At 41.2% G+C, this 144,179-nt stretch overlaps 1 protein-coding gene across 2 annotated transcripts; it reads right to left on the bottom strand.

The window, feature by feature from the left end:
• Positions 1-16,423: 16,423 nt before the first annotated feature.
• ADRA1A (adrenoceptor alpha 1A) lies at positions 16,424-100,380 on the bottom strand. Of its 2 annotated transcripts, XM_032635384.1 has the most exons (3): positions 98,708-100,380; positions 18,914-19,299; positions 17,629-17,743 (listed from the first exon to the last, which is right to left on the bottom strand). In XM_032635384.1, the coding sequence occupies exons 1-3, from the start codon at positions 99,588-99,590 to the stop codon at positions 17,678-17,680; spliced, it is 1,335 nt and encodes a 444-aa protein (XP_032491275.1). In that variant the 5' UTR covers positions 99,591-100,380; the 3' UTR covers positions 17,629-17,677. The 2 variants fall into 2 exon arrangements, with proteins under 2 accessions (XP_032491274.1, XP_032491275.1); XM_032635383.1 differs by having other exon boundaries at positions 16,424-19,299; positions 98,708-100,247.
• Between the last annotated feature and the right edge of the window lie 43,799 nt (positions 100,381-144,179).

Consider the following 144,179-nt stretch of genomic DNA (forward strand, 5'->3'; position numbering starts at 1 on the left):
TGATGCCTGGCATATAACAGATGTTCAACAGATATGTGTTGAGTGGAAAGGTGGTTGCCTCTGGGGAGTGGGACTGGGGGTCGGTAGAACTGTTACTTTTCAGCTTTATACCCACAGTGGGATTTATTCATATGGGGATGGTGGGAAGAATGTCTGCTCCTCTCCTTGTACCTCTGCCCACAGAAGACGAAGAGACATCTGCTCTTGTTCTACTGCTGTCCTTTGCCCTTATAACCACATCTCCCACACCGGGCACCCTGAGGAGGAATGTATGTTCTGGCTTGGTGTTCTTGTATTCTTAGTGGGCAGGAATCCACTCTTTTTCGTCCATTTCCCAGCCGCATTGCATTATGATCAGGCCCCACTTCCGAAAGCAGGCGTGGCCGTAAATCAGACTCTCAGTTTCAGCTTTCCTACCAATGCCTTGCTCGTGGGACTGGATCCAAGTAGACACCGGAGTCTGTTCCTCAAACTTGGACATTTTAGATTCAGGCAAGTCGGTGTAGGAAAACTCGCGTGGGAACAGAGTTCTCTTGGGGATTAATGAGAGTTGTACTTTGTTTCCCACTTGGCTCTTACGTTTCTGTGTACAGTTCCTGGAGAAGAGACTACAGGGTGGTGTGTGGTAGCATTCAGGGACCCAAAACTCATCCCAATACTATGACACGGTAGTGCTTTTATTTACTTAGTCTACCGTGTGCGTATATTATCTTTGAAAAGAGTGTATGGATAAGAAGATAATAACAAAGTGAGAAGGGATAACGGGTTATTTTGGTCCCCCTACACAACAGAATAATTATTTTTCATAAACACTGTTGAAGGCAATTTGTATTTATAAACAGAAGAGATCATAATAATTGGTTGGCAGGATGATTTCGGTATGAAGAGGCTCTTGAGAAAAACTGGCTCATAGAATCATTAAATACTTCGGTTAGGATAAAAAAATGCAAAGAAGTAGAATTACCAGTGAAAAACTTTGGTGTCTGAAACAGACACTGACACATTCAATGTGAATGGGGGGTGAGGAATCAGTTGCTATATAGTGTCTAAAATGGGATTGTAATATTGTCACGTATATTTTGGAAGAGTTGCTCCTCTAGGAATTGAGTAAGGATGAACACTTTTGTTATTCTGAGATGGCTTCTGCTTTGTGTCTGTGTGAAGCAGTATTGTATTAACAATGACAATAGCATAATAACTAACATCCGCTGATTGCTTACTGTGAAATAAGCACAGAAATTCTTACATGTATTAAATCCAGTGAGGAAGGTACTGTCATTATCCCATTTTACAGCTGAAGGAAATGAACCCACGGGTAGGCTTAGGTCACATACTACTAAGGGGGCAAGGTTGGGATCCCAGGTGTGCTAAAGTTGGCTCCTATGGCTCTAGAGAGACGATGATGCTCGTCTCTCCCCAGCACCATGTTCAATGACCTCATGTTGACAGCTTGATATGGGTTACTGTGGGAGAATTTACACCCCAAGAATTGGCAAATGCTGTACATCGTGGGGGTTTCTTTTGTTTATTTTTTTTCCCCTGAGACGTGGTTGCTAAACATTTACTGACACATCACTGGATAGGATTCTAACCCAGGCAGTTTGATTTCAGGGCATTTTGGCAAAGATGAATGTTTTCATGCCAAATTATTGCTAATAGTATTACACATTTCCTATCGCGTGAGCCACTTTTATTTGGGTATTCTGTCACTTCCAGACAAATGCACAGTAATTGATTCCTAGCACTTCCTTATGAGTATTAAATGAGATGATACATTTGAATTAGTTAGAATAGGGCTTCCCATAGTAAATATTAGCCATAGAAGAATGCCCAGCAGAGATATGTCCCTAAGGTCACTGCGGTCATCAATTTCAAACTATTTCTCTACCTTCATAGGAACTAATGAATGGCAAAACTGACCATATCTCCATTTTCTCCCTCTTCCAGAGTCTATATCCTGGGGCAAAAAATAAATGAGTTAAGGAGAGAAGTCATCAGGATAATCTGTGCTGTTAGTTTACAAACCCGTTTTGCCAGTTCCATGCTCCATGAAAACAAAACCTGAATAACTGACCTCCCACCCTGCCTCTGCCCTGCACTCCACACCCTCTGTGGGACCCCAGGGAGTGAAGCTGGATTGTGACCAGCAGAGCATCCGCAAGACATGACATCATTTGGCAAAACCCGAATCAGCATGTGTAGGGGATGTGGTACTGTCATTTGACTGAGATGCTAAGGACTTTGGGTAAAAAACATAATGGTCTCTTATCACCAGGAAGGCAATGCTCATCTTTGTGGGCAGCCAAAAACAATGGCCACAACAAAAACATCAAGATCAATGAGAAAAGGAACAGCCTATAATTGCTGAGTGCTAACTAGATGTCAGGCATTGTTCTAAGCATTGTATATGCTTTGTTTTATTCTATTATCCCAGCAACCCTCTGAGCGATGTACAGTAAGCGTCCCCATTTTTTAGAAGAGGAAACTAAGATTTAGAGATGTTGAATAACTGGCTTCAGATCATATAGGTGGCAAGAGGTTGAGGGAATTTGGAGCCCGTGACAATTTGACTCCAGAATTCCTGTCCCCAATGATGACATCATGTTGCCAAGGAGTCCCATTGGGGGAATGGAGCTAAAGTGTTGTCTTGGGGCTTCCAGGTTCTGAGACCATGGTCAGACACGAATCTCCATCAAAGAACTCTCCTTGAACTGTGCTCCCCAAGACCACCTCTGACCACTAGCCCCCCTCACCTATTGCCTTGGCTTTGGGTTACTTAGCACGTCTATCCTTGAACACACTCAACATTTTTGTGTGTCTGGCTTCAGTATCAACTTCCCCTTCCTCTAAACCTGATGATGCAGTTATATTTCAGCTTTTGTCTGTGCCTTGAATACTGCCAACTCGCATATCTGATGTACAATCTACCCTATATAGCTGACCGAAGGCATCAACTCTCCTTCTTAAGAGTTATCCACTCCAGTTCTCAACAGACATATTAACAATGCCTTATGATTGAAGAACTAGGGCACTGTGTGTATAAAGAAAGAGGTTTAAAATATTTTATTAGAGAATATACATAGATATTGAACAACACAATTTAAACATTATGGCATCCATATTTAGAAGGATAGTATAAATGCTTATAATTTGAACACTTTATTAAACAAATAAAATAAATTCCTTTTGAAGAGTGGGTTACATGATTCATAAAGTCCATTTTTTCAATAATTTATTCATCTGCTTTATATATACTTTTGTTTTCTTAAAAAAAAGTAACCAACATGATTGCTCACCACATCACATCAGAAACAAATGGATCTGTAAAAATGGCATGTAGAAAATGCAGAAACACTTAAACAGCACATTCTATGGATACTGAATCCATTCAAAAGGAATTAAATGCTTTAGAAGCCATTGTAGTCAGCCTGGGAGTCATATACATGCGTCCATACACAATGGTGCAACGAATTCAAGTATATTCACACACGTGAGCATGTCTATCTGACATCAGAGAGAGTCCTCCCTCCTGTAGCACAGAGCACAGACCGAACTCCCAGCGTGATTCAGACGAACTTTGTTACATGGCGGGAAAGGTTGGTGAGATCAACTCAACCGACCAGATAGCAAACCTGGAGAAGGTGGACGTGTTCGCGAGCAGTGCGTAGTGGAACTCACACCTCGTGGGGATCTTATTTGTCACAGCAATAGTAGGGGTTATAGGAAAACCATAGCAGCTCAACTCAGCCCGTCAGCTCACGCTTGCTTCCCTGGCGATGTGGAAATGCCGAGTTTGTGTTTTGAACAGATCTAATGAGGCGACAAGCCATAAAGCTGCAGTAAGCCGGGAATGTCCTGGGGTTCATGCTTAAATGGCATCAGCTTTATTTACTAAAACTCAGATTTATTTTCATAGACAGAAGGAACCTCCAAATTTGTTTTCCTTAGTCCCAGAAAGTCAAGTCCCTCCTCACTGCTGCTTGATTGTAAACGTGCAGCTCCAAGGCCTTCATTTCCGTTTCAGTTTCTCCCAACACCTCTGCTGCACTGGGTGTGGAATAAAACCCTAGGCACCCTTCAATAATAATGTGCCCTGACACAACCAGCATAAGATACCCACCCTTCCCTGATGGACGGTGGGAAAGGCAGCCTCCGGGGGTACTGTAGTGATCCAATTATTTTCTGCATTTTTTTGGTAGGAAAAACTCTTTCTTTGAAAACGTATTGCGCGCCCATTTTCTTGCTAAAAACAACTCCTCCCTTTTTAAAAACATTAATTGCATCCTCTAAGATTTGCTCGTTAAGACTAACAAAGTGTTTTGTTATTCTAACGGATTAGCTACTTCATGTTCAAGCAAATGTTTCTTTGCACGACGGAACTAGACTTGTTTTCTTCTGTTTAGCCATCCGCCTGTAATGCTGCGCTAAGCCTTGAGACCTAAGATCATCAGAAGACAGAAAATAAGGTCCTTCAGCCAAGCCAAACGCAGGAGCTCTGGTATGAAAGGCCCCAGACTCATGATTTATTGGCTCGTCCTTGGTTCTTCCTTGGCTTAAAAGAAGAGTGAGAAGAACAGCCAGCGTAGTTTGCCTGCAGAGGACGTGAGGGCTGGGGATTTGGCCGCCATGATAAGCAAGGCTGACCACTTGCCCTGGCCCACTGGAGGAAGAGGCAGCCCAGCACATGCCTGGGGATCACAGCCCCTCGGCTTTTGCACGGGTGCATCCCTTCCTTGCTTGGAACAACTCTCGCTGTTCCCAATCCCACTTTGTCCTCCAGGATCCCACCGAGAGGTCACTATTTTTGAGAAGCTTCTACCAAACTCCCATGGTACCACATGAATGCTCGTGCTGTAGCGCTTACCACTGTCTGCTCTCACTGATTTGCCTGGACTCTCCACAGACCACAGGTGCCTCACCGGATATTACAGAACAGGTAAATGAGGGAAGGAGCTGCATGTGCAAAGGCAGCTTCCTTTGCAGGAAGATGATTTTGTTTTGCAGTATGACTTCTACTTATCGATGTGCTAGAATTTGAGGGACACAAAAGGAACTTCAATGTCTACCTTTTCAGAACAGAACAGGGGGAGTTGTACTAAGCTGAGTCTCAAAACGCTGAGCTATTGTTCCTCAAATCTGTTTTCTTCATTCTCTTTACATTCAAAATCATTTCCTAAATCGCTGTTGTCCCAGCGCTGACAAGAGTAATCTGCAAGGTTTGTGCCTGAGTCAGATAAATGCTGGATAAAGAAGGAAATCCACATGGCAGGGAAGACGTACAAGCTCCTAGGTGGATTCAAAAGACAGCGGCTAGCAGGAAAGGTGGTTGGGATGGAGACGCACCCTCCCCTTCAACGGGTGGTAAGGACCACACTCATGAACGTGAAGCTGGCTTCATATAATGGATGTATGCCCCCTCAGAAAACAAGGCAGATTAACCTTTAATGAATTATATTAATACTCAATATACTAAAGTTCTGCATCAAATTGATGAAAATTTTGTCCTCCTGTAGAGTAAGAATTCTTACTCCAAACCCATGTCTTCATTTGTACAAGTTCAGACTTTGGTTCTTTGTAAATCGAAGCCCACGCTTATTTTCCTGTTCGCAGCCCCGTTGCATTCCGCTTCCTATGAGGTGATGCTCTGTTTTCCATCTCCCAGCACTGAAAGGATGGAAAACTCTTCTTTTTAATTTGGGCCAACACCAATCCACTCACCCCTGCCACAAATCAGCAGCTGCTTCAAAAACCCAGAACACCGATGTAGACATAGCCTGTGTTTCTACGAAGCAGAGTCGGGCCAAGAACCTCATCCCTGAAAGTGACTTTTCCCCTCTGTTTAAAACAAGTTTGAGATTCTGAGTCACGAGAGGCCATTTGGCAGGGAGATGGTGGCAGCTCCTCGGCCAAACACCGCCTTTTGAGTCCAGCTGACTGCCAAGTGAGCTGAGCTTGCAGCGTGGACTCTCCTATCAAGCCACTTACCCAGAAGGGTCCTGGAGATCATTTAAAGGGGTCCACGGAAATGCCGAGGCTGTCACGAGCAGAACTTGAAATTAGAGCTAAGACTATGCGTTGGTGCTCCCATGATGTGGGTTTTAATTCCGGCTGAAATCTAAACTGCCCGCGGGTCATGACTGGAATTTGCTATTTTGTCTTGTAAACACTTACTTCTGACAGTTCCCCAGCCCAGGTGGTGTCCAGCCCTATTTCCTGAGACGATTTTAGACCCAAGCTTTGCTTCAATTGCTCTGCTGTCTTCCACAGGTCAAAGTTACTTCTCTTTCTTGTGACATTGGTTACGTAGACACATACACATCTTTTATGTAATGACTGCATCCTATAGACTGTCTTTCACAGAACAATGATGATAACAAAATACTTCCTATTTGCCAAGTAAGTCGTCAGTGTGAGAAGGATTATAAGCACCAGCACTGGGTACTCTTGTTCTGGGTCGTCTATAATTTGAAAGCTGCGTGGAAAGCCTCAAAGTAGCACAGTGAGCCTGACTTTTAAAATTTAAAACAAAATGTTCTGGTGGGGATATTTCCAACCAGAAGAAAACAGGATCATGGAAGGTGTCAGGGATGGGGGTGTGGAGAAGTAACTGAAACTTGGATTTTGGTGGCCAGCAAACTAAATTTAGGAATGACGGCACCCAGGGCAATGGTAAAACACCTATTCTGTGACTTCCTTTCTAGTGAAAGAGTCACTAGTGTCTTGAATTGGTGATGACCAACATCTAGAAAGGACCAACCTGAACTAGGATGAAGAACAAAGGAAATGGAAAGACTTATTCCGTCTTTTCCTGCACGTGGAGTTTTCAGTGCTTTAAGATACCGTAAAGGTGATCTAATTTATAATAATGTTTTATTTATATAGCACTTGTGAGGGCAAATGACAGGGAAAGAGGCCTAGCATTTATCGGGGGCCTACTGTGATTTCATACGTTTTATCAGCGCATGAGGTGTTTTCACCTCCACCATTTCATTTGCTTACCCATTTCACGGATGAGGAAGACCGAGGGGCCAAGAGAGGTCACATGACTTGTCCAGGGTCACTCGGTTAGGTGCAGAGCTGGGGCTTGAAATTAAGCCCAGGCCTTGTGGCTCCCAGGCCCCTGCTTACAGAATCCACCAGTTCCCCTCCTATGATGGGCTATGGGGTAAAATCAGGCCAAGGTTTCAACAAACTGGGTGCCCGCCCGCACAGGTGAACCCCAGAGAAAGGTGCACAGAGAGCTCAACTTTTTCCAGCCTTTCTCTTTTTCCTGTACTCCTTTATGATTTTGCTGTTTTTATTCTTCTCACACCCATATCACTGTGGTGGTTCCCTATGTGAAACTATTTCTTTGGTAACGCGACTGTAAAAATTTATATTTTACCATATCAAACATGTGCAGAGGGCTTGGCACATAGCAGATGCTGGAAAAATGTAATTTTTACTCTTCAGAATTTATCTCTACCATATTCCATCACAGTGCCTTGTATGGAGCAGACTCGTTTTCATTGTCTGCAATACTGGGTTAAGTAGGTGTGGTAATACTGGAGAATGGATTGCTTATGGCTCGTTATACCCTAGAGACAAAAGTAGCTATTTTCTGCCCTCCACATCTGATGAAGAAAGCATGTGTTTGACTCAGGCTTTACAAGCTGAAGCAAAATTTCTGTTGCAGGATGGCAGCTCTCATGTGCTGAAGTTTAGGGATCAAGGTTGTACGTGACGTTTGGAATAAAGAGGCAGAGGGTCAGGGGAGCTCTTAGGAATGGAGACAAGAAGGGGACCCCACTGTTTTCTTCAATGACTCCCTAATAAATGTTTAACTCCGTTATGAAAGTATGTAGAAAACTCGCAATAACTTGTTATGTAAATATTTGTAATCTTGCTTGTTTTGCTCTTAAAATACTTCATCAGCCTACTTTTTAACAGCCTTCCTACTTATCAGGTTGAATTTGAGCATCCTTATTTTTTATTAAATCTGCTCAATTCATCTACCCAGTCAGCAGTGCTCCCTCTTTCCCAGCTCTTTACAACCACTGTCACCTCTGCTATGACACAGGGCCTGGGTGGGAGGACGCTGGAGCTAAGATGCATTTATACCAATGCTCAGCTTTTGATTAATATGCCCAGGGCCTTCCCACCCTTGAGACTTCAATTAGCCAAGCTGCAGAGCTTAAAATCTTTTCACTATTAAGGTAAGGCTGGGTTTAGCAAAAGGCATGGGGACCAGAGTGGGGAGGAAAGATAGTTTTTACTGGATAAATCAATAAGCCATTGCGACACACATTCAACCCTATTTTGGATGGTTTGGCCTTAAATATACTTAATGCTTTTGTAGGACCCGCCTTTTCATGTGATTTTTCCTCCTGTAATTTCTAGATTGGATTGAAGCTGGCACACCACATTACTCTAGACAAAACTGTGTTCCCTTGTGATAGATTACTGTGGAACCAGGCACACTTCCAATATGAGAGTCTCTGGGGAGGAGATGGGGGACGGGAACCGAAGTGGCATTGTTCTTCATCCAGAGAGCATGACAACAGATGCTTCGCTGATTCTTCCAAATGAGGTTAAATGCTTGTGCTTCTCAGCAAAATCCAGGCAGAAGAGAAGGCATCTCTCTACGGCTGTCAGGGAAGCACCATGTAGGTAATAAATTTGTCTACAGTGAGGGGCTTGGGGGGGGGGGTTGACGAAACAGAAATGGGACCAGGCAAGGTACTGTAATGCCACACTGAATGGGCAGTGGGACCCAAGACACAGGAGGTACAGCAGCTGAGATTGTACCACTCCAGTCACTAAGGGTTGTGGGCAGTAAGAGTGGGAGGTGGTCTTCAGAAGGTCTGAATGAAAACGCCTCTGAGCAGGGAATGGCTGTCTACATCCTCATATCCAGTCAGGTCAGTGTACTTTCCTTTCCTCTACTCTTAGGCTGTGAGACAAAGCAGAGTAAAAACTAACTGGAGGCTGGTTGGCACCCATTTTCCAAGCTAATCCTGATGCAGGGCAGGCGTCATTGAAATAGCACTCACCCACTGCTGGGATGGGGGCCCCGTGGAGATCACAGCCTCCCACGTGCTCCTCAGTGACCCAACTCCCAGGACTGGGTTCTGCCTTCGGTTCTTTTTTTTTTTTTTTTTTTTTTTGGCCACAAGTCATGTGGGGTCTGAATTCCCTGACCAGGGATCGAACCTGTGCCCTTGGCAGTGAAAGCACAGAGTCCTAACCACTGGATCACCAGCAAATTCCCTGGCTTTGGTTCTTGATCCCATTTTGCTCTGTCTCACCTTCTCTCAGGGTCTAGAGTCTGTCCCGTTCATTGATGGCTCTGGGGAGGGATTCCGTGCCTGTGGGTCCGGAGACAGTCACTAGCCTGGGCTTGCCCACTGCTGGGTTCTGAACCCTGATTAGAACCAGAAGCCTCTTGTCATCAGCTATTACCCGAGCCTTCCTGGTGGAGCATCTGGTGTTCCCAAGATACCTGTAACTAGTGCTTGAATTAGTGGTCCCTTGCTTTCTCCTTGCCTGCTTATGAGGGGTCCCAGTTCTCAGAGATGACCACCCAGGTGCTGAGGACTGCTGTGGGAATATGAAGCCATATGACACTTCCTGTCCTCCAAGAGTTTTCATCTAGTTGAGAAGACGAAACCTATATAGGTAGAGTGTAAAGTACGTTTTAAAGTGAAAAAGTTATAGATTTTAAAAGCAACAGAAAGATCACAATAAAGTGTACAAGTAGTTAAATATATTTTATAGACAATTGCTGTAGGAACTTGGAGGTGATCAGGAAGGGCTGCATTTGAACTTCTAATGTGGGAAAAGAATTGGGGAAGAATTTTTATGGGCAGAAAGAAGACAGAGGGAAGGGGAGTGTTACGGGCTGAATTGCGGCCCCCCTAAATTTTGTATGTTGAAATCCTACTCCTAGTACTGCAGAATGTGACTGTATTTGGAGACAGGGTCTTTAAAAAGGTAACTGCAGTCAAATGAGGTCATTGGCGTGGGCTCTGATCCAACAGGACTGGTGTCCTTCTAAGGAGAGGAGATTAGGGCACAGACACACAGAGGGAAGGCCGTGTGCAGACACAGGGAGAAGGTGGCTGTCTGTAAGTCAAGGAGAGGCACCTCAGAAGAATGAACCCTGCCGACACTTTGATCTTTGACTTCCAGCCTGTAGACTGTGAGAGAATAGACTAATGCTGTTTAAGCCACTCAGTGTGTGGTACTTTGTTATGATGGTCTGAGCAGACGGAGGGATTACAAATGCTAGGACCTGCCTCAGCAAAAGCAGGAGCACGTTTGGTAGGAGAGGACCCTTTGCTTGCAGTAGAAAGTCTCCCGGTGCAAGGATATGATGAAGAATAGGAGGAGGTCCAGGAACAAGGTCCAGGAGCAAATGGGCTGGTGGGATAGAGACGGGCACAGCAGCACCAGAAAAGAAGGAACACCTTGCACCCAGCTGAGTTTTGCCTACAGTATTTCTTCTGGGGGAATAATCGTTGCTTCATGCTAACATGAAACTAAGTTTACAAGATTAATCAAGGCCTCAGAGGCCCTGAGGCACACCTGAGAGGAAGTGAAGGAAAACAGCAGCAACAACAAAGGCAAGAGAGGAAAGTTGAAGAAGAGAAAGAGAAGGGGACTTTGCAGGGTCCCTAAAGACTTCCGAACCTGTCTGAGAGTGAGAGGTGCAGTTGGTAAAAGGAGAAACGCACATCTTGGGGGAGGGAATAGATACCACTCCTGACTCTTTTCTGAGATGTGACTGCACAATGGTGTTTGTAGCTTTCATTTGGAACTAATAGTATAAGAAGACAAAGACAGCAATCCGGGTAGAGGGTGAGGGTCCTTGTGGAGATCTCACCTGCACTCTGAAGCGGCGGTGGGCGGTGGAGGGGGGCGGTGGAGGAGTGTCTCTTGCCCTGGACTCACTTGAGGGCACGGACCTGCCGTGGGAGGGGACAGAGCAGCTGAGGGAAGCCCCCAAACTGTCAGCACTGAACCCCGTGGGAACTGGCCCCCTCTGGAGCAAGGGCACCTACCCCAGCGTCACCACTGCTTGTAAGCTTGGCAAGAGAGGAGAGGGCAGAAGGATGGAGAGAGAGGAAGGGATGAGAAAGGAAACGGGAAGGAAGGGAAGGAGATGGTGATGACAGGACAGGGCCGGGAGGAGGGAAGGGAAGCTGCCACACAGCGCCTGCCCCAGAGCCTTCCCTTCTGTGCCCACCACGGGCAGTGGTGTTATTACTGACTGGTCTGGACCCTCCCAGGTCCTTCCCGATCAGGTCTGCCCCTCCCCCCATCCCATGCCCCACCCCAGCGGAGTCTCATCTCTCAGCCCCGTGCACACCCGGTCCTGGGCCAAGGGAACGGCACACGTTGTTCCCAGCTGGGACAGCCTTCCTCGCTTGACTGCCCATCAGAACTGGGAGGGGCCGGGAAGGAAGCCCCGCCCACAAAGCGCCCAGCTCAGAGAAATATGGCTCCGTCATCCCAGGGGAGGGCTAAATATGTTCCCCATAGTAACGCCATTTCGAGGCTACTTAGGTCGTTTCAGACTTAAACAAAAAGGAAGAGAAGAACGAGAGAAGGAGGCAGAGGAGAGCGCCTGCTAGTAACTAGCACCGGTCTTTTGGCTGCTGTCCTCCCGTCCGGCACCTCCTCTGGACCCCAGGTCCTCATGAGCTCCAGGGCAGACCCTCAGATGCCCGGGTGCCTGCGCTGCGGTGAGAAGGCCTTCCCAAGGAGCCGTGTGTGGCCCCTAAAGCCTCTGGGGACCTCCCTTCAGCGGGCTCCATGGGGCTGGGAGGGATTTCACATGGACCTTGGTCAGATGGCTCTGATTGGCTGTTGCTTCTGACAAGTTGCTTCAACTTGTCACTTGACCTAACAACTCATACAGTTCGGGAATGTTAATGTAGTCAAGTGCAGATGTGGCAATGGGATATTAAAAAAAAAAAAAAAGCTTGTATGTTGAACACCTAAATCCACTGCTTAGCATTATTTGTACTGTAAACTAGTCATAGCAGAGATCAGGGATGGTAAATTGTGGCCCATGGGCTAAATCTGGCCCATGGCCTATTTTTTGGTATAGCCTGTGAACTAAGAATGGTTTCTACATTTTTAGAGGGTTGTCCAAAAAAAAAAAAAAATTCAAACAAAGAAGAGTGTGTAATAGACCGTATGGCCCACACTGCCTAAAATATCTACTGTCTAGCCATTTGCAGAAAAAGTTGACCAATCCCTGGTGGACGTGGAATAGATTTTTATTTTTTGGTTCATCTGGGAACATCCTTCCCCGTCCCCGTTTAGAACAATGCCTCTTGGAAAAATGCAACAGATGAGCTTGGAACACACCCAGATCATAAGCTGGGGACTGTCTGTGCCTTTCTGTATTTTTTTGTGCCAAGTGCATTGCCTGGTGCAAGAGAAGAAGTGAACAGCTTGTTGATGGTGATGATCGGGGTGTATACAGTTCTCAGGCTCACTGTAAAACAAACATTCCCGAAACTCTCTCTCTGGGACCTTTCCTGAAGTCCTTAAGGTGTCAATCACTGCTGACTTTGCCTTACATGTCACTCCGATGAGCAACCCAAGAGCCCCCCACCTTGCTTATTTCCTTAGCTCTTGCTGCCTATCTAGGGAGAAACAGATTACATCTGCTTCTCTTTTAGTCAGTGAGAGAACCCTAGACAAATATGCACTCAGCCCCTAGAACAATCTTGATCAGCCCAGCCGCTGGCAGAGATACAGCAGGAGAGAAGGTACAAATAGAGCTGAAAATACGGTTCAAGAGGTGAGTGAGTGAAATGTGAATGTCAGAGTCTCGAGAAACGCAGTGGACCTTGGGGATATTGAGAGCATCATGGAAAAAGAAGTCAGAGGCTGGATTTGAAGATATTCAAAGAAATCCTTAAACTTCACGTCATCTTTCCCCTTGTTTTTTCAGATGCTAGGTAAAGATAATAATTCCTTCCTTCTCTTTCTGCCTCACAGGGATAACTCGAGATAGGCAAAAGTACTTTGGACCCATATGAAATATTAAATAAATAGAAGAAAATACTAAACTCATGTTGGGATTTTCTGTAGCTTCTTTTCTATCACATCGGAATGAAACTACTATATTCAGGGTTTTTTTTGCTTGTTTGTGTTTTGTTTTTTTTTTTTGCGGTACGCGGGCCTCTCACTGCTGTGGCCTCTCCCGTTGCGGAGCACAGGCTCCGGACGCGCAGGCTCAGCGGCCATGGCTCACGGGCCCAGCTGCTCCGCGGCATGTGGGATCTTCCCGGACCGGGGCACGAATCCATGTCCCCTGCATCGGCAGGTGGACTCTCAACCACTGCGCCACCAGGGAAGCCCCTCAGGTTTGTTTTTTTTTTTTTTTTTTTTTTTGCGGTACATGGGCCTCTCACTGCTGTGGCCTCTCCCGCTTTGGAGCACAGGCTCCGGACGCGCAGGCTCAGCGGCCACGGCCCACGGGCCCAGCCGCTCCGCGGCACGTGGGATCCTCCCGGACCGGGGCACGAACCCGCGTCCCCCGCCCTCAGGTTTTTTAATAGGTCAGTGCCTTCATTATTTTTTTCCCTGTCAAATATAGTATTAATTTGCTCTTAGATTTTTTTTTTTACCTAATTAAGTATGTATTTCTTACAGTTTCGCAATAATCATTTCCAGCTCATAACGTGCAACGTTGACTGTGAAATGGAGGGAAAGTATTGTCGTAACTCCTGAGCCACAAGTATTAGAAAGACAACTGAATAAGCACCAGCTTTAGGGAAGTTCCTCGTTTATCAGTTGCTGCAACGCATTATCGAACAGCTCCAAGCAATGTCCACAGTGAATCTTCTTCCTCCTCAACAGCCCCCTTCCAACGTCATGACCTTCCTTTTAGGCGGGAGACTCAGTAGTCCGTGTTGCAGTAGCAAAGAAGTGACATTTTCCTATACAGAACAGACAAGGTCCATCCTCAGCCCCCATGACATTTGGGTCTGGGGAGGTATGAAAGAGGTAATGCTGATGGGATCACTGGCAAGGGCTGGTGTCCTCTGCTCAAATCCCAGCTGGCTTTCACCAGCCCAAACCCACAACACTCATCTTGCAGGAACTTTGGAGGACCAGAAGTCATTGCTGCCATTGCGTTTTGAAGACGGCGGACCTCACAGCAGCCTGGGCTCAGCCCTGCTCCACAGCAGTTTGTAGACAAGGAGCATGGGGCCAACAGTGTTCCAACCGGGCTCGACCAGAGCTGTGTGCAGGTAGTTTCATGGTTAAAAGTCCTAGTAGTGTAAAAAGAAATCAGAGTAACAAGTGAGCATACCTCGGATGCCTCCATATTTACCACTGCTGTCTTCTTTTTAGTCTCCCTGGTTTTGCTTGAAGAATTTACTTTCCATGTGCTTGGGCTCCCTTCTCCCTTTGCTGACAAGCAGAGCTCTTAATTAAGTCAACAAGTACTCAGACACAGAGTCTCTTGTGGCAAGAGGATCTGAGCAGAAGCAGCCCCAGAAGCAAGTGAGAATGTTTGTCAAGCTGTGATTAAGCAGCTGTGATTAAAGAGAGAATAATTCCCTGCCCAAGCAAATAGTTCCTAACAAGTTATCACTCCCAGGCCATAACCGTGAAACCTATTGGGCCAGAAGGTCTGTGTGATGGTTCACTTTGAGGGATGGGGGTAGCTGAGACACTCAGGACTTAAAGCTTTCATTTGTGAAATCCAGGAACAAGAGGATGTCATCTAAGAAGCAGACATAGCTGCCAACTGATTCTTCATTTTCAAAGATTGCCAAGGTCTCTGGCTACTTGAAGACCAGCATTCTGAACCATTTCCTCATGGTGACAGATATGAAATTCACATATTTGACACACTCTCTGGGCTTTGTGTAATTCCTGGTGAAATATCTATAATTCCTTCTCTCTCTCCAACTCAGAAATACACTTTTTTTGGAGTACAGGGGAATGTAAGGGATACTGCATTTGCTTTTTATTTATTTTAAATAGGGATATACTTCCTGAAAGTGTGCTGAGGAACTGGCTGCTCGTCAATAACTTCAACACACTGCACAATGCGTTTTGCATCCACAACTGTGTTTGCTGTCCTAAGCCAAGCCAGCCTCTTCTGCATTCTCTTACATGTCCATCTTCACACAGTTTGATATAATTTGTCCTTCATGCAAAGCCTGAAGAACATTCCAGGCCATTCTCCCCTACAAAAGTGGTGCCATCCTATAGTTAGAATTATAGGCTCCAAACCCTTCCCATTACGACCTACTCTTGGGTTTGGCTGGGATGGTGATTTGGCAGCATGTTTACTGAGATTGACTGGAAGCCAATCCCAAAGAAACAAAAAGTGTGGGTATGGTTTAGTATCCTCAGCATATCCAATCCCAACTGGGGGAGCTTTGACTTTCATTACTTATGAGGCTGGGGTATTGGTGGAGATCATGCGGGCTTTAGGGTTTGGAAGACCTCGGGTTGAATCATGGTTCCTCCTTGGCCTTGGGTGAGTCCTTAGTCACATTTAACTATCAAATTTTTTATCTGTCAAGAAGAATGGAATTGCTATGACATTTAGAGGCAGTGGGTGCCAAGTGCTCTGCCAATGCCTGGCATACAGTAGCACCTAACCAGAAAGCCTAAAGAAAATATGTATTTACCCAAACATCACTGTCTACTACGGATGGACCAATCCAAGTAGGTGGCTTAGAGCGTTAGGAACCTTAATATCTTGGGGAGTGTTAGCAGATCCCAAGTGATAACAGGCAGAAGCGGTCTTTAAATGAGACAAAAGGGAGGTAGAAGGAAGAAAACTTGACGCGTAAAGTGCTTTTCTGAAATCCCTGCAAAGGTCTGGGGAAATTCTTGAGTAAAGAGATTCAAGGTCTCTCTTAAGGCGTGCAATTTGAATTGCAGGAGAAATTCACAATGTCAAGTTGATCTTTGGTGATGTTTAGACAATCCCAAAGCAACTGCTTTTTATAACACATTAGAGAAGATATTTTGACCACTGTTACTCTGGGTATGTTCTTCAAACTCCAAATAGAAGCAGTAAACATGTGAGTATAAATATGACGATCATTTATTTAACTGTGACAATTTTAGAGAGCTTTTGGCATGCTCAAAGGTACAGAGATTTTTGTGGATGAGTAAAAATATAACTCGTACATTGTTTATCCAGCTTTGGACTAAGTCTTGGGTGACATTATCAATTTCTTGTAAAATTGGCATGTTTATACCTAATATCATGTCATGGGAAAGGAAAAAAATGTTAAAGTTTGCCTCCCTGGAGGGAGTGGGTATAGAGAAGGGTGTAGCAGACAATTATTTATGGATAGTTTTACATGAATACAATTGTCATGGCTTTTATCTGATGACCGAAAGATTTTCGAGTTGTTTATTTTTTTTGTTTTGTTTTTTGTTTTGTTTTGCGGTATGCAGGCCTCTCACTGTTGTGGCCTCTCCCGTTGCGGAGCACAGGCTCCGGACGCGCAGGCCCAGTGGCCATGGCTCACGGGCCCAGCCGCTCCGCGGCATGCGGGATCTTCCCGGAGCGGGGCACGAACCCGCGTCCCCTGCATCGGCAGGTGGACTCTCAACCACTGCGCCACCCGGGAAGACCTCGAGTTGTTTATTTTGATTAGAAGTGGCATTAAAGCTAGCTTTCAGGCGATCCTAAGCTTTCTAGTATCTAAAATTTAAATTTGTCTGTAGAGATGTTTAAAGAACATCTCAAATATGGAGCCATGTTCTGCTGAAGAAAAGCTATTACCCTTCTCTTCATGGGGACACACGTCCTGTAAGGGGGAGCCTGGTAAGATTTAAAAATTCAGATCCTAAAAGAAGTTCTTCTCAACAATGAAACTGAAGTGAGGCTTGCATAGTCAAGTCCTTCCCTTGGCATAATAGGACACCTACATCTGGAAGAGCTGTCAGGAGACATGCAAACAGACCAGAAGAGTCTAAAAATCCAGCCAACATCTACTGCCAGAATCCAAGTTACGAACACAAGGCACAGTGTCTATCTGGTCAACCACGAGACACTTTCCAGAAAGGGCTGAGAAAGCAGTAACATTCTATGTCAAAACACGACCAACAACCAAACTCAAATCCACACACGAGCATACCTTCCAGGGCACTATGCAGAGAAATTAGCCTTTTAGAAAGATTTCAGGAAATTATCATTTTGCTGCAAGAAAAGAAGGAAAGGATGATGGGGACACTACCTTTGCTGTGAAGGTTAAATAATGGCTACAATCTGCCTTGAAATTCTTAGAGGGAATTACCCGCAATAGGGGAAAAAGGCCACAGAAATGGTCAGGAGTTTAAGACCAGTGATTCTAGTCAAGAATTATTTCAAAAACATAAATCTTTTAAATTCTTATTGTGGAATGCGAAAATATTTTAATTTTTACATATAGTCACCATCTGTATCTTTGTAATATACGGAATTATTAAGGTTGACCAAAATTTGGTATACATAAAGCAAAAAACAGTGTGTTCCCCAAGTTCTTGTAAAAAGTAGGGATAGATTAAATAAACGGACGATTGGATCTTTTATCAGAATAAATAGGCTTCTGTCCAAAACCGTTTGCAAACTTCTGTTTCTGATGGGTTTTTGGTGACCAGAAAGCATCCTCCCAAGCTAAGCGTGTGTATCTTTCAAAGTTCTGGATCATCAGACTCATTCCAACATGTCCCATGTGCCCTGGGGACTGTGGACTTCACTCATTATGCAGTAGTGAAGCAGCTGAGAAAAAATGGGAGTCGTGATATGCCTTTCAAAGTATTATAAGCTCTGGTTTTTCATAATGGAGTTCTGGAGAAGGTAAGTGATTTGCCAAGAAAAGCCTTTCTAGGCCATGTTGAAAAGGCTGTGGGGTAATTTTGCAGCCTCTATCTTAGCATGAAATTAGCATACCCCAACCCAACCTCTTGATCTTTAAATATGTTACACAAGAAGCCTTCTTCCACCCGATCTTTGAGCCACTTAATGGAGTTCTGTCCGTAGAAGTTAAGTTGAAAAATTGACCCTCATCTTTACTGTGTTCCATTAGGAAAAGCCATCTTTCCCTGACTCTTTCTAGACCCAAGTGTAGATGACGTGCCTCCATTATATCAGAGACATAATGAGTGCCCCTCACTCTCATCCTTAGGGAATCAGAAGCAGTCACATTATAGCCAAAGGTAACTCTCACTGTCAAGTTTCACCCAAGCCGAGAAACTGGATGTGTCAGAAATGGTAGAGTTTAAAACTTGCTCTAAAAATAACGTGTCTGGATACCGGCCACCATCTTAAGTCTCTTCCTCTCCAGGCCCTCTCCCCGTAAAAACCCAAAGTGGTTCTCAGTAAGTTTAGCCTGGAAATAAAATCCCCTCACTCCATCAAGAAATAGCTCCAAACTTAGAGTGCATGCTCAAAATATTCATGATGAAATCATAATCCTATATTTATAGTCTTTTGGATTGTGTATGAAATTCTGTTTCCCATGGTGTTTTTCGTTGAAAGGGCCAGACATGGAAAGCGGGCTCAGAGGATGACCCAGAGAGCATCAGCCTCAAGGAGATGCTGTTGATCATCATTGTGAACGGGATGGTTGTGTGACACCCTCCCTCTTCCCTAAGCCCTACCCACTGCCCAAGAGTCGGGTCTCCTCCCCAGCCCATTTCCAGATGGTCCCTGGTTTAATGGTCCTGTCTCATCACCCACAAAATGTGAACTGGCCTTCCCAGTAGGAAGTGGAGTCGGTGCCTAAGATCATGCCGCTGTCCTGATCCTTCCTGTCCTCTAGACTTCCTCCCCATTTTCACTGAGGGAGATGGTATGGATCTTAATGGTTGGAATTTGATGATTCTCTCCATGGCTGGGTGTCGAGAGCCCCATGCAGCAGCAGACCTGCAAAAAGCTTTTACTTCTCACCCGGGCAGTGGTGCAGGCTGATTTGTCTTTGGGCACTGTAATCCTGGCAGATCCACGCGGCAGGGAAGAGAAAAATTTCCATTCACAGACCCCATCCGTCTTGGAGATCTTATAGAAGGTCTCTCCGGATCCCACTGGAATGCGCACCAGGTCCTTGTGCTGCCCCTCCAGGGCGTGGCTGGGTGGGTGCAGAGTATAGCCCAGGGCATGTTTGGAAGACTGCTTTCGGTGCAGACACTGGATTCTCAAGACATTCTGAAAGGCCTTTTTAAACTCTTGACTGGAGCATGGGTATATAATGGGGTTGATGCAGCTGTTCAGGTATCCGAGCCAAAATGCTATTTTAAAAACTGTTTCTGAGGGCCTGAAATCAGGAAAGAAAGACCCTGGAAGAAAACACACAGATTCATACATGTTATTTGCAAGCCAACGGGCCAATTGGCTAGGAAAGTAAAGCAAACCAACAAACAAACACCTTATTATAGCTTTAAAAAGTTTCAAATGATTCCCAATGCATTTGAGTTTTCACGTTTGACTGACTGTCCCCTAGGAACCCCTTGGTAATATCCTCAAAGGCCATGTGCAATGTTATTTAAGGGAAAAGACCCAAAGGGTTAGGGCTGTGCTGGTTCTTAGTGATAAATCATTACTTGGTGTCCGCTATAAAGCTTTAAAAAATGAAAACGTGAAATTTAGGCTGAGTCTACGTATGCAAATTGTTTTTCCTGAATTTAAAAATAAGTTGAAATCCATTCAAAAATTCATAATAAAATAGGGTCACCTGAATGTTCCCTTTGTTCTTTGATGCAGTATTATACAGGCACAGCCTAAATAATTATGAAATCTTTCTCTCCTGAATATTGGAGTTGGATATTTTCATGAGAATCCCAAATTTATAAAATATTGACTTGGCCAACTTTGGTCAGTGATTTTTGATTATTTTCCTTTGATGATGCCTTTTGACAATTTTCCTTTGATGATGCCTTTTGACATTACAGTATACTTGTCTGCTCAAAATACTCCAGTAGCAACAAAATGCTTGTCCATAGCTTGACATGCAGGGTCCTCCGCAGTGCTAAACCTACTCTAGATTCCTAACATTAATACTTCCACTCTAAGCAGACTCACTACAAACTTTCCCCCAGATCATTGCTCATTTTTTTTGTTCTCTTAAGTTGGGTCCAGATGTCTAAAATGCTCTTTCCTGTCCTCTTCACCTATTTTAGGTGATTTAGGTGAAATCCGCTAATTTACGCGGCAGGGATCAAGTTTCAGGCGTCTTTACATCTTATGTGGTCACTATCTCATAGCTCTTGGAAGCAGAATGGCAAAAGCATGGAACCCTAAAGCAGGAACTGTCTTAGAGGTTATTTTATTCAATTTCCAAGTTAAAAAAATGATGATTAAAGTGGCTGTCACAAACTTAATAGCTACAGTACTAACATAGTGATGGATAAAGAGATATAGAACTCCAAACCCAGTGTTCTGTATTCTCTGCACAACTTTTTTCTTTTGCCTCAGCTGAATAAAGGTCTTGATTTTATGTCTTTCTTTTTCTCTCTGCTCTAGAGACCCATCAGAGTCATGAAAAACTGATGGGTAGACTTAAAAATCTACTCTGGCAAGCATTGCCCTGAAATTTTTCAGAGAATCTCATAAATATAAACAAAGAGTAAAGTTAAATATTGCAGAGCCAGAGAAGGCAAAATGGTACAGTGATTAATGAGAGCATTTTTTTTCCTCTCTGAAACACACTCCCTGATAAATTCAGTGTGTCTCAAAGAAATTAAAACACACACACACACAACCACACACGCAGATGATGATGTTAAGTGAGAAAGCATGATTCTTTACTTTTAACATTTTCCTATAATTATAAGTTACTCATACGGAATGTCTGATTGGGAACAGGCTAAATACTTTACATACAATTTAATCATCATTAGTAACATCAAGAGTTACATGATTCCTACTGTAGAGCACAGGGAACTCTACTCAATACTCTGTAATGACCTATATGGGAAAAGAATCTTAAAAAAAAGAGTGGATATATGTATATGTATAACGGATGCACTTTGCTGTACAGCAGAAACGAACAACATTGTAAATCAACTAGACTCCAATAAAAAAATTTTTTTAAGTTATATGATTCGTATCGACAGCCCCATTTTACAAATGAAGAAACTGGTTTAATGAGGTTGAATAATTCAACAAAAGTCACTCAGCAGATGGTTACTGGGAGGGCTGGGATTTGTAATTGGGAAGTCTGACTTTGGGGCCTTTGTTCCTTTATCGAGTCTCAAAATATATTAGAATAATACATCTCTAGGGAATGAGGTTGGTGTGTAGAGAATGATGAGGTGTACAGTTGGGGGTGTTGAATTGGAAAGATGGTTTTTCAAACTTAAGCAGAGAGGTGAAGAAAGCAGCCAATACCAACATGAATGGTGGTTTTGTGTGAATGTAGTCAGTTCCAGAAAAAATTCATCTTAATTCTGATGCCTATATGTTGTCCAATATATCTTCCTGATAGTAACAGTGACAGGATTAAGGGAACCTACTTCACAAGGCAGACCCTGGCTCAGGCTTAACGAGAATATATGAGCAGGGCATGCCCCAAGTTAACCTTGTCTTGGAATTTCGCTATTCTGTAAATCAGCTAGAGAGGGAAATGTATTTCCATTATTTGAAGAGTTTAAGTTAAAAGAAAAAAAAAACACATGAATTCTGAATGTGAATGCTAGTGAGGTGATTTGGGATCCTTGGAATTTCCCATAATTCCTTCAGGGACACTCTGTGCTCACAGAGCCCCGTTCTGCATTCAGACATCTCAACATTTCCTTTTAGTCCCTTTCCTCCCATTTCTCTTCTCTCCTTCGAGGCCCCCTTAATGCCAGGTCTGGCCGACGCAGCGCCAAGTCACTCTGGCCTTCCTGTTGTTGTCCACAGCTTCGGAGGTAAATACTGGTCCTTTCCCTCATGTGCCCTGCTCAAAACACCCATTTCCTCACTGCAGCTGAGGTAGAGGGTGAGAAAGGAGATGGTTAAAATGAATTTACACTAAGATTTGAAAGTCAGATAGTCCAGCTTTAACCCTGCGGTAATACTGTGTTGCTAATCCAAGCAAATCTCTAGATTTTTGCCTTTTCAGATAGTGAATGGGAGCGTCTTCTGGCCAGAGGCTTTCCCATAAACGAAACCACTTGGTTTATCCCACCAGGTGTGTGACAGCACCTAGATGTGTTTAAACCTAGCATGATCTGCACACTCCCAGTCTGATGAGCCCACAGGGGCGGATCATGGGACCTATTTCTCCTGCCCACTGTGTCCATCCTCCCTTGGGGGTGATTCTCTCTTGGCAGCTCCCAGCTGGGGTTAAGAGAGAGACTCATAACTGTGCTTCTTTCAGAGGCGTTCCAAAAGTTAAGAAAAGACAGCACAAGGCTGTTTCCATCCTTATTTATATTATTCACATCTTTAGATAGCTTCCTTCCCTTCATTTTTCCTCTCCTAGGAAGAGAAGATTGAGCTGGGATCAGGCTTGGAAAAGAGTTGTTGCTTCCTGGTCTCGATCAGGGTGTGCTCATCTCGGTATCCACTTCCCCGCTCAAATCTTCCCACTCAGGCACCATCTTCTCTGAACTCCTCACAATTTCTATTCCCAACCACACTTTCTTCTCAGATCCCTCTCTTCTTGATGACGATGGTGTTTTTTAGACTTGGAAAGCAGCTGGACCGTGCTTCTCTCTGTCGTCCACCCGTCATGGCATGGAGTGCCAGGGTTGAACCTGCCTTGCTTAAGGATGGGCACCTAAGACCCAGTCACTAGGTTGTAAACTCCCTCTGAGCTGGTACCATGTCAGTTTTGCCTGCTCATGGAGCTCCAGGACCTAGCACACTGCTGGCATCTCAAAGGCATCCTTCTAATTTTTGCTGAATGAATAGCCGATTCCTTGAATGAGCTACCGAATGAATGAATGGTCCTCCCCATGACCCTGCTTCACAGTGTGGCCTGGTTTCTGCTCTGCCTGGGTCATAGCTCTTATTTCTCTTCCTGCCCCTGCCTTCCTTCTGTTGTCTCTTTCTTTTTTCTTCAGCCCAGTTTCTGCTCAAACCTCTGCTTTTCTCTGGGCTGTTATTACACTATTTTATTTTTCCATGCTGCATCACCTGGTGTCTAACACTCTAGTTTTCCTCCCCATGCTTCACAGGAAGAGCCAGACTTTTGAATTATCCACAGAAGCGTAAGGTCTCCTATTGTTCTTGTCACCGTAGGTATGTTGTGCTCTTCAACAACTTCTGTCCAGACTCTGCTTCAAGAGGAGCAAATAGCTTCTGGCTTAATTCCCGGGAACCCCTCGCCCTGCAGGCCCGGTCATCCTTTGCATATGAAATTTGCCTCATTTAATTCTTGAGCTTTGGAAAATCCCCAAGGCCCTGGGGACTCTTCCCTTCACTGAGTTTTCCTCCACAATTTGATCCTGCTGCAGAATTTCTGACTCTTCTTTTCAGGACCCTCCAAACTCCCTGATCAACGAAAACTTGGCCAGACTGAGATGGGCAGAGCATGAATGTATCCATGAACACCATCAACATCTTCACCCTTGGAGAGTCAAAATCTTGGCTTCCGTTGTCAGGGTCCCTAGATTCCAATGAGAAATTGAAACTGATGTGTTTGAGGGATGCCACTTAAGTCTCATCACTTGATGTCCCCTCCATTGGAAGCATTTGACTTTTTGTTTCTGATCTGGGGCTTATCTGTAGGCTTATGACGGTGGACACTGGGGACCATCTTAGTGAAGGCTGTGCCACTAGAGTCACGTTTTAGCTACAAAGTTACAGCAAAATTTGCTCTCAACGCCCCCAATACAAAGAAAACCATTTTCCGGCCAATGCTGGTCTCCTAAGTGAGTTTTCTCCACCAGTGTTCCAGTTCACTCTAAGACACAGTGAGGATAAAAATAGAGTTCTCAAATTCCAACCCAGCACTGGTAATAGAAGGTTCCTCTTCAGTTCAGCTCTTGCAGAATCAGGGGACTCGGTATAGAAGCAGAGTCAGTCTTCTGGGTTCTAACCTCCCAGCTTCTAAGCTTCGTTTCACCTACCTGAAAACTTGACATCTTAATGACAACCTTGAGAGACATTGGGTTATGACAAACCCTAATTAGCTGGAGTCACAGAATGCTAGGGTGTGAAGAGTGGCAGAAACCTAGCAGGCACTGTCAACCTGTCCTGTGCAGATGAAGGTAGTACAGGTGGGAAGGGAGAGTGGTTCCCACAAAATCATCTGCTCATCTGTGGTCCAGTCAGAATGAGACCCAGACTCTGCTCTGCTTCCCCCATTTCTGCTCCTGGCCTTGTGCACCACGTGGCAACCCCAGAATGGCTGGGAAGTGTTAACGGCAATATGTCTAGCTGTTGTCACAGGATGACAACAGGTTCTGCAGAGATGATGAGAAAGAAGGGGGAGGAGAGTAGTATCATCAATAACTACATCATTTTAAAAAGTTGTACTGTTCAAACACTGGGGGAAAAAAGCAGTGGGTGATGATCTTGGAAGGGCTTATCTGAAGGGTATCACATTCTGAAGACTGGAGTTTGAATGACTGCAATTTAAAAAAAAATATGGACTCCAAAGCAGAAGCTAATGCTATGTGACCATAGGAGACAATAACCCTTAATCGTTTCTCTTTGTCCAACCAGTAGTCTCTCCACACGTCTGGTACCAGTCCAATGTGGCCGGTATACCTCTAATGAACAGGGGAGACACACAAGCTGTTACACAAATAGATGGCCAGTTCCCCAGGCCAAGGAGCTCCAGTGCCAAGCAATATTCAGGCCAGATCAGTTGGCATCTTCTGGCCAGGAAAAAAGTTCTGTCCCATTGATGTAATTCCAGAGAAAAGCTGTTGGAATCAGAGTATGAGCACAGACAGACCCAAGTTTATTGTCATCCTGGAGTCTACCAGACGCCTCCATGTTTCGCTGCTGGTTTTCCTGTGTCACAGTGACTTGCCTGAGCCCTCCTGAGGTTTATCCAGGGGCCACCCTTGGGCAAGTTTCAGCCAGACAAGAATATTTAGGTTAGCTACCTGGAATGGTGGTCAGAAATCCCTAAGAATGCTGACCGGATTAACTGCAGACTAGAACCCTAGGCTCTCAACCCAAGATTCATGGATAGACTTCCCATGAAATGAAACACAGTCTGTGTATGAACAGAGATTTTCCTGAGAACAGGAATTCAGCTTTTGTCAGCTGCATACAGTGGTCTTGGAGACGCAAAAGATGGCTGAGCCTGCCTCCCAGCTACTGAGCAAAAGCTGAACCTCTGGCTGGGGCACGTCACTTAGCCCATATGTCCTGATAAGAGCATCCAGCTTACGAACATGGTAAGAGGATGCCAGTTTACACCTCTTTAGAAGGACCTGCTCTTTCCTTCTCCTAGTTAACTGGGACTTGAAATAGCACAGCTCTCACCTTGTGCCTGAGGGCAGTCATCTGATTGCTCCCTGGAGAGAGTTAATATGTTGGGTCTTTTCTGAACTTTCTGGAGGGAAACTTGAATAGTCATCAAGGTGAGGAAGGATGGTGTGGGGAGGGTGTAGTGAGCAGGGGAAGAGAGGCACACTGTTTGCTGGGTATATAGCATTGAACAGAACAAATCTGGAGCACTGTGGGGACCCAGTGGAGGATGGGAGCACTGCCTCTTTTCTCTTTTTCTGGGGACTGAGGTATATCAGCCTATGGTTACTGTTGTCAAAAACCACTGCTTCTTCCAACCATGGTGGGGCAAAAGGTTGGTTGGGGAGACATTTTCTCATACCTCATACTTCTGCAAGTGGGAGACATTCTTTATGGGATCTTTCTGGCTGGTCAAGTGTAATTCTGCAGAATCAGGGATTTTATCCTGGAGGAGTCCAAGCTGCTGGAAGTAAAGCTCCTCAAAGAGTTCCTCTCTCCAGTTACCGAAGCCCCAAACAATATTTCTCCTCTTAGCAAAGAGGACTGTGTCTCCCAGAACATGCATGTGAGGCCTCCAAACCCACGATGACTCGGGAGAGAATGACTGACCCAGGTGTACTCCACTCACCAGGTACATTTCCCTAGAAGAGCTCTTTGTGTTGCCTGTTTCCTTTTGAAATGAGTACACAATTCAGACGATTTCAACAGATTGCAAGATTTTTTTCTCCTTTACTTAAAATATATTTTGATTCAGGAAAACGATAGTAATTAAGTCACGAGTTCTTTTGTAGGTTGTTTCCTCAAAAGCAATCTCCTTTCATAAACCAACTTATTTTCCAAACTTTGCCTTTTTTCATTAAGGTCACCATTGTTTCATGAGTCTCACGTTAGAAGCATCTTCTTAGCATCTCTACAAAAGCTTTCTCCTACCACCCAGTGTAAAGAAGAGGCGTCCTCAAGCGTATACCTGTGAGTGTGGTTTATTTCTTTCACGGCATGTACGATTTCTTTTTTTTTTCTTTCAAAAAAATTTTCTTTTTCCTTTTTCTTGTGATGAGGATGTTTAAGATCTACCCTCTTAGCAAACTGCAAATGTGCTACTGTATTATTAACTATAGTTACCATGCTGTACGTTATATTCCCAGGACTTATTTGTTTTATAACTGGAAGTTTGTTATCTTTTGATCCATTCACCCATTTCATACCCTGTAAGTCGTCTTGTTTACTTGTTTTCTTTGACAGTCTCATTCTCCAGAGTGTCGAATAAGCACTCCAGTGGTTTTCTTTTGGAAAACCAAAACTGTCAAAAATGATACCCAAGTCTGTGCCAGGAGGGATGATTAAAGAAACTTGTGGGGAGATGGCCAGAAGGGAACAGGGCAGATTGAAAGGGGGGAACTCGAGGTCCTAGGTTAGGTTTTAGGGAAAACATCCTGATATCCATCCTGGAGATCTGTGTCTTCTGGAGGGAAAGAAGGGCTGGGAGGAGAAGTCCCAGGGTTGTTGTCATGAGACACACCTGTGTAGAGGCATGTGTGACACTCTGAGGCCCAATGACAGTGAGTCACACTGAGTGGGAATGGCATTTGCTCTTCTGTGGTCCAGGCTGCTGGTGGCTCCGGGGTACCCATGCTCCTTGGCAACATGGGGGCTTCACACACACACATCTAGGGCCTAAGGTGCTATGGCAGACGTCATCTGCTCACATCCAAGGGGATGGGACAGAAAGCAGTGGAAGCCATGAGGGAAAATTCCCAGAAACAACCAAAGGAAGGGGAGGTTTTTCAAGGGGATAAGGGAACCTCATAATAGTGAGATCCGCCAAGATATGTGTTGTACATGATCTTTTTGTTGCTGATAAGATCAAGTTCAAGCTCATCACCTTGTCATTCAAGGCCCTTCGTCATTTGGTTTCACCAGCCTTAACACGACATTCTCTCCCGTTATTCATTCACTTAACAAGTAATTTGCTTAATGCCTTCTACGAGATAGGCACTGTTGTAGACATTGGAGATAGAATGATCAGGAAGATGCACAAGGTTCCTGCCCTTGGAGTTTACATTTTATAAGTATTTCCAATAAACACCTGTTGAACTGAATTGTGAATTTCCAACAGCAAGGCTGTCTTCTTGCCATGGTTGACTTTTCTGTAACTCTGTTAATCCACCAAGGTGACTATGGCCTCTGCCCACACGGTTGTCACCTTCATTCTCCTGCTCCGCTCTCAGTGACCTGTCCCTCTCCCCTAGTCAAACTTGGATTCCTTCAAAATCTCTCTGTCTTCAAAATTGTGCTTAAAATCCAGTTCATCCATGAACCTTTCCTTCTTGATAGTGTAACTTGTTTTCTCACCTCCCCTAAGCATTCGACCTTAATTCCTTTTCTCTATATAGCACTCGTCACCATCTTCTACGCTTATTTCTTCTTTGTCCCTTTCCTTGAATACGAACTCCTTGAAGGCAGAGGTTTTTGTCTTTTCATTTCACTGCTATGTCCGCAATGCCAACAACAGTTTATAACATATAGTAGGCTCACAACAAATACTGTTGAACGAATAACACAATCCTTACTTTTAATGTCTCTCTAAAGACACATACTACTCCTTATCCTTCCTTTAAATTTCCTTCAGTGACGAACAAAATTCTCAATAAATGTGTATCAAATCAACGGATGACATTTGTTGATGGAAGAAAATGACATTTTGTATAAAACTCCTGCTTCAACCACTTAAAGGTGGAAATACACTCTTAAATGGAGAAACAGAGAGTGTCTTAACTCCCATTCCAACACTTTATCTTCCCGATCTTCAAGACACTCATATTTACACAAAAATAAAACCATTCTACAAATAATTTTGTACAGCTAAGTTGTAGGCACTTCATAAAATGATTACTTCCAGTACTTATAAAGACATTTTATAGGGCCCTGTAGGAAAGGTCAGAGCCTGTCATTAAGCCGCGATAGTCATCAACAGTCTCGCATATTTGTGGGATGTGAATCCAAGGCCAAACACCACAAATCCGAAGCAGTGACAGAAACAACCAAAATCGGTCGCCCAGGGAGGAAGCATGGGAGTTCCTCACGATGATGTGCCTTCATGTTCAGCCTAAAGGCTACTGCAGGCTCTGTTCCAGAGTCTGGCCACCAGGGACATGGGGGAGTTGGCCATGTAAGAGGTGAGAGGTCAGAGGTGACCAGGGGAGCCAGCAGGGACTGTTGACTCTGGACTGAAGGTAAAGATATGGAATCTGAGTTCTCTGGACAAGTCCCTACTTGGAAATGACATCCCAGGTCCTCTCACTGGCCACTGGGTCACCCAGAGGCATGTCCCCTGATGCTGTAGGCATCCTCCAGGAATATCATCTAGCTCAGTTCAAGGTAGAATACAAAAAACACTTTGCTCTCCACCGGGAGCTCCTGCACATCCCCTTCCCCTGCCTGGGTTACACCAGGGATGGAGATTTCCTTTGGCCCCTGCTACTTCCCCCCAGCCCTAGACTCAAGCTGGACCAGACCAGCAGAATGCCTGACCTCCATCAAAAGCAGATGGTATTCAAACTGACATAACATACACGCATAGGCATTTTACTAGCTTATTTTTCAAAATAAAAGGTGCTTTTGGGGAAGCTGTAATCTGACTTCTAAATATAGCTGGGCAAACTAATTTTAAAATGCAGAAAAGGGTTGGGAAAATTTACTTTTTAATTTTAAAAGGCAATAGAGTATGGCCCTGTTTTGATTATAGACACCTTTGAAAAAAAGAAATGACTATGCCTCCATCTTTCATAATAAATGCAATGCCGAGACATCTCAGTGTTGCTTGCAGGAGACACTCTCATTCTTTTCCAACTTAACCAAGCCTTTTGCAGTCTCAACTGAGAACTGTCTGACACTCTAAGGGGGGAGATGGAGGTCAGGGAAGCTCATCCATTTCCATGGTTTCGATTTCTTTTTTTGCCTTGATGAATTCTCCAATCTCTATCCTGAGGCCCTAAGCTGGCTCCTAAGCTCAGTTCTGTATACACAACTATTACCAGACATTTTTCCTGGTGTTCCCAAACCATCTCATCCTTAACATAACCAAACTGAGTTCACTGTGTCTCACAAAACCTACTCTTTCTTCTCTGGTCCATCCTCAGTAGATGGCACCCCTTCCCCTAAGTTGTCCCAGCCAGAAACCCACCGTCATCCTCAACCCTTCACTCTCCCAACTCTTCCACTCCATCCAGCCACCCAGTGCAGACCACAGAACCTTCATTCTTCTTGTCACCATCCATCCTAGTTCCGGCCGCCATCATTTCTAGCTAGGATCCCGCATCAGCTTACCAACTAAGCTTCCTGATTCTCATCTCACTGCCTTCCAACCTGCTTTCACATTGTAGCCAGAGAGAGTCTGAGAAAACAAGGCTGATTTTATCTTCCTTGATTAAATCATTTCAGTGACTCCTCACTGAATTCAAGATCTAGCACAAATCCTGTACTAGGACTTATTAGGTTCATGGGTCTGGGAGAGTGAAAATCCACTTTGCTAGATAACTAGTTAGTAGACTTTGGTGATCCCAGTGCCATTCAAAGACTCTAGTTAGTATTATAGAAAAGTAGAAAATTATAACCAACAGGAATAACGGTGTGTAACTGTTACCTCAAGTGAGTGATAGAGCATTTTTGCTCGCTAGGATATGGTTTAGGGTTACAGATGTATCATTAAGGAGTCCTTAATCCTAAGGAACAAATATTTGGCTTCCAGACAGAATCATGCCCACTAAAAAGTCTTCTCAAGGTCAAGGAATAGAAACCACTTATGAATTTCCAGCCGTTCCAGTGGTAGTGATGACAGTGGTTCAGAGAGTTTTGCAACATCTGGAAGGTCTGAGTTGGGAATAAAGATGCCTGGAGGATAGACATGGAAAATGGTGAAGAAAAAGCAAAGACACAGACAAATGCCTTCGAGGCTTCCTGTAAAGAACTAATCCCGGGTGCATGGTGTGATTTTCTGTTACCAAAAACAGTCATGTTTCTAAGGAAAGGTTGTTCCCCACTGTGGTGGTTCCCCTCTGAAATGCCCACCCACTATCTGCTCGTCAGGTGATTAATTCAGAACTCACTAGATAATCGCAAACAATAGTTTTTGGATGCACTGTTAGAAAAAGTAGTTTCCCTCAGCAACTCCAGCCCAGCTGGGTTCAGTCCCCAGCCAAGTGTGGAAGCAGCAGAACTTTTACCTGGACTAGTTGTCAATTTGTCTCTCTCATTCACAGAAAAATTTCCATGGGAAGAGAAGCAAGCTACGGTTTGTCAACATGAAAATAATGATACTTATTGTTGTCTCTTATTCCAATTTGATTCTGGTGGGTTAGAAGTTAGCTCCACTTTACGTCTCGAGATGGTATCAGTGTTAGCAAGTGGCTGGCTTAGGAACATGCTAGAACCTGGGGCTCTGGCAGGTTTCCATTTTCCTAGTAGTTTGGTTTTTTTCAGAAAGCTTACATATCTAAGAATAACTAAAGAGGGATGCTATTAGCAGCAGGGAGACCAACTAGGAGACTAGTACATTAATCTGTCTTAGATTTCTGACCAATGGCTAAAAGCTGTAGGAAATCAGATTTGGGCTGCCCTGAAAATAAGTCTTAGCATCAGTGAAAGTATCCTAAGATAGGATGTATAGCCACTCACTGAAGCATCAGACCGGGGACCCAAGCATCATAAAGCATCCTATTAAAACACTCTTAAGGGAGCCTTCTAACCCTGAAGTTTTAGAACTCCCTAGGAAAGCAAACAGTACTGGGGGACAGAACATTGGTTGTTGTGAATGTCTTGCTTCCTTTTTAATACTGCAATAAAGAAATTGCGCATTGGAAGGATTTTAAGAGGCACATACATATAAGAATATGGACATGTTATTGGATCTGACAATTTACTCAGCTGATTTAACTTTTTCTGGGAATGGCATGTATTTCAATAATCTGTAAATTTTCTTCATAGTCTATTTGGGATCCAGCATACATATTTTGATCTAAATTGTTGTTGAAATTATTTATAGCCACTTCCCATAAACTCTTGAGGCACCTAGAGCCAAGCGGACATCTGGGCTACAAACAGATCAGGATGGGAATATGCAGAAAGGGTAAGGCACGTACTCAGGGTTACACAGCTAGTGAGCAGAAGGGCTATAGATTAAAAATTCTTGTCTTCAGACTCCCGCTTCATAAACCTTTCTATTCATTAATACACTGAATTTTTCAATTGCAAGAGTAGAAATATCTCTGATTATTTGGGAGTGCGCAGAGAATCTGCTCTAAGAAATATGGATGCCATCAAGATTATTATCTGTAGCTAGCATTTAGATATTAAGTATATAGCTTGAGCCCTTGCTTATTTTTTGAGCTCATGACCCATACATGCATCTCCACTTAGATGTCTCACACGAACCTCAATATTAATCTGTCCAAAATGACACCCTAATCTGTTTGCCTTCCAGTATTCCCCATCTCTATAAATGATACTTAACATTCACTCATTTGTTTGTGACAAAAACATGGCAGTCAATCCTGATACCTTCTTGATATCTCCAGTAGACTATACCTCCTAACAATGCCCAAGTCTTTGCACATCCCTCTGTCTCACTGTCATGGCCCAATCCAAGCCACCACCATCTATCATCTGCAAGAGAGTCTTCTCATTGGTCTCCTGCATGCATGTGTCATCCTCCTTTTTCTCTAGGATGATCTTTATGAAATGCAACTAACTCCAATTCCGTGACATCTCTGCCTATATGTCTCAAGCGCTTTCCAGTGCTCTCAGATGAAATCCACAATCACTAACACAGCTCCTCAGGCCATACGATCTGGTCTTGCCTCTCTCTCCTAATCTGCCTTGCATACCTTCCATGACGCCTCCAATCATCCTCACCTTCTCTCAATTCTCTGCCCCAGGACCTTCACACCTGCTGTTCCCTTTACATGTAATGTTCTCTCCATCTCCATCCCCTTTGTGGTGCTTACTCTTCCTCATCCTTTAGGTCTAAAATTAAATTCCAGCTCTTCAGGAAAACTATCCCTGATCTCTCTCTACCCACCTACACACTCCAGATTCCACCTAGGAATTCTCTTGATAAATGCAACCAAAACATCCTATACTCTTCATTCCTAACACTTGTCACCATTGTTCTTATATGATGACGTGTATGATGATTTGCTTAATGTCCTTCCCTATATAAATTTCATCAAGATAGGAATTGTGCCTGGCACAGCATAGGCATTTAGTAAATATTCATGAAAAATACTCACATTCACTGAGCACTCATATGCCAGACGCCGTGCAATGTATTTTGCAACATTATCCCCTTTAACTCCTCCCTACAGCCCTATGTGGACATATTCTCACGCCCATTTTACAGATGAAGAAACAAAAACAATCATCCGAGTGGCCAAGAAAATTAATCACACATCTTATGTACTATTTTTCAGAAAGCAGAGAAATGCATAATTCAAATCACTGAAACAACAATAAATTCCTCCAAGTTAATAATTTTGTTTGTTCGGGTTAGACATGATTGGCCACGTGAAAAACTGTGAACATTATATCCTGTCAAAAAACCTTTGACAAAACTCTATTAAGAAAGTAGGCTTAGAAAACAATCAGGTTAGACTAGGTCAGAAGGTATGATTTGTCATTTATTACAAAAAATTAGAGTTCAGGCCTAAAAGGAGAACTGAAATCTGCGGTTCTTGAACATGAAGAGTAGGAAAAAGTGAAGGAGAGCAAAATGAAAATAGTTACCATCTATTGTGGTGCATAAAAATACCAATTCCTGGGCTTCCCTGGTGGCGCAGTGGTTGAGAGTCCGCCTGCCGATGCAGGGGACACGGGTTCGTGCCCTGGTCCGGGAAGATCCCACATGCCGCGGAGCGGCTGGGCCCGTGAGCCATGGCCGCTGAGCCTGCGCGTCCGGAGCCTGTGCTCCGCAACGGGAGAGGCCACAACAGTGAGAGGCCCACGTACCGCAAGAAAAAAAAAACAAAAAACAATTCCTGCTACAGACTCTTTAGAGCTGTTCCTTGTTCCTGGGAAGGAAATCCTGATTGCTCACTTACTGGTCTACTGTTAAGGGCAGGTTTCCTACCTTCTCTGTGCCTCAGTTTCCTCCTACAGGTAAGCACAGTGCCTGGCTGTAAGCACTCATCACATCTGAGCGATTTCTTCTTGCATATATGTCAGTTCTGCATCTAGTTTCAGGGTATCTCCCTCATTCATCAGTGCTGATCTTGTCTATTTTTAACCTTCAGGGATACCTTCCAAGGTCAGAAACCAGACCTTCTGGTTATCCATGAGTATATCTTCCTATCGAGATGCATCTGGGATTCTTGTTCTGACAGTAGGGCTCTGGTCTCCTGTGAGCCCTCCCTGACAACATTTCTACTTGATTATCTCCTTAAACAGTGATAAGCCAGGTACCTCACCTGTCATTTTCTCAAAGCAGCTGCTCTGAGAATTCCCAGGTACTTGGAGAGAACTTTGATGCTTATTCACTGTATTGGGGGGAAACGTTCATTCACACTGACGTGGGTTCCCATTTCTTGGATGGCCTGCTGCCTGTTAAAACCTAACTTTGGCAACAAAAAGGAAAGGTATAATTTTGTCCGTTTGAGAATTTTCTTGGACTGGGTTGAGTCTCATTACATACATAGTAGGTGCTTTTCCAAGTTGTGCTGTGTCCAGACTAGGGCTAGAGCTACACTCTCATTCCATTGCATTTCCCTCTTGAATCCCCTCCTCACGAAGGGGCACCTGGCCTTTCTACCACCTGGCACTTTGTTTCTTATTTTTGTCTGTTTTACATGAAAAGGCTCTTAGGAATGAGGCATAGCTTTCTTGGTTTTGTCTTCAAAGTTTTTAAAGTTTCACGATCCCATAAAACCTGCAAGAATTCTTCAGAGACCATGGGAGTGACAATGGCAGTTCTCGTAATAATAACAATAAAAATAGATGTTAATTATTGAGCACTTTCAAGTGTCCAGTATTGTGTTAAGTGCTTTTCATGAATCACCTCATTAACTCATCACAACCCTATAAGGTTATACTGTTTATCCCCATTTTGCAGATGAGGAAAATGGGACTTGGGGAGTTTAATAACTTGCCACGGAACAATCAGCTAGTAAGAGTGAAGCTGTGTTCAGATCCACCTCTGTTTGACTCCAGATCCTGCACTGCACCCCGTAATACTGAACTTGTCAAACAAACCAATCAAAAAAATGAGAAAACCTAGATAGACATTTCTCCAAAGAAGACATACAGATGGCCAACAGGCATATGAAAAGATGCTCAACATCGCTAATTATTAGAGAAATGCAAATCAAAACTACAATGAGGTATCACCTTACGCCGGTCAGCCGGTCAGAATGGCCATCGTCAAAAAGTCTACAAATAATAAATGCTATAGAGGGTGTGGAGAAAAGGGAACCCTCTTGCACTGTTGGTGGGAATGTAAACTAGTAGAGCCACTATGGAGAACAGTATGGCGATTCCTTAAGAAACTAAAAATAGAGTTATAATATGATCCAGCAATCTCATTCTTGGGCATGGGTCCCCAAAAGATGAAAACTGTAATTTGAAAAGATACATGCACCCCAATATTCATAGCAGCACTATTTACAAGGGCCAAGACATGGAAACAACCCATGTGCCCATCAACAGATGATTTATTTAAGAAGATGTGGTATAATATATTAAACACACACAATGCAATATTACTCAGCCATTAAAAAACTAATGAAATATTGCCATTGGCAGCAACATGGATGGACCTAGAGAGTATGATACTAAGTGAAGTAAGTCAGATAGACGAAGGCATATAACATATGGAATTAACAGATGCAAATTACTTTACATAAAGTAGATAAGCAATAAGGATTTACTGCACAGCACAGGGAACTATATTCAATATCTTGAATAACTATATTCAATATCTTGTTTTATATATATATATATATATATATATATATATATATATAACTGAATCACTTTTCTGTACACTTGAAATTAACACAATGTTGTAAATCAACTATATTTCAATAATAAAACAAAAACAATGACTACACACCTATTAGAATGGCCAAAATCTAAAACACTGACAACACCAAATGCTAGCGAGGAGGTGGGGCAACAGGAATTCTCATTCATTACTGGTGGGAATGTGAAAATAGTACACCACTTTGGAAAACAGTTTGGTGGTTTGTTTTTTTTACAAAACTAAACATACTCTTACCATGCAATCCAGTAACTTATGCTTCTTGATATCTACCCAAAGGAGTTGAAAACTTATCTCCACACAAAAACCTGCACATGGATGTTTAGAGCAGCTTGATTCATAATTGCCAAAACTTGGAAGCAACCAAGGTGTCCTTCAGTAGGTGAATGGATAAATAAGCTGTGATACATCCAGACAATGGAATGTTATTCAGTGATAAAAAAAGAAATGAGCTATCAAGTTGTGAAACAACATGGAGGAACCTGAAATGCATATTACTAAGTGAAAGAAGCCAATGTGAAAAGGTAAATACTGTATGATTCCAACTATGTATGATATTCTGGAAAAGACAAAACTATGCACATAGTAAAAAGATCCATGGTTGCCAGAGGTTAGAGGGGAGGGAGGGAGGGATGAATGGGTGGAGCATGGAGAATTTTTAGGGCAGTGAAACATTTGTATGTTACTATAATGGTAGATACATGTCATTGTACATTTGTTCAAACCCATGGAATGTACAACGCTAAGAGTGAACCCTAATGTAAACTATGGACTTTGGGTGATTATGACATGTCAATGTAGGTTCATCAATTGTAATGAATGTAGGATGCTGGTCGGGGATGTTGATCATGAGGGAGGCTGTGTGTATGTGGGGAGTATATGGGGAATCTCTGTACTTTCCTCTCAATTTTGCTGTAAATCAAAAACTGTTTAAAACTTTTATATGAAAAAGACAAAGCCTTTCAGAGTTAAAAAAATTAAATAAGTACTGTTTGTGAAAGAACTAAAATAAAAAACAAAATATCATTACATGGCTAAAAGAAAAATGTAGTTTGGAATTAACACACACACACACACACACACACACCAACATGGGGTAGCAATATTAGTATCAAACAAAACAGAATTCAAAGTGCAAGGCATTTCATGGGATAGAGAAGCTTATTTTATGTTGATAAAAGGCATACTTCCCAATAGAGCTGTATTTGTTAAATTTTATGTACCAAATGATATCAAATATATATGTATGTGTGTATATGTATAGATATTAAAATGCTCTTAGAAAAAGATTGATAAAGCTGTACTCATAGTAGAATGACTAAAATATAAACTCAGCAAAATATCTATTGATAATTTTTCAGCTGAAGAGTAGATCAAAACTGCAATGACAGACAACTTAGAAAATACTGAAATCTGAATTTCATATAATTTTTATGTGTTATAAAATATATTCTTCTTTTGATTTTTTTCAATCATTTAAAAAATGTAAAAATCATTCTTAATTCACAGGCCTTCAAAAAAAGGAAGCAGCTTGTATTTGGCCCGTGGGCCATAGCTTGCTAATACCTAAAGAAGGATTTATCCCTCACTTTAAGGGGAATTTGTTTGAGATTAGAAATCTTTTTTTCTGTTCTCTCCTTGATTATTAAAAATGTTTTTTATGAACAAAGGTTTCTAAAATTATAATTAACGAACAATGTTCTAGAAGGCACAGTCAATGCAATGGCAGAAGAAAAGAAACGGGATAAAATGGAAAAGACAACTTATTATTATTTGTATACTGCATACTAATGATTTGTTGCCTGGAAAACAAATGGTGTATTTTATCCTAAAAAATCATATTTCTTCGTTTTGACTACTAAAAAGACCTAGAAACAATGAACAATGCAGTGTAATAAGTCTCCTACTAGACTGTGACCTCAAATACTGTTTCCCACTAAAAAGAACCAAGGATTCTTGGAGAAATCAGGTCTGGGCAGGAAACAGATAAAAACAGACACGAATATGGTAGTCATGAGAAACCATGGGATCATGTCAAAAGGACTCAGGAACTAACCTGAAGAAGTTGCCACTGGCCAAAGTTGGCACAGTTTGAGGCTTGATAAGGATTTTTTAAAAGTATTAATCACCACAGTAAGGATTAATAATGTGTTTCAATCTCTAAGTTTGAATCAAGCATTTATCCTGCCTCTCGTAAAATCTATACCTCAACTACTCAAATAGTTGATGAGTGGACGTCGCTCCTTTTAGACGTTTTCCAGCTAATAATAAATGAAGGTAGAATGACAGAGAACAGAATAGAATGTAACCATTTTGTGATCCTACTAAATAAAGCAAATTGATGAATCGAGGCAGAGGTCATCATTATCGACAGAGAGAACCAATAAACATTATGTACCTCCTGATGGAAGTACACCATCAGGGCATTAATTATCGATAGAGAGAACCAATAAACATTATGTACCTCCTGATGGAAGTACACCATCAGGGCATTAATTTTAAAATGAAATCAAACATCTGATAAAGGCGTTTGGTTCTAATGACCAATTTCCAGGAAATACAAGGAGAAAAGGAACATGACAACACACAGATGAAGTCAGCGGAATCTAGACTACGGAAAACTGTGCATTCAAATAAAATAAAAATAAAATTTTTAAGGAAAAGGAAAAAAAAAGAGATGAAGGGGGAGCTTGTAGGGTGAAAAAGACTTAAGACACATAAAACCAACCGTAATATATGAACCTTATTTGGATCTCAATTCAAACAAAAAGATTATAATAGTATTATAAAAAAATTGGAGAAATGTAAACACTGACTGGATATTTCATAATAAGTAATTATTGTTGACTTTCCTCTTAGAAATGATAATGATATTATGGTTATGCTTTTCAAAAATGAGTATTGTATAGAGGTACATAGTGAAAAATTTGCAGATGAATCAATGTGCTGTCTAGAATTTGCTTCGAAAGCATCTGCATGGAGTAGGGAATTTGAATAAAACCAACGGTCTACATCTCTATTTATAATTGTTAAAATTGGGTGATAGATAGGGCAGCCTCATTACCCTGTTCTCTCTACTTTTGTATTTGTATTTGATAATTTGATAATAAAAATTTTTTAAATTAAAAAAGAATGAAAGCATATAACTATCAAAACAGTTCACTTCTTACCTGATTAACTTCTAATATGGTAACATCAACAGATGTAATCCACATAAACAAAAGCTCTTTGAGGGTCTCAATAATTTTTAAAATTGGAAAGGAGGCCTGAGACCAAAATGTCTGAGAACTGCTGTACTCAAGTGTTTATTAAGGATACAGAGGAAGAAAAGGAAAAATGTCAAGGGAAAAGTGGTCAAGATGTAGTAATTACTTCAGTAAATAATCATTAAACACTATGTCCAAAGTACTGAAATGAAGCTGGAGGGATAAAAGTTATCCTCAGGCTGTAAAGCTGGCTGTCTGATTCCAAGTCAGACACAAATCGTTATCTGCATTGACAAGGAAGTTAGCTTTCAATAATTCCTAGTGATGATCCAAATTATCTGCTCTTTTAGCTGAGTGGATGGGCAAAGCTTTGAACATCTCTCACTAAGAAAAGCGTAGCTTTACTAACCCATGGAGAAAGAATGTGTTCTAAAAAGGACTCCTAATATATTCAGCAGATCCAAATACACTTATCCCTTTGCTTATACAAGTCATCAACACTAACAGTTCTCACCTACCTCCTGCTTATTCTCATTTACTTTTGTTCCAAGGACATTTTTCAGAGATACTAGTTCATTTTTCTTGACATATCATTTAATGCATGGGTAGGGAAAGCCAACTTCTTTGATTATCTGGAGTCTAATGAAAAATAGGGCTAGAAAGGTATATGCCTGCAAAAAAGACACAAAACTGTAAAATATTCTAAGCTTTACAAGAAGAGTATATTTTAGGAATTATGTAGGTTACCATTCTTCAAAACCCAAATGGAGGGTTACTTCTTTAAGAAACTTTTCCAAAACACTTCTCACCCACCATCAACCCCATGTCAAAATTAAATACTCCCTTGTGTTCCTCTGAGCACTTTGATTTTCATCTTATGTCCTTTATTAATTTCTTGTATATGACAATTTATCACACTACTTTCTCCTTTGCTTCCCTGCCTAGGGAGGTCTTTTTGAGCAGGTACTTTGCCTTATTCATATTTGATTCTCCATGTGGTACATGGTGCCAATTTTCAGTAATGGATGTTAAATTTAATTAGCTAAAAAATCCTAAGAGTTACTTACCTATGTTGCATTTGTTTATTTAGTGTGTGTAGTTCTGAATGTTACCAACTGCCTTGATCTATTGTCATTTACATAAAACATTACTTTCAAGGAGCGTGGGGTACATATTCTTTCTCAGTTCACATAGTACACTCACCAAGATAGTCCATAAGCTGCTTCATGAAACAAGTCTCATTTCATTTAAAAGTACTGAAATCATACAAAGTCTGACCACATAAGAAATTAATAATGATAACATATGTAAGAAAACCCACACTATCTTATAATTATGCAATATATTTCTAAATAATTCATGAATTAAAGATGAAATCAGGAGGGATATTAGAAAATATTTTGAACCAATAGGTAATGAAAATAAAACACACTAAAATGAATGGGATGCAGCTAAGGCACGCAAAGACACAGCTAAAGCTTAGAGGGAAGCTTAGAGCTTTAAATGATTACATTAGAAAAGAAGAAAGATCTAAAATCGGTGACCTAAGCTTAGACCGTTAGTAACTAAGGAAAAATAAAACCAGAATAGTAAATTGAAAATAAGTAGAAGGAAAAAATAATAAAAAGGAGAAATCAATGGAATAGAAAACTGACATATGGTAGAGAAAATTAACAAGTCAAAAGCAGGTTTTTTGAAAAGATCAATAAAGTAGACAAATCTCTAGCTAGACTGATTCTCCTCCTCCCCTGCCCAAGAAAAAAAAAAAGAGAGAGAGAGAGAGAGAAAATAGGAGTCACCAATGCCATGAATAAGAATGATGCTACCACTACATATTATATAGACATTAAATGGATAATAAGAGAATATTAAGAGCCACTCTGTGTCAACGAATTTGACAACTTAGATGAATTGGACAAATTTCCAACAATATATGAAAAGGATATGACCTTTCATGTTATGACCTATTATGACCAATTATAGATTATTCCAGTAATACAAGCCTGGTTTAACCTTCAAAAAATCAAATGATAGGGCTTCCCTGGTGGTGCAGTGGTTGGGAGTCCGCCTGCCAATGCAGGGGACACGGGTTCGTGCCCCAGTTGGGGAAGATCCCACATGCCGTGGAGCAGCTAGGCCCGTGAGCCACGGCTGCTGAGCCTGCCCGTCCGGAGCCTGTGCTCCGCAACGGTAGAGGCCACAACGGTGAGAGGCCCGCGTACCGCAAAAAAAAAAAAATTTTTTTTAATTAAAAAAATCAAATGATAAAATTCACAATATTAACAGAATTAAAGAGAAAAACTAAATGATCATTTCAATAGATACAGAAAAATCATCTGATGAAAGTAAATAATCATGATAAAAACTCTCAGTAAACTCAGAATGGTAATTGATAAATGACACCTATGAAAAACCTACAGCTAATGGTGAAATATTGAATTGTTTTCCCCTGATATCTGCTCAGGACATTAGGAACTAAAAGCCATAGAAGTGGAAAAGGTGAAGGAAAACTATCCTTATTTGCAGATAATAAGATTATGTATATAGAAAATCGCAAAGGCTGAGTCTACAAAATAACTACAGAAACTAGGAAATGCATTTAGCAAACTCATAGAATACATGGTTAATATGTAAAAATCAGCTGTATTCTTATATGCTAGAGGGAAACGTTTGTAAAATATAAAGGTAATCCCATTTATAGTAGCACCCAAAACATAAAATACTTAGGAATACGTCTAAAAATTTGTCAAAGGCTTCTATACAGTTTTGTGTGTGATAACTGTACTTGAAATCACTCTCTTAGCAAATTTCCAGTGTTTAACACAGTATTATTAAGTATAGTAATCATGTCTATACATTCGATCTCTAGACTTATTCATCCTACATAATTGCAGCTTTGTATCCGTTAACCAGCATCTCCTCACCCTCTCCCGCCCCATCCTTGCCCAGCCCCTGGACCACTCTTTTACCCTCTGCTTCTATGAGTTGGATTTTTTTTTTTTTTTTTGTAGATTTCACATATAAGTGAGATCACACTGTATTTCTCTATCTCTGTCTGGCTTGTTTTACTTAGCATAATGTTCTCCAGGTTCATCCATGCAGTCACAAAAGGCAGAATCTCCTTCTTTCTCATGAAAGAATAATATTCCATGGTGTATATATACCACATCTTTATCCACTCATCTGTTAATGGACTTGGGTTTGCTTCTGTAACTTGGCTACTGTGAATCATGCTGCGATGAACATGGGAGTGTAGTTATCTCTTCATGATCTTGCTCTTATTTCCTTTGGTTAGATACCAAGTGAGATTACTGGGTCATACAGTAGTTCTATTTTTAATTTTTTGAGGAATCTCCATACTGTTTTCCATAGTAGCTGTATCAGTTTACATTCCAACCCATAGTGCACAAAGGTTCCCTTTTCTCTACATCTTTGCCAACACTTATCTTTTTTCTTTTTGATAATAGCCCATTCTAACAGGTGATATCTTATTATGGTTTTGATTGGTATTCCCTCATGATTAATGATATTGAGCAGCCTTCCATATATCTGTTGGCCATTTGTATGTCTTCTTTTGAAAAATGACTATTCACATCCTTTACCCATTTTTAAATCAGGTTATTTGTTTTCTTGCTATTGAGTTGAGTTTCTTACATATTTTGGATATTACCTGCTTATCATGAATGCTTTGCAAATATTTTCTCCCATTCTGTAGGTTATCACTTCACTCTCGATTGTTTCCTTTGCCATGCAGAAACTTCTTAGCTTGAAACAATCCCATTTGTCTATTTTTGCTTTTGTTGCCTGTGCTTTTGGGGTCATATCCAAAAAAATCATTGCCTAGATCAATGTCAAGACACTTTTTCCTGTTTTCTTCTAATAGTTTTACGGTTTCAGGTCTTACATTTAAGTCTTTAATCTATTTTGAGTTGATTTTTCTATATGGAGTGAGATAAGGGACAAGATTCATTCTTCTGCACGAGGAAAACCAGTTTTACCAACACCACTTATTGAGGAGACTATCCTTTCCCCTCTGTGTATTCTTGGTACTTTTGTCAAAGATCAATTGACTATAAATACTTGGATTTATGTCTGGGGTCTCTATTCCATTCCATTAGTTTATATGTATATTTTTATGCCAGTACCATGTTGTTTTAATTACCATAGTTTTGTAATATATTTTGAAATCAGGTAGTGTGTTTCCTCCAAATTATATTTTTTCTATTTCTGTTAAAAATGTCTTTGAAATTTTGATATGGGTTGCACTGAATCTGTAGATTGTAGTATGAACATATAAAAATATTAATTCTTCCAATCCAGAAACACAGGATATCTTTCCATTTACTTGTGTCCACTTCAATTTCTTTAATCAATGTTTTACAGTTTTCCATGTACAGGTATTTCATGTCATTAGTTAAATTTGTTCTCAAGTATTTTACTGTTTTTGATGCTACTGTAAAGGGGATTGTTTTCTTAATTTCTTTTTTGGATAATTTGCTGTTAATGTATAGAAATACCATTGATTTTTGTATGTTGATTTTGTGTCCTGTTACTCTAGTGAACTCATTTATTAATTCTAGCAGGTTTTTGTTATGTCTTTAGGGTTTTCTACATATAAAATCATGTCATCAGCAAACAGAAAATTTTACTTCTTCCTTTCCAATTTGGGTGCCTTTCTTTCTTTCTTTCTTTCTTTCTTGCTCTCTTCTTCCTTCCTTCCTTTCTTCCTTCCTTCCTTCCTTCTTTTCTTTTCTGTCCTTCTTTTTTTTTTCTTCCTGATTGTTCTGGCTTGGACTTTCAGTACTATATTGAATAGAAGTGGTGAGAATGGGCATCCTTGTTTTGCTCCTGTTCTTAGAAAAAAAGCTTTTCACCATTGACTATGATGTTAGCTGTGCACTTGTTATAAATAGCCTTTATTATGTTGAGGTACATTCCTTCCATATCTAATTTGTGAAGAGATTTTATCATGAAAGGGTGCTGAATTTTGTCAAATGCTTTTCTACATCTATTGAGATGATCATACGATTTTTATCCTTCATTCTGTTCTGAATTTTGTCAAATGCTTTTCTACATCTATTGAGATGATCATACGATTTTTATCCTTCATTCTGTTAACGTGGAGCATCATAATTATTGATTTACATATGTTGAACAATTATTGTATCCAAGGATAAATCCCACTTGATCATGGTGTAGGATCCTTTTAACGTGCTTTTGAATTCAGTTTTCTAGTATTCTGTTGAGGATTTTTGCATCTATGTTCACCAAGGATATTGGTCCCTAATTTTTTTTCTTGTAGTATACTTGTCTGACTATGAGAATAATTTGTTATGAGAATAATTTTGGCCTTGCGATGAATGGATAAGTTCCTAGAAACATGCAACCTACCAAGAGTGAATCATGAAGAAATAGAAAATCTGAACAGACAAATAATGAGTAAGGAGATTGAATCAGGAATCAAAAATCTCCCAAAAAATAAAAGCCAGGAACTGATGGCTTCACTGGTGAATTCTACCAAACATTTAAAGAAGCATAAATACCAATCTTTCTTAATTTTTAAAAAATATTGAAGAAGAAGAAACATTTCCAAACTCATGCCAAAAGGCTTTTTTGTTTGTTGAAATTAACAAGTGAACCTGTAAAATTTATATGGAAATACAAAACATCTAGAATAAACAGAGCAATTTTTAAAAGAACAAAATTTGAAAACTCATATTACCTGATTTCAACACCGTAGAAAGCTAGAGAACTAAGACAGTTTGGTATTTGCAAGACATTAGGTATGTAGATCAACTACACATTATAGTCCAAACAAAAGCCTACATAAATATTGTCATTTGATTTTTGACAAGGATGCCAAGGTAACATGTAGTAGGCAGAATAACAACCCTCTAAAGATTTCCATGTCCTACTCCCAGGAATCTGTGGAATATATTACTTTACATGGCAAAAGAAACTTTCCAGACATGATTAAGTTAAGGATGTTGAGATGGGAAGATTATCCTGAATTATCTAGGTGGACGCAATGTAATCATGAAGATCCTTGTAAGTAAAAGTGGAGGCAGGAGGGCTGAGCTTAGAGTGGAAGTAGAGGTCAGAGTGATGTGAGTGCTGACTTTGTAGATGGAGAGGGCCATGAGGCAGGGCACACAGTCTATCGAATTCTCCAAAAGGTAAGGAACAATTTCACCTTTAGAACCTTAAGGAACACAGTCTTGGTGACTTTGATTTGATTTTTGTGCTGTAAGATCTATTTCTGACCTCAAGAACTGTAAGACCACAAATTTGTATTGTTTCAAGCCACTAAGTTTGCAGTAATTTGTTATAGCAGCAATAGTAAACTAATACATATCAAATGGTAAAAAAAGTATTTTTCAACAATGTTTCTGAATCATCTAGTTATCCATATGGAAAAAAAAATGAACATTAACCCTTGTTTCATACCATACATAAAAATTAATTCAAAATGGATCATAGGCCTAAGTGTAAAACCTACACCTATGAAATTTCTAGAAGAAAACATAGGAGAACAGCTTTGTGACCTTGGAGCAGGCAAAGGTTATTCAGATAGAATACCAGAAGTATGAAATATAATGAAAAATATTGATAGATTGGACTTTATCCAATTTTTGGGTTTGGAAGACACTATTAAAAAAACAAAAAGACAGGAAGAAACTAATCTGCAACATATATATCAGATAAAGGATATGTGTCCAGAATATACAAAGAACTCTTACAACTCAATAATAAGACAACATATGTCACATAATAACAAAAAATGTGTAAAAGATTTGAAGATATCCTTCACCAAAAAAGAAACAAATGGCCAGTAATCACATGAAAAGATAATACACGTTGTTAGTCATCAGTAAAATACAAAGTAAAATCACCATGAGATACCACTGCATACCCATTGCAATAGACAAAAAAACCTGACAATAGCATATGCTGGTGAAAAGCAATTGGAAAACTCATACACCGTTGGTGGGAATGTAAAATAGTCGAATCGTTTTGCAAAAGATTTTGGGAGTTAAAAAGTTAAAACACACACTGAGCACGTGACCCAGTCATTTCTATTTACTCAGGAGAAATGAAAACATATATCCACACAAAGGCTTAGGTAGAAATGTTCAAAGCAGCTTTGTTTGTAATAGCCCCAGACTTCAAAGAGTCCAAATGTTCAGCAATAGTTGAAAGTATAAACTCGTTATAATATACCTATTACTCAGCAACAAAAAGGAACTAACTTGATACAACATAGACACATCTCAAAATCATGGTGAATTGAAGAGGCAAAAAAAGAGTACATACTATATGATTCCATTCACACAAGAGTCTAGAAATTCCAAGCTAATATATAGTGACAGAAAACAGATTAGTGTTTGCCTGGGGGCACAAGTCCATGACTCCAGAGTTGTGTTCTAAATTACTCAAACATATGTCACTGTTTGTTTAATGAACAAATGCTCATATAAAGTGGAGAATCTCTAAACTAAAAATTTGGGGACTAATTCCAGAATGACCACTGACAAGTCAGGTAACCTCTGTGCAACCCATTGGAAGAATATCTAACGCCTTAGAGGTTGGTTGTATTAGAGATCAGATGAGATGACTTATGAAAAATAATAGCAGTTATAAGGTCTGATAGAAATTTAATTTATTTTTATTGTTTTGTTATTAACAGCTAGAGAGAAGTCATGAAATTGGGATTTCATAGCTCATCAGTGAGCGTCAACCATGGGTGTATATTAAAATCAACTTTGGAGTCATAGACACACACACACACACACACACACACTTGGATTCCACAGATGTTGATTCTGGGGATCTGGGGCATAGCTCTGAAATTTTTTCTAATGCCACCGGTGATTTGGATGTTCATTTTAGGCTAGGATTCAAATCCTAAAAGATCAGTTAGATGGAGCTTCATTGTGACCACTGAAATTGGGGTCACATATGTCTACCTATCTCTTTTACTTAAAGTCACCTTCCGAGTTTGCCCAGGGCAGAAGCAGTTCATGCCAGTTGTCTTGGCATAATTATTCCTAGCCTCTCTTTCATTCTCTAAAGTGTCACGGGCTGGACAGCAGATTAACATGAATTGGTATTTGCTGGTTAGGATCAACAAGGTGGGTATATCATTTCCACCTTAAAGATGAGGCAAATGATTTGCTGTAATGAAGGGAGCCCAAGACCAGGTCAACCAAGACCCAACATTTATTTCATGTTCACTATGTGCCCAGAACTTTATAAATGTGTTCCATATATTATCTCACTTAATTTTCCAAAAATGCTATGAAGTAAAGTATTATTACAGACGAGGAAACAGGCATGAGAGGCTAAGGAACCTGCCTGACACCACTCAAGAAGGAAATAGAGGAGGAGGATTTGAACTCACGCAACCCAGTGATCTGGAACCTATGCTCTCAGCCTGTACCCCTTGGCCTTGCCACATGCAGCCACATTCTTTTTGTTTGAAGAATGAGCTGGCATGTTGATCGAACAGTTTTCTTCCTCGGAAGGAAGAAGGAAAACCTCTATCTATCAGGCCGCCACTTCTGCCCCACCTCTGCTCTCCCCCCAACCCCAGCATGACCCACTGTGGGGAATTATTACTGTTCTATTTTTAACTGGCTGCAATTCATTCAGCCTCCTAACTGTGCTTGTATCAAAATAATTTCCACCACAGCTTTCCTTTGGATACGGTGAAACCAGCCCCAGAAGCTGAGTGTTTACGCATAAGAGTTTATTTTTTAAATTGAAACCAGGCTTCTGTTTTGCTCATCCTTTGAAGGATAATAGCGAAGGTGTAAAAAGCTCTTTATCAGTTAATACAGTGGCCCTAGGTGGAAAAAAGAAGCGCTATTCAAGTTTTCTGTGGCTTCTGACTCAGTTTTAACGGAATGTAAGTACAATGCCAGAGCCTGATAAAAATAGAAATTCTCTGGTGTCCAGGCTCTTCTCCAGATGGTGCATGGGAATCCAGATAGTAACTCATCACTGAGAGGGTCACTATTAATTAGTGGGAAGATGTCAAGCTTTACACAGGGCAGTAAGTGAAAATAGCTTAGAGTTTAGAGTAGAGCTGTTGCTATTGCCAGGGAATCGGGGTTGCTCCCTAAGCGTCTTTGGGAGCAAGTCTCTGGATTAACTGAGAGCTCAGTCACTATATAAAGCAGCCACATGCCTTGAAGGATGAAACAGGAAGAGACAGTGTGGTTGGCTCTGGTTAGATATGGCCTGAGGGAAAGTCCTAGAAAAGGAGAAAGAACCCGCCAGGTATCCACAGAACGGAAAGTGACGTTCTAGACCCCACTTGGAAGTGAAAGGAGAACAGGGCAGAGCCTTCCACCTCAGGTCACCAGAGTGGATGAGAGTGGGGGAAGCAGACCTTGTGAGCACTGAGAGAGGATGGGTCAGTGGGAGGAGAGCCGTGGCTTGGATACGTATGGACCATCTCCTTCTCTACTGAGGGCCTGCAGAGCTTGACTTTGGCCTTGTTCATAATGTGAAACTTATGTAGGGGAAACACCACAAAAGAAAATGTGTTCAATGAATGAGCTTAAAATTCCCAAAACCCGTGGCTCAACAACGTCCTATAACCAGGTGCAATCAATATAAGAAGAGAGAGCCTTATAATAGTTTTCACAACAATAATTATTTTCCTTCATAAAGATTACAAGCTTACTTGCCTCCCATTAAGCACAGCCTCCTAAGAGGAATCAGCTTCCAGCCTTGGGCAAGCCACTTACCTCTCCAAGTCTTCCTTCTTTATCTATCTAATGAGGATGATCATAGCTATTTTCACAGGATTTCTTTTAGCAATGAAATAACAGTGTAGGTGCAAGAATCAGGGAGGGTGGTTAAAATATTAATTTAAGTAATGAAAGAAATACAAATGATTGGTACCATTAAGTTAGAATCAGAGCGAAACGACTCTTTCTTTCTGATTTGACTGCAGGGTATCTCTCCCCTAGGCAATTCTTACTAATTTTCACTATTAAGAGTCAGTGTCATTTACAAGCAGCTCATGCAGCTCAATATCAAAAACACAAAGAACCCAATCCAAAAATGGGCAGAAGACCTAAATAGACATTTCTCCAAAGAAGATATACAGATGGCCAACAAACACATGAAAGAATGCTCAACATCACTAATCATTAGAGAAATGCAAATCAAAACTACAATGAGGTATCACCTCACACCAGTCAGAATGGCCATCATCAAAAAATCTACAAACAGTAAATGCTGGAGAGGTTGTGGAGAAAAGGGAACCCTCTTGCACTGTTGGTGGGAATGTAAACTGATACAGCCACTGTGGAGAACAGTATGGAGGTTCCTCAAAAAACTAAAAATAGAGCTATCATATGACCGAGCAATCCCACTGCTGGGCATATACCCTGAGAAAACCATAATTCAGAAAGAGTCATGTACCAAAATGTTCATTGCAGCTCTATTTACAGTAGCCAGGACATGGAAGCAACCTAAGTGTCCACTGACAGATGAATGGATAAAGAAGATGTGGCACATATGTACAATGGAATATTACTCAGCCATAAAAAGAAACGAAATTGAGTTATTTGTAATGAGGTGGATGGACCTAGAGTCTGTCATACAGAGTGAAGTAAGTCAGAAAGAGAAAATCAAATACCATATGCTAACACATATATATGGAATCTAAAAAAAAAAGTGGTTCTGAAGAACTTAGGGGCAGGATAGGAATAAAGACGCAGACGTAGAGAATGGACTTGAGGACACAGGGAGGGGGAAGGGTAAGCTGGGACGAAGTGAGAGAGTGGCATGGACTTATAAATACTACCAAATGTAAAATACATAGCTAGTGGGAAGCAGCTGCATAGCACAGGGAGATCAGCTCAGTGCTTTGTGACCACCTAGAGGGGTGGGATAGGGAGGGTGGGAGGGAGGGAGATGTGAGAGGGAAGAGATATGGGGATATATGTATACGTATAGCTGATTCACTTTGTTATAAAGCAGAAACTAACACACCATTGTAAAGCAATTATACTCCAATAAAGATGTTAGAAAAAAAAAGAGTCAGTGTCCCCTATCTGAGAAGCTGCTCTGGAATGCTATGCTACAGCATTAATCTCAGTGTCTGTTCTTCTTAATAGGCAGTGAATCCCTTGAAGAGAGGGACTGTGCCTCATTCAGGTGTGTGGTCTGCCAGCATGTCTAGTGAATGGAGGTGCTTGGATAGTCACTGAACAAAGGAATGAATGAAAATTTGTGTTGGTGAGAAACATTGGGAAGAGTACTCCCTTTGGTGGGAACGTGGCATGAACAAAAGAAGGAGCATACTTATAATATTCAGGAAGAGGCAGGGGAGGGTGGCCTGGCTGGAGGACAGGGGTTGGGGATACTGAGAAATAGATCCGCCAGAGAGGCCATGACCCACCTGCTTTTGCTCCTCACCTGTAAATTCTGTTCCCTTCTTCCTTTTCACTGCCTCACAAGATGGCTAATTCTCTCCATCTTCACCCCCTTCTCCTCTCTGGACACAGACCCAGTTCCCAAGCCCCTTAGGCTACGTCCTCTGCAATTCCTTATTTTTTTAAGTTCACACTTGAAAGGCTAATACATTTACTTGGTACAAAAATTAGAACAATATAACAAGGTATGCACAGAGATGTCATACCCCTAGGCAATTCTGAGCAGCCCCGTTTGGAAACCATTGCTGGAGAACTTGGTAACCATGCAGAGATCCAGTCCTCTCTTATGGAAATGATCCTGGCTTTTGGAGGCTCCAGTAGCTCTCCAGCTGATTCTGACACACAACAGACTTTGAAAACCACTGTTCTAAGAGAGATGTGAGGCCAAATATTGGAGCCTTCCGTGGTTGCTTTGTTTTTAATGCCAATTGTTAAATTTGTTGTTGTTTTTTTTGGCGGTACGCAGGCCTCTCACTGCTGTGGCCTCTCCCGTTGCAGAGCACAGGCTCCAGACGCGCAGGCTCAGCGGCCATGGTTCACGGGCCCAGCAGCTCCGCGGCATGTGGGATCTTCCTGGGCGAGAACACGAACCCGTGTCCCCTGCATCGGCAGGTGGACTCTCAACCACTGCGCCACCAGGGAAGCCCCAATTGTTAAAATTTTGCACAATCTTTTTAGACCTTAAAGTTCTCTTCTGTATTAGCCTTTTCAGGTAGAGTTCTTATTACAATGATTCTGAAAATAATAGTAGAGTAACAAGTTCTCTGTAAAAATTGGTTTTTATTCATTGGTTTGAACCCCTGTAAAATCACAAATCCCACAAAAATGGAAAATAAGTTATCAAAAAAAAAAGAAAAGACTCCATCTATGCTATTCCCCCTCAGCCCTACAGGAAACCGTTTTTATTACTTTCTTGTTTACTATTCCAAAGCTCTATTTTCTGCAAACGTAAGAAAGTGTGTCTATATAGTCTTATTTGCTTACATTTCCTCCACAAAATGTAACATACTATATATACTTTTACTCCTTTCTTTTTCTCACTTAATGCATCTTGGTACTCATTTCTTTATCAATGTGTAAAAGATCTTTTCATCCTTTGTCCTAGCTGGATAGCATTCCACTGTGTGTATTTAGCATAGCTTGTTAAACCAGTCCCCTATTGCTGAATTCTTGGCTTGATCCCCTCCCTATTTTTCTTACTATACACACTGTGGAAATGGATGACCTAGTAATTTTGAAGAGTTTTTGAATTTGGTCTTTTACTTGTTATTGCCTTTGTCCCTTGGTGATCTCAGCCATTCTTAGAACTCCACAGGTGACTTCCACACTGGTGACAAAGCCCTTTTGTGCATGTATGCCCTCTCCCCTGTTCGAGCTGCTTGCAGAATATTACAAGGTTGTTATCTCAGAAATATCTCAACTGCAACTCTAAAACTGCCCTCATTTCTCCTCCGCCCTCCTCTGCTTAGCAGGTTTTCCTACTAAAAAGGTATATACACTGAGATGTCATGCTTGCTCTGCTACTCACTAAGATTTAAAACTTCTGTTACCTGGTACTTCTTCCCTCCCTTTACCTCTACATCCAGTGGGGCAAAGAAACCTCATTTTTCCCCCTTGTACAACATGTTGGACATACGTCCTTTCTTTTGGTTCTGATCGCTGCTATCTTGTTCGGGTTCTTGTTAACTCATACCTGGAGACATTTTAAAAACCAATATATAATCAGTTTTTCCACAATAACCATGCAGAAGGCTTTGTGGGGGGCAGATCACCACAACTTTGATGGGATTACTTCCTGTCATCACGCATATCCCCCTGCTGGTGAAGAAAGTTTATATCGCTGCTTGTAATCACACTTAGATGTGAGCTCTGTAAGAGTAGGAACCTGTCTGCCTGTTTACCATCCTACCCCTCTCATGTCTCATGAGGCAGGGCATATGGAATGTGCTAAGTATACAACTGTTGAATTTGTCTCTACAAAATAATTTCAGTGGGAGTTTCCAATCTTACCTCCCACGAATCCTCTGACTGAACTTTAAACCAAAGCCACCTTGAACACTGTGAAAGATGCCTTTTGGGCTTCTTGGGTTATGCCATTCTCTCTGCCTGGAACAGTCTTCACTCTTCCTCATACGCCACTTTGGCCACATACTGAAAACCCATTATCCCCCAAGGTCCAGCCTCTCTGAGAAGTACTTTCTGATTATCCTAAAAATATTGAGGCCCCAAAGGAAGCAAGCTACTTAGTAGAGAAAACCAAACCATAATTCTGGTGTCTCAGCTTCCATGAGCCAAGAAACAGTAAGAGACTCTGCTGTTGGAAGCTACTCATTTCTATTTCAGTGTCATCTGGTCCTAGACTGATACTTGCCTTACAATTTTTATTGAAAAATAGGGAGAATCCCATGAAATAACAGATAGTAACCATTTGTAAAAACACAAAATCTTATCTACTTTAGTGATGTACAAAGGACACTTAAACTCAAATAAATAAACAAACATGTATTCAGCTTTTACCTCTACTATATGCTGGGCACTGTGCTATACATGGAATGCAGGGATGACCTGTTCCCTCAAAGAGCTGAGGGACAGTCGTGGCCACTGAGTTAGCCTCATAAAATGCAAAGTGATGTCACCTACTCAAAGGAAGATGAAAGAGTGACAATCCTGAACATGGCTTATCTCTGTAAAAGACTTGCTGTATAATTTTGGCAAAGTCTCTCCAGCAATTTGGTCCTCAGATTTCCTAGATGGTTAATAGAATTTCTTCCTTAGATTATTAAACTCTTTCCTGTGTCTCAGCTTGCAAATTTTATCACAGCAGTCGAACTCTCCAAGAAGGAGACCTTCCCTTGGAAACTGGCTGCCCTTCTCTTAACTAATGCTCCATTGGCTTGTACACGTCTTTTTTTGTTAACCATTAACGCTTTAAACTGAGAGGTCAAGTCAATAAAAGCCAACATCTTGTAATGTGGCTATCGCAAGTACCAAAGTAACTTTTTTTTTTTTTAAACAAAAGAGCAGTCATGTAGTTCTAGTAATTCAGGAAATTTCCACTGTGGGTTAATTTCACATTGAATTTCTGAATTCCCTCTGCAGTTTCTACTGAATGTAATCGTGATTGCAGATTTTTCTGCTTGCTCCATCCTAGGAGTTGGTGACAGGCAACAAGCTTAAAACAGCTGCTCCATTTCAACAGGGAGAGAGGCTGCACATGTACTCTGAATGAAACCATATGTTAGAATCTTCTAACAGTGTGTTAAGGAAGGAAATGGTGGAGAATATTCAAGAAGCTCAGCTAAAGGTAACTGAGTATTTATGGGATGATCTGAAGCATCTCAAATAAGAAGGCAAGCCCTTATTAACAACTCACTCCTAAGTCACACTGGCAAGGCAGACCTGGCATAGTCCAGCCTAAAGGATGCACAGTGATTTTTCCTTGCAGAAAACCAACTAGTTCATTAGAGAGACGGCATGGAGACTTTAGCAGAGACCAGAACTTATATTTCATTTCTACCTTCCAAATCCCACATACCCACTCCTGTGAATCATATATGGACAACACATCTTTGTTCCTTGGATGGCAGGTTTTGCAATTGTTTTTAATACGTGTGCTTCCTACTTGACTGACCCCAAAGAGTTTGAAAGTGAAAAAAAAACAACAAAAAAAAGAGAGTTGCGTTAATTTAAACTATGATTAACCAATTATTTGACCAGTTACCTGAAAATTTTAAAAATCAAGATTCACCTGGCATGGCATTTTATTCTTTCATGATTTCCTCCAAATGTGCTTCTGTGCTCAGTTAGGTTTTGGAGTTAACGTGAGTTAACGTGAGCTAACTCCAGTGCATAAGAGTATATAAGTGGGGCTCTAACTTCAAATTTCTTGCATTAGAAAAACATTGAGATTTAACTTAAAATTTGTAAAGTGCCCAGATCTTCAGTATCCAGCTCAATGGTCTTATATGGATGTGAACACACAGGAAATTGCTAACCAGACCCAAATACAGAACATCTCCATCACCTCAGAAGGCCCCCTCATGCCTGCTTCCAGTCAAAGCTCCCCATAAAGGTAGTGGCTCTTCAAACCTCTAACACTATAGCTTATGTTACCTGTTTCTGAACTTCATATAAACAGAGCCATGCAGTTTGTTCTCTTTTATGTCTGACTTTGTTCACTCAACGTTGTCTGTGTGATCCACTCATACTGTTATATATATATCAGTAGTTTGGGTTTTTTACTGCTGTATAGTATTCTACTATATGAGTACAACACAATGCATTTTCCTATTTAATAGGTGATGGGTATTTGTGTTGTTTCTTGTTGTTGGGCTACTCCAAATAAAACAGCTATGAACATACTTATAAATGTATTTGGGAGACAAAAGCCCTTTTAAAAAAATGTCCTGATTGATAAATTAGATATATTGAATGTACTTTCTCTTGGAAGAAAAAGGCAACGTGACGTGCTGCAATAGGAAGCTGAGAAAATAGGACCTGATCAGATTGAATCCAGAGGTAACCTCTGCAAAATTGTGTCTTTTCTGCTTAGATATGGCCTACTCCTGCCTCTTCCTCCCCTTCTGCATCCACTCCTAAGGATGCAACTCTTACTCACCCATTCTTGTTCTGGGCATTCTCCATACCTTCTCCACACGCCTTCAACTTACAACTACTCAGAAAAAAATATAATCAAGTGACTAATACTTAGGCTTAAATAATAATGACACCACTCTCCTGATGATACATGCATATTAACAGGAAACAAAGGAAACATAGTGTAACTACAATTTTTAAGCATTAATTACAACCATATACTTCTAGAAATTGTGAGCCGAAGGACAGGTAATGAAGGATTATACTCGCTTAATAGTTAAACATAGTAGAGGAAGGTTTTTCAGTGAAAGCTGTCCAGTTGCTCTGAAAAAGCAAAAACTGTTAAATATTGGCTTCCTCCTATTATATCCACGGCAGGCACCTACTCCAAGCCACCAAAGATCAGGTAAAATTGAGTTTCAGTAACATACCTAGTGCGAAGCTTTTAAAGGCAAGATTAGAAAGAAGGCATAATAATATTTGGCACTCTTTTGTCTTGCCCTTCTCAGCCCTACCCCTCCCAAACGTTCTGCCCCACGGACTAATGAAGACTTAGTGAATTAATGAAGACTCTCCCTGTAAGGGAACCTGTGGCTGAAAGGGATCTTAACTACCCTTGAATCCACCCATCTATCCATCTGATGCTTAGATCCCAGACCAGTACTCCACAATGTGGACATTCGGTCTGTGTTTCATTCTTTCCAGTGATATAGGACGCACACAAACCAAGCAGCCAGCTTATTCCTGACAAAGTAACAAGGTCAACAAGTAGCTTTGGTAAGTTAGCATTCTTGTGTTCTCATTATTTATTCTCCATGGCTATAACCATTGTTTCGGCCCACTGTGCCTAGGACATTAACAACAAAAGGTAATTTCGTATGTAAAGGTCTTTTAAGACTGGAATCTAAAACCTAGACAAAATGAAGGGCAAGTCTTAGAGCTAAAGTTTTTCTATAAGATTTGGAGCAAGAGAATGATTTCTCTACAAGGGACAAGGTCCTGATTCTCAGCTTTGCAGTGTGGGGCTCACACATTGCTTTGTTTGGCCAGCACCATATTTCTAAATAATGAATACATTGTTAAATTTTAACATTAGACTCTTTCACATAAAAAACTTGAGTCTGGCTTATCCTAACTGAAAGAGGACACTTAATGATTTTCATGATCCTTTTTCATAACTTTAAAAGAATATCTTTAGTGATTACTATCTGATATAGTGAAGAAACACTCCCTGGAATGAAATGGTTCCTTTAATTTGGCTTTAATGTATTTTCTTCCTGCCAAATAAATTTAATACCTTAAAATTTAAAAAGCATATATGTCACCATTTTATGTTTCTTTCCATCCATCCATCCAACCATCCATCCATCCAACAATTTTTCCATTTTCAGACTGTGTTGGCCAAGTGATAATGGCTGTTATTTATGGATGGTAGAATTTTAGGTGGCCTTTAACTTTCTTTTTGTATTTTTCTGAGTTGCTGTCATTTTTAATATTCAACACATATTTTTATATAATAATAGTCTTGTCACTTAACAAATTTCTTTAAAATTCAAATATATTTCTTTTATCTCTTTTTTTTTTGTTTTGCAGTACGCTGGCCTCTCACTGTTGTGGCCTCTCCCATTGTGGAGCACAGGCTCCGGACGCGTAGGCTCAGCGGCCATGGCTCACGGGCCCAGCCGCTCCGTGGCACGTGGGATCTTCCCGGACCGGGGCATGAACCCACGTCCCCTGCAGCGGCAGGCGGACTCTCAACCACTGCGCCACCAGGGAAGCCCTCTTTTATCTCTTGAACTGAACTTTTAATGGATATGATTAGTGAAATCTAAATTAATAATAAACATCATTTTTCAGATTATAAGAAAAACTTAAAATCCAGAGTTTCTCTATTGGGTAGCTTTTACCTCTAATACCAACCCTCATTATTTAACTCATTTTAATAATTTAGAAAAACATGTATTTTATTCCTTTTATTGGTCAATATCATTTAGACATATGGGCCAAAATGTCAAAAATTTTCACTACCAAATTCTCATCAAGACATACTGGATTAACTTCTATGATAAAAGAAGGTAAAAATAATACTCTTAAAGAGACTTAAAGATAACATGTAGACTTCCATTTCTGGAAATAGGACAGATGAGATAGATTGAAAACTTCCTGTAACAGAATACCTAGACATAATGGGTAAAATTTAATAAGACCCCCTGTAGGTACATAGCTAAGTTATAAGATAACAAAAAGTTCTCCAAGGCCCAACAACAAGAGGTTGTTGAAAACAGAGTATCAACATAACACTGACCTAATGTTGCCTTATGGGCACTTACTGTTCTTGATTATCAAGAGATGTGAGTTTCAGGAACCACATGGGGACAGAACATGAAGCTCTGGGTCTGCATAAGAGTGGGGGGAATATAAACTAAGATCCTTGCATGAAACCTGGAATCCTCAAAGGGTTAGGCCTTCAATGAAAAGGTAGATGACTAGGAACCTTATCAGTCTCAGCCTGGATCCTGATTGTGGGAGAGAAAAGTCTTTGTCGAGAACTGAACCATAACAAAAATTAAATATATCCAAACTTGGAGAAAGAGTCAAACTTTTTCAGTGTTTGTATCATATTACATTGCCACCGGCAATTTATGAGTGATCCAATTTATCTGCATCATTGCCAGCATCTGATGTTGTCACTATTTTTTATTTTAGCCATCCTGATAGTTGTGTAATGATATCTATTGTTTTCATTTGCATTTCCCTAATGGCTAATGATGCTTTTCATTATCATTCAAAAGTACATCTTTTCGTGTACTTATTGAGATGTCTGTTCATGTCTTTTGCCCATGTTCTACTTGGATTGGCTTTATTACTTTTCTTTTGAGAGGTCCTCAGATATTCTAGACAGCAGTCTTAGGATTGCTGAATACAGGATTTGAAAATATTTCCTCCCAGTATGTAACTCATCTTTTCATCTGCTCAACAGGGTCTTTTGCAGAGTGAAATTTAAAAATTTTTATGAAGTCCAGTGTATTAATTTTTCCTTTTATGAATAATGCTTTTAGTGTCAAGTCTTGTCTAAACCTAGATAGTCAACTATTTTCTCCTTTGTTTTTCCTGAAAGTTTTATAGTTTTGTGTTTTTTACACTTACATCCATGATACATTTTTGAATTAATTTTTGTTAGTGTGTAAGGTTTAGGTTGAGGTTCAATTTTTGCCTCTGGGTGTCCGGTTGCTCTAGCATTATCTGTTGAACAAGCTATCTTTCCTCCATTGAATTGTTTTTGCATCTTTGTCAGAAATCAGTTGGGCATATTTGTGTGGGTCTATGTTTGGGTTTTCCATTTTGTTCATTGATCTGCGTGTCTGTCCCTCTGCTTGGTTACTGTCACTATATAAATCAATTTTGAAATCTGATAGAGTGATTCCTCTCACTTTAAATTTGTTTCCAAGTGGTTTTAGCTATTCTAGTTCCTTTGCCTTTCACATAAATTTTAGAAGAGTCTTATGTGTAACTATTAATACAAAAAAAATCTTGCTAGAATTTTGATAGTGATTGTGTTAAACCTCTGTATTAATTTGGGGAGAATTGATATATTTGGTATATTGAGTCCATGAACACAATATTGTCTCTCCATTTATTTACATCTTCTTTGATTTCTTCATCAGCATTTTATTGTTTTCAGCATGCAGATACTGTATATTGCACTATTAGATTTAAACCTAAGTCTTTGTATGGTATTGATATATTTAATTTTGATGTCCATGTGCTCATTACCGGTACATAAATATATATATTTTTTGTTTTGTTTAACTTGTATTCTGAGACCTTGCTTAACTCTGTTGCTAGTTCTAGAAGGTTTTTTAAAAAATAAATTCCTTTGAATTTCAATGTATATTCATATCATCTACAAATAACGACAGTTTCATGTCTTTTCTTTTCCTTTTCTTGCCTTACTGAATGGACTAGAACTTTCAGCAATATTGCTGAATAAGAGTAGTGAGAGTGAAGGGCTTTCCTGGTGGCGCAGTGGTTGAGAGTCCGCCTGCCCATGCAGGGGACACAGGTTCGTGCCCCAGTCCGGGAAGTTCCCACATGCCGCAGAGCAACTGGGGCCCGTGAGCCACGGCCGCTGAGCCTGCGCATCCGGAGCCTGTGCTCCGCAACGGGAGAGGCCACAACAGTGAGAGGCCCGCGTACCGCAAAAAAAAAAAAAAAAAGAGTAGTGAGAGTGAAGATCACTGCCTTGTTCCTGATTTAAGGGGGAAAGCATTTACTCTTTTACGATTATGTTGAATGTAACCTGTAGGTTTGTTGTAGATAATCTTTATCAAGGTGAGAAAGTTCACCATCTACTCCTAGTTTTCTGAGGGTTTTCATAATATCTGTATATTAGCTTTTGTCAAATGCTTTTTCTACATCAATTGATATGAATTATGTGACTTTAGTGTGTTAATATGATAAATTACACTGATTGATTTTCAAATATTAAATTAGCCTTGCATCCTTGGAATAAATTCCACTTGGCAATGATATACAATTATTTTTATATATTGCTAAATTCTATTTGTTATTATTTTGTTAAGAATTCCTGCAGTGCATTCATGAAGATACTAGACTGTAGTTTTCTTTTCTCCTTTTTCCCCTTCCTTCCTCCCTCCCTCCCTCTCTTTCCTCTCTCTCCCTTCTTTCTTCCTTTCTCCTTTTCTTTCTTTCTTTTTCTTTTTTTTCCTTCCTTCCTTCATTCTGTCTTCCTTTCTTTTCCCTCCCTCCCTCCCTCTTTTCCTTCCTTTCTTCCTTCCTTTTCTGGTACTAGCTCCAAAATGAGTTGGTAAGTATTCCATCCCTTCTATTTTCTTTGGATATTATTCTTCATGGAACCATCTGGGTCTGGAGATTTCTTTCTGACAGTTTTAAGGTAACAAATTCAATTTCCTTAATTGTTATAGGGCTATTTAAATTATCTATTTATATTGTGTGAGTTGGTGATAGTTTTGCACTTTTCATGAAATTAGTCCATTTCATCTGAGCCTTCATATTGATGTGTGGTAGAGTTGTTTGTAGTACTACCTCATCCTTTTGATGTCTGCAGGAATCTGCAGTGATATCCTGCTTCACTCCTGATATTGGCAATTTATGTCTTCTCTCTTTTTTCCTGTCAGTCTTACTAAATGTCTGTCAATTTAATTGATTTTTTTTCAAAGAACTAGCTCTTTGTGTTATTGATTTTCCCTATTGTTTTTTCTGTTTTCAATTTCATTGATTTTTACTCTTATCTTTTTATTTCCTTTCTTCTTCTTGCTTTGGGTTTATTCTGATTTCCTTTTTCTAGTTTCTTGAAATAGAAGTTTAGATTATTTGAGACTTCTCATTAGGATGTAAGTATTTCCATCTAGCACTACATTAGCTGTGTCCCACACATTTTGATATGTTTGCTTTCATTTTCACTCCGTTCAATGTATTTCTGTTGAGACTTCCTCTTTGGCCCATGGATTATTTAGAAGTATGTTTTTTAGTTTCCAAGTGTCTGGGTTTTTCCCTGTTGTCTTTCTGTTATTGACTCCGTGTTTGATTCCACTGTGGTCAGAGACCACCTGTACACGTATGCTTTTAATTTTACATTTGTTGATGTGAGTTTTCTGGTTTAGAAAATGATATATAGTCTAGGAGTCCTTGAAAAGTGTGTTTTCTGCTGTTGTTGGGTGACATCTTCTATAAATGTCAATTAGACACTCTTGATTGATAGTGTGTTGAGTTCTAAATGCTTGCTGATTTTCTGTCTGGTTGTTTCATCAATTGTTGAGAGAGGGGTGTTGAAATCTCCACGTATACCGTGGATTTCTCTGTTTCTCCTTTCAGTTCTATCAGTTGCTCCACATCTTTTGCAGCTATGTTGTTTGGTGCATACACATTTAGGATTGCTAAATGTCCTCTTGGTGGACTGACCTATTTATCAGTAATTTGCATGCTCTGAACACTACTTTATCTGATATTAATACTGACATTCTTGCTTTCTTTTGGTTAATGTTTGCATAGTCTGTTTTTTCCATTGTTTCATTTTCAAACTCATATATATCACTATATTTGAAGTGAGTTACTTGTAGACAGTATATAGATGGGTCATGTTTTTAAAATCTACTCTGCCAAGTCTGTGATTTATGAGGCAAAAAACGACAACACAGGAAACTTATCACTGTGCTGTTCCTCAGGTCTGAAGGTCTCTAGCTGGTCTACCTTTTCTCCATCTTTCAGAATCTTCTTATGTTTACTTTATACATAATGTCCAGGATTTTTAGTTGAAATTAGTGGAAGGGATAGGCAAAAGTACATATACTCCATCTTTCTGGAAGAAGTCACTAGTCACATTTTGTAAGAATTTTTTGTTGCTATTTATCCATCAGAAATAAAATACACTGTGGTGGGTTAGAGAGGAGATTTTGGAGTCAGACTAGCCAATATCCACCAGTGCTTCCACCATATATGACCTTCGGAGAGTGAACAAAATATCTCCAAGACCTACATTCTTCATCTGTAAGATTATACTTACCTCATAAATTGTTTTAAGGGCTAAAGGAGATTACACATAGAAGTTATTAGCATGTGGCTATTGAGAACTTGAAATATGGCTAGTATAATTGAGGAAGTGAAGCTTTTCATTTTAAGTCATTTAAATAGCCACATGTGGCTAGTAGCTACAATATTAGACAACACAGACTTAACTGTTATAAATGAGGATAACAACAATCCTCACAGCATTAAGTAGAGTAAGTAGAATACAGAAAATAAACTGCTTTGAAGACATTCTAGTATGTAACCTATAAATGATATTTGTAGTCAATATAATAAATCAAGGACTTTTGGGTACAGAATGAGAAAGGTGTTTTCTGCCTTCCAGCTGAGAACTGACTTGTTTTATTATAGGCATGAATAGAAAAATAAATACTTGGACCTAGAGATTATCATACTAAGCGAAGTAAGTCAGAAAGAGAAGGACAATACCATATGATATCACTTATATGTGGAATCTAAAATACGACACAAATGAACATATATACGAAACAGAAACAGACTCACAGACATAGAGAACAAGACTTGTGGTTGCCAAGGGGTGGGGAGGGATAGATTGGGATTTGGGATTAGCAGATGCAAACTAGTATATATAGGATGGATAAACACAAGATCCTATTGTATAGCACAGGGAACTGTATTCAATATCCTATGATGAACCTTAATGGAAAAGAATATGAAAAAGAATATATGTATGTATAACTATCATTTTGCTGTACAGCAGAAATTAACACAACACTGTAAATCAACTATACTTCAATAAAATTTAAAAAAAAGAAAAATAAATACCAGCAAGAAATGGACAAAGTGAAGGAGGATGGCAACAAGGAAGCAAAACGTGTGGCTAGTCTTCTCCAAAAGTGTGCCCCTCTCTGTGACACACTCAGACACCCGCACAGCATGGCAGCTTCCTTTCACAATGTCACCTGATGAGCTCCACCCTACATGGTGACTCTCTGCTGGGGGCTGGGCACGGGTAGCAATTTTCTTCTGCTTCCTCACAAAGGCATTCATCCTCACAGAATTCATTATGGAGATAGGTCCCCCACAGGGATGTGCTCTGGCATGAAAAACTTGTCCCTTGATTAGCCCCAGCTCTGATTCCTCCCTCTCAAAAATGTGTACAAGGAAAGTAAGATGAGGTTCATGGACAGATAGTTCATTATTTCCCTGTGACAGGTACAGATTCCTGAAGAAAAAGAACTTTTCTTCCATCTTGGAAATGAGGACAAGTGGGCTGGCTCCAGAAGCACTGGGAATGCTGTGAGGCTGCCCGTGTTCCTCGACATAGTTTGTGCCACCATAACTATGTATGTGGCACCAGGAAATTCAGCTCCTTTTCTTCCTGTGTAAATGAAGGATCAGAACTCAATAGCTCAAGATCCCCACCAGGACCACAATTCCATTATTTACACCTGACGTGTACATTTTTGTGACTACAAGGAAAAGGAAACATCACTCCCTGATGTATATCACAATTACAGCTGTATAGCTGAGGAACCAGAGGTACAGTAGGACCACGATTTGGTCAAAGCCTCACAAGAAGGTGGCAAAACTGGAAATGAAAACTCAAACTCAAAGCCCTCGGATCTTTGCCATATACTCTGGTGCTCTGAGCTCATTTACTAGTTTTTTTTTTTTGGCCTCACTGTGCTGCACGTGTGATCTTAGGTCCCCGACCAGGGATCGAACCTGTGCCCCCTGCAGTGGAAGCACAGAGTCTTAACCACTGGACCGCTAGGGAAGTCCTCTGAGCTCAGTTAGAAGACAGTACTGTTCAGGGCTGGAAAACGGAATGCCTAGTGACTATACCTGCTTCTCTCTCCTTCCCCTGCCTTCCTAGCTCAACCCCTACTTCTGTTAACACCAGCCCTGGTTCAGGTATGTATGGAAGGAGGATAAAAGCAGAACGAAAGAAATAGGGAGCCAAAAAAAGTACAAAAGGTGCTGAATAGTTTCCATTGGTTCAGAAAGAAAGGCACTTAGAGTTTCCATGAGAGCCAGCATCGTCATAGAATCATGAACAGTTAAAGAAAGGGAAGACAGGAAGGTGGAGTGACTTGTTTCAGGTGACAGAGGTTTATTTAGTAAGTGGACACTAATAATGGACAGCAGAGCCTGGGAATTAAGGCCAATTCGAGTTCCAGTCTCAGCTCTGCCACACTCCAGCTGGGAAGCCTTGGTCAGGGCAGCTTCTCTGAACTTTTATTTTTCTCATCTCTGTAAAGGGGGTTGTGATACCATTTCCTAAGTTTATGGTGATGATTAAACAAGATCATGTATGGAACACAGCTGTCCAAATAAGAACGTAATAGAAGAGAAGATTTATCAGTTTGGACTAGAGCCCAGATATTGTTTCAATCAAGTGATCTTCCTATTATAACATGCTGCCCCCCCTCTTCCCTCCCTCCTACCGAATGCCAGCTCATTCCCTTAAGCCATCTAATTCGCTAAATAAAGAGTGCAGACAGGGTCTCTGTAAAAATGCTCTAGGAGCCAAGTGAAATCCCCAGGGATGCAAAGAAACCTATATGGCCAATTACCGCAGCATCATTTCATTTCCTGGGAGTGACTAATACCCAGAGATGGTCACTTAAACACTAATTGCAGGAGAACAGGTAGAAATCGTGTTAAATGAGCCCAACACTATTTCTGGGGAAAAAGACAGCAAGCCTCTCTGATCCACGAGCATACTTGCTTCTTAATCTACAGAAAGACGGCGGCTTCCGTTTCCAACAGGACGTAAGATTTCGATTGCATCGGTAATTGTTCTTAAGCTAGTGGGCAGACTTACAGCGTGGAACTGAATTATCATCACAAAAAATGTGCCAGCTCCATTCTGTGAGCATTTGATTTTTCTGAATTCAAGCAGTGCATGAAACAACGATGCTTCAGAGAAGCCATCCACACCCACACCTCTTACCTTGAGGCCCTTCCAGGGCCTCCTTGCCCACTTCTGTGCTGATTGCTGGGGGAGGAGAGAGCCTCTTCTTTAATAAGAGGGTTTTAGGGCAACTGTGAATCATCCCTCCCCACCCCCTAGCTGGCTTTCCACCTCCAACAGTACCTTTGTTTCCTTTCTTCTCTCTTCCTGCTTTTAACCCTACATCCATCCAACACCAAAGACAGACAGTTGGGCTGCATTACAAAAGGTGCAAGGCAAGCAAGGAGGAGGATGGATTTCCTTCACTTCCTAAGTCAGCCCCACTTCCTTACCTGCAAGGAGATCGAAAGCCCTTCTCACTGGTCAGCCTTGGGTCTCTCATCCCCCAAAGGCTGTGTTTACCCCACCTGCAAGCTGTCAACCATTCTTGTCAAAATGTCCTAATCCCTCCTACTTAAGTCTTATTTATTCTCTAAGTCCAGGTCAAGTACCACCTCCTTAAAATTTCTTCCTTAGCTGCTTCAGCCCTCATACAACTCCTGTTGCTTCTTTAGAAAAACACAAAGCGTACTTCATAATTATATACAAATTGTATTGTTGTGTAACGTAGACCCCTTGTCCTGATTTGATGATCCTGAAGGAAGGAGACCAAATCTCGCATCACTCTTGTATCCCACATGGGTGTCCTGGCTCAATGCTAGGCACAGACCTGGTTGCCTATTTGATACCTGCTTAAAACAGAAAACCCACTTCCAACTTCCACACGCTGGTGTTTGCATGAGGGCACGAACTTGGTAAGCCACAGAGACAGCTTTCCACGGTCCTAGGGTTCAATTCAACACAGAACATATTTTTTGAATTCCCCCAGTGTTCCAGGTACTGAGCTGGCCACTGGTCGTATCAGAAACACACTCGTGCAATGCAGTCCTCACCACTTCTTTCTCAGGAGATGGCCAACCCTACAAACTGACCTTATGCTCATCACGGAGATAATGGAAACAGGATGCCTTACAGCTGAGCCAATACTTCATGTCTGTCAAGGCTCAGCTCAAGCTGGACTTCCTTCTGTGACTTTCCTCAGACTGTGTAACCGTAAGTACCTTCATCTTTCCCCAAGGAAATGAAAATGAGGAATGTTAGAATAATTGATTAAGACGATTGTCTCACGAGATATCTTTTTTTTTTTTAATGCGGTACGCAGGCCTCTCACTGTTGTGGTCTCTCCCGTTGCGGAGCACAGGCTCCGGACGCGCAGGCTCAGCGGCCATGGCTCACGGTCCCAGCCGCTCCGCGGCACGTGGGATCTTCCCGGACCGGGGCACGAACCCGTGTCCCCTGCATCGGCAGGCGGACTCTACACCACTGCGCCACCAGGGAAGCCCCACGAGATGATCTTTTGAATCTATTTCCAGTTGGTGGCTGGGTGTTCTGACTGGCAGGCAGCTCTTCAGTAGACTCCTTCCACCTGTTGCTCTGCCACCACCCGAAGGCCATGGTGTCACCTGCGATCAGGAGGCGGCAGTAGGGGGCCACGTTACACTTTCATGGCTCTTCTTCCATACAAAATATTAAAACTATATTTTATGACTGTTGGTATAAAGATGAATATATTATGTGTGAATACCTTTTCTTTGACCTAAAAGTTTATATTCTGATTCTGATCTTAAAGAAATTAAAACCTTCCGTGAGGCCTTAAGAGCATCCTGGTTCCTAGGTACTGTTCTTATCCAGTCTGTGGTCATCTCTCCCTGGTCTGAAGCTCCATGGTGCTGGTCTGCCCATGCCCTTGGCAACCAGCTCGTGGGGACTTGCTCTGCCCACGTGATATGGACACATCAGACAGACAGTAGGGTCTTAGGCCTCTTGCTAGCTCTCCAGCATATTGCACACTGCTTGGTCCAGAGCTAGGGCTCTGTGTGTTATTGATGACACAGCTGTGCACAACTGGACAATTTCCTTGACTCAGTAAACTTCTGTTTCCTCATCTGTAAAATGGAGCTCAAGATCTGAAGCTTTCCTCATGGCATTGCTGTGAGGATGAAATGAGATGGTTCGTGTTTAACCACAGAATCTGGCACATGGTAAGCACTGCATAAATGTTGACTTCGTTATCATTATGATTTAATACGACGATAACTCGTAGTTATAGAACGCTAGGGTTTTCACAGGATGATACTGTGTGGCCACGGTTTTCATGTCTCACTGCAGCCAAAGCTGGTTTATGGAAAATGTTGAGATTTAACCAAAAGGTTTTAGAATAAGACAGATGTAGATTTGAATTCCACTCTGCCACTCACCAGCTGGGTGACATGTGACATATTTAATCTCTCTGAGACTTCATTTTCTCATCTATAAAATCAAATCATAATACCAGTTGCTTTGCAAGTACTAAAAAAAAAAAAAAAGGTCCCAGAGTTTGGGATTGACGTGTACACACTGCTGTATTTAAAATGGACGACCAACAAGGACCTACTGTACAGCACAGGGAACTCTGCTCAATATTATGTAACAACCTAAATGGGGGGAAAATTTGAAAAAGAATAGATACATGTATATGTATAACTGAATCACTTTGCTGTACACCTGAAACTAACACAACATTGTTAATCAACTATACTCCAGTATAAAATAAAAATTAAAAAAATAAACCCACTTAGTTCATTTTGCTGTTCAGTTTAAAAAACAAAAAAACAAAGCCATCCGGGGTCTCCCTGCCACCAGGTTACCTTACTTTTTTGTTGAGGAAGAAGATTAGTCTAAAGAAATCCCTCCTACTTGCCTGTGGTTACGAAAGCCTCTAAGTCCTTATGGGAGACCAGGAGATTTTGTACAAAGGTCAAGAATGCTAGGTCCTCTTCCCTGTCCCATCCCTGTTAAAATAAAAACACTGTACTCCTGGAAGGGGTGAACGCCCAAGTCCTTCATCACTCGTTAGCACCTTAACACAAACGTGCTTCTCGTCTCCAGAGAGCAGCTCCAGCAGCTGGTGAAGGGAGGGAGGATTTCTGAACGCAGGGCTGGGGGCTAAAGCCTGAGATGCTGAGGACTGACTGTGTTCCTCTCTTTAGGCATCTGTTGTTTCTGGGATACTGACATGACCACAATATGATGAAATCCTCTTGGTTTTAGAGTGACTATTCTCCCTGTAGACCTCTTCTCTAATAAATGAAGTCGTGGGGTGTACATTTCAATTCTTTCAAGTCTTTGTGGTCAGTGGCCAAGAGTCAGTTGACCTAAACATTGGAAACGCCTGTAGCCTAGGGAGCATTAATATTTCCTAGGGACACACCATAACCACACGCAGGGTATCCTTGGTTAGAACCCAGGGCCTGATGCCAGTCCTGCCTTTGCCACATACAAGTCACATCACTTAATCATGGGATTCCTCCATTTCTGTTTCTTCCTTTAAATTTGAATCATAACAGTACCTGCAGGGCTGTACGCATGAGGTAGTTCAGGTCAAGCTTACGGTGTCTGGCACATAATTTTGCCAGAAGCATTGTATCTCAGTACAGCAGAGCCACGGTACACAAACAATGGCTGGAAGCTGGGAGACACACCAGGAACCATGATGCCTTCCAGCTTCCACCTGAGCCGGGGATCAAACCATCACCCACCCCTACCTGTAGAGCCATAGGTACCTGCCTGCCTCACTTGCTGGCAAAGCCAGGGTCTGGATGAACCCTGCTAGATTCAAGACCAGGTGACAAGAGGGGAAATATAGGGCTTGACAAGAAAATGACCACAAAACAAGGCAAATTCTAATGGCTACCAGTAGTATCCATTAAAAGGAAGCAACAGAAAAAAAAAAAGGAAGGAACAGGAAGACAAGACAGTTCCAGAACATTCCCAAAAAATGAGAAAATGAAGAGATATGCATGTATCTTAAAGCAAAGAGCAATATTGCAAAGATTCCAATTCACCCCTTATTTTTAATAAATTTACTTTTAACGGAATTTTCATCGGCACGTAAAATTATGTTATAAATTTCACCCATAAGAAAATATGGCAAGGAAAAGATGACAATTCAATAAACGGAGAAAGACAACAACAACAAAGGAGCACTAGGCAAAAGGATAAAAGGCTCAATCACATAGCAAAGAAATGCAGCTACGTAATCTTTGATCGCACTTCTGAACGTACAGAGCCTGCATTTGGAGTTTATTGTGAACGTGGGCAAACAGCTAGTGTCGGGGCTCAGAAGACTACCTTACAGAACACGGAAACCTAGAAAACGATAAGTAATTCCATAACACGTACTCCTGGTAAGGGTCTTCAGAGGAGATACTGAAAACCCTCACCTAAGAGGCAGGCAAGCCGAGTTGAGGCAGATTCATTAGGGAAATAGTGGCTGTACATTCCTAAATGCAGACGAAGGTGGACTGGGTATCGCAGGGAGAAGAAATGTCAAAAGCTTGAAGAGAACAAGGTGTGTGGGAACAAACGTCTGATAGATTCAATTCAACTATTTGTGTCAGAACCGCGAGGACCCAGCCCAGCCCTCATGAGGCACAATATCTGGGAGTGGGGCTGGGGATCTGTACATTTACTAAGCTTTCTAGGTCATGCTCACCAAAGCTTGAGAACCACCACTTTAGCACCTGCTACCCAGACACCAACGGCTGCTTTTGGGCAGGGCCCAGTGGTCCCATGGAGTGGGGAGCAGAGGCTGGGTCAAAGCCCAAGACCACTGTTAGCAGAAGATGCTTCATGGCCTATTCCATCTGCACCTGCACTTGATCCTTGGAGTCAGCCATGGATACCCTGCTTTTTTTTTTTTTTTTCTTTTTTGCGGTACGCGGGCCTCTCACCGTTGTGGCCTCTCCCGCTGCAGAGCAACAGGCTCCGGACGCGCAGGCTCAGCGGCCATGGCTCACGGGCCCAGCCGCTCCACGGCACGTGGTATCTTCCCAGACTGGGGTACGAACCCACGTCCCCTGCATCGGCAGGCAGACTCTCAACCACTGCGCCACCAGGGAAGCCCGATACCCTGCTTTTAAAGAAAAGGGAGGACCTGCAGGAACATGGCTATGAAATGAGGATGCCCTTCACGATCTCACTCTTGTCGACCCGGTTCCAAGCCCTGCTTGCTTTTGCTGTCTCCAGAACCTCCAACTTAGTCATTGGGACCCACTTCTGGACCACAGGGAAATGGCCATGAAAGGATGAGGTTCTGGACAGTTTTCTTTCAACTCAAAAAAGGGGAAAAGTTAACAGAAGGTAAAAACCAAAGATGGTTTGGCTGGAGGGACAGCGGAGTCGGACCTTCCTCAGCGTGGCTACAGCAAGAGTTGGCAGAGACGATGCTTTACTTAAGGAATTAACTGAGAAATAGCTGTTCTGCCCAAAGTCATCTCAGCTGCCAAAACCTCAATTATTTTCTTACCCTGAAATGATCTTAGGAAAAGAATCGCTCAAGCTCTGCCACAGTGTCAGCTACTCCCTCTGGACTCTGTGTTAACCCTTTCAGAAGATTAAAATATGATTCTGCATAATGAGACTGAAAGGACCTTGACTGCATGGGAAAAGCTCACAAATGTCTAAAATACCACGTCTTGTGTGATTCCATTTATATGAAGGCCAAAGGCTGGCAAAACGAATCTATGGGTTAGGAGTTGAGAGAGCAGTTACTTGGGCTGAGAGGAAGGGGGCCACTGGGGCCTCTGGGTTATGGTGATGTTGGTTCTTAAGCTGGGTGCTGGATACCCAGGTGTGCTCACTTTGTAAAGATTTATCAAGCTGGACACTTAGGTGCACTTTTCTATGGGTATATTATGCTTCTATAAAGTTTTTTAAGTTAAATACACACACACACACACACACACACACACACACACACACATACATTTTTTCCTCTTTACTTATTTTCACAGGATTAAATTATTTGAATGAAGCCCAAGATATTGGTCTTCATAAGGTCTTTGTTCTCACTGATGCATCCTTACTTCCCAGACTTCGGGAGACGGAGGTCTTTTATAAAGAAATATGCTGGGAAGATCAATCGTAGGCCAGGAGGCGGGCGGGCGGGGTCGCTGGAACTGTAACCTAATCATGTATCCTTGGCAGCTAAGGCAAGATCCCCTGCTGACTTGTCAAACTCTCACATGGACGTTAAGAAGATTAAGATAACAGCATGCCTAACATAGCTAATAAAAGAGACTTAAAACAATTGGCAAAAATAGACTGAGTTATGAAATGCTTATTAGGGGTAATGATCCTGTGTCATAATAATTGCATATCGGGTCAGCTCAGTTTCACACACCAGAAAGAGGAGAGGAGGTGCCAAGAAGACCAGCCAGGGCATATGCCTTGTGCCCAGGGCCCGACCAGGCAGAGACACACCCGCCTGGCAACAAGCCCCCCACCATACTCCATCACTGACCATGGCGAGTTTGGAAAGGGTGTAGAGGTCATGGAGGTGCCAGGTCACATCCAACATCTTAGACATGGGAGGAGGTACATCTGTGCCCTAATATCCTGAATGGATTTTTCTCAGTTTAAGAACTCACCTTGGTCTTCCCCCTGTCCAGCCTGAGTACATCAGCGACACGCCAGCTTTTTTCCTGTTTGTTTTTAGGGACAAGAAGAGCATAATTCCACTCACAGGGTACTAGCTAAGGACCTTTTGGGCCCACTGTGTCTTCCATCCATTTAGAGGAAGGAGTCACCTGGAGGCCTCGGGACTCTCTCAAGCCCGTCAGCCTTGTCTTTCCCTCACCAAACTCTCCTTCTTTCCAACAGGGAAGAGACAAGGTTGGGTCTGTAGTGAGAAATGACAAAGGCCTGAACAAAGCCCTGATGGAAGATGAGCCCTTTGATCTTCAGGGGGGAGCAGAAGCAGCTGGGAAGTCTCCTCTGTTGCTGGTGAAATGATGTCCCCAAGTCTTAAGAAGGTTATCCAGCAACGTCTTTTAAAATTGAAAGCACACATACCCTTTAAACCTGCAATCCTCCCCTTAGGGATCTATCTCCTAGAAGCCAAAGCACCTGTGTACATAAGGGAGGAGTTGGCCAAAAAGAGCAAAAGAATGACACTAAGAATTCAAGCAGATTGTGTAGGTCAGGGAAATGGACTGAGGTATAGACTCTGGGCAGTAGACTCCACTCCTTGGGAAGCTGACTCTGAGATGGAGGTTTGCGTACAGGAGGTTTATGGGATGTGCCCTTGGGGTCACACCTGTAGGGCAGTGAAGCCAATCCCAAAGGAGCTGGGAGAGCTCTGGACAGTTGCCCTGAATTAGGACGAAGACTGTCATTGGACGTGGGCTGCTCCCCCCAGCAGAGGTGAGACTGAACTGTGAACTGTGGGCCATCAGCACTTCCAGCACCGAGAGGATGACTGCTTCGGTCCCGGAGGCAAGGGACCCGATGGCCCAGCACAGCATCCACTGCATGGGATATGATCACATGTATGTGTATTTGAGAAACTACAGATATAGTGTCTATGCAGATATATAAAGGAAAAGCGTAAGCAGAAGAAAAGAGCAGCCTCTTTGACTTTCAGATTTATCTTGTACTTCGAACGTTGACAATTCTGAAGCCTAACCAGACTCCGTATCGAGGGGAAACAGAGGAGATGCCCAGCCTGGGCAGCTCTAGTGATCTCCTCTGACCTTGTCGGAGTGGAAACCAGGCACCCAGTCTCCCAGCTGAACCAACTTCCACTCCTGAGAACTCTGCCTGCCTTCTATTTTTGAATGGGTTGGAAATAGAACCAAGGGATAAATTTTATCTTCCTTTTGCTTGTCAGGGGTGGGTACCTTGCATAAGGGTTTGAATTGAAGTCAAGTAGGAAATGCAAAGTAAAGACCTCAGAAGGACCCCCACTGTCTCCCTAAAGGGCAGAGCTATATAGGGTGCTGTCAAGTGGAGCAATTGCTCTGACCCAGCCCGCGCCAGGGAGCCCCGCGGTGACTCAGGTAGGCATCCTCTTGAGACTAATTAAGATGCTATAAAATGTAGGAACCTCATAATTAAACTAGAATCAGTCCTTCAATCCCACCTCCTCCTTCTTGCCCCGTTATTATTAAGGCAAAGCCAAGAGAAAGCACTCAACTTGCATAGTTCTCGCAAGATTGCCTTTCACAGTCATCTGAATGAGATTTTACTTCTATCAGCCAAGTGTTTGAGAAACAATGGAGAGGAAGAGGGGGCTGACACAGAGCTTTAAAGTTCCATGTTTCTGCTGGTAAGAAAGAAAGCCTATCGTCCCAACAGGATATCTTCATTTATTTAACGTTGTTCTAGAAATAATAGCTAATGCAATTAGCCAAGAAAAGGGTGAATTATATATATTGGAAAAGAGGACCACAGTGAGTAAGTGCAAATGATTTTTGTATACCTGGATAGCCCCAAAGAATTAGCTAAAAAATTACTAGAACCGTAATAAGAGAGCAGGAAGGTGACTGGTTAAACCTAAAGAATATTAAAATCTATAGCTTTCCTATCCACCAGCGATCATTAGAATTAGAATGCAACGAGGTCAAGATTCCATTCACAGTAACAATAAAAATCTCAAATACCTAGGGATGTATTTAACAGGAAATGTATAGAATAAACAAAGGGAAAGCTACAAAAATTAACTGACTTGAATGAAATGATACATGCTTGGATGGGGAGTCTTTATATTGTGAAAATATCACTTTCATATATTTTAATATACAAGTGAACAGAATTCCAAATTAGAGTTTATTTAGAACTAGGCAATTCTAAATTTCATCTAGAAGAATAAATATGGATGAAAAGCCAAAATCAGATGAGGACTGTCCCATTCGATATTAAAATATATTTCAAAGTTACAGTTGACTGTCAAACAACATGGAGGTTAGGGGCGTCAGTGCCCACGCAGTGGAAAAATCCGTGAATAACTCTGCAGTTGGCTCTCTGCACGCGGTTGGCATCTGCAGATTTAATCAGCTTCTGATTGTGTAGTACGTAGGAGGTACTTATTTTTTTTAAATCTGCATATAAGTGGACCTGTGCAGCTCAGACCCCTGTTGTTCAAGGGTCAACTGTGTTATCAATTTATAAATATCAATACCAGAATGGAAAGCAGGCTGTCTGCTGATCATTTAGCCACTTCTGATGGTCCGGATACGGAAATTAGCATTCTCTCCTTCCTCAGCTGACCGTGGCCTCTTGTGGATGGGATTTCTTCTCCTGGCCACCTCCACCCACGTCCCATTGGCCCTGTGGTCCTCGACACCACCTTAGGAAAAGCGCCTGTAGCCCTACACTCTGGGCCTTTATTCCTTTTGACGATACTGGGTCAGACTCCGAGGTTGGGGCATTAGAGCATGTCCTCTGCTTGTGTTTACAAGACACCAGACATCTTCGAGAGAAGTGACCCATCCAGCTGGAGCAAACTCTTACATTTTCCACTTCCTGTCAGCCTCATAAGGGATAGGTAAAACATGCAACCCTTCTTTTAATTTTTCACTTGTTTTCTGGATTTTTGATGCCCCACATACTACAGTTTCTCAAATCTGTGTGAAGGGCCAGTTTTTTCCAAATACAACATGTACCAGTCCTTTTTTTAAATGTAAGAAAAATAAATTTTAAAAAGGGAGAAAAATACCTTAAAGACTGAGCGAATACAAGCTCCTATTTTTATGATATTCAACAGACATAAAATTTCTGTCATCTTGCTATAAATGTCTCTAAATACTCTCTTCATAGACCAGTGACAACTGTCCCTGGCCAGGCACCCGGTCCACAGACTGCACGTTCTAAACCTCGTCACCACCAAACTGGCTACCACTTTAGACAAGGATTATTCACGCCCTGCGGTCTATGTAACAAGACAGTCCTACATTTGTATAACACAACTTTTTATAGCACTCAAATCTTCTCCCTCAGATGACTCTCCAGAAATATTATTCTGAGGTAATTGAGGCAGCTTTTAAACAAACCCCATTTGTCAGGCAAGAAATTCAGATCCTGGCAGAGATATTTAGTGACGCGGCCAAAGTGGTTAGTGAGGAAGCTATATTCACTCACCTGAAGGGTTCTGATTCATGATCCCAAGATCTTCCCACGCCCTACAGGAGCCACACACGTGGCGGTGACCTGGTTACTGGTCTACGCGACGAGTCTAATCTCATGGCCCTGGTCCACAGAGCATGTTTAGTACTCACACTACGGAAGTCCCTCTCTACCTTTCTTGACCCCATATCCTCGAAGAGAAAGCCCACCAAATTGTCCAGAGCCCTAGGGCTAATGATACTGTTCTTATACTGCAACACTGTGTTAGGAAACAAATTTCAAAGATCCATAGTTCTCAAAAACGATAGCAAATCAAACTGCAGTAATGGCACTAAAAACTCTCATTAAACTCTTTGAGAAGCACAGCAAATTATTTAGGCTCCGTGGCCATAACTAAGGTGGCTATGCTCACCTCCTAGTTGTTTTTCCTACCTGCAGGTACTTTATGTAACAGCAAGGTAAGTAGCCTCTTGTATGCCAAATTTGCAAATTAAACTACAAAGAAATCTCAGAAATTTCAAACAAAATCTCTGCTCATTATTCAAAAGGGGATGCCTTTCTCTGTCTTCTGCAGGAGGTGCCAGCAATGGTGTTTGGTGTGGGTGATAGCAAAGGTGAATGCTCACGTCACCTCAGCCTTCGTGCGGTTAAACGCAGCCCAAAAGAGCTGCAGGGAAGCACGTGACCAGCTCTGGAAGGCAGTGCAGTGCAGGAGCAAGGCCTTGGTTCCAGAGTCAGAGGGTCCTGGTTTGAATCCCAACCCTGCCACTCCTTATTGGGTAATGGGCCTAATAGAACAACTATTATTAAACAAAGGTACATGGAAATGGCTTAGCACATAAGTGCTGGAAAATACTTGTCTTTGTAAACAGAAAGAAAAAAGCAGGTAGAGTTCACTTCCTCTACCAGGCATCTGCCTGCATCTTTTCCAAAAGACCCTTCTGAAAGATTTTTGATTTATTTTGGTCCCACACAGATTCTATAGTATTAAAATAGCTTCAGGTGGAGTGTGGAATCTACAGGAAACTACACAGTCAAAAGGAGAAGCAGTAAGGGTTGCATCGACGTCTGCACTAGCCATTGGTACTCAAATGGATAGCTGGAGGGCTGATCAAAGTCCACAGTGGGGATGCTTTATTTGCAGTGGCTATTCTGACACCCACCCCGATGATCTAACACATCAAGGAGAACATATATCATCTATGGCTCAGTGTTTCCACCTCTTCTGGCTTTGATGCCTGTCCTAACACTTTATTCTCTAACAAGGCAACTCAGGACAGGTGAATAGAATTGTCTTTAAATTACTGAAAGCACTACAACATACAATTAGGAAAATTCCAATTTTTTCTTCTTTTTTTTTTGCTTGAGTTGCTCCAGTTGGCTGTAGACACTGATCACAAGACTCTGTTTCTCAGGGCTATGTAGTTAAGCCAAGTAACGGAGTACAAACCAGAACAGGCTTTGGATCATACAGATGTTTCACACTGTTTACTTTTTTTTTTTACTGGTGTTTTACTTTTCTGGCGCGAAAAGAAAACTTAGAGACTTTTTTAGTTTACAAGATCACATATAAGTGTTTTGGATAACTGCATTTTTTTTCTTTTAAATTGAAATATTTAACAACACGAGGCTCGGGCCAGTCTTTGCCCGAATCTACATCTGAAGATTAAAGTTGGACCAAGTCATCACCAAGTCTCTGTGACAGGGAGAAAACCCAAACTCTTGGTTCTATTTATATACAATATGCCACAGGATCTCTGAACTCTACATTAAGACCTGTTTTGTCATCTCATGTAGAACTGACTTTGAGTCTCTTTAATTTAATTCAACAAATATTTATTCAGTACTTACTACTGTGCATTGGACATGAGGATTCAAAGCTGATTAAGACAGAGTTAGGTGAGACCTGTAGAATATAATACAGAGCTTAAGAGACATCACCTAAACCAGGCCCATCATTCTTTTGGTGAAGAATTGAGGTCTACAGACACAGAAAACAAACTTATGGTTACCAGAGGGGAAAGGGGGGTAGGGAGGGATAAATTAGGAGTTTGGGATTAACAGATACACACTACCATATATAAAACAGATAAACAACAAGGACCTACTGTACAGCACGGGGAAATACACTCGGTATTTTGTAATAACCTATAAGAGAAAAGAAGCTGAAAAAAAAAGATATATATGTATGTATAACTGAATCACTTTGCTGTACATCTGAAACTAACGCAACATTGTAAATCAACTATACTTCAATAAAAATAAATTAATTAATTTAAAAAAAAGATGGACTTCCCTGGTCATCCAGCACAGCTTAAGACTCTGTGCTCCCAATGCAGGGGGCACGGGTTCGATCCCTGGTCGGGGAGCTAAGATCCCACAGGCCACATAGTGTGGCTAAAACATAAAAAAAATAAACAAGTATATTTAAAAAAAATAAGAATTGAGGCCAGGGGAGAAGGAATCTTCCCAGAGCCACAGAGTAGCAAGTGTGAACCTTTAAAAGTCATACTTCTGAACCAAGGTAATTCAAAAGTTCAAAATCATGGTTAAAATGTAGGTGCCATTACTTTTAAAGAAATGGTAGAAAATAAAAAGAAGCGGTAGAAAATAAGAGTAGTGTATGCATGTCCCGTATTCTGTAGATCTTGGGGCTTAGTTGTCAATCCATTTCCCAGCTGGACGCTACACACGCAGCTGTCCAGCCGGCCACCCCTTCTCATGAACTGCCTGCAGATTCTCCAATCTGTCCCCTCAGTTCTGAAGGCAGAGTCAAGGCCACAATGACGCTCACTACGTCCTCAGCTCTATTCTAGGTAAGTCAGTTATTTAACCCATAGTAATAAAAGCCAGGTTTTCATGCTGAAGATTTTTGTAATCTGAGGAGATATCGAGACAGACTCGCATGCAGATGTGTGTATTTAAAATCTACATTTTAATTATGAAATGTGCATGCTAATTACATTAAAAAGATCATACTCGTCAAGTCACTTGTCTTAGGAAGCCTTTTTGACACGCTGCCCCCAAATAGGAAAAGGAACCTCTTCCAACGGTACCTGTGTAATAATCACAGCCCTTTATCGGGCTCAGTGACTTAGGTCTCCACCTTGAAGTCAGGGTCTGCTTGCATCTGCCACCCAGGAGGCTCTCAATATGTTTCTTGCATAAAGTAAATAAAAGATATTTTGAGACCCTAGTCCACTCTGGGGTGGCTTCCCAGAAGAGGAAGCTGGGATTTATTTTAAGAAATGGAAAAGGTTTGGTGGAAGGAGGCACATTTCTTTGTTGGTTCCTTCGCTCTGCCTAGAAAATAGGAGCAGGGCGTGGGATGAGGGTGGTGAGAAGGGCGTGAGGAAGAGGAAAGGCATTCGCTGTTCTATGATTCTCCCACGATTGGAGGGAAGTTCTCAGAGGCAGGCTCTTCTGCCAGGTTCAAGGGTGGGAACAGGAAAGGCATTCCTGACTCTCGGTACAATTTCTTTTGCACTGTCATGCCATATGTTCTCCATACGAGACACCTTTGTACCGAGCTTTGTAGTGACCTTGGGAAATCACTCCCCTCTGGAAGCTGGGGTGAGTCACAGGAGGGCAGGATGCAATTTCTCCAGTTTGCAATTGGCCTGGACTATCGAATCCACGTTCTAACCCTTATGAAACACGATTGCCCAAGAGTACTGACAGATGCAACATGGGTAAATCAAAGCGTGTGGCTCTAACTCCCATCCAATGAACACAGTTAGATAGAGAGAGAAGTCACAGCTGGACACAGCCGACCGTTTGACTTTGAGAGGACGGCTGACCCTGGGGAGCTCTGGGCACTTGGTCAGCACAGCAGCAAGGTACAAGGGTGTGGGGAGGCAGTGGTTGGGTGGAGAAGGTGTGCATGCAATATTCTTCTCTCTGGTGTTTGTCCCAGGAGACCTGTCTGATATTGACACCTGAACTTTGTGACAGCTGGGTTCTGCTCCACTGACATCTATACAAAAAAACCATGATGCAAACCAGCTGGGGTAAAAGCAGTTCCCATGGAAACCCCCGACTTTACTTTGGAAGGTAAAAGTGATATTTAGGATGACCACAGCTATGGTTTGTATCAGCGCACTTCCTGGGAAGTTTCTTTTTATCCTGAACTTAAGCATTCCTTTTTTTCCCCTTGCCCTGCGGAATTTGGCAACAGAAAAATTTTAAATCACATTGAAAATATTACCTTCCCAGTTAAATAGCTAAAACAGGAGGTCTTGATTTATTCAAACCATACTTGTTAAAACAAATTTAACTCTAAATGGAGAAACTGTGTAAAGGTCAAGTTTTGTCTTGGATACTTCGAAAAGAGTTGCTAAGCATTTTGTCCCCCATGGAGGCTGGGTTGACACCAGGAGGTGTTATTTCCCCATAGCCATTTTTCCACCTCTCAGTAACAAGAGGAGAATTACGGCTCTAGAGAGCAGACACATCCTTATGTGGGCATGATCACAGTTGTGGTCAACATGGTCATGATAGCAGGAATAGACTGGTCGCTTTAGCACTCTAGCCTGAGAACACAGAGGACGTTAAGGGCACGAGGGTTGGGCGCCAGAGAGGATCACGTCCCAGTACCTACTCTGCCACTTGCACTTGCGGCATGAACCTGGGAAAGTTACTTAACCAGCCTCTGCCACAACTTCCTCATCTCTGAAATGAGAATCAGAGTACCTGTTACTCCAAACGTTTGCAAGGATTCAATGAAATAATGCACACAAAGCATTTACTATCGGCCCACAATAAACTAAAATCCAAAATTCAATCAGTCTCTAACAACTGTTTACCCTGATGGCAACGAGGACAAATGATCTTTGGCCAATAGAGTTGCCAACACATATGTGCACACGCATGCACATGTATTCAACTGTATACGTCTATTTTTTTTTTTAATGTTGAGCCTTCTTTTAATTTATTTATTTTTTTATTTATGGCTGTGTTGGGTCTTCGTTTCTGTGTGGGGGCTTTCTCTAGTTGCGGCGAGCGGGGGCCACTCTTCATCGCGGTGCGCGGGCCTCTCACTGCTGCGGCCTCTTTCGTTGCGGAGCACAGGCTCCGGACGCGCAGGCTCAGCGGCCATGGCTCACGGGCCCAGCCGCTCCGCGGCATGTGGGATCTTCCCAGACCAGGGCTCGAACCCGCGTCCCCTGCATCGGCAGGCGGAGTCTCAACCACTGCGCCACCAGGGAAGCCCCTGTATACATCTCTTTTTAAAAGCAGCTCTTCAGGCACAAGTGTAGTTACTGATTTTTATAATCAAATCGTATTGAAATCATCGCCCCTATGTTCATAGCAGTGTGATGAGCCCCTGTGCAGCTCAAGTTAAACTGAGCCCGTCCTTGTCATTACAATCTAAAACAGATGACACGGGCTTCCCTGGTGGCGCAGTGGTTTAGAATCCGCCTGCCAATGCAGGGGACACGGGTTCAAACCCTGATCTAAGATCCCACATGCTGCGCAGCGCCTAAGCCCGTGCGCCACAACTACTGAGCCTGTGCTCTAGAGCCCGTGCGCCACAACTACTGAGCCTGTGCTCTAGAGCCCGTGCTCCGCAACGAGAGAAGCCACCGCAATGAGAAGCCCGCGCACCGCAAGGAAGAGTAGCCCCGGCTCATCACAGCTAGAGAAAGCCTGCACGCAGCAACAAAGACCCAACTCAGCCAAAAATAAGTAAATAAATAAAGTTTATAAAACAGATGACACTGACATGGACAAATAATAAGTGTACATATAGAGTTGCAAGCATTTTAGAGAAAGCTAGGGAGTAATACTATGCATAAATATTAAGGTCTAATGCATTAGAAAAAAAAGTCAGAATTAAATCGATCTGAAGGAAGAATCCAGTGGAAGGGAAGTGGGGAAGACAGGAGAGCGAGACCAAACTGAGCAATTCCCCGGCTTCATGCAACTCTTCTGATCTCAGAGGACAATGGCCACAAGCCCACCCACAGCTCCCCTGCTCCCCCATCCCCTGGGCCCCCCAAAGTCTAAACCCTCTCCTCATGCCCCCTTTCTCATTCCATCCCAACAGTAAAGGTGTCTGGTTTTCACAGGTACCTTCTTCTTCTAATCCTCTCAACCAATCCCTGAAGAGTCTCTCTTTTGTATCCATCTTCCTTTTCTTGGGGAAAGAAAGAATACTTGACTGTGACGCCCTTGGTGGTGACAGTTCCATCTGCTTCCTTCCTTTCCCTTCTCCCGGCCGCTGGCTCTGCTCCCCACATTTATTTTCTTCCTCCACCTCCTCCTTACCAAGCCCTGGTCCCACCACTCTCCTGAAACTGTTCCTAGTTCCCGAAATCCTACCCCGGTCTCAGAGAGAGAGGGTAACATTCCTATTTAATCACATCTCTCGCTCCCTCCGCCATCGAGTTTGATAGGTCACCAATGACCTCAGATTACTAAACACGATTTCTTTTCTGGTTCTCTCTCTCCGTGACGTCTCTGCAGCATTTGACATTGGCACCACTCCCTCCTAAGTGACGTTTTCTCCTTGTTTTGCTGCCAGGATGTTATGCTATGCTAAGTCTCCCACTTTTCTAAAACTTAGGGCAATTTTTGTTTGTTCTTCTTATGCCTCGTTCTCTCAACTTCATGTATGTCCTAAGATTCATCCCTAGGCCCTCCTCCTTGAGAGGTGACCCATTGAATTAGCATCACCATTTACCCTTCCCATCCCAGGAGCTAACCCATCACCAAAATGCCGATATTTGCTACTGATGTCTAGATCAGTCCAGTTAACTGAACATCCCGAGATGACAGAAATTGTTCTATACCTGCAACTGTCCAATATGGTAGCCATTAGCCATATGTCACTAATGAGCCTTTGAAATGTGTGAGCCTGAATGAGGAACTAAGTTTTTATTTTTATTTTATTTTTATGGAACTGTGTTTGCAGCTGACATGGCATTTATATCTAGTATGGGGTATTTCCAAAGCACTGAGAAATTTAGGGGAGAGGGGATGTATGAAATGGGATTTAGAGTGGAACCACATGGGGAAAACGTTACATGTGTTTTTACAAGAACTAAGTTTTTAACGTTATCTAAAGTCAATGAATTCTAATTTAACTTCAATGTACCACATGTGGCTAGAGTTTATTGTATTGAACAGCACAGCTCTTGATAGTTTCACTTAAACACCATCATTTCAGGCTGAACGTGGTCAAAACTGAAGGCCTTGCAGAAGATATTCATCCTCCCAGTGTCACTGTCCTTGGCACTACAACCCCACTCCACACTCAAAGCACAAATGCTACTTTTTGTTTATCCCACTCCGATTCTTCACATGCAGCCTCTGATTCCCATAGATTCTACCTTGAAATATCCCTATTCTCTGTGCCTCATGGCCTCACCCCTGTTCAGGTTCTCATTCAAACATAGACAGTCAGCCTGGGTCTTGCCCCAACTGCTGATCTCATCTTACTCTAACACTTGTCCACCATGTCACCTCCCTGCTCTCTACCCACAGTGACTCCCCAGTTTTTCTTAATTCAAGGCCAAAATCCTTGTCTGGTTTTCAATAAGACACGCAGGAGAATGGCGTCCGCCAAGCCTGGTCAATGTTGTCTTCGATGGCTGTCCCTTGCTTGTGTGCACTTACACCCTCTCCTAGAGTTTCCTTAAAAAAAAAAAAATCCATTTCTGAGATTGTCCTTTAGTTATCTCTTGATGACAGCGAAATCATTTTACAAAGCAAATGATTGCAGATGGCAGGTAACCTTCAAAAACATTTCTCATCATATGGGATCAAACTACATGACCAATTTGTAAACAGCGGGTTTCTCACTGGCAACTAAATGCCCCAGCGATAAGCTAAATACGGAGAGTACACAAAAAAATAAAGTGTGCAATGTTCCCTTTTCAAACCCTTTTTGGGCAAAGACTACGGCTCTGCCAGCATTCCAGAACAATGACAGCCGATGTGCCCTTTGTCAACTTTCCCTCCTTCTCCTTTGAAAATGCAAACCGAACTTCTTCTGATACCCTTTACTGAGTGAGTCTGGAATCAGATACTATTACAGAGAGCAACCTGTGCTCCAGACGCCCCCAGCGGCCACTGCCAGTGGGAAGGCGAGGACTCAGTGTCCAGGACTCAGGGTTCCCTGGCCGCTTCCATAGGTGCAGCATGACTTTCATCCATTTCATATCTTGGGCTTCTGAGTAGGATATCATTGGAACGAGGAATTGTGAAGCTGAGAAGCTGGAAATCTACTGGTCCCATGCAAGCCCCTTTTTCTACAGATGAGTAGCTGGAACCCAGGGCTTTTCGCAGCCGCTCTGTGGCATGTGGGATCTTCCCGGACCGGAGCACGAACCCGTGTCCCCTGCATCGGCAGGCGGACTCTCAACCACTGCACCACCAGGGAAGCCCCCCAGGGCTTTTAACTCATGGCCAGAGCACTATCCTCTGTTCCAGGGAGAGCAGCCAGGTAGCTCCATCAAGATGTCATTTCCTCCTTGTTGTGCCTTGGTTTCCACTTCTCTACATGAGCCTGGTGATTTCTATCTTACAGGCTTTTTCTAGGAATTAAATTAGATGCAAAAAGTGGCCTGCAAGCACCACTGCTATGGACTGAATGCTTGTGTCCCCCACCCCAAATTCATCTATTGGAGCCTTACCCCTCACTGTGATGGTATTTGGAGGCAGAGCCTCCAATCTGGGAGGTAATTAGGTTTGGATGAGGTCACAAGGGTGGAGTCCCGATGATGGGATCCGTGTTCTTATAAGGCAATAAAGGGGCCAGAGCTGGTTCGCTCTCTGCAGTGTGAGGACAGAGCGAGAAACCAGCCGTCCGTAAACCAGGAAGAGGGTCCTCATGAGAACCTGACCATGCTGTACCCTGACCTCGAAACTTCCCAGCTCCGAAACTATAAGAAATAAATATCCATTGTTTAAGACATCCTGTCTGTGGTGTTCTGTTACAGCAGCTTGAACTGACTAGGGCAACCACCCCTCACGTCCCATACGTAAACTCCTTCATTTCTTTATCCCAGAAGAAGACTTGTTAAGCTCTTCACATGATTTCATCTCATCCACTTGTGATCAAGAGAAAGTTCAGCCTGCTTACCTACACAGACCCTGCCCCATCTGACTCCATAGGTATCTCCCTCCGATTGCTTTGTCTTGAACCACAAGCTTCCATGAAACCAAAGGAAATGATCACATGTCAGGCTCTTCTCATTTCTGCTTCACATTTTGATGTCAACCTGAAAAGCTGCCAGGGCTGAGGCAGTGATGTGTAGATCAAGCTGCACTTCCTCATCCCTTTTCTAAATTCTTAATGAATCTAAAAGAATACACAGTTGGTGCCATATCCATAAGCTAGAACCTCTGAGACATGTCTGGAAACTATAATTCCATCACCACCAGCCTGAATGAAGGACTAATGAGTCCTCAGTTAACCTCAAGAAAAGGGGTGAAGGGAAGATGGCTCCCAACTGCTGTCAGGTGACACCCCCAGGGGCTTGGAATAGCAGATGCTAGAGATACAGGCAGACTCAGGGGTAGCTTTGCAAAGACAAATCGTAACTGCACTCGAGCGCCTGAGGACAGTATTGATGCTGAGGTCCACACAGGGTGGGAAATCCCTCGGTTTTCCCATCAAGACCAGCAAAGAAGTAAAGGGAGGCTCTTCGGGACATGGATCCCAGGGGGCCGGTCATCCCACCTGGAGGAGAGATCACTGCACCCACTGTGTCAACCAAACAGGACAAGGACTCTTCTGCTGTGCAACAGTGTGACCTTTGTCCTTCTACCTCCGCTCTGCTCACTCTGGATGAGCAGATCGGTATACTCTGGCAAATATAAACTACAGCAAAGACAATTCTTTCCTTCTCCCCTTAATATGGGTCTGAAAGATTTGGACCAGGACCCAACCAGTTCCAAACAGAACCCATTTCAAATTTTATCCCTACGTCACTCTTGGTGAGGTTGAACAAAAAGAGAAGAATTACTGTTCCCGTGAAAAGATTCGGCTGTTCAGGAGATGAGCTCAATCTGAGGAATCTGACGTCCTCAAATATAAAACTCCACTTTTGGGACTTCCCTGGTGGCACAGTGGATAAGACTCCATGCTCCCAATGCAGGGGGCCCGGGTTCGATCCCTGGTCAGGGAACTGGATCCCACATGCATGCCACAACTAAGAGTTTGCATGCCACAACTAAAGAGCTGGTGAGCTGCAACTAAGGAGCCCACATGCTGCAACTAAGACCCGGTGCAACTAATAAATATTTTAAATAAATAAAAAAATAATAAAACTCCATTTTTAAAACAGTGATATGGAAGAAAATCTCTGTGTTGTATTGAAATGTGATTTAAGGAGCTATTGGGTTTACAAATTCAGTGTAGGCGATAATGAAGATGGAACAATATGCCAATAAAATGGAGTGAACTGGAGCAAAGGTGGTGGAGGTAGCTACTAAGGCTGACTAGCTAAAATAGAACACACACTGGAGAAACGTGAGAAACCTGGAAGTCAGAGGAAAATAGCGAGAAGATGACTAATGCGAGTAAAAGAGCAAGAGAAAAAGGGGGCAGGTACAGGAGATCCAAAACAGAGCTGATATGAATTCCAAGAGAAAGAGTGAAGCAGATGAAGTGATCACCAAAGGATGCTATCTTTAGCTTCAGGACAAAAAAAAAAAAAAAAAAATGTGCACGGGGTTCCAGGCAATCACAATGAAAAAGTTACCCCACAACCAGAAATGTCCAGGGGACATTTTTTAATTTGATTGGGAAAAAAATTCTATAAACATCTTGGTGAGAAAATAAACACATAAATAAAGAGAATACGTGAGAAAAGGAAAACAATAATCAAGTTGGCCTCAAGTCATTTATAAAGCACTAAATACCAAGAGACAGAGGAGTGACAACAACAGTATTTTGAAATTAAAAAAATATATAACTCGAGTTCTATACTCAGAGAAGTTGTCTTTCATGTATTTAGACTCAGGCATATACGGGCTTAAAAAACGCGTTTGGCTTATGTTGTTATTGGTCAAATTTTATTTGGCATTATACTCTAATATAATAGCAAATATTTTAAACCTTGTGGGCCATGCAGTCTCTGCAGCAACTACTCAACTCGGCCACTGTAGCATGGAAGCAGCCATGGATGATTTGTAAGCAAATGTAGATGGCTGTGTTCCAATAAAACTTTATTTACAAAAACAGGCCATAGTGTGCTGGTCCCTATTTCACATGGTAGATAAAGCAAAATCCAGAGCTCATGAATGAGTAAATCATAGTATATAACCAGAAGGCTATTTGTATTACTAAACTAAATTACAGAAAGATACAAAAGACAAGATAGGAAATATAAACATTTAACAGCAGTAACCGACATTTAAAACACAAAATTTTATTAACCAAAAGATGTAGGTTTCTGGAGGAAGGGAAAATAAGAGTGTGATAAACTTCCTCCCTTATGTGGGCAAAGGTGGGTGATAGGGATGGTTGTTTAAGAGAGAAACGAAGGTTTAAAAAACTGCTTTTGAAAAGCTCAAAGATAATCTCTAGTAGAATTAAAAATAGAAGACCACCTTTCCAAAATACTGCAGAATTTTAAAAGCAAAGAATAAAATGGTCCAGTCTGCAAGAGACAGAAAACAAAGAAAAGGAAGAAAACATAAAACCAGGAGACAAAAATCAACCCAAATATATCTGTTACAATCAGTGGAAATTAGTTATATTTTTACTAAGAGACAAATACCCAGATAAGACACGTAGACACTGAAAAATCCATTTTATGCAAGTTACACAAGCTGATGTATAAAAAGATGGGCAGGGGCTTCCTGGGTGGTGCAGTGGTTGAGAATCTACCTGCCAATGCAGGGGACATGGGTTCGAGCCTCAGTCTGGGAAGATCCCACATGCTATGGAGCAGCTAAGCTCATGTGCCACAACTACTGAACCTGCGCTCTAGAGCCTGTGAGCCACAACTACTGAGCTTGTGTGCTGCAACTGCTGAAGCCCGCGTGCCTAGAGCCCATGCTCCACAACAAGAGAAGCCACCACAATGAGAAGCCCGCGCACCACAACGAAGAGTAGCCCCCACTCACCGCCATTAGAGAAGGCCCATGCGCAGCAACGAAGACCCAACACAGCCAAAATAAACAAATTAAATAAATTAATTAAAAAAAAAAGACGGGCAAAAGTATGTTGGTAAATGCAAACAAAAATATATTAGAGATTGCAATATTAATTTTCAAAAATGTACCTATCAAGGAAAAATAAATAGGACAAAAAGTCTATTAATTAAATAAATAAATCTAAATAATACTTTAAATGAAGGTATCATTGACTTAATCTCTTAAGTAAAATGCATCCGCATCAACGTATATAAAGTAAAACCTGTTAAAAATATAAGAAATAATTGGAAGAATTATTCCCAGTAGCAAGGTTTACCATACCTCATACCTCTCTCAATGTGTAACAAATAAAGTAGATCAGGGATAAAGGTAAAGATAATGAATACTGGATAAAGATGATCTTAAAAACATCCCTGTTAACGTTTAATTAATATATATCTTTCAAACATTAAATCTATTAAATGTGCTAATTATTGGTCATATATCAAGTCATTAAAAAAGCCTCAATTCATTTCATAAGCTAGAAATTATTGGATTCACATTCTCTGACCACTCTACAGTAAATTCAAAATTAATTTTTTTAAATGGGGGGATAAAAACACCCATTATTTTTTAAATTAACGAACAACAATAATACAAGGAATCCTCTTCTGTCCACATAGGGCTAAGGAGCTACTAAAAGAGGAAAAACAGAAAAACTGGATGAGAGTACTGCCTAGCAAAACATAAAGTAAAGAATTCAAGTCTGCTTGGAGGAAAATGTACAACTTTGGTTGTTTTTAATCTCAGACAGGAATAAATTAAAGTATGTGAACCAAACATTTTCCTCAAGTTAATATAAAAGAACAAAATATAACCAGAATAATAAATTTCTAGAGACTAAATTAGTGCACTGGAAGACAGAGCAAAGTGATTAATAACTCTAGGACACGGGTTCTTTGAGAAAACTAATGAAATAGACAATCTTTCAAGATATCTCAGTGAAGACAAAAAGCAACAAAACACAAGTATATGAAGTGGGAAATGAGAAAGATAGAAAAGAAATGAAAAATAACAGAGTTTCATGTAGAATTCTGTGCTAAAATGTTAAACCTCAATGAGAAGGAAAATAGAAAATAAGAAAACAAAGATTATCAAATCTGACAATCAGAATAGACCACTATCCATGCAAGAAATAGAAACCAGTCTCCAAGAGCTGCATCCATAAAAGGAGCTGTGCCCAAATGTTTTATGGGCAAGTTCTTTCAAACCTTCAAGGAACACATAATTCTTACGCTATTTAAATTGTTACAGATGGTAGAAAAAAAAACGGAGAGTGTCACAATTCGTTTTATAAAGTTAATATAAACTCAGAGCCAACATGCAACAAAAACACACTGTAAAATAAAATGATAGACTCATTTCACATAGAAATACAGATGCAAAGCAGAAATAATATACTTAATATAATGCAGTAACATACAAAAGAATAATGGCACTGATCAGATAGAATTTATTCCAAGAATATATGGATAGGTTAATATTAGGAAATAAAATTTATCAAATCAGTGTCAATGAAAAATATTATATGGGTGCATATTTAAAAAGCAGCATTTGATAAAATTAAAAATTCATTTTTGATAAAATTGTTCTATAAACTATAGAAAGATATGTCCTTGACATGATGAAGGGTACTGATCTAAACACCAACGTGTTGTATCTAACGCTGAAATACCAAAGCAGCATTTCCTGACTTTACCGTAACAATCATTTTTCTAGGACATGATAGTAAGTGTGTTTAAAAGTAAAGTTTAAACAATAGTCCGAAAGTAGTTTGGGAAGTAAATGGAGAAACATGTCATATATTTTTTATTGAAGTAGACTTGATTTACATATGTCATATTTCTTAACAGGAGGTCTCAATGTGATAAAGATGTCTCCTTTCAAATTAATCTATACATACTAAAAATTATGATTAACATGTGACAGGATTTGTGTGTGTGTGTGTGTGTGTGTGTGTGTGTGTGTGTGTGTTGGTGTTGGTGGGGGTAAGAGATGTAACTTGACAAAATGAGTCCAGACTTTTCCTGGAAGAACGTGCAAAGACAGACAAAATCATTTTGAAAACAATATTCATCCAGAGCTTCCCCGGTGGCGCAGCGGTTAAGAATCCGCCTGCCAATGCAGGGGACATGGGTTGGAGCCCTGGTCCGGGAGGATCCCACATGCCACGGAGCGACTAAGCCCATGCGCCCCAACTACTGAGCCTGTGCTTTAGAGCCCGCGAGCCACAACTACTGAAGCCCGCACACCTAGAGCCCGTGCTCCGCGACAAGAGAAGCAAGCCACCGCCATGAGAAGCCCACACACCGCAACGAAGAGTAGCCCCCGCTCACCACAACTAGAGAATGCCCACGCACAGCAACAAAGAACTAACCCAGCCAAAAATAAATAAATAAAATAAATAAATTTATTTTTTAAAAAAGAATATTCATCCAGGGGCCTTAACCTAGAAAATATTAAAATGTATTATGAAACCACAGCAGTTAAAATAATGTAGCACCAATATTAGAGAGATAGGTAAATGTAACAGAAGTGGGAGTTCCAAAATAGATTCAGGATCCTCTCTAATACAACAAAGGTAGTTTTCCATAGTTGCTGAATATGTATAAAGATTATAACATTGTTAAATACTCCTGGTCTTTATTCCCTTTTTAGTGAACCTATCTCTCTCTCTCTGCCTGCATCCATTTGCCATTGCTGTTCCATAGAAGATGGATGCCCCCCAGGAAGGAAGAAGACATGGTTCTGAGGAGGGTCCCATTTAGCCAGAAAAAGGAAGGGAAAGCCTGCCACATCTGTCCTCCACAGGTGGACTGTGGGGAAAAGTGGGGAAGGAGGTAGTGAAAAGAGGCAGCCTGGTGTTTGTTCTGAGCTCCCCTCTCAACAGGGACCACAGAGGCATTTAAGAAGATAAAGGTGATAGCGAAGGTGCTTTCCCCCACTCTCCATTCTGGGCATCTGGGATAGGACACAGGAGGGCTCTAGCACCCATTAAAGTGACAGCCAGTGTGGGTGGGCAGAGAGTAAGTCTGGGTTGGCACACCTGTTTGGTGTGGTGTGCTTGGGTGTGGAATGAGATGGTGTGGCGTGGAAGGGTGTGGAAGGAACCCACAGGGCTCTCCATACCTTGAGACAGGGATGAAACATTGCTGAGGGTTTAGCTCAGAAGCTTGTGAAATGTGATCACGTGGGCTGTTACGGATAAAGTGACTCTTTGGCTAATGCCCACAGAGCAATTGTCACCCCAGCCAGGAACCAAATGGAGACACACATAAACTTTTGAGTGTCTGTAGTCGCAGTAAGGACTGAGTGGGGCTGAGTCATCAGGTGGGTCAATGGTCCATGGGGGAGCACCCTCAGACTTATTGGGAGACAGCTGCGTGATGGCTGGGGACTAGCACCTGGGGACCGGTCGCTAGACTAAGCCAACATCCCCAGTGCAGGAAACTAAAAATCACCATGAAAGGTCAACCAAGGGCCCAACAATTTCCTCTCTCCCGGACCCCAATAACCACGAGGTTATGTGTGCCCCTGATTAACAATTTAGCAGGCAAACCTGAAAGGCTGAGTTATCCAAGGGGGGCTGAGTATATAAAGACGCTGCTTAAGTGACTGGATTTAACTGAACTTATTGGATTCAACTAAAAGTGTGTGTGTGTGTGTGTGTGTGTGTGTGTGTGTGTCTCCGCTGGAGTTCATGAAAAAGATCCTATCAGTTTTTGAAAAATAAAGAAAGTACATTTTCTCAGCATGTCTGAATATAGCATGAGAAAGCTGGCAACCCAGGATATGAAGTGATAAATGTTCAATGTATTCAATAATCTTACAAAAAGAAAATCAATGACTTAATAAAATGTGGCCAAAGAGCACAGATGAGCAATTTCACATCACAAAATTGAAATATAAACATGGGGGGGGAGGAAAATTTCAAACAGTAAAGAAACATGCAGTTTCAAAATAAGAAGCCACTATGTAAGTGTCCAGTTGGAAAACCAAGTAAAAGGGCTAAAAGACAGTGAAACTACCAAAGAAAATGCCTCAGGAAAACATCCCAGCCTCTGAACCTGAAACTATGAAGTAACAAAGCACAGCAATGCTTAGGTCACTAAGTATCGTCTCCTTCAAAGTAATGACTTGCCGGCGTGCCGCTGGTTTGAAAGCGGTGGCTGTTGCTCAAAGCTTGGTTAGAACTTACAGGAGACGTTTTCTGAGCCTGCACACTCTTTTGAATATGACGGTAAATCTCTGTTGACACACTCGTCTTGCGGAAAAGAGCCACAATTAATTTAAAGTCAAGTCTGGTCAGACTATTTGTGATGGGGGAAAGCTTTTCTTGTAAATCTGCTCTGGAGGCAACGACAGAAGAGGCGTTCAAGAGCTATGTGGCAGCTCACAGAAATAAATATTTTCAATCACGAGTGAGAAGAATCCTAGTTGGCAGGATACCTCTCAACTGTCCTGTGTAAATGTCTCCCAACTGGTCCATACACAGTCCTCTTTTCACTAAGCCTTTGATAGTTTAAAATATAGACTTGATCATGTCATCTCTGCTCCTGGCTCTCTTCAGATAAAAACACAAACTCATAATATGACTTTAAAGGCTTATTTGGTCAGATCTCTTTCTGTCCAGCTTCATTCGATACTAGTTTTCTATCAGCCTTTCATCTCTGGCCACACTGGCCTCCTGGAAAATCCTCATTAAGCACCAGGCCAGTCCTATCAGACAGAGTTTTTACCCATCCCATTCCTTCCCTCCTCCTTTTAGCCAATAAAGAGTTCCTCATTCTACAGATCTCAGCTCAAAGGTCAAGCTCTCCTTCCTAGCAAGACTCTTTTGCCCTCGTGCCCAGGGTCACCCTTATCCACAGCGTAGGTTTCCAAGGTACAACCCCATCGTCTTCATTGCACTTTTTATGTAGATATCTGATTAATGTCTATTTCCCTGTGGAGATCAGAAGCCTGCAGGAAGGCAAGCACCCAGACTGGTGTTTACATGGTGCATCGTGTAAAGCCCAGCGTATGGGGAGTTCTCCATAGATAACTGGAGGATGAAAGAGAAATACTATTTGATATGCTTGTGAGGAAGAGGTGCTGTAGGATGGCCACAAAAATCCCCTCATCCCGTTATGGATCTGCTCCCCCATCAGGAGGTGAGTCTATTTCTCTCCCCACCTTGAATGTATACTGGCCTCATGACTTGCTTTTCCCACAGAATGAGGCAGCAGTGACACTGGGCCCGGTCTGGGCCGCTCTCTTCAGAAGCCCCGCAGCTCCTGCCCTCTTGGAGAGAGAACTGCCACACTGCAGGAGAGCGAGTCTCAACCCCTGGAGGAAGAGCGGCCACCGATTCTGACATCCAGCCAGACAGCCCAGTGAATTGGACCTGGACTCATCCCTGCCCCACAGAGTCACAAGCCATAACATGACTGCTGCTTCAAGTTACTATGTTTTGAGATGAATGGTGGTACAGCAAGAGTAACTGAAAAACTGGTCTCGTGTTAAAATCACAGTGGCTCTTAGATTCTCTCCACCCCGTTATCTCTCAGAAGTCAGCCTTTTCCACAGATATCAGGGGCCTGATCTTTTGTACCTGCGGCGAAGCAACATAGTCTCGCGTTGTCTTGGGCGTGCACAAGAGTCAGAGTCGTTATGTCATTATATGTACTCGCCCCTTTTCCTGACTGTCTTTCACGTCACCATCTGAGACTTTGCTATGTATTTAATTGTGCAGATTTTCAGCTCCACTAGGGCAGGGATTTTTTTTTTTTAATGTTTACAGTAATCGTATTGCTGGTTGTGCCGTTATGTTTATTCTAAGAGTGTTGTATGTATGCTGTGGGATAAAGCAGATGAGTATTTATTTATTTATTTGGTCACGCCAAGGAACGGCATGCAGGATCCTAGTTCCCTGACCAGGGATCGAGCCGGCGTCCCCTGCATTGGGAGCGAAGCGTCTTAACCACTGTCCCGCCAGGGAAGTCCCGGCAGGGATTTGTTTGTCTTTATCTCCAGGGATTCTCTAGCTGCCTGGCACATACTACACACTCAATGAAATTCTGCAGATTCAGTGAAGGAATCATTCTCTACCTCACTGCTTCCACCTGATAATCTCCTTGCCAGTACTGCCTTTCCCCGAACACTCCATCTTAAAACTTATTCTCCCTCCTTACCATGTGCTGTCTGCTGCCTTTTTTATTTTAAACTAATTCTCAAATAGTTGTTTTCCACCTGAACCACAGCTCAGCCCAACGCTGTCTCCTTTCATTCAGAGATAATAGCAGTGGCTCAGTCTGACAATAAGGCCTGTTTTGTATTTAAATCAGATAATGTGCCCAGAGTTCCGACACATAACCATATGTTCAGTAGATGTTGCCCCCCTTCATCCCTTTTCTTTCTGATGCTTTCTTTTTCTCAGACCTCCAAGGGCATCCACTCATCATGGCAACATCCTGCATCAACATATGTCAGTGGGGACTTCCCTGGTGGCGCGGTGGTTAAGAATCCGCCTGCCAATGCAGGCAACACAGGTTAGAGCCCTGGTCCAGGAACATCCCACATGCCACGGAGCAACTAAGCCCGTGTGCCACAACTACTGAGTCTGCACTCTAAAGCCTGCGAGCCACAACTACTGAGCCCGCACACCTAGAGCCCGTGCTCCGCAACAAGAGAAGCCACCGCAATGAGAAGCCCGCGCACTGGAACAAAGAGTAGCCCCCGCTCGCCGCAACTAGAGAAAGCCTGTGCGCAGCAACGAAGACCCAACACAGCCAAAAATAAACAAATTTATTTAAAAAAATATGTCAGTGATGGTCTGTGAATCATATCAATTCAGATAAGATTAACATTTATTGCCATTTGCTCTGTGTTACGTGCTATGCTAGGCATATTTTATGAAAAAGAAAGCCTGGGTTGAAATCTCAGGTCAACACTTTTTCCACCCAGCACACTGCCTTTAGTCCTGTTGGCCTCTAGACAAGAGGATGAAATAAGCAAAGATGATGCATACACTTCAGGTGCCCAAGCTTCCTTGAGGCACAGTTATACCCTTCCTTCTTTCAAATGTTGAAGGCTAACACCTTCAAATTCTCTTTATTTAGCTTCATGATCAAAACTTTTTTTAAAAAAACATTCACTCTAAGGTATAAATGACTGATAACGACGTGAAGCACGATTCCCGTCCCCTCCGCCGAAGGGGTTCTCAATTTCAACCAAACATTTAGGGTGCGGAAAGAAAACAACTCTAGCAAGACTTAGACTTGAGAGCAGACAAGTTAGATTCCTACTTGAAATCACACTCTTCAATCCAGCAACCAACCCAGCCCTGGTAGCGGGGAGCTGGGGAGAGAGTGAAGTAGAGAGTCCAGGAGGAGACAGAACCTTCTCATAAATCCAGAGGGACCTTCAGCAATGAAATGGAAAGTCCTCATTCACCTGGTTATCCTGGTCTGGTTCTTACACAGGTGGATGCTTCACCTCTCAGCTTTGGACACTGCACTCACTCATCCCTGCTCTGGTTTTAGTTTCCAATCCCACTGTTCTCTGGCAGCCTAGCGCAAACTGATAAGCTATTCTTCCCAAGAGACTACTTGTTATACTTAAGAGCTCGTGTCCCTTGTGTATAATAACATAATGGCATGTTTATCCTTCTATTCACATTTTGCATGAACTATGTACTTCAGATAGTTACTAAAAACAAATAACATCTCACTGATGGCCCAGCAGACATCGTGCTGTCTTCAAGTCCCTGCTTAGTCAACTGCAATACTTCTAGAAACTTCTGTAGTGATCTCCAGACACAGTTCATTGTTCTATTCCTCAGCACTTGTAATACCACTTTGGGGACCAATCTCACAGATTTGTGATAATCTTTTTCAATTTGTCTCCTTAACTAGACTGTGAGGCCCTTGAGGGCAGGGAATGTGCTTTAGTCATTTTTTTGTTCTGTCTAATGCAGTGCCTGGAATTTATTATACAGCCATAACTCCTGGAAGAAATAGTGTCTTACTAGTTTAGTGTCAGGAAGAAAACGTGGACCATAGATGTGGTAGGTTCGGTGATCTTGTGCCCATCTTCACTTCAACATTACCAGGTCTCCAAGACAGCAGATCCGAGAGGGAGGCTATGATTAGACCAGAGTCTCCCTTCCCCTGGAGGACCTCAAGACCCATTCTATCATGCTCATCTCCTTGGATAGCTAAGCCACCATCAGCAGTCCCAAACTCCCAATCACCTATCTTTTCCCAATCACCTGAACTTTTTCCACCATCTAACTCTGTATGACCCCTAATCTGATCTAGCCTATGTCCCTGCACACACTCCTCTTTTTTTTTTTTCTAACATCTTTATTGGAGGATAATTTCTTTACAATGTTGTGTTAGTTTCTGCTGTATAACAAAGTGAATCAGCTATAGCACACTCCCCTTCTTTACCAGGGTCCCTAGATACAGTCAGTCATCAGCAACATTCCCTATCACCCTCAGCCTCTTAGCTGTGAGAAAGCAGCATCCAGCCTTCTTGATTGGCCTTCCTTGAAATTTATGACCCTAAGTCTCAAACACATCCTCAGGACCTCCTAAATGTCCATGATCTATGTACTCCGTCATCTCAAAGATTAATCTTTCACATCTTCTTTTGCTCCTCAAACCTCCCTCCTTTCCTATTCCTTCCCCACTCTTAGGTGATGATCTTGATTCTTGCTTTTTTCTTTTCAACTCAGCTCAATTTACTGAAGATAGGGAATATAGATACCACGGGGTAGTTTCATATACATTTAGATACTTGGTTCATTTCTTTTTGTTTGTTTGTTTGTTTTGCGGTACGCGGGCCTCTCACTGCTGTGGCCTCTCCCGCTGCGGAGCACAGGCTCCAGACGCACAGGCTCAGCGGCCATGGCTCACGGGCCCAGCCGCTGCGCAGCACGTGGGATCCTCCCGGACCGGGGCACGAACCCGTATCCCCTGCATCGGCAGGCGGACTCTCAACCACTGCGCCACCAGGGAAGCCCTCATTTCTTTTTAAGAATGAGCAGAACGATACAGAAGGGAACCTGAAGAAAGAGGAATTAAGCTGATGTCTAGTTTTATCTGTCTGACTCCAATTTGCTCCTGAGGTGCAAAGCAAAGCGCAAGCAATTGCCATTACCCACATCTAAAATTTAATTCTCACAACAATGTTTTTGGCTTGGGAGTGAGGAACAACTGCTTTTTAAAAACTCGCATGTTTTCTATTCTCTTGGTCACTATGAAATTTTAAAATAACTTAGTTTTAAAAATACATAAAATTCATCAAATTTTTGACATGATCTTGATTCTTATCTCATTGAGGATATACATATATTTGGAAGAGAGCTTTACCTTCCTCCCTCCATACCTACTGCCTCTGTGCTCATACACCCTGGTTTCCCTGTCACTTCTAAACCCTCTGGTCTCCTTCCTTGCCTACACCATCTCTCTATTCCATCATTTCCAACAGAATATAAATATGATATCCTGTCTCCCACCTTTGAAAATTCTCTCTAGATCCTTCTAGCTACACTGCATTCCCCTGCTCCACTGTCTAGCAAAACCCTCCCAGAGAGTTGCCTGTTTTCACTGTCTCCACTTCATCTTTCATTCTCTCAAGAAAGCACACCGTCAGGCTTTTGTCTCCATCACTCCACGGAAACTACTGTCCTCAAAGCACCTCCTCATATCACCAAGGACCTCCACATGGCCAAGTCCAATGCTGATTCCCCGTCCTCCTCTGACTTGGCCTAGCAGCTGCATGTGACACAGCTGATGACTCTTGCCTTGGTGAAACATTTCCATTCAGCTTCGGGGGCACCAGGCTCTCCTACCTCCCTGGCCACTCCTTCCCAATTTCTTTTGCTGGTTGGTTCTCCTTTTCCCGACCTTCAAATATCAGGACGCCCCAAGCCTCGGTCCTTATCTCTCTTTTCTCTCCAGACTTTCTCTCTTGCAGATCCTTCCATTTCTGTGGCTTTAAGTATGGTGATGTATCCCAAGTTTATATCATAAGCCCAGCTTAGCACCAAATTCATGTATCTAACTGCCTACTTGACATCTCTACTTAGACATCTAGTAGACCCTTCTCAACATGTCTGTACAAAATAGGCACTTGTACTTCACACTCCCACCAGCCCCTTACGACCTTTAGTTTTCCCAATCTCAGTAAAACGCACTACTATTTACCCGGTTGTTACGTCCCCAAACCCGGGACTTATCTCTAGTCCTCTCCTTTTCTCATATCCCATGTCCAAACTTGTCAGCTCTACCTTTGAAATAAGTGCCGAATGTGATCACTTCACATCACCCCCACCTGTCTCACCTGAGTGCAGGGCATCCTCACCTTTCTCTCCTTGACGTCTCCAACAGCCTCCTAACTGGTCTCCCTGTTTCCACTCTCACCCCAAAATAGCCCTCACTCCTCCCAGAAGCCAGAATGATCCTTTAAAAATATAAGACCAGCCACTCACCTGCTAAAGCCCCTTTGATTGGATGGCTTCCCATCACAATTAGAAGAATATGCAAATTCTACTTTGGCTTAAAAGATAGGTCAGGTTCCTTCCCACCTCTGCACTTGCTGTTCCCTCTGCCCAGAAAGCTCTTCCTTCCAGACTTTGCAAGGCTTGCTCCTCAATTCAGTCAGGTCTCTGCTCAAATATCACCTCTTCAGAGAGGACTTTTCTGACCACTCGCCACGATAGATAGAGCACCACTCTATCCTCTTATTCTGTTCATTTTTAAAATACTGCTTATTAGTCATTGACTTCTTAAGATATATTTGTTTTTGTCTATTTCCCCCCAAAGATTGCAAACATCTTACTGCAAGGATTCTTCTGCCTTGTTCATCCTAAGTGTCTAGAGCAAGTGCTTAATAAAGACTCGACAAGTGAACAGGGAGACGCATGAAAAAATGTGCAAACTTCAGGAGGAAGGGATGGTATGCAGACAGGCAGGTAAGCAGCCAGTGGCACAAGTAAAGAGTGTTATTTAAAGAAATTCAAAACTCTGATATAATTCTAGGAGCAGAGAAAGCAATAATGATGAAAGGCCAGGGAGTGGGCTTGGAAGGGCCTCTCAAGTAGCCATGTTGGGTAGAAATTTCTGCAGTGATGGAAATGTTCTATATCTCTGCTGTTCAAAACAGTAGCCACTGGCCACATGTGGCTATTGAACACGTGAAATGTGGCTGGTGGGACTGAATATTAATTTTCTTTAATTTTAACTTATATTAAATAGCCACGTGGGGCTGGTGGCTATGGCGTTAGACAGCAAAGCTCTAGAACCCGAAGAATCCCTTCCCCCGACTTGTGATTACAGGATAATAATGCATACCTCACTGAGTTATTGACAGGACTAATGATGTAAAATTGTCAATATCTGAAACATAGTTAGCCCTCAAAAAATAATAGCTGCTATTACTACACAGCGTTGCAAATTACTTTCAGTACATGCCATGTAAATTGGCTCTAAAGTAGAGAAACAGACCTTTATTAATTTTTTGATTGTAATTTTTTGTTTGCCAGAGTTAGTGGATAACCAATGTGTGGGTCTATATTTGAGCTCACAAACTAAAAATAGCAAACAACCATTTTGGGATCTCAGGAAGGCCTTCCAGAGATAGACGACAATTCCAAGTGGATCAGCTTAGTTTATACTGAACTAATTAGCTTGACAACAGCTAATTTAGCATTTGGGAAAATTGGATTTGTAACATTACTTTATTATTTTCAAACAGTGTCATCTGAAGCTTCCTGAATGATTTTGGATAAGAGTAGTGTTTGCTTTAATACTTGGTATTAAAATAAAACGGAATGTATTTACTTATTGGAAACATTATGTTGAATTCTTTAAAGGTTAAATTGGTTTGGACATAATATCATTTTTTTTTCTTGTCAGTGGCTTTCTTCCACACTGAATCCAGAAAACAAAATGAACACAGATACAGAACATAAGCAGACCGCTATAACTAACCCTTAATAATCTAATCTAATAATAAAATTACACGTTTTTTCAGAATAAGCATGGTGCTCACTTTTAGGACACAAGAACCTGCAGTCCACAGCAGCAGAGGTGAAAGTGGCATTCCATGGCCCCTGCCTAAGTGCCTGGTGGAGACTGAGACTTGAAATCCGAGGATGGATGTATTTAAATTAAACACATGCTTTAAGGCATTAAGAAAACTTGACGTTCTTATTAAGGAGACCAATTAATCTGCTTCAGTAGGATGCCACTTTGCAGTAGTTGAAAAAGTGCCCTAGGACGTTATATAAATGAAACCAGAGCAGAAAGGGAATGAAAATTTACTTTTCTGCATAGGAGCCTTTCCTTAACTGCCCTCCCTAGCTTTGCTGTTTGAAATGCAGATCCTTTTTCTTCCACCCCTGACTGTGAGTCTGGGGTAGCATAATGGGAAGAGGGTGAAGACTCCTAAATGCTAAAATGAGGTGCTGTAAAGACTTACCGATGGGCATCACTAAGAAAAAAGGCAGCCAGCAGAGGACGAAGCAGCCGACCACGATACCCAGTGTTTTGGCCGCTTTCTTCTCCCGGGAAAACTTGAGGAGTCTCACGGAGAAGTGTGTCTTGTTCTTGGCGCTGGACACCCCGCTGCCTCCTACCGGGACATTTTTGCGATGGATGCGGAGCGTCACCTGCTCCGAGTCCGACTTGTCCGTCTTGAGGCCGGACTTGAGGCCCCGGCTCTCCCTCTTGGCCACCACGTAGACCCGGCAGTACATGACCAGGATGATGGTCAGCGGCACGTAGAAGGAGCCGAGCGCGGAGAAGAGCACGTAGCCCGGCTCCTCATTGATCTGGCAGATGGTCTCGTCCTCCGGGGCCGGCTGCCTCCAGCCGAACAGAGGCCCGATGGAGATGACCAGGGAGAGTGCCCAGACGCAGAGCAGAGCCATGAGACCCCTCTTCTGCGTGACGATGGTGGGGTAGCGCAGCGGGTAGCTCACGCCGATGTAGCGGTCGATGGAGATGATGCAGAGTCCCATGATAGACGCAGTGCAGCACAGGACGTCCACCGCCGCCCAGATATTGCAGAAGACCCTGCCAAAGGCCCAGTAGCCCAGGATCTCGAAGATTGCGGAGAAGGGCAGCACCGTGGAAGTGAGTAGAAGGTCGGCCACCGCCAGGTTGACGATGTAGTAGTGAGTGACCGAGTGCAGATGCCGGTGGCAGGCCACGGAAAGGATCACAAGGATGTTCCCCAGTACCCCGAAAAGGATGAGGCCCCCCAAGATCACCCCGAGCAGAATGGCCTTGGAAATGTTCACCGGTGGCGGCGGGTGGGTGCAGTTGGAGCTGTCCGAGGCATTTCCAGAGAAAAACACCATGGTCCCAGCCGGAGCCGGGCGAGGTCCGGCTCTTGAGGGCCACTCCGGGCCTGGGCGGAGGTGGGAGCGAGGGAGCGGGGAGTCAAAAGGTCTCCGCTCCGGGGAGCCTTGCCTGCTGGCGTTGTCTGGGTGTAAGAGAGAGAGTACGGGTGGGAAGCAACCCGCGCCAGCCCTGGAAACCCTCAGAAGGCCACGCAAAGGGGCAGGGCATTAAAGGCAACATGGCCATGGGTGCGCGGGGCTGCCCGCCGACCCTCTGCACCAGCAACGCTGGCCCGGGGCCCCAACTCCCTCCCTACGCGAGACTCAGCACGGAGGTCGAGGAGACGCGATGCAAAATGCAGTCCCAGAATTACGCGAGTCCCCTTTCCTGTACTGTCGGATCCGTCCGGGTGTGAAGATTGAGCATTCTGCACATAATTTGGAATTCAAACATCCAGCGCCTGTCTCTCCCACAAACCACAAGCACGTATGGGTCTGCCGTCGACTCTCAAAGGCGGGGACCGTTGGCATCTGGGCACTTCTCCCCACCCGCAGTTACCGTCAGTGTGGCTGGACTCATGGTAGATCCAGCTTCTAGGCGCGCAGGCCGGGGGACGTGGATGTGGAATGTTTGCCAAGACCAAGGCGGCTGCGGAGCGTCGTTTGCCAGCGTCCTCCTGAAAGAGCGCAAAAAGAAATGCGGAGTGTAAGCCAGGCGCCCCGGGGAGCGAGGCTGTGCCCTGCCTCGACTGGCGGTCGGAGCCGGCGGGGAGTCCCGCCGACTCTGCGACCCCGAAGCGGTTCGCCCAGCAGCAGGCGAGCGCGCGGGAGGGGACCGCGAGCCGTGCCCCGCCGCTGGGAATCTGCCCTGGCGCGCTCCGCCGCGCAGCCTTTCGCGGGGTTCGCGATCCGAAACACACACACCCCAAGCTGCAGCGCCCGGCGGTCGGACTGCTAGCAGGCGTGCAGTGAAATTAAAATCCCAGAGCCCGAGAAACGCGATTGAGGCTGACGGGCGTGCAGCGCCGAGCCAAGCCGGTGGAAACCCGGAGGATCTACCCGGTTGCCACTTGAACAGGTTGCTTCGCAGTCACCTGGAGGAGGCGGCCTGGGAGAGGGAGCCGCTGCGACCCGGGGACCGCAGGGCCAGTGCCACGCGCACGCTCACGCTCGAGGAATTCACACTTGAGTGTGCGGAGAGCGTCGGTCTGTCGACCAGCCAAGCCGGCCTGAGAGCCGCGTCCAGAGCAAAGCCCTCGCGACCCAACGAGGGCTGAATGCGACTTAGATCGGTCCAGGATTCCTTTCCTAGCCAGAGGATCAGCGGTCCCGGAGGACTCGAGCCTCAAGCCACACCCAGGCGGGCTCCGGGGGTCCAAGAAGAAGAGTGGGAGCGGGGAGCGTCATTCTGTCTAAGGGGCTGTGCAGGCGGTAGTCACTGCGGATTTTGTACAGTAGGTGTAAAAATCAAGTCCGCGCGCCGGCGGACAGGGGACGCCTCGTATTTTCCGAGCTGGGGACCACGGTCTGCGTACGAAAGCTAGGTTTCCACAGCTGCGGGCCGACCGCAGGGACTCAGGCAGGAATGCAGGGAGTGGGGACACACCTTGCCTTGTAAGGACTCTGCGGTTGGGCCTTGAGGCGGGATTCCCGGGCAAAGGCTGCTGTGAACATCACAAGTTCTAGAGCTCACAGGCGGTACAAAAAGCAAGCAACTGCAGAAACCCGTTTCCCCCTACCTCGGAGCGGTAAATACGGGGTTAAAAAACACACTTGTTAACGAGGAGATAACTTCCCAGAATATATAAGGGAAACGAGGTGGGGTAAGGGTGCGGGTGAAAGAAGCGGGAGGAGCTTGGGGAAAAGTGAGAGGTGGGTCTCACCCTGAGGCCCAGGGAGGTTTTCCCTAATCCACCCGGCCCTGCTGGACGCCGGCGCCCGGCGCTGCAGCGCACTCACCTGGAGCGCGGATGCAGAGCCACTCGCGCGCGCGTGGCGGGGACTGGACGGGCTTTCGGTCCCAGGAGCAGCCCTGCTGCCTCCTCCCTCGGGGGAGAGGGAACCGTTTCCGACGAACCAATTTCTAGTCCTTTTGCACCCGCTGACTCACCCCTTTCTCTTCCACAGACGTCTTTAAGCGCCTGTCTCACAGACGCTTTACCTGGAGATTTTAAAAATAAAGAGAGAAAATAGAAAGAGAAAAAACCAAGTACAGCCAGGCAATAACTCCACCTTCACCCTTTTAATATTCAGCTCCCCGACATCAGCAAAGAATGGCAGGGAACTTTGCAGCTCTCGCTGACGTAACACAGTCAGTAGCCCCAGCTAGTACCGTAATCTCCTGCTGTTACCGTATTACTCTGAGGTAACAGGAACAGTGCGCACAGCAGTATTTTTTTTCTCTTGGCCTTGGGTGAATTGGGTTCTCGCTAAACTTTAAGAAAGTGTGTGTGTGTGTGTGTGTGTGTGTGTGTGTGTGTGTGTGTGGGGTGGGGGTGGGGGGAGCGGGGAGAAGGGATTTTTTATTTGTAGTAAATAACTCTTTTAAATGATCTGATTTTAAAAGTAAAGAAAAATAGACACTTGCCAGACACATATTACTGTGTGTATGATGTGTTCAAAAAAATGCCCAGTAAAGTTACTTTTGAACACCTTGATTCAATGAACACTTAGGTTCTGTTAAAATCAAAAAGAAGCATATTGTTATGCCAAATATGCAGGTAAATTATATTATTTGCAGATGTTTTAAGATGAATGTAAAATCAGATAAAATTCAATAAATCGGATTATAATAAAATTATAGTTCTAGGAAAATAAAGTAAGCATATCTAAACCTTCTGAAATACGATCCATCTCTAATTTCTTCAGACAAATGGACTTAGAAAGTAAGATGGTCGCACTGCAGTTTCTTACGTGGCTTGGTGTTATTAATTATTTTCCAGTTTACGTAAGAAAACGTACCCTTTAAAAGAGTGTTACTTCTCTTTAATGCATGAATAGTTGGAGTATGAAGAGGTGACATCACCAGTCTTATTTACATTTTTTTTTCTGGTAAATTCCATGTTCTGTTTAGCTTAAAATTGAAGAAAACCACCTGTGTTTTAGAATATTGGGAAAATACCAGAATTTTCTCCACTCTGATTCCCCCCCCCAAGTCCCCTCCTTTCATCTTTATTGATTCAGACAAAACACACTGTTCATAAAGTAGTTAGTAGGTTCTCTTAAACCTAGTAATAAAGAGATAACTTTCAGTACAGGTAAGTATGTACTTGAATTCCCTCACCTGAACGAAAGTTTATTAACATTGTTACCTTTTCCAAGGGAGATGTTTGGGAGACTCTTTTATAGCAGTATACCTCCAAATGCCTCAGAGGAATGCCCTCAGGAGGATCAGGGAGCCCTGCTTCATCAAAGACCTAATACTTAGATGACCTCTTTCCGGTAAACAATGCCATCCCACCCGCCACGTCTATAGGGGGTTGAATTTTATGTTGTAGGAAAAGCATATGGGGTGAGGAGACAGGAGATCTGGGTTCCCTCTATTTACTAAGTCACTTGCTCTCTGAGATGCCGTCCCCTCCGTGGAAGAGGCTTTACTACAGTTCCCTGAGACTCCTGCATCTTACCATCAAATATGTACACAAAGTCTGTTCTGCAGAAATCCCATCCACGAGAGGATGATATTACTGCTTAGTTTCATATTCATTAACCTTACACGGTGAATGCAAGCTTTCTAGTAAGACCTGTTCCGTGGCAAATAAGGGAAGTAGTGTTGTCAAGAAGAGCGACTGAAAATTGCTCAACTCTGCAGGGTCAAAGTGTACAAACGCTTTTGGACCCACCAGGACCCCACCTCCAACAAACAAGCAGACTCACAATCCCACCCCCTCAACCAATTAGCTAGTGCCCAGATGGAGAAAAGCAGCTCTTTATCTCCACCTTGGCCTCTGTATGCTACCAGGTAGGTTTTCAAATCCACTTCCAAGCCGGTGAACATCAATCTTGGCTAAACTAGCTCTCAGAACCAATTTTTCCATGGCTAATCACAGACCTGTGAACAGGAAACTATTCATCTTCGTAAAGAATGGTGATGCCGGTGTCCCAGAAGATGTTGAGATAGACCCATGGGAAGGTGGAGTGAAGAAAGAGGAGGCTGTGGGGTGGTAAAGGTCCCCTCCTGCTCTCCTATGAAACCAGGGTGAAACTCAGCTTTTCTGAGCCTCAGTTTCCTAATTTTTAAAGGGAGACAATAACCCCCAACCCCAGGGTTATTTGGACTGGGTGAGATTATATCTCATGAAGCTTATCAACTCTCTTGTTATTAATCTTATTAACCCTTTTCCTTTCTGCTTGTTTTGTGTGCTACTTTAAAGTGAAACATACTTCTAACCCAGGGTGGTCCAAATTCCACATTTAACAAGAGCACAAAGTATTCAGCTGGAGAGGTGTTTGAAATGCCCTGCGAACTATGCCCCAGTCCACTGATGTAACCAGAGTGACCCTACACGGCAGAGTGGGAGAGCTGGCTATGACTCCTGTCTACTCCTCCTTTTCTTCCCATCCCTTCTTGTCCCACATCTTGAAGGGCCATGCAGATACGTGTGAACGTCTGTACACCCAAACTGCTGCCTCTTGGCCTTGGGCCTCAGGGTGCACACACCTGTGATATGGTCTTCCCTTGAGAGGGTAGACCCAGAAAACAGGCCTAAAGTCCTTGAAAGTGGTTGTGTGGCCATTCGGGGTAGGAGATGCTAGATCCCAGAGCATGATCTAGAAGAGAGGGCACAGGCTCCAGGCTGGGATATTACCTTACTCCTGTGGACTTTTTACTCCATGGGAAGGGCCACAGCCAGAGGGACTCTGAGCTGGGCTTTCTAAAGCATAAAACCCAAGGCACGGGTCCTATTACCTGGACCTAAGGGTGCTACTCTGTAGACTTCAGATGTGCTGGAACTTGAGAAATCTCCTGCAGGGGAGGTTCCGGGAAGCCTCATGGGATGATGTTGCTTGACTTAGTGCTTGCAGGATAAGCAGGATTGGTAGACAAAGGTAAGGTAAGCAGATGATCAACAGCTGTACAGTAGAGCGGGGTGTGTGTGTGTGTGTGTGTGTGTGTGTGTGTGTGTGTGTTCACAGACACTGGGGGAACCAACCTAACTGGAGAAGAAGGGCTTGCAATCGACATACACTGATGCCTTAGACTGGCAGGACTCTGTTAGTGACTAGTGAGAAAGTCAGCTAGTGTGGGAAGCTTTGAAGAAAAAAAAGCATCTGTCAATCATTATCTTACAAGACAATACACAATGAAATTAGGAACTGCTTTCTGGAATTTATAATTCCACTGACAGGGTAGAGGGTTTAATGTTAGTATCCACCAAGAAGACCTGGCTTTTCAAGGAATTCTCCTCAGGCTTAAAAAAAAGTGTGAGGGAAATGAAAAACTTTGCTCAGAATGGTACCGATGCAGTATCCAAGTCATGATTTTCCAAACAAACATTGCGTTCCAATCCTTTAATGAACCGAGAAGACTCACAGTGCACAGACACTGCTGAAGGAAGCCTAGGATGAGATAATGATTCTGTCTTTGGCGTCATTCATCCCAATTGTTCTCGTCGCCCTGAGAAAATTACTTGCTTCAAGTTATGGGAGTCACAGCGTCCCATCCCTACAGTGTATGTTATGGTGGGAATGTGGAGTCAAGCCAGCCTGTAGCCAATTATACTTTTAAAAGAATAAAACTCTGCTCTTTGCAGAGCAAATATTAGTTGAGGCATATCAATCAAATTCTTTCAATACCTTTCTCCAATAACAACAGAAAGGGAATTGAAACACCTAAATCACTATCTGTAACAAATTTAGAAATTCTTTATCTCATTTCTCCATCTGCTGACCTGCTCTTACAGGCACATCAAAATTCTTATTGACCTGAATTTCATTATAAAATATATGCTCAGACTAGCACATTTTAAAAAGTTAGAAATATATAAAAATAAAACTAATCTGTAATTCTGTCATTGGAGAAATAGACACTGTTAAATATTTGCAATATTTTCCCTTTTTTTAAACCCATGTGTATAAATGACATACACAGATATATATATATGAAATATATTATATACATGTATTTACAATATTATGTGTGTAAATATACATTATATACAATACTACGATCATACTGTATCTACAGTTATATATCTTGTTTTTTCATTTAATATTATTAACCCTATATTATTAAATTTCTGCCCAAACATGACTTATAATGGCTGCCTAGCAATTTCATTGTGTGTATATGTCATGATAAATTTAAATATTTGGATAATTAATACTTGGATATTTATGTTTTTAACAGATGTCTGATTTATAACTTGTACTGTGATAAATACCCATATATAACATTGTACTCTAAGTTTTTCTTAAGAATAACTTCTATAAGTGAAATTAAAGAATCGAAAATTATGAACACTTAAAAGGTTATAATACATATTGCCTTCTAAGAAGGTTTTACAAATGCAAATGGAAAGTGTGTAAACTCCTAAAAGTAGTGTATGGCAGAACCTCCTTTTTTTCCCTCCTGTTAACCTTGAGTATTTATAATAAAATCGATAAGTACATAAATAAGTATAAATGAAATAAACCTTAGCCAATTTAACAAGTAAAAAAAATCTCATTAAAATTTTTATTCTGTAGTTATAAGTGTATTTTTATACACTGATTTGACATTTTCATTTAAACTTTTCTGATTTGCTTGTCCATGTTTCTATCAGTCAGGATTTAGTCAGAAACTGCTGTAGGTGTTTCAAGCAGGGAGTGATCTAATACAAGGAATTAGAGGCTCATAAGACAGTTAAGAAAGACACCGGAGGGCTTCCCTGGTGGCGCAGTGGTTGAGAGTCCGCCTGCCGATGCAGGGGACGCGGGTTCGTGCTCCGCTCCGCGAAGATCCCACATGCCGCCGAGCAGCTGGGCCCGTGAGCCATGGCCGCTGAGCCTGCGCGTCCGGAGCCTGTGCTCCCCAATGGGAGAGGCCAGAACAGTGAGAGGCCAGCGTACAGCAAAAAAAAAAAAGAAAGACTGGAAAACAGATCAGGGAGAGCTGCTATTTTCTTTCAGGAAATCTGTAAGTACAGGAATATCAGAAAATCATAATGGTGAGTTCAGGTGCCTGAAGCATCAATAACGTGCAGGACACCCAGAAAGAATCTTCTGGCAAATCCTCACATGTGCTGTGGGCTGAAGCCTTCATTCCTACACGACAGTGTTACATGGTGCACAATGGCTTCTGCTTCTCTTTTACAGGAATTCCTCTTATTGGTACATTGTAACCCAAAATCTGGTTGACAGAGATCCTTCCAGCCTTTGCAATGCAGAGAGGAGCATAGAAGGGGGGAAATAGTTCTAAGTGGCTGATGGGTAATTTGGTATAATGTCCACTGGCCATTTTTATATTGGTGTTTCCCCCTTTTGTCTTGTTGCTTTGTAAGTACTCTTTATATATTATGGCAACCATGCAAATGTGCCATCAGATCTCACACTTCCTCTAGGCTGCTCCCTACTGATAGCTAAGCATAGCAGAAGTTCTAAAGCAGGCCTGTTACTACAAGACCTGGGATTTCTTTTTAATTAGTTTATTTTATTTTATTTATCTTATTCTTTTTTGGCTGCGTTGGGTCTTATTTGCTGGGCGCAGGCTTTTCTCTAGTTGCGGCAAGCAGGGGCTACTCTTTCGTTGCGGTGGGCGGGTTTCTCATTGTGGTGGCTTCTCTTGTTGTGGAGCACAGGCTCTAGGCGCGTGGGCTTCAGTAGTTGTGGCACACGGGCTCAGTAGCTGTGGCACATGGGCCTTGTTGCTCCGCGGCATGTGGGATCTTCCCAGACCAGGGCTTGAACTCATGTCCCCTGCATTGGTAGGTAGATTCTTAACCACTGTGCCACGAGGGAAGCCCAAGACCTGGGATTTCTTGAATGGGGGATTTTGTCTCAAGTGCTCCCCATCAGCTGGCCAAAACTTTCTTCCAACTGTGCAACTGTCTGACACTTTTCTTTCCCAGTATTCCTTTCGTCCTCTCTGCTTCATAGGATTCTGACTTGGATCATGGTCTGAAGGCTCTCCTTCTCCAGCTCTTCCTTTCCCCTTCACAGGAATTTCCCCCTTATATCTTTTGTATGATTAATTATGTCTTGGTGTCTGCTTACTGGAGGACAAAATTAACACATACATTAAGGATGTCAGCCCTTTGTGAAATATGTTGTCATTTCTTTCATTCACAGATACTTAAAGGAAAACATCTCATGAATTTTTAAATAAAACATAAAGACTAGAATTTTGGGGCTTCCCTGGTGGTGCAGTGGTTGAGAGTCCGACTGCCGATGCAGGGGACACAGGTTCGTGCCCCGGTCTGGGAAGATCCCACATGCTGCGGAGTGTCTGGGCCCGTGAGCCGCGGCCGCTGAGCCTGCGCGTCCGGAGCCTGTGCTCCGCAACGGAAGAGGCCACAACAGTGAGAGGCCTGCATACTGCAAAAAAAAAAAAAAAAAAGAATAGAATTTTTTAGAAAAACTGACAAAGTTACATCAATATTCAATACTTTTCAGTATGATAAAAGGGACAAAAGGGCAAGGCTGAATTATAACTTTAATTGGGAGCAAGTATTATAAAATGTATAACACACCAAAATTATTTTCCAGAGTATGTATGTTCTACTGTCTAACCTTCATTGTTTCTGAGAAGTCAGACAAATTTATATCATTCTGTCACTGTAAATAATATACAGTTTTTTCTAGCTGATTCACGTTGATCAGCTGGTGAAGATGTGTGACCAGAGGCTTGCAAGAACCTAACCTTGTATTTCCCGTAGGAGCAATGGTTCCATATTCACTAATTCAGTGTTTGCAGTGACTGTATGGAATATAACTACCACCAGTGTGAATAAACTGTGTGTGTCTGTCTGGGTATGTCTGTATCACACACACAGACATGTACACAGTGGGTATATGCACACACATACATATAGATAATCCAGGATTTATAACTGTTATGTGCAGGATAACTGTGACAAAAATACTCCGCCATTTCCAGAAGGTAGAAATGTCATTTGAATTTTAATGAGTTCATTGGTTTTCAACGAAAACATTATTGGAATTTTAATTGTAATTGCAAGAGTTAGACTGTGGAGAATGAGCATATTTATGATACTCCTATCAGCTACATTGGTATATTTCTCCTTTTACTCAAAATATATTCTTTAATAATTTTAAAACAATTTTTCATAAGCATCTGGCCTGATTTTGGTTAGTAATTTTTAGATATCTTATGTTTCTTGTTCCTATTATAAACAGTGTCTTTTCCCTATTAGATTTTGCTGACATATGGGAATGGCATTAATTTTTGTATACTGATCTTATTTGCTGAAGTTCTTCTATTTCTTTTCCTTTTCAAAACATTATTATTGATTTTTAAAATTTCTGGATCATCTTGGATTTCCTACAAAGACAATTATCTATATTTAGTAACAATTTTATGCCTTTCTTTCAAATGTTTATACCTATTCTTAGTCCTTTTATATTTAATTATAGCCCCAGTATAATGTTGAATTTTAGGGATAATTATAGACATTCTTGCCTTAATCCTTACTTTAATGGGAATGCTTCTAGACTGCAATGTTTAGTATGATGTGTATATATCTTTTGCTAATAATTTGTTAAATTGGTTCCCATATATTTCTAATTTGTTAAGAGGCTTTTAAAAATTCTTCTCGCTCTTAAGATGATCATATGATTTTTCACTTATAATTTATTAGTATGGTGAATTATATGGATTGATTTTTTTATATTGAATATTTTATTTCTGCTCTTGATATAAACGCTACTTGATCTTAATATAGTATTTTCTTTTATATACTTTTCGTTTCATTTTCTTTAATTTATTTATAATTTTTTCTAGTGATATTTACCAGTAAGATTGGACTATGATTTCCTTTTCTTATGTTTTCTTTGTTCTGCTTTGAAATTATAATTGTACTCGCCCAGAATATGATACCTGGTTCTCCCTCTTTTTCTGTTCTCTGAGACAGTATAAATAAATTAGAACTTCTGTTATTTGAAGGTTGTGCTAATTCAGGTACAAAACACTTGACTTAATATCTTTTTAGAGGGGAAAGTTTTGTCTATTTCTATTTACTAGTTTATAGTTTACTCTGGTTTTAATTTTTTTAAGTTATATTTTAATTTAACTTTTTATGAAAATATGCATTTTCATGATATTGTCATACAACTTTTAAAATATTTATTCTATTTTATGTCTATTTATGTCTTTTTATTCCTAATATTGTTTAAATACTCTTTCTGTCCTATTTCATAATCAGTCTTTCAGGAGAGCTTTTTTTTTTTACATCTTTATTGGAGTATAATTGCTTTACAATGGTGTTAGTTTGTGCTTTATAACAAAGTGAATCAGCTATACATATACATATACATATATCCTCACATCTCCTCCCTCTTGCATCTCCCTCCCACCCCTCTAGGTGGTCACAAAGCCCTGAGCTGATCTCCCTGTGCTATGTGGCTGCTTCCCACTAGCTATCGATTTTACATTTGGTAGTGTATATGTGTCCATGCTACTTTCTCACTTCATTCCAGCTTATCCTTCCGCCTTCCCGTGTCCTCAAGTCCACTCTCTATGTCTGCATCTTTATTCATGTCCTTTCCCTAGGTTCTTCAGAACCATCTGTTTTTTTTTTTTTTAGATTCCATATATATGTGTTAGCGTACGGTACTTGTTTTTCTCTTTCTGACTTACTTCACTGTGTATGACCGACTCTAAGTCCATCCACCTCACTACATATAGCTCAATTTCATTTCTTTTTATGGCTGAGTAATATTCCATTGTGTATATGTGTCACAGCTTCTTTATCCATTCGTCTGTCGATGGACACTTAGGTTGCTTCCATGTCCTGGCTATTGTAAATAGCGCTGCAATGACCATTGTGGTACATGGCTTTTTTTGAATTATGGTTTTCTCAGGGTATTTGCCCAGTAGTGGGATTGCTGGGTTGTATGGTAGTTCTATTTTTAGTGTTTTTTAGTTTGGTTTTTTTTTTCTGAAACACCGGTTTTGATTTTGTTGTTCATCTCTTTTGTTGTTTTGCTTATTTGTAGTCTATTAATTTCTGCCATTATCTTCATTCTTTCCTTCCTTCTTTCTACCACCTTTGGTTTTACACTGCGATTAATATCTTAGTTTTTTGGTGTTGAATAACTAATTTTAATCTTTATATTTTGACATGTAGTTAAGAATATAAATTTATTTCTAAATGTCACTTTAGCTATATTCTGGAGGTTTGATGTCCTTACTTTTTTATTAAGTTCTAGATATACTTTAATATCATCAGGAATTTTCTTTAATTAGTTTTTTCAGTTAAACTTTTTACTTTTAGATAGTTGTAGATCACATGCCATTGTAAGAAATAATACAGAGAGATCTCATGCAGTCTTCACCCAGTTTCCACGTTGATAAAGTCTTACAAAGTCATAGCACAATATTACAATCAGGACGTTGACCCTGACAGAGTCAAGATACAGAATAGCCTCACCCCACAAAGATCCCTCATGTTGCCCTTTTATAGCTGCTCAGATTCCCTTTCCCACCTCACCTGTCCCATTCCCCTGACAATAACTAATCTCTAAAATATGTCATTTCAAAATATTGTCATGCAGTTTGTGACCTTTTTGGGTTGATTATTATGTCTCAGCATAATACCCTAAATATTCATCTAAGTGGTTGCACGTAACAATAGTTCATTCCTCTTTATTGCTGAACAGTATTTCAAGGTATAGATGTACCACCATTAGTTTAACTATTCACCTTTTGAAGGACATATGCATTGTTTTCAGTTCTGGGCTATTACAAATAAAGGTGCTATCAACATTTGTGTACAGGTTTTTATGTGAACACGAGTTTGCACGTTTCCGAGATAAATGTCAAAGAGTGCAATTGCTGGATTGTATGGTAAGTATATGTTTAGTTTTATAAAAAACCACCAAGCTATTTTTCCAGGGTGGCAGTACCATTTTACATTACCGACAGCAATGTATGAGTGATCCAGTTTTTCTGCCTCCTTACTAGTATTGTCACTCTCTTTTATTTTAGCCATCCTGGTAGGTGTGTTAGTGATATATCACTGTGGTTTTAATTTACATTTCCCTGATAATTAGTGATGTTAAGCATCTTTTCATGCACGTATTGTCCATTTGGATGCTTTCTTTGGGAAAAAAATGCCTGTTTAGTTCTTCTGCCGATTTTACAATCAGATTTTTTTTTTGTTATTGAGTTGTATGAATTCTTTATAAATTTGGATTATTAACCCTTTATTCAATACATGATTTGCAATTTTTTCTCCCATTTCATAGGATGCCTTTTAATTTTGTTGACTGTTTCTTTTGCAGTACAGAATCATTTAAATTTGGTATAATCCCCCCCCCGAAAAAAAATTTGGTATAATCCCACTTTTTTATTTTTGTGGTTTGTGGTTTGTGGTTTGTGCTTTTGGTGTCATATCCAAAATATCATTGCCAAGACCAGTGTCCAGGAGCTTCTTCCTTATGTTTTCTTCTAGGAGTTTTATGGTTTCAGGTCTTAAATCTTTGATGCATTCTGAATTTCCTCAGTCTTTAGCTTTACTTTTTAACAAAAGCAAAAGTTCTTCTTAATGATAAAATCCGCTATGTCAATTTTCCCTTTCATAGCTTGTGATTTTGACATCAAGTCTGAGAGCTCTGCCTAGCCTAGAGATGCTTTCCTATGTTTTTTTTTTCTAAAAGTTTCATAGTTTTAACTCAGTTTTTAAACATCATGCTTTTAGTTTCCATTAGTATTGGTTTTGTCTCTTTAAAGAAACTTATCTTTATATTGTTGATTTCAAATTTAATTGCTTTGGGATCATAACACATGTTACTGTGCTTACTGTTCCAATAATTTCTGCTCTTTCCTTTCCTTTTTCTTTTTCTACTTCATTTGGTTTTATTCTGATGTTATTTTTTCTGTCACATTGGACATACACAGATTGGACATTTTGTTAGTTTCTTTTCAAACCAAACACCATTACGGTAAGAAATTTACCTCTCAATTCCACTTAACAGTGCCACAAGGTTTGACTTGTTATATAGTGATTTCATAGTCATCTAGTTTGAAACACTTCACACGTTCCAATACATTTTTTTTTCTTATCCCGTGAATTAATTAGGAGTGTGATTTTTCTTTGTATCAAAATTTTAAGCTACTGTTTTAACGTTGATACATAATTTGATTACATGATACCTAGGAAAATAAATATATATGATACTGAATCTTTGAAATTCCTCAGACTAACTTTGTAACTTAGCATATGATCAGTTTTGAAAGGTTTCATATGTGCTTGAAAAGCATGTATATTCTCTATTTCTTGGGCACAGGAATCCCAAACACATTAATTTTGTTATGAAAATTCTACTTACCCTTACTAATTTTAGGTTTACTTGGTCTAAAAGTTTCTGATGTAAGTGACTTAATGTCTTCCACTATGATTATGGATATAACATTGTCTCATAATTCTGACAGTTGTTACACTGTGTATGTTGATATTGTAGCCAGGTTCATCCAATTCATGATTATTCATTCCATAATATTCATAGTATTGAGAAGTAGAGGAAGAAAAATTCCCTGCCACATCATAATGTAATGTCCCTTTGTTTTTCCTATTAAGGATCTTTACCTGAAATTTTATTTGGTCTGATATTAATATTATAACACAGGGTTTGTTTTAGGCAGCTTATTTCTGGTTTATGTTTTTCAAGACCTTTATTTTCAGCTTTTTGAGTCATTTTGTTATTGGACTATTCTGTACAGGTACTTCTGTGCAGATGCTGTAATTCTTTACTTTTTTTCTAAATATAATTTGACAGTTCTGTATTTTAAGAGGTAAGTTTCCTCTGTTCACATGCATTATGATTATAGATTGTTTGGATTATTTTATCTGTTTTCAAAATTGGATTCATTTCCATCATATCATTTTGCTCTCTGATTATCATCACTTCTATTTCCTCCCCAGTTTTCCCTCTTTCTACTGCATTAATAAAGTTATTCTTTATTCTTTCCTTCATTTAATTTTTTTGGAATTTTTTGGTATTTTTTCCTATTCTGTTAGTAGTTACTATCAAATTTTTGTTATTTGTAATTAAATATGTTTTTCAAGCAAAAGCTAGAGTTATGCTGTGTTTCTCTTCCTCCCCTAAAACTAACCATTTTCCGTGCTTTAATTACCCATTGAACTACACTTCCCAATTCTGCGTTCTTGCCAATTAGAATTTAATTCCACATTTTACAAATAAAAATTAACAATATTATAATTGAACTTACCAGCATATTTCCTAATTTTTCCTCACTTTGTTTGTCGCTATCTATTTTTTTTCCTGTTCACTTTTCTTCCTCATTCAGTAAATATTTATTGAGAATTTCCTCTGTACCATGCATTATTTTAGGCAGTTGAAAAATATCAATGATCAAAGGAGACAAAAATCTCTTCTATAGATTTAAAAACATTTATTTTATTTTATTTATTTATTTTTGGCTGCATTGTGGTCTTCATTGCGGTGAGCGGGCTTCTCATTGCAGTGGCTTCTCTTGTTGCAGAGCATGGGCTCTAGGCACGCAGGCTTCAGTAGTTGTGGCACGTGGGCTCAGTAGTTGTGGCTCACAGGCTTAGTTGCTCCGCGGCATGTAAGACCTTCCCAGACCTGGGCTTGAACCCCTGTCCCCTGCATTGGCAGACAGATTCTTAACCACTGTGCCACCAGGGAAGTCCCTCTTCTATAGATTTTTAAATTCTTGTTAAAATATAATCTCTAATAGTTCTTTCACAGAAGTTTTGTAGTGACATAAAACTTTCTTCATGTGTGTATATCTGTGTATATAAAACTATATATTTTTATTTCATATTTACTCTTGAAAGATAGTTTCATTGGTGATAAAATTCTAAGTCAACATTTATTTTCTCTTTAGTATTTAGAAGATTAATTCTTTTTATGCTGTTATTCATTTTTGCTGCTGATAATTTTGCTATCAGTCTAATTGGCATTTGTATGTAATCTTTTATCTCTCTAGTAGTTTTTATTTTTACCTTTTATATTCTGCAGTTTCATAAAAATGTGAATTTGTTTCTATTCTGTTGGGTACTATTTTGTCTTTTCAAAGTGAAGATTCATGTAATCATTTCTGGACAATTCTTATCTATTATTCTTTGTTTAAACTTTTAAAACTGAAATAAAACACATATGCAGAAAAATGCACCAATTGTAAACGTGCAACTTGATGGATTATCACACTGACCCGGGTTTTAAACAAAAACAGTGCCAATTCCCTAGAAGCCTCTTTCATAGGCAGTTATCTTCTTCCCTAAAGGTAACCACTATCTTGATGTCTAACTTTATACTTATGTCTATTTTTGAATTTTATGTAGATCATACAGTACATATTCAATCATATCTAGCTTCTTTAGTTCAAAATTACGTTTGTGGGATTCAATCATGCTTTTCGTGTAAATCACATAGATCATTTATTGATGCTGTTTTATAGTATGTCAGTATATAAATAAGCCAATATTTATTTATCCTTTCTTTGTCCACTGTTTAGCTATTATGGATAATGTTGCTATGAACTTTGTGTAAAGATTCTTGGTGCACATGGGCCAGAATTTCCATTGGGTATATTTCCTAGAAATAGAATCAGTAGATCATAGGGCAAAGTGTAAGTTCTAGATGTTCTACTTAAGTAGATATTGACACATACTTTTCCATAGTAGTTGTACCAGTTACACTCCTAACATAGGTACAAGAGTCTCTGTTGTCAGTCTTCTTAATTTTAACCATCTTGGTGTGTATGTAGAAATTGCTTATTGTGGATTTAGTTTGCGTCTTCCTGATTACTAATGAATTTGAGACAATTTTCATATATTTATTGGTCGACTATCTTTTTTGTGCAGTGTTTGTTCAGGTCTCTTTCTGAAATTTCTATTGAGTTATCTAATTTTCTTTTCTTATGAGGTTTTATTTTTTAAATAAAATTTTTATTGAGGGATAACATGTGAAAAAAACCCAGTAGAATTGTTAGTGCACAGCTAGCTAGATATTCACAAAGTAAACATCCTGATTAAGAAATACTTTCTTACTAGAATCCCAGTAGGATCTTTCATGCTCACTCCCAATTATTATTATCTCTGTCCTTCCCAAAGTTAACAACTATACTAACTTCTAAGACCAGAGGTTACTTTCCCTATTTTTTTTATATTTATATGATTGGAGCCCCAAGCATATATATATAATATATGGATATATTATATACATTTTGCTTTCCAATAAACCTCTGTAAAGATAGAAATTTTTTTATATTCTGTGCTGTCCAATTCGGAAGCCACTAGCCACATACGGCTACTGAACACTTGAAATGTGGTTAGTGTGACTGGGTAGTTGAATTTTAAAATTTTATTTAATTTTAAATAATTAAATTTAAATAGCCACATGTGGCTAGTGGCTACCATATCTAGCACATCTCTAAAATAATCCCTTGTATGAATATGCTACAAATTATTTATCAGCTCTACTGTTTATGGATGTAAGATTACTTTAACGAAAAAGTTGCTGCAACATTTTTGCATAAGTCTCTTGGCACACCTATGTACACATTTTGTTGAGTATATACCTAGGAGTGAAATTGCTGAATCTTAGCATACATGTATATTAAGCTTTAGTGGATAAATGTCAAATGGTTTTCAAAAGTAGCTCATACTAATTTATTCTCATAGGTCAGAATATGAGAATTCTAGTTCCTTCACCTCCTCAAATATCTTTATCATTTTAGTCGGTCTAGTGGATGTGTATTGTCTCTCACAGCAACTTTAATTTGCATTTAATTAGTGCATAATGAGGTTGCATCTTTAAAAATGCTTTTTAATTATTTGGAATATCCTAATTTTGGAAATCTCTTATCCATTTTTCTAATGGGTTGTATTTTTCTTATTGATTTGTGGGAGTTCTTTATATATTCTGAATACCTGTGTTTCAGCAGTTATATGTATTGCAGATCGCTTCTCCTGAGGTATGGCTTGTCTTTTTACCTTCTTAATGGTGTCATTTGATGGACAGAGGTTTCTTTTTTAATGTTAACATATGTATCTGTCTTTTCCTTTATGTTTCATACATTTTATACCCCAAAGCTGTGGAAATATTATCTCATCTTATCTTTTGAAGCTATATTACCTGCCTTTCAAATTCGGGTCTTTAATCCACCTGGAATAGGTTTTGTGTTTGGTGTGAGGTATGGATCAAGGTGAATTATTTTTCATGTGACCCAAATTATTTTTTTATTTTTCAGTGTCCCAGAATCATTTATTGAAAAGATCATCCTTTCTCTACTACTCTGTAGTGTCATTTTGGTCTTAAATAAATTGAGTATGTAAGGCTAGTATCTGGTCTTGTTCTGTTTTACTGGTCTATTTGTTTATCATTGCACCATATCAAACTGGTTAATTCCTGCATCTTTCTAGTAACTTTGATAGTGAAAGTTCTATGATCTTGTCTTTCATTATTGTGTTAACTACATTTGGCCCCTTCACACTTCCATATAGACTTTGGAATCCCTTGCTAATTTCTGGGGAAAAAACGTAAAAAACAAACACACACACACAAACAACAAAACAAAACAAAAAAACTCAGGTGGTAAACTTGGCTCTGGTGCATTTTGTTCCTCATTCTTTAGAGTAATAAAAGCTTTGCCTTTCTCTGTCTCTAAAATCTGGGTTCAACAAACCTGTTTAAAGCTTACTTACTACTTTGACCATATCTGTTTTTTAGATCCATAAAGGTATTTCTCTTAGAGTATGGCTTTTTATTTTTAGCCTTTTAAAATGTTTAATGTTTTGTATATTGTTGCTATTTATACCAGTGGGGAAGAGGAAGGGCAAATAAAGCTGAAACTCACAGTGCCAGTCTGACTAGAAATCTACAATATGTTTTCCCTGCCCTAATTCTCACTCTTGCCCTTTTCTCATCAGCTGTGTTGAATTACTTGCCAATCTCAAAGTTTTGTTCTCAGTGTTCATTCAGCCTTATTTGCTGCCATATCTACATGTGCAAATCAGCTCTGTATTTCAAAACTCAAATGTTACATCTTCTATGACCCTTCCCCTAATAAACCCAGCCAAAATTAATCTTGCTCTTAAACTTCCAGAATTTTGGTAGTTATCACTTTGTACTTAATTTCAGAGTTACTTGTGTTTATCTTCTGTAATAAGGCTTATAGTCTGTGAGGCGGGAACTATTTGTATTGTATACACCTTTGTATTATGTATGATTTCTAGTATAGTTCTTCGTCCATAGCTAAGGTGATCACATGCTTCATTTTCTCAGGACAGCCCATGTTTATGCTGTCGTCCTGACGGTCCAACTAGTTAGCACTCCTTCCTACTCTCAACATTGTCCTAGTGTATATGTGGCACTATTTGGTCTCCCTACCCATATTAGAAGCTCCCCCCCTTCAAAAGACAGAATTGACAATAACTTAGAAATTAAATTGCTGTTTGATAAAAGGAAATACCTCTAAGTGACTGAGAAAATAGCTGGTGACATTTATGAAGGAAGTCAGGAGGAGAAGATTTAGGAGGTGGCTGATAAGTGTGATGTGTGGCTTGAATATGATGAGTTTGAGGTTGCTAGTGAGCTATGGGGCAGAATACAGTTCTACAGAGAATGCTGGGTAACAGTGGTGATTAAAACACTGGGTGTTGTTACTGTGAGCCACCTTCCATGTTTCTTACATAGGGATTTAGCAGGAAGGAAAACAAAGTTCCTGTTCTCATGGAGCTTAAAATCTAACGGGGGGCTTCCCTGGTGGCGCAGGGGTTGAGAGTCCACCTGCCGATGCAGGGGACACGGGTTCGTGCCCCGGTCCGGGAAGATCCCACATGCCGCGGAGCGGCTGGGCCCGTGAGCCATGGCCGCTGAGCCTGCGCGTCCGGAGCCTGTGCTCTGCGACGGGAGAGGCCACAACAGTGAGAGGCCCCCGTACCGCAAAAAAAAAAAAAAAAAAAAAATTCTAACGAGAATAGGTGCATTAGACAACTATTTATGAGTGATTTTGTTTTCTGGAGGATGCAGCTGAGGAGACAATTGGGTCAATCAAAAAATGTTGGCAAATACTCACGTTTTCAGGGTGCAGTAAGGAAGAGGAGCCAGGGAAAAATAAAGAGCTGGGAGAATAAAATCTCAAAAATTTCAGGCTTTTTTAAAAAAGCGTGATCTGATGTCAAATGCTAAGGCTCAAAAGGAAAGACTGAGGCATTAGAGATAATTTATTGTACACATTTTGGAAATGAACACACTATTTACTATCACCATTTACCACAATTTGTTAACTTTTGAGAAGGGAGAAATACCTTAAGAGGCTCATGGGTGGAATATAATTTCATTTTTTGTTCTGGTTGTTGCCAAGTTTGGTGACATTTAAAAGCTCTTCAGTTCCTGAATGTATTAGACAAGGTAGCATTGTGGTCACAATCAGCCAACAGCATTTACTTGAATATGCTTTTCCTCCTTACCAAACGTATGATATTAATTTGCAGCAAAATTTTGAATTTCTCTTTTTCTAAAGAAATGAGTCTTCACTCATTTTAACTTCAGGAGGATAGAAGCGTTGGCATTTGAAAACAAATCTCTACAAATAGTTTTCGGAAAAATATATTTTTTTCTTTTGTGGTTTTTCTACTTTGAGTGTGAAAGGTTAAAAAACCACAATTTCTTTTCCATGCAAGTAATTTCCCACATAAACCAAATAATAGCTTCTAAGAAAAGTTTGAAGCTTTTGAATAATTTATGATTCAAACCAAATATTTCTTTGGGATTTTTCCCACACTCTATCATTGGACTATATATATACAAACTAAACCATAATGTCATCAGAGTGATTCTACTTCCTAAGAGTTCAATAACATTAAGAGTAATAATAGCTAAAATTTAAATAAAGTTTATAGTTTACAAAGAACTTTGACGTATGGTTTGTCACTGGGGTGTTTGAACGGCCCTATATGATACTCATTTATTACTCATATTTTTAAGATGAGGTTACTGAAGCTTAAGAAGTCATATGAGCTGGCCCAATCACACAGCGTCTTAGAGATAGAAACCTAGGTTTTCAGAACCTAAATCCTTAACACATTTAAATAAGAAAAGGTCCAAAAGAGCATGAACTTATTGTTGGTTTGGAGGTATCAACAAAGTGAAAGAATAGTGCTAACATCGAGCACATCCATTTGGTGTTTTGCAGGGTTGGTGAACTATGACCCATGAGCCACGTCTGGCTCCTTAAAATTTTTTGTAGATGTCCTCCAGCTAAGAATGTTTTCATATTTTTAAGGTTTGTGAAAACAAGCATACAGAGAAGAATATGCAACTGATATGTATGTGAGCTGCAAAGCCTAAAATACTTAAAATTTGATCCTTTGCAGAGAAATTTTGCTGATCCCTGCTTTATGGCATGGTTGGTATTAGGCCTGCCTGGGGCCACCTGCTTCTATGGCAAATGCTCCTCTAGCCTGAAGACTTTGGGAGGAGGATAGTCTTAGGGGTTTGCAGGGCACCTCTGGCCTGTACTTTGCAGAAAGTCTCTAGGAACTGACCTGTGTGACTTCTAAAGATAAGGAGCTGGTCCCCAGTAGAAAAGGGCCTGGCTTTTCCCTAGGCTTTTGCCTCAAGGGCAGGCTGGCTGTCCACCTTTCGTGAGGATAGAAGCAATTTTCGAGTCACTCTATATTTCAAACTATCCAATGATATTCTGGAACGTCTGGCTTAGAACCCTACATGAAGGTGGTAGCCTAAGGAGTATTTTCCAATAATGAGCACAAAAACAGGGTAGTTTTCCCATTCTTATACTAGGGGTTTGATAAAGAGGTTGAAAAGGTCTCCTTCTATTTGAATTTTTTTTTATTTAAAAATTTTTATTGGAGTATAGTTGATTTACAATGTTGTTTTAGTGTCTGCTGTACAGCAAAGTGAATCAGTTATACATATGCATATATCCACTCTTTTTTAGATACTTTTCCCATATAGGTCATTACAGAGTATTGAGTAGAGTTCCCTGTGCTATACAGTATATCCTTATTAGTTATCTATCTTATATGTATAGTAGTGTGTATATATCAATCCCAATCTCCCAATTTATCCCTCCCCCTTTTAAAATTTTTATTTATTTTTTAAAATTTATTTATTTATCTATTTATGGCTGTGCTGGGTCTTCGTTTCTGTGTGAGGGCTTTCTCCAGCTGTGGCAAGCGGGGGCCACTCTTCATCGCGGTGCGCGGGCCCTTCACTATCGCGGCCTCTCTTGTTGCGGAGCACAGGCTCCAGACGCGCAGGCTCAGTAATTGTGGCTCACAGGCCCAGCCGTTCCGCGGCATGTGGGATCCTCCCAGACCAGGGCTCGAACCCGTGTCCCCTGCACCGGCAGGCAGACCCTCACCACTGCGCCACCAGGGAAGCCCCCTCCCCCTTTTATATATCATTTAAAATATTTAACATGGGACTCATAATTGAGAAATGTAGTTTCTAAAGATGGCTTTTCCACAGACTTTTATTGAATACCTACTATGGAAGGGCACTGTGCCCAAAGCTAGGAGTATGAAGATGAATAACAGCTATACCTGCCCTCGGGACTTCATGGACAGGAGAAAGAGGTAGACGTGTAAATAACTGTATTAACACATTATAATAAGTATTAAAGAGAAATTCAATGAAACAGATAAATGCTTTTTTTTTTAATTTTTTTTTTTTACATCTTTATTGGGGTATAATTGCTTTACAATGGTGTGTTAGTTTCTGCTTTATAACAAAGTGAATCAGCTATACATATACATATGTTCCAATATGCCTGGATCTTGACAATACCCATAGCTTTTTACTGCTAAAATGAATTTTAGAGATAGCCTTACATCAATGACTAGGAAGTGGAGGTCCAGGAAATTCTGCAAACATTTACTAGGAACATACTGTATACCAGGAAGGCTTTTTGTCCTTCCACCTAAGAAAGTTCTACAAATAAAATGGCAAGTAGCGCCAACACCGAAAACCACTTAAGCCTCCAGTTAAGTATGGAACCAGGAATCCCACCACTGCCGAATGGCAACTCAGATAGGCGCTGGCAGCAACAAAATCTGCTTGCTGTGTCAACCGAGAAAGTTATAAGGAAACCAGTGGTAATTCACATCTAGCAATCAAAGCGAGTTTGGGAAAGTGAGAGAGTTTGACAGAGGGAATGGCTGAGGCATTGACCCATGGATACATATGCTACATGACAGCTACTTGGGCAGGCTCTGTTCTCAGTGTTTTGAATCACATGCAAATATAAGCTTCATCTGGTGCCATTGCAGACTGGCTCTGCTTTTTCACTTCCCAGTTTTGCTTACTCCCTTTCAGATGTCACAGCTTCTACTTTACACTGGAGCAAAAGAATCACCAAAACGAAACCTACCCATGGCAATTTTTTCCCCCTCTGTACTCAGAGATTCCAAAAGGAGCATTTGCTTCAATCTAAACTGGCCTCAAGTCCCTAGATGTTGTTGACTGGTGCTCACAGAATTACTCTCTCACGCTCTGGAGTTTCTTTGGCTATCAAGGCATTTTGAGTTCCAGGCTTCCAGATGAACTGTGAGAAATTGGCAGAGGGAGAAGTGGTATCAAAACCAGAGAAGCCAAAAGTATTGATGCCAGGCCAAGTTCAAATGGAAATAGTCATTCTCCTTTTAGGCCAATGAAAACTTAGGTTTATGTGAAGCATTTAGAGGAAGGTTTCCTTCACTGTATCACCCAACAAATATTTACTGGGTGCAAACCCTGGGTGCAGCATGTACCCACTAAGAATCTCCTCCACTGCAAGGAAGACCACATGGAACTAAGTGAGCTGGAAAAGTAAGTGGACTCTATTTCAAAGGTAAAAGCAAAACTAATCAAAGACATTTTGGAATTTTCATATTTGTAGGAAGAAACGCAAATAGGTTCCAATCCCAGTTTGTGAGAAAGCTTATCCCCATGCTGTGCTGCAAACAGCTTGTACTTGTGGGGAGACACAGTGATGGCTGTTGACAGATGAACCGTGATTTCAGGTGTAGGGTTATTGAAGAGGAAAAAATTCAGAGGTACAAGTGAAAAATCCCCTTTGCTTTTTTATTATGTCCAACTCAAGTCAATTTATCCCAACTCATTTTTTGTTTGTTTGTTTGTTTGTTTTGTTTTGCAGTACGCGGGCCTCTCACTGTTGCGGCCTATCCCGTTGCAGAGCACAGGCTCTGGACGCGCAGGCTCAGCGGCCATGGCTCACGGGCCCAGCCGCTCCGCGGCATGTGGGATCTTCCCGGATCGGGGCATGAACCCGCGTCCCCTGCATCGGCAGGCGAACACTCAACCACTGAGCCACCAGGGAAGCCCTATCCCAACTCATTTTTATGGCAGGCTGTCAATGTAAGGCGAGGCTTGTCTATTACATACTTTCAGGATGAATATGGGAAAGGGATGAATCAAAATCCATTGAGGAAAGTGGGCTGTCTTCTGAGGACTTTCTTTGAGCTAATCTTTGTGGAGTTCAGTCAGAACCATAGATGCCTTTCCTGGGATTTTCAACCTCTCTGCTCCCTGAAACATACCACAGTTACCCAATAGCAGAGGGATTTGCAGCTCAGTCCAAAGAAGGTAAACACCTCAGAGTCAGCTTGCAAGCTAGAGCAAGTCACTTCATAACTCTTTGCCTTTACAGGAACAGATGTAGTCATATTTCTTTATTTTTCTGGTTAACACTTGCTCAAAGCCCCACCTGCCATACTGGAAAGAAATCAGATAAATCTGTCTACATTCCCCACTACAAATTTTCCAAAACCCGCAGGACTTACACAGTCTTAAGGGAGGACACTTGTGTCCACTCAGTGTGCTCATACCGACGTCCACTCAGTGGAATGAATGGCTGAAATGATGGGCTCTGTGACCAGACTTCCTGGGTTTGAATACCAACTCTGCCATTTACTAGCTTTATGATCTTGGACAAGTTGTTTAGCCTCTCTGTACCTCTTTTTCCTCCATGGTGCAATGTGTAGTAATAACACATTTTCACTGAGTCATTGTGAGGATTAAATGAGTTAATCTATGCATCTTGGTGTGCTTGGGCTTCTATAACAAAATACCCTGGACCATGTGGCTTAAACAGACATTTATTTCTCACAGTTCTGGAGGCTGGGAAGTCCAAGATCGAGGTGCCAGCAGATTCAGTATCTGGGGAGACCCCTCTTCTTGGTTTGCACACAGCCTCCTAGTTCCTATGTCATCATGTAGTGGAGAGATGGAGAGCTCTGGTTCCTCTGCCTCTTCTTAAAAGGACACTAATCCCATCAAGGGGGCTCTGCCCTCATGACCTCTTCTAAATCTCATTACCTCTCAAACGCCCTACCTCCTAATTCCATCAGAGATACCAAGAGGTAATAAATGTTTGTTGTTTTCAGACATTAATTTGGGGAGTAATTTGTTAACCAGCAATAAGTAATTAATACGTAGGTTGTTAAAGTCCTCTGAGGGCCGATGAGTGCCAGCTTCATACCAGGATGTTCCTATTCGGGCTTTTGTCTAGTTGATGCCCAGCTATTTTTCCAAGGTTAGAAGCACTATGACTGTGTTTGGTTTGGAGGAGCTCCCAGGGTCAGCCCCACTGAAGAAACCAATCCTTTCATATGGAACCTTCAGTTCTTATCCTGAATCCTCCTCCTCTTCAGCTCACACTCCACTTTTCTCAATGAAATTGTATTTCAGGGACCCCACCGTCCTTCCCTGTAACTGGGACTTGGTTGAGGTCACGTTGGTTTAACACACTAGAACTCCTTAAGTTCAAGTGTTGAGAAACCTGGGTGGATTTTGTTCTTTCTCTTCCGTAATCGCAGGTGACGACAACCAAAAATGAGTCATAAAAACTTATACTGAGGGCTTCCTTGGTGGCGCAGTGGTTGAGAGTCTGCCTGCCGATGCAGGGGACATGGGTTCGTGCCCCGGTCCAGGAAGATCCCACATGCCGCGGAGCGGTTGGGCCCGTGAGTCATGGCCGCTGAGCCTGCGCGTCCGGAGCCTGTGCTCCTCAACGGGAGAGGCCACAACAGTGAGAGGCCCGCGTACCACAAAAAAAAAAAAAAAAAAAAAAAAACTTATACTGATATCCCAGAGTTTAAACGACGCACTCAGGTTGGTAATCCTTCAAAAGATCTTAGTGTGTACTTTCCATTTGCCCTACTGGTTGTATGTTTCTTTTTCTTGATTTTTGGCTTCTTTTGGATTTACTATATTATTCCATTTATTTCTTCTCTTAGTTTGGAATTTATGCAATTTTTAACTCTTATTTTAGTACTTACCCTGGAAATTCAAGTATGTACACTTGAACTATCAAAGTCTAATTTTAATCGATCATTTTACCCTTCTCTGAAACAATAAAGGACCTAAGAACACTTGGCTTTCTTTTAATCCTCTCTTGACTTTTATGTTATTGTTCCCATTTAATTCAATCATAGATATAATATCGAAACAAGACGTTATCACTGTTGTGATAACATCGGTGCTCATTTTGGTTTACCTTTATATTTATCAGTTTTGTTGCTCTTCCTTGTTTTTCTGCATCTTGAGCCTTCCGTGTGGGATTACTTTTTTTCTGCCTTAAGACCTTTAGGATATCATTTACTATAATCTTTTGGGGGCAAATTACCTCATTTTTGTTTACCTGAAAATATCTTTAGTTCAACTTGGTCCTTGGAGGTATTGAATTTGAATTCTAGGTTGGCAGCTATTTTCTTTCAGTATTTTGAAGGTTTTTTTGTTCTACTGTGTTCTGATTCCTGTGAGGTAGACTATATCCTGTCATTCTTTTGAAGGTAGTCTGTTGTTTTAACTCTGACTGCTTTTAAGATTTTCTCTTTAGTTTTCTGCAATTTTACTATGATGCATCTAAGTTTCAGTTTCATTTTTATTTATTCCACTTGGAACTTATTTGCCTTCCTTTTTTTAAAGTTATTTATTTTCTTTCTTTATTTTTGGCTGCATTGGGTCTTTGTTGCTGTGCGCGGGCTTTCTCTAGTTACGGCGAGCAGGGGCTACTCTTTGTTGTGGTGCACAAGCTTCTCATTGCAGTGGCTTCTCTTGTTGCGGAGCACGGGCTCTAGGCGGGCAAGCTTCAGTAGTTGTGGCAGGGGGGCTCAGTAGTTGTGGTGCACGGGCTTAGTTGCTCCGTGGCATGTGAGATCTTCCTGGACCAGGGCTCGAACCTGTGTCCCTTGCATTGGAAGGTGGATTCTTAACCACTGTACCACCAGGGAAGCCCCTTATTGGGCTTCTTAAATCTGTAGATCGATCTCTATCATTGGTTTGGAAAAATTCTTAGTCATTATTCTTTCAATTTTTCTTTTTCTCCTTCTGGGACTTTAATCAACTATATATTAGAATTTGTTACTGAATTTCCCACATCACTTATCTGCTCCTTTTTAAATTTCATCATTTTATCACTCTGTGCTTTTCTCTTGATATAATTTTTGACCTATATGTTATTTACTAATTCTCTTTTTTCAATTGTGTGTAACTTGTTGTAAAACGTATTTAGTTAAATTAGTAAATTTCTAGAGTAACTACTAAAATAATAGCAAAACAGTGCCTAAATTCCAAAATAATTAAATTCTTACTTTTGATTATTATACTTTTCAGTTCTAGAATTTTGGGGGTTTGTTTTCAATCACGAGATATTACTGTTATGTTCTAGTACAAGAAGCAATAGGACAGAGTTGTTCAGGAGGGTTTAGGACCAGGAAAACTTCAGGAGAGATGGGAGGAAGTTTGGACGCTTGTGCAAGTTCTGACATTTGAGGAAGGAAGTCCTAAGAGGCCAGTTAAAGCAGGAAAGCACAGGAAGATGAGGTTCAGAACCACCGTCTCAGAGAGCCATCTAAAGTAGGACTACCGAGCATTGTCAATGGATGCTGAGCCTAGGAGTGATTTACTCTTTCCTATATTGCTGCCTGTTGGGTGTCACAGGCCTGTGGACAGGCACTAAATGAACTAGAAAGTAGGAAAAATCCCATTGCTGAAACTAATCCCTAATTGAAATAAGGAAACCAAACTTCCTTACCAAAAGACTACATAGGCTGATGAAAGTTTTGTGGTAAAGAAAAGTCATAATAAAAGTAATGTTTTAGTATTTCTCTTTCTCTCTGAGCGCAGTATTTTGCATTTTTCAACAATTTCACCTTCGGTAAGTTTCATTATAAAAATGAATGCATTAAAAAACGAAGGAAGGGGGTGCTTCCCTGGTGGCGCAGTGGTTGGGAGTCTGCCTGCCGATGCAGGGGACACGGGTTCGTGCCCTGGTCCAGGAGGATCCCACATCCCGCGGAGCGGCTGGGCCCGTGGGCCGTGGCCCCTGAGCCTGTGCGTCCGGAGCGCTCTGCAGTGGGAGGGGCCACAACAGTGAGAGGCCCGCATACGGCAAAAAAAAAAAAAAAAAAAAAAAAAAGGAAGGAAGGAAGGAGAGATGGATATTCATACTGTGAATCTAGAATGAGAAATGACAATTGAATTTACAACTTTCAACTCTATAAATATGAACTGTGCAACCAATTTTGTTTTATAAGTTTAGGCATTTTGTAATTTTATAACCTGCCTAAATGCTTGCAGGGCCTTCCTGCTAAAATAAAGAACACACATCTAATTCATGTCATTTCTTCTATTCATTGTTAACATACCTCAGAGATTTATAAATTAAAAGAAAAAACAGAATTACTACGTTAGAGAAATGCCAGTATAGCTCAATCAATGTATCTCTTGGGAGTAAAGCATTTTTGGAGGAAATCCGTTTTGTTAAAAATGGCAATGAAACTTCACTTCACTCTGGTAGAATCTAAGCAATGAGAAGTAGAAGAATTTGAGTGCCGTTAGGAAGAAGGGGCTGTGCTAATGTCTCATTGCTGAATTGTTGGTGGGGGCAGCATCTCAGCTGGGATGGGGCATAGGGATGGTGTTATTTACTGAAACTCCTGTGATTCTATAGCAGCAGCAGGGACAACTGTGGTGATTGTGCCTGAGGCCACAGCAGATTCCCCAGAAGAAGTGGAGTTGGTGGCTCTGGAGTGGCAGCCATGTTGGCTTAGTTACATGTCATGTGTGGGCAGGACAGAACCTAGGAATCAGGATGTACTTGTAAAATGGTACTTGGGAGTGAGAAACCAAAAGTTTCTTCTTTGGCTTCTGTCACCAACCAATTATGTAGCCTTGGGTAACTTGCTAACCATTTGAGGCAACAATTTCCATATCTCTAAGTGAGGGTGTTGGAATAAATGTTCTCTAATATCTTTCATGGTTCTAAAATTCTCTAATATTATCGATGTATTCTCAAGCCTTATATTATTGCTACTGCTGCAAAGCTTAAACTTCTTGTAGTAAAAAAACTTAAGCATAATGAGAAGTAGAAAAAAATGCTATAATAATCCTCTAAAAATTCCTCACTTACATTCAATAATTGTTAACATTTTTGCTTTATCTATTTTTGCTTAATTTTTTAAAATTTGGATACCTTGACATTCACCCCTAAACAATAAAGATATTTGCTTACATAGTCACAATACCATCATCACAACTAATGAAATTAATAACAATTCTTTGACATTGCTTAATGCTCAGCCTTTAGTCAGATTTCCCCAGATGTGCCCAAAATACTTTCTACCTTTGGTTTGTTTGACCCAGTCAGGGTCCACATATTTCATTGGGTTGTTATGCTTTAAAATTCTCTTTTAATACCAAGCAACCTCCTCCACCTTTTTTGTGTGACATGAACTTGTTGAAGAAAACAAAATGTTTAAAGACAAATAAGCTATTAGCCTGCATCCTCTCCAATAGTAGAGGTGCAATATTATGCTTCCTTGGGTTGGGTTGTAAGCACCATTTAACTCAAAGTCCCCTCTCCGATAACCCGGTTCTCAGTAAGAAACAAAACAGAACAAAACTGACATCTTTGGCTCAGACAGCTGTGACTCAAAGTAACCAGCTCCTGTCCCCAGGCCCTGGGGTCACAATGCTTCAGGGAGTCAGACTGGGGTACAAGGTCAGTGGCTGATAACTGCAAAAGGAGACAGAAAGAAAATGTTTTCCTTGCTGAATGGGGAGAAATTTAATGGAGGACATTAAATCTGCAATATCATTTAAATTAGTTTCTACTTTATTAGATACAAGCTTAGAGTTTCTTTAATCCTAGGGGAATTTTAAAAACAGCCAGCTACTTTTTTCCATTACAAAAGCCATAATTTTTAATATGCTTCTTAAGGATATTTTAACCAAGGGCTATAATGTTTTTGATTTTATTGAACATGATGAAGACGAGATTTTGGGAAGACTTTAAACTTTGATGAAACAATTTGGACTGAGGTTAGGTTGTTCATTAGACAAGAGTCCCATTAGTAGCATCTTATAACAATGCTATTTGCAATACAGACTGTTACTCCCATATTCTGATATTTGCTATCAATTGAACATTTAAATCTTTTCTTTTTTACTTATATATCCATTTATTGGAGAAATTTTCACTTAGGTTAATACATCTGTATTTGAAAGAAATGAAACACCAGAAACTGTCTTCCCATTTCTCAAAGTTCCTGATAAGACCCAGTGGACCCATTGCTAATCCTGCCTGCTGCTCAGTTCTCTGGAGATATTAATTTTGTCATACGTAGACTAAATAGAAGAGTTTTTCTTTCTTCTTCTTTATTTTTTTTGTTAATTCAAAATGAACATTTAGGGCTTCCCTGGTGGTGCAGTGGTTGAGAGTCTGCCTGCCGATGCAGGGGACACGGGTTCGTGCCCCGGTCTGGGAAGATCCCACATGCTGCGGAGCGGCTGGGCCCGTGAGCCATGGCCGCTGGGCCTGCGTGTCTGGAGCCTGTGCTCCGCCACGGGAGAGGCCACAACAGTAAGAGGCCGGCATACCGCAAAAAAAAAAAAAAAAAAAAAAAATGAACATTTAAATCTTTAATGCTAGCTATACATGTCTGCTTACCTTTTTCTTTGTTTTTCTGCCTACAATTTGTATATCCTTTCTTTTTCCCACTAGTTGTACCCTGGTTATGATTTCATCATCCAAACAGCTGACCTCCCAGAGTTGTGGTTAACAGAAACAGAGGGAAGAACAATTTTAAAATTCAATTATGCCTTAAAAAACTTGATGAAAATAGCTAAGCATAAACAGTAATTAATGTTAGTCATGGTCATTTATCTTCATTTAAAAAGTAACGCAGGCACATTATATAAAATTAATAACAAGTATAGAAGCAAAAAAGGACCATCAATAATCTGATCATCTAAAATCTTTGCTGTTAAAATGGTAACATATTTTGTTCCATTTTGAGTTTATTTTGGTATATGATGTGAGAAAGTAATCCAGTTTTATTCTTTTACATGTAGCTGTCCAATTCCCAACACTATTTATTATTGACGAAGTTGTCTTTTCCCGATATATTTTTGCCCCTTTTGCCAAGAATAATAAGTGTGGGTTCATTTCTGTGTTCTCTATTGTGTGCCATTGACCTGTGCATCTGGTTTTGTGCCAGTAACATACTGTTTTGATGACTGCAGATTTGTATTATAGTTTGAAGTCGGGAGCATGATACTTCCAGCTTTGTTCTTCTTTCTCAAGATTGTTTTGGCTATTTGGGGTCGTTTGTGGTTCCATGCAAATTTTAGAATTACTTGTTGTGGTTTTGTGGAAAATGCCATTGGTGTTTTGATAGGAATTGCATTGAATCTGTAGATTGCCTTGGGGATTATGGTTATTTTAACAATATTAATTCTTCCAACCTATGAGCATGGTATATATTTCCATTTATTTGTGTCACCTTCAATTTCTTTTATCAATGTCTTACAGTTTTTAGAGTACAGTCTTTCATCTCTTTGGTTAAATTCATTCCTACATATTTTATTCTTTTTGATTCAGTTGTAAATGAGATTGTTTTCTTCATTTCTGTTCTGATAGTTTGTTACTAGTGTATAGAAATGCAACAGATTTCTCCTTTTTTTTTTTTTCAAATTCACCACAGGCTAAGACTTTAGAGCTTTAAAAACTTCACCTGTATCTTCATCTTTAGCTCCTTGACCAGTGAAATAAAAACTTGGATCGCTATTACTCAGTTGGTAAGCATCTGTGACCCTATCAGATGAGGAATAATGTTCCATGTTTTTTAAGAAACTGTGGTTACACAAGGTTTACATTCACAGTAAAACTAGACATGTGTTTTCAAACACATTTAAGCGAATTATACAAGCATCTAACTAGATCTCATGGTTGATTAACTAATTCAGCTTCTGTATAATGAAGAAATTTAAGTAGAAGGGAGCTGCTTTGGAGAGGAGCCCTCTGTGCTCTGAAGGAAGGCTCTATCTGCCCTTCTGTGCAGATCGGGGTCTTCAACTTCCACCTCTTCATTCTTTATTAACTACTCAACATTCCTGAAACCTGCCCCCTGTGTCTGAGCTCATCTTGGATGCTAACCTGTTAGAGTCTTATTTCATTTTCTCCCATTATTCCTATGGTGTCTTTCTTGTACTCATCCAGTTTTTTAAAAATAAGAGATTTAACATTTTTAGAGCAGTTTTATGTTTACAGAAAAATGGAGAGAGTCCCCATACACCCCCTCCTCATCCACTACCCTGTCTCCCCTATTATTAACATTCTGCATTAGTCTATTTGTCACAACTAAGGACCAACTTGGGTGTAGTTTACATTAGGGTTCACTCCTGGTGTTGTGCATCCTATGGGCTTTGAGAAGTGTATAACAACGTGTATCTATTCTGTTACAGTATAATACGGAATAGTTTCACTGCCCTAAGAATTCCCTGTGTTTCATGTATTCATACTTCCCTCCCCCCACAACGCCTGGCAACTACTGATCTTTTTCCTGTCTCCATAGTTTTGCCTTTTCCGTGTAGGGAGAATCCTACAGCATGCAGGCTTACACATCCATCATTTGTTACTAGTCTCACCCTTACTGCCTACTCACCCCCAGCCAACTCCACCCATTCTCTCTTCTTACTGGGCTAGCCCGTTGCCAGTTCTGGTCTTTTATATTCTTCAGATGTATTACATGCCCATCAGAAATGTGGTCTATCTTGACATAGCCCTCAACTGACTCTGCACAGGGAATGGATGTACAATTATTAATGTTTGTCAGCCACTGATTGCAGATTGCCTAGGGAGTATTGGCTTAAAGATGACCTTGAAGGTGATCCAATTGTTTGGTGATTCCAGTGATTTTAAGTATCTGACTTGGTTTGTTATTTCAGTGATCTATTCTGTCACTGGGTTTTAGACATTATGCCAGCTGAAAGGGGCAGAGTTGATCTTCAACTAACTCAGATTAGTTTGAAGTCTCATATGCTTCATTGTTCATCTCCAACAATAATATTTAATTGCTTTTCATAATGAAAATAATCAGCTGTTAAGGTGGGAATCAATTCTATTTGCAATCGTTGTTGAAAGGGAGTCTTATGGCACCTACTCCTTTGAAATCGGATAAGCACACCAGTAGGTGCATATTCGTGATGATCTATTTTGAGGAAATGTTTCGGTTAAAGGTTTCTGTTGTTTTGACGTGAACAAAAAGAGTTACTACTACTACTATGAGCTGAGCCACTATGGAATGGCTCCTGGGAAATCAGTGAAAGATGAACACATGGATTACTGAGAGAGGGCAAACATGCAAGAGGAATCACCTCTGATGGTGGCGGAGGGCATTAAGTGCTAAAGTTGGACACACAGGACAAACGTGAAATATAAGAAACTGAGAACAAAGATTACACAGTTTCTTTTAAATGCCCCTGTTTCTGATAATAACTGTGGATTTCAGAAGATGACATTTGTTCCTTTTGTTATGAAATATTTGATGGCTTAAATAGCTTTCTGTTTATTGTCCGTTTAGGAGGAAGGTCCATGTTTGCTCAAGATTGGCTTGTATAGTTAGGATTACATGATTTTATGTGTGTGCTTTGTCTAAGATTGGATGACTCTACCCCTTCCTCAATCTTTCAGTCTAGTGGAAGGGAGACAGGAGTGCTCAGCTTTTCTCTGGTTTACTTCATAGCAGCTCCCTTCTGGCATACCTCTATCCCCTCTTCAATGTCAGTCACTGTACAGCCTGACCCAGGCTGGGAAGGCATCTCAGCAGGGACCTTCTCTGTGTTGAATCCCTAGAGGATCAGTCCCCCTGATGCTTGCCGTGATGTGTACCTTCTACATGGCTACAGCTCACGAGAATGTCCAAATATGCTGGAAGAATGGAAACGTTTCATCCAGCTCTTCAGTATTACAATGGATATTGAATATTGGAAGTAATACATCACCATCTCCCTCCACATTACCCCACAGCCTGTCAGTACTAATCCTCACTGCTTTGCATCATAGGATTTTAATGCAGTTTTGCTAGATTCTCTTCCCTTACTTTCTGGGCAGACAGCATGGTAGTAGATGATTCTTTCTTTTAATCCAATCCTATCTCACTATATCTAAATGATTTCTTCAATGTTTCTGGCATCTATCTATCTATCATCTACATGTATACATGTATATACAATCTTCCCTTGAACTGCAGCACTGGAGGTCCTTCCATAATCTTTTTTTTTTTTTGCGGTACGCGGGCCTCTCACTGTTGTGGCCTCTCCCGTTGCAGAGCACAGGCTCCGGACACGCAGGCTCAGCGGCCATGGCTCACGGGCCCAGCCACTCCGCGGCATGTGGGATCTTCCCGGACCGGGACACGAACCCATGTCCCCTGCATTGGCAGGCGGACTCTCAACCACTGCGCCACCAGGGAAGCCCCCTTCCATAATCTTTATCATCATTTCAGTAGGAATTGGGGAAAAGCAATTTGATGTTTGTACACATATCATCTTGCCTGGTCTCCACATTGCTTCTGAATGCTTTCTGTTGAGTCCTGAATGTATCTCTAACTAGACCGCAGAGCAAGCCGTAGGTTTTCTTGCATTTTCAACACCATAACCAGAGCTTTTCATATCATTTACATTTTATAAACTGTGGGTGAATTGGATTGAATTGTAACGCAGTCTCCCCCACTTTCTTAGCTCCAACTCAGGATTTAAATATCAATAATTTTGCTGGCAGGGATTCTTCTAAAATAAGCCTTGAGTCTCCAGTTTTCTTTTTCGGTTTTAGGAATAAGAAGGTAATTCAAACACCAGATAAGAGAAATTTTCTGTAAGTAATTTAATAAAATAATTGGGTTAATATGCCTGAGTCTATATCATTATAAGTGAAATCCATGCTTCATTGCTTTCACACTGGGTGAATTACCCGGGGAAGCTGAGAGACTGAATTGGAAAACAGCAGCTTGTCTTTCCCTGACTGTTCCTGCCTCCACCTTCATATTCAGCTTGTGCTCAGAGAACAAGACAACAGGAGAAGATGGTTGCCATCTCTTCTGAAATGTTCACATAGATATGGTTCTGATGGCTGTTATAAACGTCAAGTTGAAGTCGAGTGAATCACCTGTGAAGGCTATGTCTGAGAATGTGAGCCGACTAAAGATATTAATTATAACCCACTTCCCAGTTTATTCCTTATTCCTCTCTAAGTGACTGACACAACCACCTGGTGATGTAGATTAGCAGCTTGACTCCTGTTGTACAAGAGACAGTAATTGAGGAGGGAGGCCAGTGTCTTAGTCAGCTCATCACTATAACAAAATACTCTAGACTGGGCAGCTTGAATGACAGAAATCTATTTTCTCACAGTCCTGAAGGCTGGAGGCCGGGAAGTTTATGATCAAGGTGCTGGCAGGGTTTGGTTCTTGGTGCGGGCTCTCCTCCTGGCTTACAGATGGCCACCTTCTCACTGTGTCCACACAAGGCCTTTCCCCAGTGTGTATGGGGAAGAGAGCAAGAGAGTAAGCTCTCTGCTGTTTCTTCTTCTTTTTTTTTTTTTAATTTTTTTTTTGTTTGTTCGTTTGTTTTTGTTTCTTCTTATAAGGGCACTAATTCTGTCAGAGCAGCACAAGACCTCATTTAACCTGAATTACTTCTTTATGGGTCCTATCTCCAATTAAAGCCACATTGGGGATTAGGGTTTCAACATATGAATTTGGGGAGACACAATTTAGTCCATAGCAGGTAGGCTGGGGGATATGGGTATATGTGGAGAGATTTGGACCAGGGATCAGAAAGCACATTGTCTTAGTTTCAGTTGTACAACAAAGTGATTCAGTTATACATATACATGTATCTATTCTTTTTCAGATTCTTTTCCCAATTAAGTCGTTACTCCAATATAAAATAAAAAGTTAAAAAAAGGATTAAAGATTTAAAAGAAAAAAATAAAGCTATTTTTATTTATTAAAAATAGCTTTATTTAAAAATTTTTTAAAAATTTTTTAAAAAGCCCGTTATCTCCCCTGTTGCTATGTGAATTCAGCAAGTCATTTCACAATTCAACTCTTAATTATCTCATCTGAGGGAACTGCATTAGAAAAATCACAAGGCTTCTGTGGACTTGACCCTCCAAGGTTTTATGGGTCACACTAACATCAGACATGTCCAGCCTGTCCAGTCGGGTCAGTGCACCAGCCATTGTTCCTTTGTCCACGGACATCACTATGTGCAGAAGGACTTTGTGTTATCAGACTGTCAAATGAGATCCCTCCAGTCCTTCAGAATATCTCAGATTCATCCATCCATTCAATTACTCTATACTGTTTTTTGTTTTGTTTTGTTTTGTTTACTGCTTTGTTCCAGGCACCAATTTTAGGTCCTGGAGTTGTCCCTCCTCTGATGAAGCTTACATTCTACTGGGTGTGCTCGGATAAAAGGGACAATAAACAAACAAGCAAATATATGGTGTGTCAGATGGTGACAGGTGTTATGAGGCAGAATAAGGCAGGGCAAGGGGGTAGGCTGTCCCGGCATCGTGGAGGACCAGAAGGTTGTTATTTTCTATTAGAGGGTCAGAAGAGGGCTTTGTGCAGGTGTGCGGAGAATGTGAGCCAGCTAAGCATGTGTGAGGGAAGAGGGCTCCAGGTGGGCAGCACAGTAAGTGCCTGGAAAAGAAGGAGCAAGGGGGAGAGAGGAAAAGAAAAAATATCAGAAAAGTGTGGGGACCAGATTACACAGGGCCCTGAATCTCCCCCTTCTGTTGAGTTTCCACAAACCTCAAGTAGTTGCTTTTTCTTGTTTCACAGAGTTTACACTATTATATGTGGGAGATAGGTTTGTCAGGAGTTCATTCCTCTCCACCGAAAACAGAACTCTCCGGATTTATATTTCTTAAATGTAAATCGAACCATGTTAGTCAGTTGGCTGAAACACTTTAAAAAATTTTTTTTCCATTTTATTATTTAAAAAAATGAAACTTCTCACCATATCCCTTTCTTACCATCCTAACCTCATTTTGGCTACTTCCCTCCCGCATGCCTTCCTAAGCTCCAGTCACGCTGGCCTTTCAATTCCATGAATCCTTCAAGTTATCTTCCTTCGGGGCTATTGATGCAAAACGTTTCCCCAGCAGGTCCTCACTTTTTACCCTGCAAGTCTCAGCTCAAATGTCCCCTTCTCAGGTAGACTAAAGTGACACTTTCATAGTACTCATAACAATTTGTAATTATTTAATAGATTGCTTTTTCCCTTCGTTTTTTTTTTTTTTTTTTTTTTTTTTGCGGTACGCACTGTTGTGGCCTCTCCCGTTGCAGAGCACAGGCTCCGGATGCGCAGGCTCAGCAGCCACGGCTCACGGCTGGGCCCAGCTACTCCACGGCATGTGGGATCTTCCCGGACCGGGGCACGAACCCGTGTCCCCTGCATCGGCAGGCGGACTCTCAACCACTGTGCCACCAGGGAAGCCCCCTTTAGTTTTTTTTTTTTTTTTTTTTTTTTTTTTTTATACTCTAAACTTCATGAGAGCAGAGACCACTTGCTAACATTGTATCTAAGGGTCTGGAACATGATAGGTACTCAAAATATTTGCTGAATGAGTAACAGGACTATATGAGTTCAGTATTTGCTAGCATTGCCTAAAGAAAACTCTGATTTTCTGTGGGTTTGGGGAAAAACTGGATGAGTGCTACTTATCAGCAGCATGTGACTCAATTGATCTTGCCTCTTCTAGATTTAAAAAAATCCAATTAAAATATAATTTTAATTTTAATAATAGTCCTATTATAGACAAAATCTGCCTTCTCTCATTATCAATGATCTGTACTATTTGACTTTATATTAACTATGTAAAAAGCATAATTCGTTGCAAGTATAATTTGTTGACAAATTAGGAGTGACTGACTTGTTTTGGTGTGGTAATGAAATGTGTATTAATATGCATATTAAAATGTAAATATTAATCACTTCATTAAAAGTGAGCAAAAAACTGTCTTCTTGCTCATGAATTAAAGAAACAACTTTTTCATTTCTATGTTTCTACATGATGAGACAAGAGAAGATTTTAGGCTGCTGTGTCCAATCTATTTCTTTCCTTCCCTCCTCCCTCCCTCCCTCCCTCCCTCCCTTCCTTCCTTCCTCTTCCGTTTTTAAATTAAAATAGAGTTGACTCAGAGTATTATGTTACTTTTGGGTGTACTGCATAGTGATTTGACATTTGCATAATTAGGAAATGATCATGAGGATAAATCTAGTAACCATCTGTTCCCATACAAATTTATTACAATATATCAACCACATTCTTTATGTTGTATGCTACATCCCTGTGACTTATTTATTATTTATTATATAACCAGGGATTCGAAGGGATGAAATCAAGAGATTTTTAGGAGGTAATTAACTTGGAGGAGAGCAGGAGGAGAGGTCAGAAGCCTAAGGTGATGAAATGCACAGTGGAAGATGTCTTAGACAAGAAATGCAGATGGGGAGCAGGTTGGAAGGAGGGAAAATGAGTTTTCCCGGGAAACATGGAATTTCAGGTGCCCGTGGGATTTACACATGGACTGATTCATAGCACAGGCAGTTAGAAATTTGGGTGAGGGCTTTAGGGCACAGATTGTCCCGGCTGAAAACATATATTTGGGGATTTGGGAATCAGTGTTTTAAAAGCATAATTTGAAACTAAATGGGGGCATTTGGGGTTTTCAAAATGACTACATTTAAATTCAAGAGGAGGAAGAAGGATGCTGAACTATTCTATAAAGAAAACGATGAGGAATTGACCTTCTAAATATCAGTTAGCACCCTCTTAACAAACAGTGGATGCAGTGGTGGAAATCATAAGCCTGTGTAGAGGGTATAGGATTTTAGCTATTATCTACCTGTCTATCTATCTATCTATCTATCTATCATCTATGTATCCTCTACTTATCACCTATCTATTGATGGTTTTTTGTTTTTTGTTTTTTTTTGCGGTACGCGGGCCTCTCACTGTTGTGGTCTCTCCCGTTGCGGAGCACAGGCTCGGGACGCGCAGGCTCAGCGGCCATGGCTCACGGGCCCAGCCGCTCCGCGGCATGTGGGATCTTCCCGGACCGGGGCACGAACCCGTGTCCCCTGCATCGGCAGGCGGACTCTCAACCACTGCGCCACCAGGGAAGCCCCTCTATTGATGTTTTAAGCAAGGGAAACTGCCATTCAAAATTGTGCACCTGCACCTAAATCTAGAAGTAACAATAGCAGGTCATCTGGGGCATATTCTTTAGTGTAGCAAATGTCAATAGGTTTGTCTTTGTAGGTTTATAAATACAAAGGAAGGGTGTTTTACTCTCTGAAAGGTGTTAGAAGACCCTTTACTTTTACCTTGCTCTCTCTGACTTGGTAAATTTTGTTCCTCCCAAAACTACTTGAGATGCAGAAGTCTGGGTGATGGTGAGGGTATCATCAAAGATTTTGCACGAGGAACTCAAAGGGAGAAAAGGGAATGAGACTCTCAATCTCTTCTTCTCAAGTTCAAAGTTAGATCAGTCTGCTTAGGAAAACCTGGGTGACCCCGCTCAAAGCTCTGGGGCAGCAAAGGGCAATAAAACTTCCAAATAAAATTACTCTGGGTCTGGAAATAGTTGTTACCAGTAAATTGGTCCTTGCTCTAAAGGCAAAAGAGGACAGTTCTAGGACTCTAAGGTGGTAGATATCTTAATGCAGTACTTCTATGCCTGGCACACTAAAAAAAATATGAGTGGAGGTAGCCAGCAGATTAAGTAAATCTGCATCTCTAAAAGTACATCCAGCCATTAACATTATTAAAAAACTTTCCAACCCACAAAATGGGAGAAAATATTTGCAAATCATATATCTGATAAGGGACTTATATCTAGAATATACAAAGATTTTTTAAATGATTTATGAAATTTTATAATTTTTATAATTCAGTAATAAAAAGACAAATAACTCAATTGAAAATGGGCAAAGAACCCAAATAGACATTTATCCAAATAAGATAAACAAATTACCCATAAGCACAGGAGAAGTAGCTCATCATCATTAGCCAAAAGGTTGCAAATAAAAGTCAAAATGAGAAACTTCACACTACAAGCACAGCCAGAATTAAAAAGTCAAATAATAACAAGTGTTGGTGAGAATATGGAGAAAATTAGAAGTCATACTGCTGGTAGGAATATAAAAATGTGCAGTCATTTTGGAAAACAGTCTGGAAGTCTCTCAAATGTTAAAATAGAGTTATCATTTGAATACAGCAGTTGTACTCTTAGATATATATGCAAGAAAATTGAAAATTATGTCCACATAAAAACTTGTACATGAATGTTCATAGCAACATTATTCAGGATGGACAAAAGATCATAATGGCTAAAAAGTAGAAGCAACCCAAATGTCCATCAACTGATGGATGAATAAACAAAATGTGACATATCTATACAATGGAATATTACTTGGCCATAAAAATTTACTCATTAGTAGTATATGAAGTACTAATATATGCTGTAACATGGATGAAGTTTGAAAACGTTATGCTAAGTGAAAGAAGCCAGTCACAGAAGACTACATATCATATGATCTCAATTTTATGAAATATCCAGGATAGGTGAATCTGTAGAGGCAAAGTAGACTAGTGGTTGCTTAGGGCTGAGAGTATGGGGGTGGGAGTTAGAGGAGAGATAGCTAAAAAGTATGGAGCTTCTTTCTGAGATTAAGAACATGTTCTAAATTAACTGTTACTCTACTTTGTGAATATACTAAAGCCATTGAATTCACACATCTTTAAATGTGTGAATTATACACTATACGAATCATATCTCAATAAAGCTGCTACTACGCCCTCCCCCCCCAAAAAAAACCTCTCAAAGTGATTCTAATGTTCAGCTAGAATTGAGAAGCTCCGTCCTAACCTATTCTAACCCATCCCTGGAGGACAGAGAGTAAGACGAGGTACACTGGAGGTATCTGCGAGCGGTAACTTTGAGAAACCAGGTCAGTTTGGGCATGGGATATTCTTGATTGAATTTCACAGGAAGTAGAAGCTGTAGTCCTCCCTCTCTGAAAAAATCATGGTAGCCTTGGCGGGTTGCTATACCAGCAGGTGCAACAGGCTCAGTCTGCTCAGTGGCACCTCAGACTTGGGGAGAAAACAGGGCAAAGCAGTATTGGTTCCTCACACACTGGTGAATCACATAAGGGGTATGGATTGAGGTAGGAATAGTCTGGATTACTTGCTAACAGTCTATAGTAGGGCATAATTCACACCTCAGCTGAAATGGTGACATGCCATTTATACATGGTCAATGTCACTCAGGGAAGTACATGATAAGAAGAAAGGGGATTATAACCAACTTGTTTGTTTAATTAAATTTAATGATGCCAACATGGTGCTAAATCAATGAGCAAAAGTCCATCTTTTGGGACTTCCCTGGTGGCGCAGTGGTTGAGGGTCCGCCTGCCGATGCAGGGGACGCGGGTTCATGCCCCGGTCCGGGAAGATCCCACATGCCGCGGAGCGGCGGGGCCCGCGAGCCATGGCCGCTGAGCCTGCGCGTCCGGAGCCTGTGCTCCACAACGAGGCCACAACAGTGAGAGGCCTGCATACCGCAAAAAAAAAAAAAGTCCATCTGTTGAATACAAAGACAATCAGTTGCAGAATTTTGAAAATGGATTATTCCCCAAGGAGCAGTAAACCTAACATATTTTCTGATGGGTAAGCAGGGGCACCAAAAACTCAACTGATCTTGGCAGCACAACACAAACATTCAAAAAATCTGCTTACGGGAACCCTTCCATCTTGAGACAGTAAATGTAGCATTGTCTGGACAAGAGCTACATTGCCCTTTGGTTCCCATGGACCCTGCCCTTACACAGGAAGTACAATGTCAGTGGTGTGTACTCTAGGATTTGGCATCTCAACTTTGGACATCAGTATGCATTCCTCTTGGTACCTGAGAGCAAGGGCCCTGTGCTAGAAATTTCTTAATGCAGGTGGAACAGGAGAATCTGCTGCTGATGTATCATGGAGGCTTAGAAAGATGGCAAGATCAGTGTGGCCCAAAGCAGCTGGAAGGGGTTTCACAGAAGTGATGCGAATTGAGCGATGCCTTGGAGAAAGACTGTTTTCCTGAATGGAGAGGAGAGAGAAGGCAATCCAGCTGAGAATGCAGCAGGAACACAGCGACAGGTCTGGGCATTAGAATGAAGAAGTGGGAGGGGTTACAGAAAACAGTCTGACTGGGACAAAGTGCATGCTGGGAAACCGGAAGAAACAAGATGGATAGAGACGGCACCTTAGAAATTAGACGAAAGTATTTAGGTTTCCTTTAATAGTAACAGGAATCCATGTTCTTGAGCTGGGCATACATCTGATGAAAATGGCATTCAAGAAAGTGTTGTCTGCCATTTCAGTAAAAGACTCAGAGATAAATAAATGGACAGAGCACGAGTCTTCAACAGCTCCCTTATAATGAGTCACCTAAGCAATCATAATTAAGTGTATTTCACTTAAAATGCAGTAATGGAAACTAATTCAGTAACAACAACAACAAAAAATGATTTCATTCTGCTCTTTATGCGCTGAGAAAACTAAGAAGGAAACTCTCCGGGCTCTGTGTGAATTTAAAAACTATTTTCCCCATTTTTACATAAAGCAAAACTGAAGCAAAGATTTCAGAATATAATGTAACAATGCAACCTTATATTCCTAAGACTTGATATCATTCCAAGATATAAGGATCATCATTTTAAATTCAATTTTTATACTCTTCTTTCAATAATATTGCTATCAGTCTTGGAATATACTTGCGCTCTGGGAATATTTATTTTTTATTTGTTCTTCATTCGTAGCCCAACTTTGCAAGAAAAATGCTCTCTTAATAACTGAAAAACTGCAGTGTGCTGCTGGTTTACATTTTACCAATATTGCCTCTCCCCAGTGCATACTTAGGAGCAGAGCCATTTCATCATCACAGCAGAATAACTCCCATTTTCCAGTTCACCCTCAGAACTTAGTGGAGAAATGTAAAAATTATTTTACAACCAACAGTTCTCAGACCTTACATATGTTGGGATGTGTTAAGATACTTAGGCTCTTTCTCAAATCATTCTAATGTCATCCCCAGCTGTTAAAAAGAAACAGGTAAGCCATATTATCAGAGCCACATTTGTAATTCCTTTAGAAAGAATCAGAAGATGGCGATATTCATAAGATATTTAAATGTACATTTGAATATGAATATCCATATGATGTGTGAAAACCTATGAGACAGGTCGGAATGTTTTGATACTTTCCCACAAATCACACTGTATACGTTTTGACTTCCTTTATCTTCCAATCAATACAGATGCAGAAACATCCATTAGCGTGGGAGAAAATTATATATCTAAAGGGGCTTATAGTGTTTTTTTAATTCCTTTTTTTCCCTTATAAATGGCTGATATCTGTGTTGCAAGAGACTTGGTCCCAAGAGGGTCATCTTCTCCTTTAAACTGCAGTAAAAATCCCTTTGGAGGTAAGAGTAGAAGGAGTTGAATTGGAGAGACAGCACGCCTCCAAAAAGGACAGGTAATCTACTGGTTCTCAAACTTAGCTGCACACTAAAATTACCGGGAGGGTTTTCAAAAATACTAATACCTTGAGTCATATACACTCAGGGAGGCTCATTCTTCCTGTTTGTGAAAATTAGATAAATACCAGTATCTTACAGGGTGGTTGTAAGGATGAAATAAAATAACGGATATGAAATTTCCTTGAAAGCTACAAAGGGCTATACAAATGTACACTATTAGAATATATTTAGACCCTCTTGCATCAAAGAAATAATTTAACAGTCTAATTTGCACAAAAAGTCATGCTTCCATCACCTCTGCAGGAAACAAAAGTCCTGCCAACTTTTAAAGATAATTATTCATTATTCTGGTAGATTTTAGAACCCAATGACCATGTTGTTTGATGCATAGAATTTATACTACAGAGGGATGTTTTAATTCTATTGCTGAAACAGATATATGCATAATTCAGCAGTGCTCCAAGATTTTAAAAAAATCAGTCCCCCAAGTGGAAAACTGAAGTAGGTAGATTGACCATAGGATTTTATTTCTGCATAAATTGGATATAGCAAAACAAAACAAAGCAAACCAAAAAAAATGAAGTCACTGATACAATAAAGAAAATAAAATGTGCAGAAATCTGCAAAGAGCAGGGAAGTTGTTCAAATAAATTTAAGGAAGCTAAGGATACAGAGATAATCAATGAAATTGACAACACGAACGTGTTTGAGACGTGAACATGGATAGAATCCATAGAGTAATGGGAAATGAAATCCAAGGAAAATGAGTTGTAAAATGAAAAAGAATTGCTGAAAAAGGGAGTGGAGAAAAAGACGCCAAATAGATGAGGGCTTTCAGGCCAAGGAAGAGCTTATTCATAATGTATTGGAGCTGCTAGAACATGCTTGGATACTAGCAGGATTGATACATGGAAGTAGGAATGGTCCATGGAGTGAGAGCTGCTGATAGAAAGAAGAGCTCATTGCAGGAGTGAGGTCCTTCAGAAGGGGTTATGAAAAGCTATCCAAAAGAAGTAGTGTGTGATAAGAAAAAATTATAACAAGAGGAAAGACAAAGATAGACAGAGATTATGGATATACATGCCAGCTGATTACAGATTTGAGAATGGAAATACTGTTTCAATTTTACCAATACATTGAGAAGCAGGATTATTGGCTAAGAGTGTTGGGGGATAAACTCTTGATGATAGAGGAGAAGGTATGAAATAGCTGTTCTGGGAGATGGGAAGTATACTTATTAGGAAAACAAGGTAGGATTGCTGATCAGTGTTTAATGTCCATTTGTTGGTGGTGGTCATGAATTTAATACGAGGCAGGTGAGTACTTTGGTCAATAATTGGGAATAAGAGTGGGAAGGTAGATGTTGGGTTTAAGCAGGATGGTGATATTGACTGGGGAGGATAATGAAGGGAGTTATATTAGTTATAGTGGTAGATGTAGTTTCACAAAACTAGGTTTACTGAACACTCACCAGTGGCGTTCTGGTGGAGGAATGTACAGAATGCCATTGTAAGACTTCTTTCAAATGTCTGTTTCTTAAATCAGT

This window comes from Phocoena sinus, chromosome 6 (assembly GCF_008692025.1).
Source record: "Phocoena sinus isolate mPhoSin1 chromosome 6, mPhoSin1.pri, whole genome shotgun sequence".
In the NCBI taxonomy this organism is placed as follows: domain Eukaryota; kingdom Metazoa; phylum Chordata; class Mammalia; order Artiodactyla; family Phocoenidae; genus Phocoena; species Phocoena sinus.

Excerpts from the sequence above, each read along its gene's own strand:
- ADRA1A (XM_032635383.1), bottom strand. The coding sequence starts at position 99,590 with ATGGTGTTTTTCTCTGGAAATGCCTCGGACAGCTCCAACTGCACCCAC. Across the intron at positions 19,300-98,707 it reads TTTCTTAGTGATGCCCATCG|GGTCTTTCTTTCCTGATTTC; the intron begins GTAAGTCTTTAC and ends GTTTTCTTCCAG.